Raw genomic sequence first — 121,896 nt, 5'->3', positions numbered from 1 at the left:
TCTTAATCATAACTTTTGGAATTAGCACAAGGTTTAAGGCTTCCATATCAATGTAATGAATAAATCAAATGTATTTATTGTATTGAGCCTTTTCAAGTATACAAAGCCCAAAAATCTTAACCTTTCACAAGTGGGAGGTAAGAAAAAGAGGAGGTTTTTGTGTAGAGATGTTTCGTGAAACCACAAATTTGAAGAAATATCATTGGTTTCCATGTTTCTCTTCTCGGCTCTCTAGGACATCCGAAGGCTAAACTTTTTACTCCATCTACGACTCAATTGAAATGTGCCACTCGGACCATTCAACTTGGAGTATTTCCTGTAACAGATAAGGAAAAATTTTACATTTATAGTCTCACACTTCAATTTCCCAACTTCTCTATTTTTCTGTAAAATTCATGTTTCTATAGTAAACTATATGCAACCACCTATTGTTCAAGAGAAAATATATATAATGCATAAAAAGAAGCTATTTTTTGGTCATAATTTAAAATTTTTGTAGCTTGGGCATAACTTACACAGTCCAAGGCCAACAAAAGGAATATTCAACATTTCAAGGCTCAATTTAGAGCTTCAAGGAGTCAACCACCAACCAATTCAAGAGAAACTTAATAGAGTTTGCAACGTCAACAAGGCATCCATGTCATTTTTCCTCTACATTATTTCTTTTGGACGTTTGAGGTTTACTTTTTAAACGTCTTTCAATTATATTTCAACTAATCTTTTATTAAAATTTGTAGTTCTACTTATGCTGGTCTCTAGAACCATAGTGGGTCTTTACACATAGTATAATCAATTTGGAAGGCATACATTTTTTGAATTTGTTGCGGGCAAAATGACCAAGAGGATTTCTATACCTTGTATTGTTTACTGATTTTGTAATCTCTTAATTCCCTAAAAACATCTAGTATTGGACATATATATGTATTCATTTTGAAAACATTTAATCTCGAGAAAGTCTCACTCGGACCTATATTTGCTAGGCTTTCCCATGATGAATTTTGTATTAAAAATGGCATGGCCTTAGTATGCCCATCAAATTCTGTATGATAAAAAACTGGATTTCTTAGCACTATCTTTGTTCAGAATAGTTATTATCATCGATATAGCTTTGCTATATAAGTTAACACTTTTTCCAAGCAAGAGGAAAATTGTCAATGAGATGAGTCCTTGAAGGGAAAATCGTTAGCATTGACCTTCAGTGGCATGGCTGCCACTTTTGCTATAAGAAAGAAGGAGAGATCATTAAAGATGACTAGAAACACACTAGATATTCCACGAGATGCTACACATAAATGACCTTTCTAAGCATAAACATGGACTGGCCATAGTGACCTTTACTTAGATAAAAATAAATTTTAAAATATTACTAGACCGTAAGTTCTGAATAGCCTAATCTAGAAACTTACAAAATACAAACTTAAATAGTTGTGGTGATTAATGGCTAGTACGTATTCTCTAGAGTATTCTCTAGACGTGAAAGAAAATACACATTAGATCATTTACTATAAGTGTGAATAGAAAATGATGCACACGTCTCACGGTTGGCCATTGACGAGTATCTGTTACTAAGTGTCCTTTCACATTGAAAGAAACTTTTAGAACATTGATCTTTGTTATTATCTTTTTTCTTGATGTCATACTGGTATGGATGGTATAGAAGTTATGATATTAATATCACGATGTCATATGCACCGATTAGATATTCTTTTAATAAATTTATTTGTAGACTAATTGACGATAGAACATGTGATTATATATTTTGTATATGTACCATCTTAAATAAAAAACATGCCAACATAATAGGTCCAAACGTGCTGCAAGTTAAAGACGATACAAATATCATGATAATCCAAAGTTCAAGCTAAATATCTCATGAGAACTCAAGACTACAGTGGAAAAAAAAAAACAGCCTTAAAAATAAGATAACGGGATTAGGATTAGGGTTACATGCTCAAGGATTAGGGTTAGGGCTATAGGCTGCAGGATCAGGGTTACTGTTACAAATTAGGAAGCATAGTCATTAAGAGCACTTTCACTTTGTCATGTCTGTCATAATCATCATCCCCACGGACATGAGACTGTAAGAAACCGTTACTCAGCTTAATAAGCATTTGTGCAACACCAAGCCATCAATACAGCCAGCCCCACACACACGTGCCTACTTTGATTGCACATCAGTGAATCATCACAGGTTGCATCCAGAGTATGAGTCTCTCGCAATATAGCAAAATAAACCTTCAATAGTGCATCTTGCCATATAATAGACCTAACCCCATATCCATGAATTGTGCACCTGATGTACATTCATAGACTGCTTTCTTTGACATCTCATTAGCAAGGCGTTACAACTTGTCAGCATCAAGCTCAAAAATATCACAAAACCCTTATTAAGTGGCTCCGTTCAGTTACCTTTTACGCAAATGGAGTTCATGTACTAGTGGCTGTTGGCTTCACAAGCAAGGCACATGTCCATGCATAAAACGTGAGTGAACGGTGACACAGGCACAGAAAAACCACAAAATTGTCTCCTGCTTACATGAAAAATACAATCAGAATACAGGCAGCTTGGGCATTATTCTTGATTGTAACATGCAGTTAAAAATAAAATACGAATGCCAATACATGGAAAGGCATTGAGTATGCTCTTAAAGTGAGTAACCCACTAGAAAGATACATTGAAAACATATTCAGATACCCATTTCAAAATGATGCTGGGATAAAACTGACAGCAGACCCCACCCAGAAATTTTCAATATACCAGAAGCCTATGATTTTTTATTCACTCCCCGAAAAAATGAATTAAGAAATTTTTCAAGGGTTGAAAAGACAGGTACCCTATTTTGCACGAAAGTCATGCCGAAAGATGGTCAAGTTTTGTGTGAACTTATCCCGGTTTTTGGGTTCTAGTGTTCTAGTTACATCATTCATCAATTTGTCAAAGCACCCAGCAAGGCGTTGCTGCTGGTCAGGAGGCTGCATCACCAAGATACCAGCAGGTCATTACAAGCAAGAAAAAAAAAAGTACACTTGGAGTTGCTTGGCTTACTCACTCCAGGTGGGACAGGCAAGAGCATAGGAAACAAACCTGGGATGACAAGATTTGAGCTTTCAAGTCATTGAATATCTGCAGTGGCCCAACAAACAACCAAGTCAATGAGAAAAATCCACTAGCTAGCACTCCTTTGGTCAACTTCAGCTCTCAAGTGACACTTATCTAGCACCAACTTCACATTGACACTCCTTCACTGGCCAACAGCCTTGCAAAGCTCAACAAGCATATGGACTTCATGGGTCCAAACAGCTACCAGTCACACTGCCCTCTCTTTCTCACATACCACACCTACTTGCACTCAAATTTATAGAACAAAAAGAGTACCTGCTCATTAATCAGAATGAGACTAAGCATTGGTCTACTCAAGCTCCATTGATTAGCACAGTCTTCGAAAAGCACGATTTCAAAGAGAGATTTCAGTATCTGCAAAGCATGACGACAAGCACCTTTTTAACATAAAAATAATGGATGTCATATATACAAAAGTGACGACGAATTTCTGCAATTAAGCACATTCTCTAAGACTTTTGTGGCACAAAACAAGGATATATAATCAAAAGTCAAACCTCAGGGAAAAGAGTTGGGCAATCTGCAATGTGTCTTGCCATCTTCACAGCAGCAGGAGAAGATGGATTCTCTCCTGATGTTATGTTGTTGAAATAGAAGGCTGCCAGATTATCAACAGCAGATGCACACTGAAAAAAATAACCTTTAGTAATCAGATAAAGCCAGAACCATACCAAGGGTTGAATCATGCCATAAGATCCATATCATGCTTGCTAAAGTCTACAGAGAGGCAATGCTCACCTGTGTGGAAATGCTGACATCAAGGCACTTCAATCCTGCCTCCAATGAACCAACAATGTGTGTAAACGTTGAAGTCTCCAATATTACAATTACACTAGTGTGATTATGGCATAAAACCTCCAACAGCGCAAAATAAGCCCTGGCAAGCTGGGGAAAACGGGTAAATTTGAGCCCTGGAAAAAGCAACGTTCAACCTCTACCAAACATGCACAGAAAATATCAATACAGCTTAAGAAAAAAAAATCAGCAGCCTTAGCTTGACATACCTCAATCCTCAATATACTGAAGGTTATAGAATCAAAGAGGAAACGGTACAATGAAAAAATGAATAGCTTGTAAATTAGTCATTTGAGCCACAGTCACGCCATATGAGCAGATCACTAGTGGTATATGAAGGAACACCAGCTTTCAGAGCCAGTTTGGAACACAATTGGGTAAGGCAATGCAGATTCATATGTCCATGGGTCTGCTCCAGGCATCATGAAGAAAGCTCCATGTTGAGATGCAGTATCAAGAGAGCTTCCATCTACATGTCAGAACCGAGAGCTGCAAATATCAAAGTATGCTTGACATTGAAAGCCAGGACCACACCGTTCCTCAATGCCCAGCATACTATGAGAAAAGAGGCCCCTTTCATAGCCTATTCACAGAGAGATTTGGCTGTCTTTGTGGACTCTGGAGTGACGACCTATATATATATAGGTCTTCTTCTTGACAGAACTGATACTTATGGTAAGTAATAATTTGAGTAGGGGTCAGTGGTGGGCTGTGAGAGCTTGCTAAAAGAGGTGGCAATTGTTAGCTCCTGGCACGAGCAGGAGGACATGGAAATTATGAATATCGGGAATCAAGAGGGAAGTATAATTGGCAAAAAGAATGGAGGTGAGGCCACGCTTTGCTGAATAACCTTTGCAAACAAGTTATCGAAAAAATTCCTTGGTCATGAGTCATAATGTAACAGGGGACTAAGACAAATGCAAAGGTCTTGGATCAGTTGATTTAAATAATCTGGGGATGCAACCTTAGAATCAAAGCCATCAAATGAATTCCGGCACATCAGGGATTATAGGTTCAACATAGAGCACCGTGTTGGTGTGATGATCAAACGGTTTGCCCTCACTTTAAAACAGCCATGCATGCATTCTCGAATTGTCATGTTTTGAAAAGGTGGTAAAATTGGATCTTAAATTGCAGCAGAGTTAAAAGGAATAACCTAATCTTTGTAAGTGAACCAATCACAGGGGTTACCACCAAGACCTTTATCGATCTGCTGGAAATAAAATGTTCAGTACATCAAAAAGTCAACATAAGCCTTATTTTAAAAAAGGTGTTAGTTTATGTGTATAAATTCACAAAAGCTGTGATGTAATCTAATGCCAGATTATGATCTATTGCTGTGGGCATATCTTCAGATGATGCCCTATTTTTAATGCAACTTTACAGCAAATTGCTCTCTCAGTGGGTGTTTCAAAAAGACAGCTCTAGCGTGTCGGAGAACAAAAGGCAACCCCTTTTTCATGTCGGCTTCAACATGATTTACCAATTCTTCTATGTAGTGCTCCACAGAATGCTGCTGTAGTTAGTAACCACTTGCTGTCACTTGTCAATCAGCATGCCATGAAAACGAGTTACCATCTTCTTAGTAAGCCTGGAGGTGAATGTAAAAGCTTCTTGCAATCTGCTTCCAAACCCACTGAGATCGTTGGTGATGAGCATGCACAGCTGATTTTTTTTCATCCTAGCTACCATCATACCACAAAAGGACCAAGATGTTACAAAGACTGGTGAGTATTCAGGCATGGGCAGACTTTTGGCAGCTTCAGAGTTGATTTTAATGGCCCATTCATGGAAGATATCTTCACAGTAACTGGTGAACACCTGGAGATGACAGCAGCAGGTTACAACTTCTCTGTCAGAACTTTAGAACCTTTTTATGGCTGGTGATTGCTGGGTGATAGCGTTTGGTTCATGTATCACTCAGAAATGGTTTCTTTTGACTACACAGCTTCGTCTTGTTTCAGAGCCTTAGGGGGAGTTGTAACCGAAATGTAACGCGTTATAAATAATATGATTACCTATTTGCAGGGGCAGAAGGGGGGGTGAACATGAATACTACAGGATCTCATTACTCCTCATTGGTTGCACATACGACATGGTCTCTTGGATCCGTGCAACGTTCAGGCCAAGCAATGAAGGAAAGTTCGTGAGAAGTCAAAAATGTATTCCTCAGATAAAACCTCTAGAAGAATTTTCATACTAAACAGCCATAAAGTTTCGAAGAACCTAGTTCACAAGATACAAACAAGGCACATTAAGGGCTCAAACACAATGATTATTTGACAAGGCAAACAGCTTGTATGCAGCAATTATTACAATCAATGCCCACATCGAACTTCTTCAAACCTTCAAACAAGTTGCCCAAATATTGCACCCATAAGTGCACATGCTCCTTCCCGCCCACACACCACATGCACATTTTTAGAAAAAAACTCCACAGCATAACTAACCTTGCGAAAACCCATAATGTCTTCTAGTGGAATCCACAATGAAATTTTGAGACCAATATCCAAGGCATCTGCAAGTGCTCGATCTCCATAGAGCTCAAACACACCAAAGTTCACATAGTTTCCTGCCAGTGCTGTGGTGTAGCAAAAAACATCCAGTGTCCAGGTTGAAAGTTAACAATACGAAAGTCCCATCTCCCAAAATGAAACATTGTAAGAAAGTCTTCTATGATCAAAACGACTGCAAAACAAATTCTGACCCTCTTTGCATTGCTAGTTACATTATACTAGCAAGATGGCAAAAAGCCCCCACACTCCCCCGCGGCCCTCACACGCGGGGATGCGGGTGCCTACATGAATTGAAAAGCACTTTACTTTCTTTCGTCATGAAAGCATAGAACGGATACACTTAAAAGGAGCATCCTGTGGTGCAGCATTGATTTCTTCAACTCTTATTCTTTTTCTAGTGAATGACATATATTTTAAATGTCAAGGTCTGAACTCACACTCTTCTGGCAGTGTGGTTCAATGGCCACTCAAACAAGAGCCCACTGACTTTTCAAGCTTACAACTTTTTCTAGCTTTCAAGTAGCCAAACACTTCTGTATACTCACCTCTTGTAAGGATAATCAGCATGATCCAAATTCCCTTGTACTTGTAAGAGTATGAGTCTGTTGGTGTTGGAAGCGCCATTACTCCGGTACCATAGGCTACAATTAATTTGCTCACTTCACGAAAAAGAAGGATCCCGTTTGGAGAGGAAGAATCAAAAGTCAGCCGCTGACTTTTATTGAAGACAAATTCTGCCATAAACTTCAACAACGGTGTAGTGACCTGTCCAAAAAAAAAAGCGATAATTGCAATCACCTTCAGCGTTGGATTGCTAAGGTGGCTAATGCACATGGAAGCTGCCAACATGGACTTCAATCATAACATCTAACCTACTATGACCAAACTAGCTATTTGTGTTAGGCCATTAGACTTGCCTGCTGGGACTCCACTGTAAAACCTCAAAATATATCACAGATAGTTGCATGAGCTAATATGAACTACTTTTTCATGAGCAAGGCTGACTCATCATACAAAAAGGTCCTTATTACATGCCAGTGCAAAGACTGGGTTATGTCCCAAACTTAACAAAAGCTTGAGTGCAATCTTGACTCCATGAGAGTCTACTCGGGAAGCTTCAAATCTTCTAACCACCATGCATAGCAAAGATTACGTGCATCCCCACTCATGTCATCAGCACCCAAGAGTAGGCACAGGTTCATGTATAAAGATATGTCACCATAGTAGACAAATCTTCATAGATAAACCATCGAATCGGGTTTCTATCACTTCTCTGGAGGTGAAGGGCAAGAAGTCATGTGTGCCCACTTGAGTGCCCACACCCACTTTTTGCCACTTGGGAGGTCACCTCCCACTTACTGGGTGCCCATCTCACACTATGGCCGCCAGGGTTGCACACACGGTGCCCACCAGCTCGGCCCCGGGCACTTTGATAAATTGTCCACCACTCGCTCACAATGGAGGTGACCGCTAAACATAACACACACCCACTCAAACACTCAGGTGGCTGGTTGGGTAATTCCACTGCTTTGAACCAAAACAACTAATTTTAACCACCTGGCCACAACTTAGATGAAGACTTCAAAATCAATTTGCATGTCCATCGTCCACTAATACAGCATAATGTTATTTCCCAAACAAACTAAAATGTGATTTTGACCCCATGAGAGCCTACTCACAAAGTTTCAAAGCATCAACTCCATCGTGCATAGCATAGACTAATGATATGACATCCCCACTCACATCAACACCCAAGAAAGTCTTCTATTCTTTAATTAAGATAGGAAAAAACTACTCTTTCTCACTACATATAGCCCTTAAAAACAGCACTAAAAGCACACTGTTGAAGAAAGTCCAATTAGCAGACTGGTAATTTGGCCCAATCACAGTAAATTCCATGGGCACTCCTCAGAAACCATACTGTTGGAGGAAGCCCAATTAGTAGAATGGTATCTGCCACAGCCACATGGAACAGGAAAGGTACTGGCCTGAAGAGAATTGATACAGCTAGGAATGAGGACAAAATAATATGGCTAGGGAATGGTTAACATGAAAGAGAAATTAAAATTTTCAAAAAGGAAACTAGACTTATGAGTGCGTATGCAGAAAGATGGGGCAAACAAAGAGCAGCAGAAGCAGGAGGAGTGCACAGGCAGTTGCCATTCCTACCCATTTCTAACAAAGAATGTCCATTTCCTTACCATTCCCTGTCAAATGCTTTTTGATAATATGGTCAATGCAACCCATATCTTCCACAATTCAGGAGTTCTGGTGTTAAGGAAAGGCATTTCCTTGCTCCTAGTGCTTGAAACATTTCCTCCAAGAGAATCATTTCCTGCAACATGGCCATTTCAACCTGTTTCTTTTGCGCTTTCAGAACAGTGTCTTCCTCCGCTCCTAGGGCCTGAAATGGCCCCTCCTTCTGACCTCTTCGAATATACATGCATACAAGTGAAATGCTGAACATTTTGATCTAAGAGATAAGAGTGTGCCTCTGAACTATATAAGTACATAGTTCGCTGCTCTTAAGCATACCCAACAAAATATCTACAAAGAAAGGCAACACAATGCAAAGCACTAGAATTTTCTGGGGTTGCCCACCAACAAATGCACAAAACAACAAGAGCCCAATGAGCATGGCAACTTTGGACCCTTCATAGATATAACTGCTATTATTATTGGCAGGCAGCTAGACTATACACCCGAGCTCAAATCCCTAGCTTGCAAACAATAAACCTCTGTTGTCGATAATTTATGGTTGGTTTAATGAGTCATATATCGTTAATGATGCGCTTTGTCCACAATGGAGAGGATGTTTGCATACGTAACAAAGAGTTAAACAGATAAATAAGATGCTGAATGCTGAATATATCGTTCCTCACCTCCGGAGTGTCAGTCCAGTGCCCAATAGCTCTCAGAAGCAAAGGCATGTGAGCAGGATATAGCCAGTCGAAAAGTAGACCGTGAGTTCTCCGACTACAAGCAAACTCAAGACCCATCAATGATATTAAAGGCATAAACTGTTCTCTACACGTTGTCTTTCTTTAGTTAGCCCCTGACAAATCTGAATGTAACAATTTCAAGTTACTCGACGCGTACCTATTTGTTGCCATAGCAATGCCCCTCAAATCACGCATAAGCCCAATTAAGGTGAATTTTACGGCATCTGATCTAAATGTGGTATCAGGAGTTGCTTCCAATGTCAACAGAACCTGCCAAGTTTCACAAATTACAATCTTGGATAATTATAATGCCATGATGCAAACAAACTGAACTTCTGCATGCAGAACACCACCACCATAAATGCAAAGCACTGACATGCATGCTAGCTTTTCAAACACTGATGGATGAACATATGCATATAAATCATAGAAAGAAGTGAACAAAAAAATGCAAGGACAAGCACTTGCATTCTGTCCAACAAATCAAATACACCAAGCTGCAAGGTACACATGTATGCTTTACAAGCTTGATCAAACACACCAGACTTCAAGGTTTACATGGTTAAAAGAACAAACGTATCAAAACTACAGTATCAACACGAACAATGTGAGAAAAAATCTTAGCTAAAAGAAAGCATATATAAGCACCTGTTGTATTGGCTCCATTGAGGCCTTGAACTTCACAGGACTATCTTCCATGAAAAGCAGCCGTCCCAATGTGAAGTAAAAGGTAGTTCGGTTTTGAGAACAGCTGAAATCATCCAGGAACGGAAAGTATTCCCTCTGTCCCCCCACAGCACCCCCCACCCCCCCCCCCCAAAAAAAAAAAGAATAAATAAATAAATAAATAAAAGCAACACCCAATTTTCATTTTTTCCACATAAAAGATAAACAAAAGTATAACACCTAAGAACTCAAAGTCTCAATTGACAAAGAATATTTTTTGCGTAAGAAAACCATGAGAGACAATAAGCATTATCAAGCAGCATACACATGGCCTGAGGAATTCAAAAATGTACAATGCACAGAGAAGTTTTGAGTAGAGCCTAATTTAGTCATTTGCTTCTCATATTCTCAGGTTTGGACTCGTATGTATTGTATTCTCCTGAGGCAACTTGATATCTATCATGAACCATGTAAGACATACGATGGGACCTTATAATTGGCTTTCACTTGAAAGCATTTGCAACCCACCTACAAGGCAGACAGCAGCCAAGGCACATTGTGGGCCTGCAAACAAAGCTTGTGTAAGCAGACATGGGCAGCCCGCAGACCAAGCATGTGCAGACCAACCTGGCTAAGGTGCGAAGGATTTGTCACCTTTTAGCTCAGAGGGAACACATTGTGTGACTTTTATGAAACTTTTTGTAGGGTTTGCAGTTTTGCAAAAGGCTCGCATACTGAACATGAATTTGCATGTGAATAGGCACTCCAATATTCTGCACTCAAGGCTCTTTTGTTATCCTGGAAAAGAGATCCTTCTATTAGTTACCAAAAAAACGGCCATTCAGGCTAAGTACAATCTCAGCTCCATGGAGGGAGCGATAATCAAAGTGATAAAAAGAGAGAGGAGGAGGAGGGAAAAGGGCAGGAGGGGGGGAGGGACAACCATACCGGTGGTCTATAATGCCAAATGGGCTCACCACCACTGTCAATGAGATGCCAGGTCCGTAGGAAGGCCTCATGGTGCTTCCGCATGCAATCAAAGCGATCGTGAAGCTTCCCCCCAATGGCAACACAGGGTATGAATGATATCAAGCCATATGCTCTGGATGGACTCCACTGGTGGGGAAGGGGGTGCCAGCGGGTCTGGCTACAGCGAGCTCACCAAATATGCCACACAACATACTACTACAAATCTCTCATCTCTGGCAAGAGATTCGAGTCCAGTGAACAGACGAGGGAACTGGAACTGGAACTGTCAAGATCCAGTGATGAGCAACCTGTAGTGCCAGTCCAACACCATGCTCCTCATATGGCATGGCTGCTTCAGCCTTGCTGGCCCAAGCAACTCCGTTCCAAGTAACTATTCGCGTGTGTGTGTAGGGGGGGGGGAGAGTCCATAGTGAAGATGCAGAGAATGCTCTGCCAAACCTACTGAGCCTTCTAGCAATCCCAAAGGCAATGATGTTGGGACTCCTCTAGATGGCCAAACCTCGAACAAACAATAGATCACTTGGGAATCAATCATAGTTGTTTCTCATATCGGTACAAACCCATTCGTACCGTACGATATCGTACGGTACGATTATTTTTATTTTTATTTTATTTTATCCCCCCCCCCCAAACTTTGAGAAAAAAATTCCAAATGCTTAAAAAAGAATACAGAAACCCTACTTAACGAAGATCCCAAATGCCCACAATACTTCGCAACTTTCGTGTCCACTCAGTATTCCATAAGGGGTTGTTTAGAGACCTAAAAAATCTGGCAAGGTAGATTGATAGTGTACACTTGATTGGTAGGATGAGAGAATCTTGCTACATCACTTGGAGATCCTTGGTATAGGAAGGCTAGACAATCAGATTCTCAAGTTATGTACGAGGGAGGGAGAAGATTTGGACATGGCCATTTTGATCTAGAGAGGAGTCCCTAAACCTATCACCCTAGATGCATTGCTCATATTTGAGCAAGGACGGTCCCTTAGTCATAAACACTACACTGGGAGACCTTTGGTATTGCATTACCCATCCAGGTTCTTTTTTGGACACAATCGGGAGATCCAAATGGGATCCATGTTTTTGTTCCTCAAGCACTGTAGACTCCTCCCCCCCAACCTTCCCTCACATTCAAGCTTGAAGCTCCATAGGTTGTAAGTGTAAAAAGAAAAAACCGTATTTCACTGTACAGTATCCGAAAATTTCATATCATACCAAAAATTCCCGTACGGTATCGTATTTTCGTACCGTGACAACTATGGAGTCAATCTTACATGTGTGTGGATCCACTCTTATGAGGTAGTGTTTTTGTGAGTGAACCACCTCTCAGGGATATTTGTATGTACTATGACATAAGCAGTGATGTAACTGAGGCAACCTTTGTAACCTACAAAGGTACATGCATTTCCTTGAATCAAATATGTAACGATCACATCATTGAGTCGTGCAATACACTCTCTCTCTTGAGCATTGTCTCCCCTCTCTAACTCTATCTCTCCCTATTGCTCCTCACACAGCCATAGCAATGAAGCTCTTCAAGCCTCTAGAGCTTAGGACATTCAACATTTTGTATCAAATCTCCTTGATACTGCCTCGAGTGTTAGTGCCCTGTCCATATAGTCACCAACAATCCATACTAAGCAGATCCGTACCTGTCCATACTGCTAGTATGGTCGTACTAGTGTGCAACAGCTCCCGCACATGCCACATCAGCACTGCCTTTGACTTGCTGCAACAGCAACAGCCATTAATTCTGCTATACTTGCGCCAGGCTGCTCCAACGTGGCATCTTCAGCATTGTGGGTCCCTACGCTTTTTGCCAGTCGTCATCTGTTCTTGCATATCAATGAGAGAGAGAGAGAGAGAGAGAGAGAGAGAGAGAGAGAGAGAGAGATGTTAGCAGTCATATCTTGTCCGTTCCATAGGGAGTGAGGGCCTCTGTTGTGGGTGTGCCCGCCCGGTTAGGAGCTTTCTACATTTTTCCTCACTATCCATATTTTTCCTTGTTTTTTCTGGTCGTGGGAGACTGTTCTGTGTTGGCTAACCTGATCTGTTCACTAGCCGATTTTGATCGAGGTGCAGGGTGGTATATAGTAGAGTGTATACAGCTTCTCTCTCTCCTACAGTTCTGCATTTCTATTCTCACAGGTGTTTGTCTCATTTCCATTGCCCATTCCGACATGGTATCAGAGCCCCAGGTGGCTTGAAGCTTGGAGACAATGAGAGCTTGAGGGTTTGCTGTTTTTGGTTGCTGATTGGAGAATTTTTGGGCCGTTCGGGACATGGAGAAGCACGTAGAAGGCGGCCATCATTGCTGGACAGCCACCTTGCATAGCAATTGCAACCTCTTCTTCATTTTTTTCCCACCCACCCTCCCTTCACAAGACCTTGTGAACCCCCAAGATGGCAGATTTGCTAGAGATGGCTTACAAGCATGTGAAGATCCCCACCCTCGCGACATTCCCGGTGGACCGACAGTTGGACGGGACCAACTATGGAATCTGGAAGGTAATGATGGAGTCTGTCTTTAAGTCTTATGATTTGGCTGATTTCATTGTGGTTGAAGTTCCAAGGCCAGAGTTGGAGGAGGAGGAGCTTTTACTTCCTACTAGGAAAGAGCAGGAGGCTCTGGCATACTTGTGGGATCGTGTCAATGCCCATGTGTGTTCTTTCATCTTCCTTAATTGCACACCCCCAAGTGATCAATCACATCAAACACATGATGCTGGCCCGAGGGATTTGGCAACACTTGGCTTCTTTGTACAACAGGGTATCACCCAATGAAGAGAATTTCCTTGGAAGTGCAGATGCGAGTGATGAATCCTGAAAAGTCTTCGACGATGCAAGAGCACATCAACAAACTCCGGGCTCTTCAGCAGGAGTTTCTTCAAGCTCGGAAAGAGATATGTTCAGAGGATATGGCCATCACTTTGTTGTCTCATCTTACCCCTTAGTACTCAGCTTTCTATTCTTCTTTGGTCACCAGTGGGAGGACACAGCACCATTACATGGGAGGAGCTTGTGCCAACGATTTTCAACCAGGAAGATCAGTTTACGAGCCCTCCACATGGCAGAGGATCTGAAGCTTTGACTTGCCAGCGATCGAAAGGCCGCAACAACAACAACATAGGCAAAGGGAAGTCTTCACACACGAAGTCTTCCGACTCGGATTGTGATGCCTAATGTAACACGCGGAAGCTCTGGGTAGTCTTCTTTCAGCCCTAAACACTCTTGGAAACCTTCTGATGCAAAAACGCACCATCTGATGCAAAAACGCAGGTAGAGAGAGAGTAGAGAGAGAGAGAGAGAGAGTGAAGTGCTGGAATTTCAGTATATACTATGGTACAAAAAGGTACAGATCTTTGCAGCCATGGGCTGCCTTCATAAAAAGGTTCCTAACCCTAAATTCTGTCCCCTATGGGACCTCCTATTGACTCACACCCCTAGTGGGTGGAATGCCTAAGACATTGAGCAAGGGGGCTATTTATAGCCCCTTGGAATAAATGATGAACTGGCCGACTGCTGGTCGGCCAGTTACAGCTTCATAAAAGTCCCTAAAATGCAGCCGACTGGATCTGGTTGTTGTCTTTGATGCGCCTGCTGCTGCCACACCTTCTGGTACAGCCAACCACTCAGCCGACAGCCATCTGGTACTGCTGACGTCAGCCTCCATGCAGCCAACAGCCTTCTGATCCATGCTTGGCTCCAAGTTCTGCTCCATGTCCATCTTCTACTGGTTCATAGTCTTTATCTGCTTGCCCTCTTCTGGATCTAGCCCTAGAAATGTCCATGGCATCTGTGATGCACATGACATCCCCCTCTGCTAAACTTGATGACGGGAATCCAACCTGCTCTTGGATGACTGTCATCATCCCAATCCTGTCCCGAAGTCCCTCTGTCATCATCCATCCCTGGCAAACCTTTTTCTCTGAAAATCCGTTCTGTTCTCCAAACCACTCTGTCTCTTATGAAGATCTATGCATCTGGTCTTCCTCTAGTCCACAATCCATTCCTGCCCTGACTCTGAACACCGTCTTGGTCTTCGTTCCTGGAACTGAGTCTGGCACTCTCACATCACCCTTGGAGGATCAACCTCCCTTGGGACCGTTCCCTTAGAACCTATCTGGCTCACGGAACTGCCATCCCCATCTGGCACTGTGGAACACCACCAACAAACCTCCTGGGAGTTCTTCCCGCTTCTGTGCTCCTCGCCTTGGGCTTCGAATCCGTGTACTTTCCTGTACCTTGGACCTGTACACCATCATCTGGGACTGATTCAGCGTTTAGCTTTGCTGAGCCTGATGCTCTGATACCAATGTAACACGCGGAAGCTCTAGGTAGTCTTCTTTCAGCCCTAAACACTCTTGGAAACCTTCTGATGCAAAAACGCACCATCTGATGCAAAAACGCAGGTAGAGAGAGAGTAGAGAGAGAGAGAGAGTGAAGTGCTGGAATTTCAGTATATACTATGGTACAAAAAGGTACAGATCTTTGCAGCCATGGGCTGCCTTCATAAAAAGGTTCCTAACCCTAAATTCTGTCCCCTATGGGACCTCCTATTGACTCACACCCCTAGTGGGTGGAATGCCTAAGACATTGAGCAAGGGGGCTATTTATAGCCCCTTGGAATAAATGATGAACTGGCCGATTGCTGGTCGGCCAGTTACAGCTTCATAAAAGTCCCTAAAATGCAACCGACTGGATCTGGTTGTTGTCTTTGATGCGCCTGCTGCTGCCACACCTTCTGGTACAGCCAACCACTCAGCCGACAGCCATCTGGTACTGCTGACGTCAGCCTCCATGCAGCCAACAGCCTTCTGATCCATGCTTGGCTCCAAGTTCTGCTCCATGTCCATCTTCTACTGGTTCATAGTCTTTATCTGCTTGCCCTCTTCTGGATCTAGCCCTAGAAATGTCCATGGCATCTGTGATGCACATGACATGCCTTGAAGGCTAAGTGGACTTGTAACCATAGTGGCCAGAAGAGTCATTACTGGAGGAAATGTCTTCAGCGGAGCACCGAGAAAGGTGTTGATTCCTTAGTTGGAACCGTGCAGACTCTAGCTTTTGGGTGATTTGTAGCATTTCCGTTTTAGCCACTTGAATGTGCTGTGGCGGGCTTTCCGGGACCAAATGGTGGATGGCTTGCCAGATGTTGGCAACAAGTAGGGACACTGTAGTTCTTGCATTCGTGGGAAGCAACACAGGGAGTCTTTTCCGAAGCACGCTACCAGGCGCGGGCTTCAAAACCTTTGGAGTTGGTACACACTAACTTGTCTGGACCTATGCAGACCCCATCTTTGTGAGGTTCCTTGTATTTCAAGCTACTTGTGGATGATTGTAGCAAGTTCACATGGGTGTATTTTCTTTCCCAGAAGGACCAAGCCTTTGCTTGGTTCAAGGATTTGCATGTTATGGTGGAAAAGGAGTCTGGTTTGCAAGTGAAGACTGTTCGGGCTAACAAAGGAGGGGAGTTTTCTTCTAATGCTTTTGTGCAGTTTTGTGTGGAACGTGGCATTAAGCGGGAGCTAGCCAATACAAGGTCGCCTTGTGACGAAGGCTGCCTTGTCAAAGGAGTTTGAGTGAAACCGATCCCGTCAAGTGGGAATAGACTCCGTTGGACACCCACACGCGTAATAGCACAACTTAATATCACAATTTGAAATGGACAACTTAATAACAATTGAAATTTGAAATGAAATGAAATGAGATAGATGGACACCAGCACTGGGGCCGGAACGGGCCGACCCCCCCCCCTCAATATATAATATATTATTGGGAGTATTTAACAAATACAATGCTCCGTGGGTTCCAAGAACCAGATGATGTCCATGTACAAATGAATACAGTACCAAACAAGAGGCTCGAAGTAGATGTTCGAAGGAGAGCGACCACTTGAGTGGTCCAGTCTCTACGGTCCTATGCCTTCACTGGAATCCGCGGAGAGCGCCCCATTGGTGTTCCAGGACCACGCACAAACAGGCGCTCTCGTACTAACGCCTGGCTCTCCCGATCTCGACACCTTTGGACCGTGGTTCTCCAAAAGCTTGGACTACCCGGCACCGAATGGGTGTTAACGGTAGAGAGAGTCCTTTATCAGATTTACAACAAAGTTCTTTACTTAAATCTGAATTTACTTACTTGTAGCTTGCAGATGGAAGACCAATACCCATGGTGTCTGTGTGCAGCTACTTGAGGTGCAGCAGCATGTCGAGGAGAAAGAGGAGTAGCTGCCTGGGGGAAGGTATAGCCTCCTGGAGAGAAAGGAGATGCCGCCTATGTAAAGGAGACGCAACCGCCTGCAAAGGAGAACAATCACCTGCTGTGCAGGACACAGCCACCTTCTGTGGCGGAGAAGGAAGAGGAGTAGCTGCCAATCTGAAGAGGAGCCGCCTGCTGTGGTAAACGCTGCCTGCTGAAGATGGAGCGTAGCCTGTATGCTGGAGAGAACAGCCACCCGCTAGAGGTGAGCACTCAGCCGCCTGCAAGAGGCGGTGCAGCCTGCTGGTGATGGACACACAGCTTGTATGGTCGCCTGGCTGGAGAAGTACACACAGCTGCCTGCAGAAGATGGTACACAGTCGGCTGTATGAAGAGGCAGCGCAGCAGTTCTTGAAGTGGAGGAGGAGGCACACCCAAAGCGTCTACAGTAGACAGGCGCAGCCTGATGTGCAGCCGCCTGAGAGCAGAAGCGCAGCTTGCTGGAGGCGGGGCGTGTGTAGCTGGCTGAAGAACAAGCGCACCTTTTTATATCTCTTGGGGTGGTCGTGGTGCTTCTTTTGTAGAGGTTGGAGAGAAGTTGCACGACTACAGCAGGCCGGCTCCCCACGTTTGCATGGGGGCGGCCAACTTCATGGTGGTGTATGCACCCACCCCACACACAAATGTGAATATACAACCTTATAAAATAAAAGGTTAGAATTAAAACTTATTACACCAACAAGTGCAATACACTTACCACCTGTTCACATGCAACAAAACTCGTCAGAAGACAGAGCAAGCTTCACGACTCACTGGCAGGCGTCCCCGCTCAGTAAGTGACACGTCAAGCAGGCAAACACATGCGAAAACAGTTTCAAACATGCAAAACATAAGTGCATGTGCAAATAGTATCATGGACATATCTCCCGTTCATGGAACAAGTACAAAATATCTGTCGGGCACAAAAATGGCACGACATAAAACATAAATCCTGGTCTTCCTATGGAGTGACAGTCCCATAGGTAAAACACAGTTCCAGGCACGAGCCTCCCTATGGAGTGACAGTTCCATAGGCAAGACACGGCACGAATACTGGCTCTTCCATGGCGTGACAATCCCATGGATAGAACACAGTCCAGGTCATACACGGGTGGCACCAGTCTGGCTCCCGTCCATACGACACCATCCTGCTAACACACGGGTGGCACCAGTCTGCTGGCTCCCGTCCATGTCAAGCAAAAATACTGGCCTCTTCACATGAGACACCGGTCTGGCCTCAAGTGAACGAGACACAAAACTAGAGATGGACCAAATGGTCGGCCAATTGGTGACATCCCCCAGGGCTTCTAAAGAGTTGTCCTCAACTGAAAAGCCTCAAGATATGCTTGCAACAACTGTGGGTAGTCAACAAAATAATCCTCATTTACCCACTTTGCATCAATAGGCAAATAATTTTTGAACTTCACAAGGTATCTCCTGGAAAGCTTTCCTGCAGGTAGCTCTCTCTCCTTGTGAAAAACAACCTGTTCTAGCTGGAGAATCTCCTCAAGCTCATCAATCTCGGGCGGATCTTCTGTGACAAGCTCGTCAGGATCTGGCCCCACATATTTCCGAAAAAGACTCACATGAAAAGCATTGTGAATCTTCCAATGACTAGGTAAAGCAAGCCTGTATGACACTTCATTGATTTTTTGAATCTGCTTGAAGGGTCCATAATAGCGAGGAGAAAGCTTAGGATATGATCCTTCTCGTCTTGGCCTCTTCCGAAGCCTAGCCTTTTCAAATTTCAGCAAAACCCAATCACCTTCTTTGACTTGCATGTCCCTTCTATGCTTGTCAGTAGCCATTTTATGCTTATCTTGTGACCTTGCAATGGCTGTCCGCACCTCAGCAAAAGCTACATCCAAATCACGAACATATTCATCAGTTGCAAAAATCTCATCCTTTGTATGAAGGATGGGTGGCAATACCACTCTGCTTTAATAATCTCAAACGGAGCCTTTCCCGTGGAAGCATGGATTGTATTGTTGTAGACAAACTCAACAAGTGGAAGATACTTCTCCCATGCAGTCTTTTGTTCTGCCACATAACACTTCAACAAATCCAACACGGCTGAATTTGCAGCTTCACTTTGGCCGTCCGTTTGGGGATGATAAGCTGATGAAAACTCAAGTTTAGTGTCCATATTATCAAATAAAGCCCTCCAAAAGAGACTCGTAGTCCTAGGATCTCTATCTCCAACAATGGATTTAGGCAGACCATGATGCTTGAAAATGTTAGCAAGAAAAAGCTTTATCATATGATCAATTTTAATGGCTTTCTTGACGGGCAAGAAATGAGCTTGCTTGCTAAACCTATCCACAATGGTCCAAATACCATCATTCCCATGCTGGGATCTAGGCAGGTCCATGATAAAATCCATAGTAATACTTTCCCAAGGTTGCGAGGGAATAGGCAATGGCTGAAGCAAACCTGGAGGTTTTTGCCTATCAAATTTCACCTTTTGGCAAGTAATGCATGCACGCAGATAAGCCTCAATGTCTTTACGCATGCTTGGCCAAAAGAAATCTCTCTCAATCATGCGTGTAGTGGGCATGATACCTCTATGTCCAGCATAAGGTGCGGCATGACATTCCTTCATAACCTTTGGACACAAATCCTTTACGACACATAAGCAATTATCCTTCATGAGATAGCCCTCTTTGATCACATAAAAGGCATGAGTGTGACCAGCCATCAAATCAGTCCAAATATGACAAAAATCAGCATCCAAATGATACAAATCACGCATAGTAGTCAATTCCCCATGTGGGGCTACTGAAATTGCAGCCACATATGGCCTCCTGGACAATGCATCTGCTACCAAATTCTTCTTTCCAAGCTTATGTCAATACATCCACATTCACATCATTATGTTCTATCTTTTCACGAACAAAAAAAAAAAAACCAAGTACGCAGAAAGACTCTTCTTTATTACTTTATTAATATGGATGTGTGATACAATAGAGATGGAATCTCCCTCTTTGCCAGCATGATCAACACTACCCTGCATATCGGGAACTGCATGCATATTAGGCTTAGACTGCTTGTCCTCTTGCATCTTGCTTACGTTTGGGGCATTGCCGAAACATATGCTCTTTGCTTCCACATGCAAAACATTTCCCCTCTTTCGCATATTGCTCCCTTTGCTCAGGAGTCAAGCCAAACCTGTTCTTCTTGAGCACACTATCCATGGATGAGGTATTTTCAGCTTTACCTCCCTTCTGGACCTCCCAGAAGCTCTTTTTAGGTGGTTGTCTACCTTTTTGCAGGTTTGGGACAGCCTTATCTTTGCCCTTAGAAACCCCTTGATCTTGCTTAATTTTGAGCACCAATTGCTCCGTAGCAAGAGCAGAGGCTATAAGCTGTTGCAAAGTGTGTTTCGGGTGCAATTCAATGCCCGAACGATAAGCTGATTGCAATCCGGAGCAAAACTTCCTCTTTCTTTCATCCTCAGTGATTTGCATAAAAGGAGTTACCTCCAGCAACACTTTCCAAAACTTGTTGACATACTGTTGCACACTTTCATTATCTCTTTGCTCAAGTCTATCCCACTTTTAGGTGAGAGTTTGCTCCGCATTTGGTGGCAAGAACTGAGCATAGAATCTGTCCTTAAATTCTTTCCAAGTGCAAATGGGGTCTTTGGTGGTCTTTTCAGTGATCCACCAATGTGCAGCTGTTGCTTTCAAAAACATGCTAGCATGGCGTACTTTAGACTTCTCTGTGAAGTCCTCATCACTAAAAGCAATGTCAAACTGTGCCACAAATGCCAACACTTTGGAAGCATCATGCTCTCCATGAAAAACATCAAACTTAACAGACTTGTCACCTGCTTTGAATTCCTTGAGCTTTCTGGCATGAGGCTCATGGTCCTCTCTTTTTCTTTTCCCTTTATTCAACGGGGCAACCCTATCTACATGGGCTTCATGGGCCATCGTGGAAGTTTCATGAAGCACGGTGGCATGTGCTTCACGAACTTGAGAATCAAATGCATGTGACTTTCCTACATAAGGCAATGTCTCTCCATGAGACAACTCAGAAGGCAAAGCTCTTCTAACGGTAGACCTGTCACCCTTACCATGGGATACATGTCTTGAATGCATGTGACCATCATGCCCTCCATGAGCACTAGCATACATATACCTGTCAGCTTTGTGCCTTGTGGAGAAGATGCATGACGAGAGGTGACTGTCACCTCTTCCTTTTGCATAAAAGACCTCAACCTTTGAGATGAGGGATCTCCATGCTTCAAGCGAGGTGGATTTCTGAATTTCAGCTCTCCGTCTTCCCCCTCTTTGATGTCACCTTTGCGGAGGAGGTAAGAAAGTGCCAACTCTCTTGGCTTCTTGCCCACTTCCCGTGCCATGGACTCAAAAGTCACATCTACCATTGCATTGGCTTTCCTTGCTTCAATGGCACTTTGCACATAAGGATCTTCATGCAAAAATTTCAGCTCTTGCTCTTGTGCCTGCAAAAGCTTTCTCATATGCTCCATTTCAGCCCTCATTGCACCAGGCTCTTCTTCTAGCATGACTGTCTTTCCTCGAGACAGTTGTCCCTTTGAATCACTATCATTTACCCTTTCAAGGGGCTTGTCCCTTCCTCGTAGAGCATCAAAACCACGAGAGGCACTAGATGGACCCCTCGAATTAGGCACTTCCAAAGGGTTGCCTTGGCTGTCCATTGTGTTAAGTGTGCTAGAAGCGGGGTGTCCAATACACAGATTCGTTTCCCCACTAAGAAGAGGGAAACAACTGCGCTCTGATACCAATGAAACCGATCCCGTCCAGTGGGAAGAGACTCCGTTGGACACCCACACACGTAATAGCACAACTTGATATCACAATTTGAAATGGACAACTTAATAACAATTGAAATTTGAAATGAAATGAAATGAGATAGATGGACACCAGCACTGGGGCCGGAACGGGCCGACCCCCCCCCCCCTCAATATATAATATATTATTGGGAGTATTTAACAAATACAATGCTCCATGGGTTCCAAGAACCAGATGATGTCCATGTACAAATGAATACAGTACCAAACAAGAGGCTCGAAGTAGATGTTCGAAGGAGAGCGACCACTTGAGTGGTCCAGTCTCTACGGTCCTATGCCTTCACTGGAATCCGCGGAGAGCGCCCCATTGGTGTTCCAGGACCACGCACAAACAGGCGCTCTCGTACTAACGCCTGGCTCTCCCGATCTCGACACCTTTGGACCGTGGTTCTCCAAAAGCTTGGACTACCCAGCACCGAACGGGTGTTAACGGAGACCAATACCCATGGTGTCTGTGTGCAGCTACTTGAGGTGCAGCAGCATGTCGAGGAGAAAGAGGAGTAGCTGCCTGGGGGAAGGTATAGCCTCCTGGAGAGAAAGGAGATGCCACCTATGTAAAGGAGACGCAACCGCCTGCAAAGGAGAACAATCACCTGCTGTGCAGGACACGGCCACCTTCTGTGGCGGAGAAGGAAGAGGAGTAGCTGCCAATCTGAAGAGGAGCCGCCTGCTGTGGTAAACGCTGCCTGCTGAAGATGGAGCGTAGCCTGTATGCTGGAGAGAACAGCCACCCGCTGGAGGTGAGCACTCAGCCGCCTGCAAGAGGCGGTGCAGCCTGCTGGTGATGGACACACAGCTTGTATGGTCGCCTGGCTGGAGAAGTACACACAGCCGCCTGCAGAGTAGGCAGCGCAGCCTGCAAAAGATGGTACACAATCAGCTGTATGAAGAGGCAGCGCAGCAGTTCTTGAAGTGAAGGAGGAGGCACACCCAAAGCGTCTACAGTAGACAGGCACAGCCTGATGTGCAGCCGCCTGAGAGCAGAAGCGCAGCCTGCTGGAGGAGGGGCGTGTGTAGCTCGCTGAAGAACAAGCGCACCTTTTTATCTCTCTTGGGGTGGTAGTGGTGCTTCTTTTGTAGAGGTTGGAGAGAAGTTGCACGACTACAAGTGGCCGGCTCCCCACGTTTGCATGGGGGCGGCCAGCTTCATGGTGGTGTGGGTAGGTGACCATGCACCCACCCCCACACACACACAAAGGTTAAGTGTGGCTCCCCACCTTGGCCCCTATGTGGGTGCCCATAGTGGGTGCCCACTTTTAAGTGAATGTGAATATACAACCTTATAAAATAAAAGGTTAGAATTAAAACTTATTACACCAACAAGTGCAATACACTTACCACCTGTTCACATGCAACAAAACTTGTCAGAAGACAGAGCAAGCTTCACGACTCACTGGCAGGCGTCCCCGCTCAGTAAGTGACACGTCAAGCAGGCAAACACAAAAAATACAAGTCATGCGAAAACAGTTTCAAACATGCAAAACATGAGTGCGTGTGCAAATAGTATCATGGACATATCTCCCGTTCATGGAACAAGTACAAAATATCTGTCGGGGACAAAAATGGCACGACATAAAACATAAATCCTGGTCTTCCTATGGAGTGACAGTCCCATAGGTAAAACACAGTTCCAGGCACGAGCCTCCCTATGGAGTGACAGTCCCATAGGCAAGACACGGCACGAATACTGGCTCTTCCATGGCGTGACAATCCCATGGATAGAACACAGTCCAGGTCATACACGGGTGGCACCAGTCTGGCTCCCGTCCATACGACACCATCTTGCTAACACACGGGTGGCACCTGTCTGGCTCCCGTCCATGTCAAGCAAAAATACTAGCCTCTTCACATGAGACATCGGCCTGGCCTCAAGTGAACGAGACACAAAACTGGAGATGGACCAAATGGTCGGACATTGAGATGACGGATTTAGGATTATCCCATTTCTTTTTGGGATTGGAGATTTGGCAGACCCAAAGGGGGTTCTTTGTCTCTCAGCAGCGGTATGTTCATGAGTTGCTGGAGGCCTTTGGGATGGAGAACTGCAAGCCTATTTCATCTCCGATGGACCCAAATACCAAACTTACCATACATGATCCTTGTGAGCAAGTTGATGCCTCCTTGTATTGAAAGCTTGTTGGTTCACTGATTTGGTTGCTGAACACCAAATTAGACTTGAGTTTTCCAGTGGGGTTGTTGAGTTTATTTATGCAGACACCTTTGAAGACTCATTGGGACGCAAGATTGCGGATCTTGAGAGCGATGGCTGTATTTTCAGTACATTCATAGATGTACAAAAAGGGTACAAATTGTTGGCTGCCTTGGTAGCCCCAAAAACCCTAATCTAGACCTCTAGGGTCCTACTTTAAACCTATCTCCAAGAGGGAGATGAGATAACAAACAATGAGCAAGGAGATGCCTTTTATAGGCCCAAACATGCCCAAGAAGCTGACCGACTATTGATCCACCAACAAAAAATCTTCTTGGAGTGCTCCATAAAAGCTTCTAGGGCAGCCCCAACTGGCTACCAACTCTCATGAAACTCTCCCCTTGGATTTTCCTGACAGCAACCAGCTTTTGGGGGTCTTGACACATATTGCGTTTCTCTCCTTGGAACTCTGCACTTCTTCTCGAACACCAAGGACACTTAGGATAGCTGAGCCTAATGCTTATACAATGTTGCATGGTCACCACACCACGAAAAAATCAAGACACAGTAAATGGTTTTATCCATACGTGATGCAGTAAGGGTGGGTGGGACATAGGGAGCAACAATATCTCAAAATCAGCTTGAAGCTCTGATACCACTAGTAACATAAGGAAGCTATGGGAGTCTTCTTTCAACCCTGAGCACTGCATAGGATTACTTGATGCAAGAACAATCAGCATAGATAGAGAATAAAAGAAGAGATGGCCATATTTTCAGTATATTCATAGATTTACAAAAAGGGTACAAGTTGTTGGTTGCCTTACCAGGCCCAAAAATTCTAATCTAGACCTCTAGGGTCCTACTCTAGACCTATCTCCAAGAGGGACATGTGTGACATGCGAGGAATTGATAGTCGTAAACAGCCTTAGGCTGATACTAAACTTCACTTAATGATGCTTAAGAGAGAGACAAAGTCGTCAATGCAATGCAGCTATATTAAATGCAATGGTTACAATGAAGATCTGTAAATAGATCTATGTTGTCCTACATGTATATCTATCTCGGGAAGAGAGAGATATGCTAAATGTTGCTGATGGATGACTGATTCCTTCTCCAATGCTGAGGTCCACACTTAGATGCTGGCGTTTCTCTATGTAGGAGGTAGGAAGATGACTGAATGCTGCTGAATATGCTGGATGCTGATGATGTTGAATGCTGAACTGTTTCCCCTTGTCTCCTAGGAAGGAACTCTTGAGAAGATTCAGATGATTGATGCTTGAATGATGCACTTCTTATATATGAGAGCATTACTGCTGGTCAAGTACCTATACTGGAGTCGGCAAGCCTTTTGTACCTTCATGACTTGCAATAAATGCTATGAACTGCTGTTGGCTGCCATAAATGCCCACAACCTGATGCTATTAAATGCCCTAGATGCTATGAATGCCTTATGTGCTGAAGATGGGGCTGAAACAGTCCCATACATGCTATGATAATGCTTTGAATAGATGGATAAATGCCTGGATTAACACTTGATAATAGTGAATGCTATCTACTAAATGCTTATGAATGCTCTGATATGCCACGTCACTTGTACACCTTTTGGGTGTGCACGTGAGCCCCTTTCTGACTTCTTTTGCCCGGACTGAGGTCGACTGCAGGAGTTCAATCCTTTGAGCCAAAGACTTCTTTACTGTGGGAACTACATGGCAAATGTTTATACATCTGCTCGGAAAACCTAAGTCACCACTGACCTGTCTATGGAATTCTTTCACACACCATCTCCGTCATTCCTGAACCTCTGAACCTCCTGAGGCAATGTTGGAGCAAACTTCCATCTTCTTTTGTAGAAGAGAACCCCTTGTTGCCAGTTGAAGCCCAAAACTCCAAGTACTCCTTTAATGATGTAACATGCAGCAGAATTATGCGTAATGAAGGATCATGTTGCACAAGTCTCACACCGCCTTCTTTATCCTGAGTTTTGTGAGTCTTTAGTAATCCACTTTTAGTACTTCAAACTTTAAGAGATTAGAGAGAGAGAGAGAGAGAGAGAGAGAGAGAGATCTGTACACCATATGGGGTCCCCAATTACCCACTGAAGGGCCCCCTCCTATTGCTAGGAGTATTTGCTTTATTAACTTTCAAGAGAATGATTTTGGACTAACTTTGGACTGTAGAAAAGCCAAACACAAGATCTCTGAAAGACCAAGAGTCGAGCTGAACTGTACATGACTGTAGAAGCACCAATGAAGACCAATCTCAAGCCTATGCATTCTTCCCAACGGAATGTAGGAAGGTTGCAAATTTGAGGCTGAGATATGGGCTGATTGGGACTGTTTCTAGGCTCTGAATGAATGCTGAAAATGAATGACTACATGCGTTTTACCTTCATCGAATGGCTGTAGCAAAACAATGATGATATGAATGGTGGAAACTGAGTATGTGCTGAAAACGCAAGGTTCTATGTGGGCTGGATGCTGTACGCTGCTGTGTTTTGCTGATGGAGGACTGAATGCTCAAGCGATGATGCTCCTTGTGCAGACGGATGAAGCGCTTGAAGGCTTGAAGGCTAAATGATATGATATGAATGAATGATGGGGAATTATGCTATTTATATGGAGTCTAAGGGCTGGTCGGTTGGCTGTAGAGCTGGCCAACTGGTTCCCTACAGCTACACGGCTGAATATTATGTGTAATAATGGTATTAAATGCTAGAAAAATTCTAAATAAATACTATAAATATGAGAAAAAATACCATATAATATTTTGAGGCTTCTGCAATGGTCTAGATGCCCTGAATGCATATGGAATGAATGCTATGCAAAAATGCAAACATGTCCTGATGCAAACTCTAAGGCTTCTATGACATCTATATGCCTGAATGATTCTCTCCAAGTAGGTTAAGGGTCCTTGACTGACTCACTCACTCACTAAGGCTGAGGAATGACCTACGTAGCTCGTGCTTGACATATCCTGGACTGAGGATTACAATGGGGTCACGGCGTACGATAAATATCAAATCCTATAGGTTCTACTGCTATAGAGTGTTGCATTGATGATGAGCCATCTTGTCACCATGCACTACAATGCAAAGTGCATGTGAGATTCCCTCCTCCTTAGCTTGGTGACAGGTTCATGGCTTCCTAGTAGTCCGCCAACAACTGGGGGTACTCTTGAAAGAACTCTTCGTCTAACCAAACTGCTTCATGGGTACCTCGATCTCAGAACTTCGTGTAGAACCGACGGAGTCTTCGACCGGAACCATGCTTCCAACAATGAAGAAGAATCTACTCAGGCTCAATGACTTCTGATTCGTCTACCACGTCTGGCTGCTGTTCATCTGAAACATCAAACACTTCTGGTCCAACATATGGTTTTAGCCAAGAAACATATCGATGAGATAGAAGCTATCTGAGTATAAATCAATGCTCCTTTTGCTCCCTTGCAGATAGCTTGTCAGGCCTGGAGGTGAGAAATCATAGGAATGCCAAGAATGCTCCTATCGCCACGAATCATGACAAGCTCAGTAAAACCTTTAGAGATAATAAAGGTGTCTTGCCCCCAATTGGAAATAGGTTCATACTGGCGAAACCACTGGATTCCTAAGATTATGTCACACCCCAAAAGAGGAGAGAATGAAATCTCGCTGGAATGAGGCCTTTTGAACTTGAAAAGAAAACTGTTGTGCCTGTTGAGATATGTGGGTGCGGGTGTAAACCGTCCACCTCCAAATAATAGGGCACTAAGGTACAACTCATGTTGGTAGCCAACTCGGGAGAAATGGTGTCCTCAGAACTGCCCGTGTCAAAAAGGACTATGAACTAGCGGCCCTTGGCAGAGCCATAAGCTCTCTTTGGAGGCTTGCTCCGCTTGCCATTTTCGACAATCCTTCTTACCATGCCCAATGGTATGACCAAAAAAACATATGTTGTCCGACTGGTACTTCCTTTGCTCCTCTGGAGAAAGATATCCTCCAATGATGCCTGCTTTAGCCTTTTCCTCATGGGTTTTCTTAGGCTTGGATTCCTTACCCCCCCCTGAACTAGAGCTAGGATAGTATTCTCTCTTAGTGTCTTTAGAAGACAGAGTACCCTTCACCGGTTGGGGTTTGGTACTAGACTGCGCCAATGCTGCCACCAAGTGACTATCTCACCCGTAAGATGGAGAGCCGCTACGTGGACTCTATCCTAAGGGTATGTGATCCTAGCTAAAAAAAATGAGCATTAAATTGATGAATAAATTGATTAACTACTAAATGATCACACTTATCATCATACTTACTAAAGTTCGGTTGAGTTTGGATGACGGTAGTTGATGTCGCAAGATGTTGACTGGTGACACCTATGGGTGGAGAAATCTGAAGAGAGGTGCTGATACTTCATATGTATGGCCTCCTTTTCCCTTTGGTGTTCGAGTAACATGCACTTTTGATCAAGCTCTTGTTGATGCTCCCAAGCGACGAGTTCAGCCTGACGCGGGTCTCGTCTGTCTGCTTTTTCTTCCCGCCATCTGGCTTCATCCTCTCGTCTTTGTTGTTCTATCTGAAAGAAGAGGATGATGAAGTCAGGGGTAACTAGAGGAGTGGGTTTTGCTGTTGTTGCCTCCAAGAGTTGGAGACGCTCCATAAGAAGCCGGTTCTATGCTCAGAGTAGGGCGATGGCATCTGTAGTAGGCGGAAGAGCAAGGTCTCCTTCCAGGGAGACGTCTTCCTACTGATGTGTACTCTCCTCTCTAGACATGTTACTAAAGTCGATGATCGTGCCGGAGCAAAGTTTGACCATCCAAGGATGCTCTCACACTCGGATGCGGTGTGCGTGGACAAGTTGAATCTAATACCAATGTAACATGCAGCGGAATTATGTGTAATGAAGGATCTTGTCATGCAAGTCTCACACCGCCTTTTTTATACTGAGTTTTGGGAATCTTTAGCAACTCACTTTTAGTACTTCAAACTTTAAGAGATTAGAGAGAAATGAAATGAAATGTTATATTAACGTCTTCAAAAGGCCAAAGTCACCTATGAGACCAAAGTTACAACCATGTGACATCTGATACACTGTCTGGAAAAGAAAAGAAAGAACTGAAGGTAAGTATCTAGCCCCACAATACATCAATAGGGGGCGTCAGTAGTAGAGAGAGAGAGATCTGTACACCATATGGGGTCCCAAATTACCCACTTAAGGGCCCCCTCCTATTGCTAGGAGTATTTGCTTTATTAACTTTGAAGAGAATGACTTTGGACTAACTTTGGATTGTAGATAAGCCAAACACAAGATCTCTGAAAGACCAAGAGTCGGGCTGAGCTGTACACGACTATAAACGCACCAATGATGACCGATCTCAAGCCTATGCACTCTTCCCAATGGAATGTAAGAAAGCTGCAAATCTGAGGCTTACATATGGGCTGATTGGGACTGTTTCTAGGCTGTGAATGAATGTTGAAAATGAATGAATGCGTGTGTTTTACCTTCACCGGATGGCTGTAACAAAACGATGATGATATGAATGCCAGAAACCGAGTATGTGCTGAAAACGCAAGGTTCTATGTGGGCTGAATGCTGTATGCTGCTGCGTTTCGCTGATGGAGGACTGAATACTCAAGCGATGATGCTCCTTGTGCAGAAGGATGAAGCGCTTGAAGGCTTAGCTCTGATACCAATGTGACATGCAGGGGATTGATCATTGTAAACAACCTTAGGCTAATACTAAACTTCACTTAATGATGCTTAAGAGATGGACAAAGTTGTCAATGCAATGCAATGCAGCTATATTAAATGCAATGGTTACAATGAAGATATGTAAGTAGATCTATGCTGTCCTAGATGTATATCTATCTCGAGAAGAGAGAGATATGATGAATGGTGTTGATGAATGACTGATTCCTTCTCCAATGCTGAGGTCCACCCTTAGATGCTGGCTTTCCTCTATGTAGGAGGTAGGAAGATGACCGAATGCTACTAAATATGCTGGACGTTGAATATGCTACTATTGCTTATGATGTTGACAGTTGAACTGTTTCCCTTTGTCTCCTAGGAAGGAAACGTTGAGAAGATCTGAAACCGGCCTTCAGAAATTTGACGGGCGGTGAAACAAACACTCGCACACAAAACACTTCATCACCCATGGGGACCTGGAAAAGGAAACAAACAGGGGGAGCTAGAGTGCTCCTGCAAATAGTACAAGGACACCGATTGGCCCCAAAACGCAGTGGCACCCCTTGCGGTATTTCTTTACTTGACCAAAATTTCAGTATAAAGTACAACTTGTAGAATCCTCTACCAATAGGATCCCTTATAGTTTCACCCAGGACTTCCAAATAAGAACTCTCGTTATTACAGCAAAGCATTCCATAGAGAAGGCACAATTGTACAACACCTCCCTGCTTGAAAAGGTCTTCTCCATCGCTACCATGGATCCCTCAAACCCTTTCCCAAACAACAGTAGGGCTATACCGAACCATATGTCCCTCCCTATAGCCACAGCTTGCATGTAGCCTCGAGAAAACTACAACCTGTTCACATGAATCCAAAGACATGCTTTCCGCATGAAACCAAAGACCTGTTTCCTCGATACTAAAGTCCTGTTTCCTCTCGAAAACCAATGTCCTGTTTCCATGACAGATATACCATCCAATCATGGTTGCCAAAACCCAGAGAGAGAAAGATAGAGGACGTGTCAAGCAATCCCTGAATACACATAAGTCCAAGACGAAGAGCAACAACACATCTCTTCCAAGAACATCATCCTGTGCATCTTAGCTTGATCCTCTGTATCCCAATCTCGTAAACAAGGCCTGCAATCCACGATGAGAGAGAGAAAGAGAAAAGCCTATCTCTATTCTCCTGTACCAAAAAGGGTTTGGGAAAAAAGAGCCACTGTGAAGTTCGGGTACCACAGTATCACCATGATCAGGCGGTCTCCAACTGAAAAGGAGCTCTTGCGCACTAAGCGCTCTGCATCTTCTACTGCTACTAGCTGCAACATGAAGATACCTCTACCCATAAGGACAACCTCCTCGATGCGACCGGTTGTAATTTGCATGGAGGCCTCCAACCACGTTTTGATCTCTGAATGTGAAGGTGCATGGCCTATAATCCGTCCATAGATAGCCGTCTGAGCTAGAATGTTCATAGTACCTCGTATCTCTGTGTGTAGGGCACACACACTAGAGGAGGGGCCTCGCTCTACAAAGCAAGCAATGGCAAGCACAACAAGCGCCCAGCAGCCTCAGCCAATCAGCATGCGACCACACCTGCTCGCACAAAGCTTTGCGCCCAACAGAGCAGCGCGCTCAGCAACACCATCTGAGGTCATGCTCGCCATAGCCGAAGGAAAACAAACCAAGCGACGACCCTCTCTCTCTCTCTCTCTCTCTCTCTCTCTCTCTCTCCTTGAGCCCTTGGGCACGAAAATGACCGCGTGATCAAGATGGATATCATCAGAGTGGACACAGAGAGGACATGGACTAGCCCTTGGGCACGAAAATGACTCATTACAAGAGCCATTTTCTACACCTCTCCACCGGTGATTTTATCACCCGCCCGGCGTACATGGATGTACACCTATCACATGGGATGCGTTGTGCCATTGGACAGATCCGGGCCTCATCACACCAGCTACGGATTGAGACAGGGCGATATGTGCATCAGATCGTGGATGACCGCATTTGTCAGCTATGCTACCAGGAGGTAGAGACAGAGGAACACTACATTTGCCGATGTACAGTCTAATATGAGATCCGAGGGAGATATCATTGCCTCTTCCGAGAGGGTTTTGGGCCGTTACGCAGGGTCATGGAGTTTGAGGATCAGAGATGCCTCGGATTGTTTCTACTTGAGCTCAGGAGACACAGAGAGACCCTCTTGGCAGACAGGAGGCCGAGCCATGATGTACCTAGACAGAGGACCCTGGCAGATTTCTTGGGCACCAGCACCAGCAACCCAGCCCACACACCTCCTGACACCTCCTCCATTGGGCCATTAGGGCACCGACTACGCTCCCAGGGAGTCACCACTGATAGAGCAGTTATCTTATATCATGCTCGTCGGCCACGCCCACCAGGATCCCGACCACGGCATCCTCACCATCGCCAGATCAGAGCCATTATTGCTCGGCATCGGAGGCGCCTACCTCGCTTCTACGACCTCTCCATTCTAGACAGCCCCATGGCGGAGATACTTGATCTAAGGAGAGGGCAACAATTCAACAAATCAACATACATGGATCTACCTGATATACATTTTCCAGTATTTTCTACTCAGTATCATCTCGGAGTCTTGCAGTTTTGTTCTTATAACTGTAGGACAATCAATTTATTGTACTTTTTAGTCTTGTTCTCTTTGATGAGACACCAACTTCAGATGTACTCTCAGTTTTGGTCTCATAGGCCACTATGGCCTCTTAGAGACGTTAATATATCATTTCATTTCTCGAGTGCCACCTGTGCTAAGGTTCTTCGTGTCGTTTTGCTGTCTAGCGACCAGCCATGCGCCTACATACACCACATGACTCCACACGCCTCATGACGACTTCTGTAACCAGCCCACGTGAGAGAGAGAGAGAGAGAGAGAGAGAGAGAGAGAGAGAGTCAGCCTGTGATCGCAAGGTGATGTGCCACACCCACACGGCACTCTCTAACGAATTCCGCCAACCTTTGCTTTTTATAACCAAAGATGCGATTTCAAACGCTTTTCTCCAAAAAGCCAAGAGCAAATATCAAAACGCATGCTTACAAAAATAATAATATTATTTAAGCCTTCAAAGGCTTAAAAACCTTATAAACTCAAAATCCCTTTTGTCCCCTTTCACACTCGGGCTGGCCACAAATGGGTTTCCTTTTCATATGCAAACTGATGCCGTTCACACTGTCCATCCCGTGCCCTTGCCCACTTGCTTGTTGTCCAGAGAAAAACACAGAGTCGTAACAAGATCCAGATGATTGATGCTTGAATGATGCACTTCTTATATATGAGAGCATTACTGCTGGTCGGGTACCTGTACTGCAGTCGGCCAGCCTCTTGTACCTTCACGACTTGCAATAAATGCTATGAACTGCTGTCGACTGCCAATGACTACTGTCGGCTGCCATAAATGCCCATGACCTGATACTATTAAATGCCCTAGATGCTATGAATGCCTTATGTGCTGAAGATGGGCTGAAACAGTCCCATACATGCTATGATAATGCTTTGAATAAATGGATAAATGCATGGATTAGTACTTGATGATATTGAACACTATCTGCTAAATGCTTATGAATGCTCTGATATGCCACGTCACTTGTACACCTTCTAGGTGTGCACGTGACATTGATGAGATGACAAACAATGAGCAAGGAGATGCCTTTAACATGCCCAAGAAACTGGCCGACTGCTAGTCGGCCACCAGTAGAAAATCCCAAATATTCCTATATGCTGCCGACCTGCTCCAAAAGCGCTCCAAAATTGGCCGACAGGGTCCTTGTCCTCTGGACTATTTTTTGTGCTTGTCTGGCCCCGGCATGAACCCTAATCTAACTGTTTATTTGTTGCTTATCAAGGTTAGCCTTAGACTATGAGCCATGTACATGTGTGCACATGACATCATACATGTTGCTTAAATAAATCAAGCAACCAACAGCCTGCTAATATAATGTCTGATCAAAAGGCTCTCTAGAATCCTGAATGCTAAGCTTGGCACGCATCTCAACTCGTGTAGACAAAAGCTTACAATTTTCTTTTAAGCAGTCTCTATATGTACTTTGATTGCATCATGACTATGCCATCATCACGCTGTAAAAACTGAATGCCCAAGTAAAAATGCAACTGACCCAAGAGCCTAACCTAGAGGTGCAAGGGGAAAGACCATCAACCCCTAAAGGAGTCAAGGAGTACCCAAATGCGAAAGACGAGATAAGAAGCTCAAAGACGACAAGACCTTAGTGGAAGAATGTCAACGACTTCAGGGATACAATGTATGCAAGAAACGAGCCAACAAGGGAAAGAGAATTGGACGCACCTACTCCAATTCCAGAAGAGACGGAAGAGGGATCTCATGGGAATACAATGTCAAAAATGTTTGAGGAGGATGCGCAGGATGAGTCCATCCATTCCTTCCCTGGGGATGGATATCAGTCACACCCATGGAAGGAACCCTCAATTGCCAGAGAACCCAGAGACATAGAAAGCCTCGCAACTGCAATGTCCACGTCTGTGCAAATTTCATTAGGACAATTGCTACACAGTTCACCAACACTATGGGCAGACATAAAGGAATGGGTAGAAGGTGGACTAAGGCCAGCCGACACTACAGAGGATATTCTGTCACCTCTAGCAGAGAAAGAACCTTAAAACACACAAGGGAAACAACAACCAGAGTCTTCAAGATACCAATTAATCAATTGGGACGTTATTATGAAAGTGACGACACGAATGCTACAATCCTGATTCATCATACGGGTACCAGGCACTGGCCATCCTGGATGGTGGGGCGGGGGTTAGCATCATCACAAAACGGTGTTGGAAAAATTGCAAAAAACCCGATCTAAAAAGAGCACATCTAATTGTTAACATGGCAAACGGAACATCTTCAAGACCCATTAGGCTTTTAGAGAATGTGAAACTTACACTCTTTATGTTTCGCCACCATCATACATTTGTAGTAATGGACTTCCTGCGCCAACCAGACTCATATGACATAATATCGGGAAGACCCTTCATGAGGGAATCCAAATTGGTGCACGTTTGGGCATGGGCATTAGATCATATGTAAATGCGTAGGGATTCGCAAATTTTAAAGATAGAACTAAAGCAGTACCTCGTTGGCTGTTGCAAACCTTACGGGACAGCCATGTTGATGAGGCTCCTTTGCCAAGGAGAACGTGTGCAAGTTCTCACCATGCATCAGGGCACCTTGTTGATCATGCTCTCATGATGAGCACCTTGTGCAATGAAGAGGAGCCTATTTCCTTTCAGGAAGCATATGAAGCTCATAATTGGATGCATGCTATGCAGGACGAGTATGACTCCATACTCAAAAATGACACATGGTACTTGGCAGATTTGCCTTCGCTAAGGAGGTTACCCTCATCATCAAACTCGGGCTCTCTAAGCCCAAGTGACACACCAACGGATGCATCCTCATCTACAACGATAAATGAGCGCGCCTCACATAGGTCTGCACTGAAGTTGAGCAGTCCATGCTATTCAAAGTCGAACTTGAACCACGGTAAATAGTCACTCCGCGGCCACCTACTCAAGCACCTCTACCACAAGCTCCACTCCCACACCGAGTACAAGTAGCTCGTCGATTAACTACCTCGAGCTCTCTGTAGAGCTGTGACTTGGTTGAACACAATGCTAATCAATACACTTAAATACACTAAGATTTGATGGACACTTGCTCAAATACAAGAAGTAATTTGCTGAATTGACAAGAGACACACAATGAGCCGGAACGGCCGACCCCTCCCTCAAATAAAGTATATTGATCTTGGGAGAATCAAGTACATAGTGTCATGGGCATTTCTGACCAGATTTCCATACCAATGCATATGAATACAGTATTGCAAACAAGTGGTTGTCGATGTTCCACACTACCCTCTCAAGTGCCCATGTTCCCTACCATCTGCTCTCTATTGTTCCACCAACACATGGTAGCAACAATATGCAAGAGAACACTACACAAGGTATGTGATCGTGTAATCCGGTTCCTCCCTCCTGCTACTTGCTTCCATCTTTAAGCATTAAAGCTTACCAATTGCAAGTAGAGTCGATGACAGCGGAAGTCTTCGCGATGAAAGTCCTTGGAGTGATGAGATCTTCGATTTGTCGCATTTCTTCGCCACAAAAGTCTTCAAGAGGATGAAGGGAACCTTGGGAAAGCTTCCCCTATGGTTCAACTTGAGAAAGGAGGGCTGAAATTAGGGTTTTCAGCAAAAAGATAAAAAATTACAGTAATAAAGAGAGCTGTTTTGCTGAATTTCAGTCATTGGGAGTGTGTAGGAGAGTGATTAGCATGCGGAAACACTCTTGGAAGCTTGAGAAACACCTTAGCAAGCTTGGAAATGGAGTTGGGAAGGAGAAAGTGTAGAAAATGCAGCCCAACAGTCCTCATGAAGGAGGCGCCAATCTCTAGAGAGAGGAGTGAGGTGGTGAGTTGTCCAGTGTAGGTGGCACGCAGGTGCTTTGTGGAGCAAGCTAGAGTGGACACATGGCTCGTAGAGGAGTGAGGTGGTGAGTTGTCCAGTGTAGGTGGCACGCAGGTGCTTTGTGGAGCAAGCTAGAGTGGACACATGGCTCGTTACTCCCTTTGTACAAAGGGGATAAGGTCTGGGCGGTGGACATTGGGTTATGTCCACCTCGGGACATCAGTGTGTGTGAACACCGGGCTGGTCATAATTTATAAGTGAGGTTTGGTCGACCAAAACTTAATGAAGTGTGTACACACTCGCTTATAAATCGGTGCTAACTCCTAAGGCTAGGTTTATGACCAATACTTACCACCTGTCACATGCCACATAACCATGTCAGCAAACAGTTTCACATGCACGGTTTGCGGGAGGGCATCCCCTTACCCGAAACTACACATTGGTCAAGCAAGCATGAAAACAGCATGCAATTTCAATTGCAAGCAAGCACATAAAGATGCTATGCAATGCAACATTGGTATGGACAATCCCCGTTCATGAGACTACCAAAATAGACGTGCTCCAGGCAAGTACACGAGATACCATATCCAATGGAACACCAATCCACCAAGCATTTCCGGTCATGTACACAGAGGCACAAGTCCCAACGGAAAGCCAAGTCCACAGTATCACATGAGTGGCATTAATCTTCGGCATAAACAACTGCCATGGACACCAGTCCAATGTACATACATGATAAGAAGCACGGGTGGACCAATTCGGTGGCCAAATGGTGACATCCCTCTCAGCTTCTAAATAGTTGTCCGCAACTGAAAAGCATCCAAATATGTCTGAAGCACATGCGGGCAATCTCTGAAGAACTCTTCATCTACCCATTTAGCATCAACCGGAAGATAGTTCTTAAACTTCACAAGGTAACGCCTCACAACTTTGCCTGCAGCAAGCTTGCGTTCCTTGTGATACACACTCTGCTCTTGCTGCAAGATCTCCTCAAGCTCATCCACTTCTGGTGGATCCTCAATGACCGTCTCACTCGGCTCCAGCCCTACATACTTATGAAGGAGACTCACATGAAAAGCATTGTGTATGTGCAAATGACTAGGTAATGCCAATCTGAACGCCACTTCATTGATCTTCTCGATCACTCAAAAAGGCCCATAGTACCTAGTTGCAAGCTTAGGATATGCACCCTCTTTGCTAGGCCTCTTTGCAAGTCTTGCTTTCTCAAATTCAGCAATACCGAATCATTCTCTTTAACATCCAATTGCCTTCTATGCTTGTCGGCAGCCTTTTTATGCTTGTCTTGTGACCTTGCAATGGCTGTCCATACCTGAGCAAAAGCAATATCCAAGTCTCTAGCTGCAAATATCTCATTCTTTGTGCGAAGGATACCATAAACAATCTCAAACGGGGCCTTTCTCGTAGATGCATGCACCGTGTTGTTGTATGCAAATTCCACAAGCGGTAAGTACTTCTCCCAAGAAGACTTCTGATCCACCACATAACATTTCAAGAGATCCAACACAGCTAAATTTGCAACCTCACTTTGCCCATCCGTTTGAGGATGATGAGAAGTCTAATTTGGTGTCTATATTATCAAATCAAGCCCCCCAAAAGAGACTTGTTGTCCTGGGATCTCTATCCCCCACAATGGACTTCGGCATTCCATGATGCTTGAACACTGGTGCAACATATATTTTAACCATATGCTCAACTTTGATGGTCTTTTTCACTGGTAAGAAGTGAGCTTGCTTACTAAACCTGTCCACAATTGTCCAAATTGCATCATTACCCTGTTGGGTTCGTGGCAAGTCCATAATGAAATCCATTGTAATACTTTCCCATGGCTGCATGGGAATAAACAATGGCTGAAGCAAACCTGGTGCCTTTTGCTTATCAAATTTCACCTTTTGACAAGTGATACATGCACATACATGTACCTCTATGTCCTTCCGCATACCTGGCCAAAAGAAATACCGCTCAATCATGTGCATAGTAGGCATTATGCCTCTATGACCAACATATAGAGGAGCATAGCACTCATCCAAAACCTTTTGCCTCATGTCAGACACCACACATAGGTAATTATCTTTCATGAGATAACCCTCTTTGATCACATATGAGGCATGGCATGACCAGCCATCAAATCAGCCCACATAATGGCAAAATCAGCATCCGTATGATACAAATCATGCATGGCAGACAAGTCCCCATGAGAGGCAACCGAGATAGCTGCTACATACGGCTTTCGTGACATTGCATCTGCCACTACATTCTTCTTTCCTGGGGTGTGCAAGATCTGAAAATGAAACATAGAGAGAAAATTGGCCATCCTCATATGCTTCTCTGACAATTTAGCTTGGGTAAGAAAATACCTCAAACTCCGGTGATCTGTCTTCACAGTGAAATCAACCCAAGAAGATAATGTTTCCATATAGTAAGTGCATGAATTACAGCCAAGAGCTCTTTCTCATAAATGCCAAGAGATAGCTCTACATTATGCAATCTACGGCTCTCATAAGCCACAGCATGTCCCTCTTGATTAAGGACAGCTCCTATGCAATTTCCATATGCATCACATTCCACACTAAAAGGCTTTTGCAAATCCGGAATGATCAACACTGGACCATGAGTAGTTGCATCTTTTAATTTGAGGAATGCATCCCTCTCTACATTAGTCCATTTGAATGTGGCCTTCTTTATCAAATCATGCAAAGAAGAAGCAATCCATGCAAAGTGCCAAATGAACCTACGGTAGTAAGAGCATAATCCAAGAAAACTACGGATCTCATGCACCGAACGGGCCAATTCCGAATTACATCAATCTTTGCAAGATTCATCCGCACTCCATCTTTAAACATAATATGCCCAAGATAATGTATCTCTGACAAGAAGAACTCACTCTTCTTTGCATTTATGAAGAGTTTATGCTTACGGAGTTCTTCAAAAACAATGGCCAAATGAGCTCTATGCTCTTCTTCGGTCTTCGAGAAGACTAGGATGTCATTAAAGAAGACACCTGTAAATTTCCTGTACCCACGGAATATGCGATCCATCATTCTATTGAATGTAGCCGGGGCATTTGTAAGACCAAAAGGCATAACAAGATACTCATAAAGCCCAAATGCTGTCCTGAAAGCAGTTTTGTGTACATCTTCAGGCACTACACGCACTTGATGATATCCACTCTTGAGATCAATTCGGCTAAAGCATGCCGATCCATCCAACTTGTCATCAAGGATATCGTCTATGCATGGAATCGAAAACTGATTCTTGATGGTAAGCTTATTCAAAGCTCTATAATCCACACACATACGAAAGGATCTATCCTCCTTTTGAACCAAGAGAACGGGTGAACAATATGGAAAAGAGCTTGGCTGAACCAACCCCTTCTCAAGAAGCTCATTCACCTGCTTCGTGATCTCCTCTTTTTGGGATGCACTTACATAATAGGCTGACCTATTAGGTGGTGAGCTACCCGGCACGAGATCAATGCGATGATCTTCCAGTCGTACGGGTGGAAACTCATTTGGTAACTCATCAGCAAAACAATCATTGTGCTCTTGCAAAAATTTCAACCTATCATTACTAAGAGTGTTTACATGTACATTATTTTCCTCAACATGATCTCGTACAAAAATCAAGTATGCAAAAACACTCTTTTTCATTACTTTCTTAATTTGTACATGAGATACAAGGGGATGTCAGAATATGCAGCGGAGATGATGACAAAATCTGGAAACATGAGAGCAAGCATAGTGCAGAAAATAGAAAACACAAGAGAAGGAGAGAGATAGGCGTATAACTCTGTTCAATATACACAAGAAGATCTCGAATACAACACTGAATGACAAGGGGGCTATGGGGCCATTTTATATGGCCCCAATACTGCAGTCGGCCTACTCATAGGCAACCGACAGGACCTGTAGATCTCCACGACCAACAACTACACCCAGTCGACAAGGTGTGTACTGTCGGCCAGCAACTGTAGGATCCACGACCTGTGCAAGACAGTCGGCCATCTCCAGCAAACACGCAGATGCAGTCGGCCAAGATCAAGGTCCTCCTGCCACCACAAGCCACAAAAAAAAATAGAAAAAAATGGAAGAAAAATACGGAGTGTTGGGAAAAACGAGAAAACACCTAAAAGGGCGGGCCAAGATCAAGGCTGCCACCCAAGCCACAAAAAAAAATAGAAAAAATGGAAGAAAAATATGGAGTGTTGGGAAAAATGAGAAAACACCTAAAAGGGCGGGCACACCCACAACAGAGGCCCTGGTGTATAGATATAGACACGAGATGACTTCTAACACCCCCTCTCAGTTCTGGCCGTGAAACCATCCCCAGGGAGCTGGAGTGCCGCCGGAGCAACACCTGAGATAGCGACTTCGTGCAGAGGTCCACCGCACTGTCCTCCGTCAAACAGAACTCTAGCAAGATGTCATCAGCAACGATCTTTTCACGAACAAAGTGCCTCTGGATAACCAAGGATTCCACCAGCGGAAGCCCAATCCTGCCAAGTAACCCTTGCAACCTCACCATCTCTAAAGCAGCACCATAAGCAACCCATGGCTGCCTCTTACTGCTCCATAATACTGCTCCTGAGCCGAGGGTAAAACTGTAACCTGAAGTAGATCTCCTCGTATCTGGATCTCCTCCCCAATTTGAGTCACTCCATCTGTGGAGTCGGACTCCATCCATCAATCCCCCTCCTGTGTAAGAGAGTCCAAGATCCTTCGCATGCTGCAAAAACCACAAGATACGCAATCTTGCCTCCCAAAGAGTCATCTGCAACCATGAGCTCAACAGCCTCATCAAGAAGCTCCCGTCCAATCTGGTATCCATCAACCAAATCAATGAACCATTCTTCTTCCGAGTCAAAGAGGCATTATACTGCTCACAAGAATCAACACCTGTTACGGTGGGATGCCAAGTCCTGAGGAAACCTGCTAAAGACCACTCAAAGCCTTCAAAAACCTGTAACCAACCCCCTCTGAATCCGGAACCACAAAGCCTAGAGAATGTGCAACATCCACCTCCTTTTGCAAGTAATCAACTGCCACCTACCTGGCTTTCCAAGAGGTCCCCGTGGAAAGAACTTCCTCATCTACAGGAGTTTCTTTGTCCCGAATGTTACGAGACATCAGAGCATAGGTTACCTGTAAAGTTTCCTCTACACAAGAACTACCAACATCTGTATTGGAAAGTTCATGCCAACTGCTGCCATCAACTAGCAAGCTATCTTCCAGCTGGTCCGAGAAACCCTGCACCTCCAACGTATCCACGCTTAAGTGGCCATTACCAGACTGCCACTCATCACAAAACTGAGGACCTGGGAGAGAGAGTGCTGAAAGTTTGTAAACTCCATTCTCCACTCCACCTTCTCAAACTACCTCGCCTATTGCCATCCCGGAGAGCAACAAAATGCTCATCAAACTCCACCCGTCCGCCAATCTTGCAAATCTGATGCACTGACAACAGATGAAAACCAAGTGTGGGAACATACAACACCTCCTCTGCCATCGGGAACTATCTCCAACCTGCCCTCACTGTGAACTGGGATAATGGATGTATCCCTAGTAAGAATGTGACCAAAATACCTGCAGAGATCCTGTAAATCTGAACGGGAAGGAGTCAGGTGCCTAGAAGCACCACTATCTAGAATCCCCTCCCGAGTATCCGTAGCGACGAGTCCTCCAACCTCCTCCCTGTCCGAAGAAAATGAAACATCAGTGTCCATCACCTCCAAGTGCACAAAAGTTGGAGTCTTCATGGTTGCTGCTGAGGAATGTTCACCCTTCTCAGTGTTCTGCCTGGAACACTGCCTCCAATAGTGGCCTTTCTCGCCACAATCATTACAGGTCATCTCTGCCTTTAGTTTCTCGCGGTCAACGTCGGACTTCTTCTCAGAAGACTTCTCCGGTGAAGCCTTCCCTTTGCCCTTGTTACGGCCTTTCGACCGTTGGCCAGTTAAGGCTTTCGAACCTCCACCTTGTGGAGGGTTCGAGAATCTTTCCTCCTGGTCCAAGACCATGGGCACAAGCTCCTCCCATGTAATGGTGCTCAGCCTACCACTGGTAATCAAAGACGAGTTGAATGCTGAGTACTAAGAGGGCAAATGTGACAGCAACATTATGGCCATATCCTCTGACGATATCTCCTTCCCAGCCTGGAGAACTTCCTACTGAAGAGCCTACAGCTTATTAATGTGCTCCCGCATCGTCAATGACTTTGCAAGATTCATACCCCGCATCTGTACTTCCAAGGAAATCCTCTTCATAGGCAATACCCTGTTGTAAAGAGAAGCCAAATGCTTCCATATACCTCTAGCCAGCATCATATGCTTTATATGATTGATTACCTGCGATGTGTAGTTGAGGAAGATGAATGAACGGACCCTGGCGTTGCCACAATCCCACAACTGTGCCTGTGCCTCATGGTCCTTTCTGGTTGACGGTAACTCCCCTTCCTCTACTTCCGGCCGTGGAACCCCAACAACGATGAAATCAACAAGGTCATATGACTCCATAACAGATTCCATCATAACCTTCCATATGCCGTAGTTGTTCCCGTCTAGCTGACGGTCCACCGGAAACGTGGAGAGTGTGGGAATCTTCACATGCTTCTCAACCATCTCTAATAAATCTAACATTGCGGGGATGGAACTGAAAAAGGGTGGGTGGGTGGAAACAAAGAAGAACTTACACCTGCAAGTGGCTGTCGAGCAAATCAGCCCGCCTTTCTCTTGCTTCTCCTCTTCCTGAAGAGTCCAAAACAGTCCACCAATCAGCAACACAACAGTCCCCCTCTTGCTCACACAAGTCCCAAGATTTATCAAGAGCCTAGAACTCTGATACCATGTCAGAATATGCAGCGGAGATGATGACAAAATCTGGAAACACGAGAGCAAGCACAGTGCAGAAAATAGACAGCACAAGAGAAGGAGAGATAGAGGCGTGTAACTCTGCTCAATATACACAAGAAGATCCCGAATACAACACTGAATGACAAGGGGGCTATGGAGCCATTTTATATAGCCCCAATACTGCAGTCGGCCTGCTCATAGGCAGCCGAAAAGACCTGTAGATCTCCACGACGCAGTCGGCCAAGATCAAGATCCTCCTGCCACCACAGGGCTACCACCCAAGCCACAAAAAATATAGGAAAAATGGAGGGAAAATACGGAGAGGGAGGAAAAATGAGAAAACACCTAAAAGGGAGGGCACACCCACAACAGAGGCCCTGGTGTATAGGTATTGACAGGAGATGACTTCTAACAGGGGAATGGTATCACCCTCTTCACCAACATCAATTACATGCTTTCGGCCTTTATGCATGAAGGTGATCCTGTTGGTCTTGGAAGCCTTGCACAGATCAATGCGTGTATGCCAAGGCTTTCCAAGAAATACATCACAACCATTCAAAGGCGCCACAAGAAAATCCTCATGATCCACATAGCCTTGAATGTGTATGCGTAACTTGTCAAAAATAGGCATGACCTGCACTTCTCTACCAACAAAGGCAGCCCCTGCTTCAATTTGAGGATCCATGTCGTCCACGTCAATACCCAAAGCAGTTGCCATCTGTGTAGATATGAAATTCTCAAATGCACAATCATCAAACATAAACAAAGCAGGCTGATCCTTGAGCTGTCCCCAAGCTTTACATACAACCCTGTCTTTGCTATCATGTGAAGTATTGCCCTGCACATCTGGAACCATATGCACATTAGGCTTTGATGTATTTGCATTATCACGCTTCTTCTTGTTTGGGAATGCCTTTGCAATATGCTCGGTGCTACCACAGGTAAAGCATTTCCCCTCTCTCATATATTGCTTTTTCTGCTCCGAAGTGAGACCATAGTCTCTCAGTTTGAAGGGACGCTTCTTGGTAGTGTTATTTTCAACCTTTGGACCATTTTTATCTTGGTTTTGGTCCTTTTTAAGTGGCTATCCATTATTTTGCATGTTTTGGATAGCCCTCTCTTTGCCTTGAAATGAAGGTTTAGCCTTATTGGATCGACTCAATTTGAGTTCCAATTGCTCGGTGGCGGTGGCGGTGGCGGTGACGGCTACAATTAGTTGGTGTAAGTTATGACCAGAATACATTTGTAGTCCCGCTTTGTAGAATGGTTGCAATCCCGATTGAAACCTTCTCTTCCTTTCCGCCTCGGTAACATGCATAAATGGAGACACCTCCAAAAGCACTTTCCAAAACTTTTGTACATATGCATTTACCGATTCCCCCTCATTTTGCTTCACCTAATCCCACTTCATTATTATCACAATCAATGCATTGGAAAGCAAGAATTGAGCATAGAACCTCTCCTTGAACTCTTCCCATGATCTAACAAGATTCGGCGAGAGCTTCTCCATGAGCCACCAATGCGCGGCAGTGCCTTTCATAAACATGCTTACATGCCGGATCATGGATTTCTGAGTGAAATCCTCATCCCTGAAAGCAATATCAAACTGGGCAATAAAAGCAAGCGCTGTTGATGCATCATATTCCCCATGATATGTGTCAAACTTCACAGATTTGTCTCCGGCTTTGAAGTCACGAGACTTTGATGCATGTGCCTGCATCTCAACATGTTTTCCCCCATGTTTGTCCATTGGGACAACCCTTGTGACTGGTATCATTTTAGGACCAAAAGGTGATGCATAAGACATAGATACATGTGCCCAGTAAGCATGAGGCATGGCTAGCCCCTCAACATGCATTGATACATTTTCAGCCATAGCTTCTCAGCCATAGCTTCTCCATCACGAGCACACTCGAAGGCATGAGTGGCATGAGAGATACGCGGAATACCTGCACCAACAGAAAATTGCAACCCATGTTGCATGTGTTGTGCATGCACATTTTCAAACGGCAATGGCATTTGACATACATTTTGACCACTACCATAAAGATTGTATCCTTCATGGGCTACATAAGGTATTCCTGCATGGCGTGAAGTCACTGATTGTTCCTCTCCCATTGCATGGACATTCATCCTCTTAGACATAAGTTCTTGTTCGGACACTTGTGGGAATTCCAAGACATGTGGGATGGTTGCCTTTTCTGCATAGGCATCCTCGGTACGAGCCAAGTATGCACGTGCTGCATCCCTCAGTTGCATGTGCAACTCTTGAGCAATCATTGCCATTGCATGATTCATATAAGATTCAACATGAATCCTCGCGGCAGTAGAGATTCAATTCTTCTTGTTGCGCATGGAGAAGAGCTTGCATACGAGTAAGTTCAGCCCTCAAGACTATGGGACTCTTCTTCCTACATCTTCTCTTTGCCACAGGACGGTTGTCCCACATATTCATGTTCGCACCACATGAGTTTGCTCATCCTATAAAGCATTGGAGGCATGCATTTCATTGTCCCTGCCTCTTGTGTTAGCATCTCCAACATTCATTGTATGGCTGTCCATAACGTTCTAAGTGTAGAGATAGCTGGTGTTCACAGCAATCGTCTTTCACGATAGAAGTGAAAGAGAACCGTATGCTCTAATACCAATGTGACTTGGTTGAACACAATGCTAATCCATACACTTAAATACACTAAGATTTGATGGACACTTGCTCAAATACAAGAAGTAATTTGCTGAATTGACAAGAGACACACAATGAGCCGGAACGGTCGACCCCTCCCTCCAATAAAGTATATTGATCTTGGGAGAATCAAGTATATAGTGTCATGGGCATTTCTGACCACATTTCCATACCAATGCATATGAATACAGTATTGCACACAAGTGGTTGTCGATGTTCCACACTACCCTCTCAAGTGCCCATGTTCCCTACCATCTGCTCTCTATTGTTCCACCAGCACATGGTAGCAACAATCTGGGTATGTGATCTTGTAATCCGGTTCCTCCCTCCTGCTACTTGCTTCCATATGTAAGCATTAAGCTTACCAATTGCAAGTAGAGTCGATGACAGCGAAAGTCTTCGCGATGAAAGTCCTTGGAGTGATGAGATCTTCGATTTGTCGCATTTCTTCACGACAAAAGTCTTCAAGAGGACGAAGGGAACCTTGGAAAAGCTTCCCCTATGGTTCAACTTGAAATTAGGGTTTTCAGCAAAAAGACCAGAAATTACAACAATAAAGAGAGCTGTTTTGCTGAATTTCAGTCATTGGGAGTGTGTAGAAGAGTGATTAGCATGCGGAAACACTCTTGGAAGCTTGAGAAACACCTTAGCAAGCTTGGAAATGGAGTTGGGAAGGAGAAAGTGCAGAAAATGCAACCCAACAGCCCTCATGAAGGAGGCGCCAATCTCTAGAGAGAGGAGGAGTGAGGTGGTGAGTTGTCCAGTGTAAGTGGCAGGCAGGTGCTTTGTGGAGCAAGCTAGAGTGGACACATGGCTGGTTACTCCCTTTGTACAAAGCTAATAAGGTCTGGGTGGTGGACATTGGGTTATGTCCACCTCGGGACATCAGTGTGTGTGAACACCGGATTGGTCATAATTTATAAGTGAGGTTTGGTAGCCCAAAACTTAATGAAGTGTGTACACACTCACTTATAAATCAATGCTAACTCCTAAGGCTAGGTTTATGACCAGTACTTACCACCTGTCACATGCCACATAACCATGCCAGCAGACAGTTTCACACGCACGGTTCGCGGACGGGGCGTCCCCTTACCCAGAACTACACATTGGTCAAGCAAGCATGAAAACAGCATGCAATTTCAATTGCAAGCGAGCACATAAAGATGCTATGCAATGCAACATTGGTATGGACAATCCCCGTTCATGAGACTATACCAAAATTGACGTGCTCCAGGCAAGTACACGAGGTACCGTACCCAATGGAACACCAATCCACCAAGCATTTCCGGACATGTACACAGAGGCACAAGTCCCAACGGAAAGCCAAGTCCACAGTATCACATGAGTGGCATCAATCCCCGGCATAAACAACTGCCATGGACACCAGTCCAATGTACATACATGATAAGAAAGCACGGGTGGACCAATTGGGTGGCCAAATGGTAACAAGAGCTCCACAAAAGACATCTCCTTTGAAGAGTCTCCCATGTTAGCTTCAACTCATCCACGTTCACCTACATTCATGATTCATTAAATTTTTAATGAGTTATGAAACATTTACTAGTTAGGTGATAGTATGATACATCACGAATCACCATTCACAATTCATAAAGGCTAAAGCGCTTAGCACACAAATACAAATGCATATACCTGTCTAGCACTATCCATGCTATGCATGGCCTGCACCATGTGCAAGTAAGCGTGGCAATAGACTAGCCACTCTAACTGTCGTGTGCTGAATTGATCGCGTAGCTTCGTGTGTATGAGTGAGTAGGCACTCAAGTTCCTCTCACATGCACCCGAAGAGCAATCCTACGCTAGGAGCCTCCAAGCCAGCTTTTGAAGAGTACCGAGCATATACCCATATGTCTCCAACCAGAAAAGGGGCTTCACAAGTGACTCCCTCTTCCAACAAGTGGGAGATGTAAATGCAGCCCCTCCTCTCTAATCGTTGTAGCTAATGAGCTCTTGAAGGAGAGTCGTGTCCATCTCCACGAGCAATGCTTTGGCCAAGTGGGCATCCCGATCTGAAAGCAACTCCACGTCGGCGAAGAGGGCATGCGATTTGTAAGCCAGATGCACCAATGCAGCAATACCATGGATGGGTTTGTGCATCCACCTCTGTATCCTCTCCACATTGCGCAAGGTGGCCCCCTCCATGTCTATCATGTGCAGCACCCTATAGAAGGGAGTCATCACGATGACGATGGCTCGCACTGGCTAACTTATTTCAATGCGACTACCACCGCTGAGTAGCTTGAAGACTCCTGCACGCACCCCTATGCTCGGTTCAGCTCTGTTTTGGCACAAGCTGAAAATTTGCAGAGGTGTTTTGGAGGCCAAAACGAACTCTGATTTTGGCAATTTTTGCCTGCTACAACACCCTACCAAACTTATGTTAAAGTTAAAAAGCTAAGTCACAGCCTCACGATATCCCTCGGGAGTTATATATCACAGCCTCATGACATTCAAGGCTGCAAAAGTGAGCTAGATACTAAGTAAAAGAAGCAGCAAGGTAGGGAAAACCCATGAGTGATGTTCTGCATCAGGTTGAAGTCTTTGGACCATAAAGGGTTTGCAGGGCTCAAGGGCTCCCAGTCAGTGCTGCAGTTTGAGCTCAGATTTCCTACTACTAAATCAGAAGCACCAAGTCGATAACAAATGCATCTCATTTGTTTAAATATGCATCTTGCATCAGCATTACCGTGTGATGCCCAAGAATGTAGTTCACAGCATCCAACTTTAGCAGCAACTTCCCACTCATGTACCTGCACCCATGCCACAAGTCAACAGAGCAATTACATAATGTCTGAAGCTCCATATTTTAAACACACAGTAGTTCTCAAGATGAGTGATGTGAGTAGTTACCCAGCTGCAAGCTCTTGAAACAAGTTCAAAGTCTGTTCAATTACATCACTAGTCTGCACAAAAGCCAATCTCAGGAGTAAGGTACTGATGTGAAATCTCCTCTTTTTACTCTTGTAAAAGAAGGCCTGAAAAGTATGATAACTCACCTGAGTGTAGCATTTTAGGTTGGTGGCAATTTTGCCCACAATAACGTTCAGCACTAGCAAATGATCTTGTAGCCCTAGAAGCTCAGATAGGCGTGCATACAGTTGCTGCAATGTCACAGCACACACTGAGTTCTTTCTGTCAGAACAACCCTAGATTTGAGAAACTAGGTATGCCCAAAAACCAGACTAATTGATACTAAGATTTCTTCTGATACCTTGGAAGAGTGCATAGCCTGGTCTCCAACATAGACCTTACGGAAGTTTTGAAAAAAACACAAGATTGCAAGGTCTAGCCTCTGCTTGCTCCTTTGTACATAGCGCTGTTAACAGCACCATCATATTCAGTTTTAGCCTGTTGAATGCTAGGCAGCATCAAGAGTAATCTTAAACCAATGCCATGCAGCAGGATCTCCCATCAGAAAGTATGAGGTAAAGTTGCTCTCACTTGGATATGTGAACCCGTGTCTATAACTTGAATAAGTTGGAAAACACGAGCTGCGAGCTCCCCATCAATAATTTCTTGTGATTCTGCACTGTATTAGAAAGTAACGTTGTCAAATAATGATCTGATGCAGCTTGAGCACGAATCATAGATGCATCCAGCCCTAATTGCTTCAAGGTAGGTTCATACCCACTATTGGAACTTTGCCTCCCCTTGATGATAGCCCCTATGATATGAACCAACCAGGTCAGTCGCCCTTCCATCACGCTCAGCTCATCGTTTGCCACGCTTGGAGTGAGCTTGGCAGCCTCCTACACAGGCAGAACAGATTTCATGTAGCTTTACAATCAATGCTGTTAAAAAGACAGCCATAGAGCAGCTTCGCAATTTACCGTGTATGACTGCAAGATAGGCTCCATAAGCTTGATAACATACATGCTTGTCTTCTCATACTACAAGATAGAACAAAATCGAATTTAGTTGACTCTATACATAACAACACTCACACCTCTAGCATTGACATGATTGCTTTCTAATTAGCATGTAAGTGACTCTAAAGAGAATTTTGAACCTGAAAACGACATAAATATGGAAGGCTATCCAGTTGATCTTGCAGAAGCTCCTCATTGTCCAAAGGATCCTCAGCGATATTGTTCTGCAATACAGCCTGACAAGCCTTCAAAGTACACACATGCAACCAGCTTCCTCTAATAGCCAGGCATGAGCATGGTATTGCTATCAAATCATACCTGTACCGAGTCAAACCTTGATGTAATATAAGCTTCAGTAATTTTTGGAACATAACCATCAAGTAGAGTTGGGGAATCACTCTTCAAGAAGGGCACAGAGGACACCAGCCTTGACCATAAGCCCAAAAGGTAATACACACTACTGCTAGCCCACTGCATCCATATGTTAAAGATCTCAGGACAGAGCTGTAGCACATGATTGAAATTGAACCTAAAACAGAAACAGTATTCTGTGACATTGAGGTAGTCAATGCCATTCCAACAAAAAACTAGGATGACAAAATGGCTAACTGGCCGACCATGGATACCCTCAAGTTGCAATGCACAAGAGTCATTGTAGTTGAGACTCTAGAAGTTAGATAAGCCCATACTTTCAGAAAACTAGTCTCAGGTTGTGTATCAGAGGCTCGAGTATCAGACCATTAGAAGTCTGTCTAAACTTCAGACACCGACCAACTGTCTTCTGTCATCTGATAGCTGATCTTTTGCAGAAATTAAATATAGACAGACAGGTTTGCTTGAATGGAAAAGTCATAATTTTTCTTTATAAATTTGTTATGTAGAGAGCCAACAAGTTCCACCATCCCACGCCAGCCCCGAGTTGCAGCAGAAAGTATGCCAATCATTCACCATTGCATATGAAACGATTTCAAAGCAAAGCACCTCTGGTGCAGAGCAGCAGGTTCGAATCATTGTTTGATGCACATGACTGATGCCTAAAGAAATTCATGACGGATGTCTGAGTGTGTCCTGCTGATCCTATCTCCTTGTGTGGCCTCAATAAGGCCTCTCTGTATCAGTCCTGTGAGGGGGGCAAACCCCTCCCTGAACAGACAGTGAAACCTCCCTCATATCTCATAGTATATAGGGCATCTAAATGGATAGTGCTCCTCAGTCTCTACCTCTCTAGTCATGCATAACCCACATATCCGTGCCTCATGTACATAGCTACAATGAAATGTGTTTCACACCCTGCCATAATATGAAACGGTTCATAAAAGTTAAAAACATACGAAACATTTGTTTCACCAGGCAAAACTTTTTAATGTTTATTTTTGCTGTTAATAATAGCATAAAACATGAATGGGATATATTATGTATGATGTATCATGCAAACTGCATGCAGAAGTGTGCAACCAGGCCCCAAGGGCCAACTTGCTACATGTCAGGAGTCAAGAGTCAGAACTCAAGAGTAAGGAATCCGAACTCAAGACTCCTCATCTATGCATGTTTTTAAGTGTATTTCATGAAGTTTTTGAATGCTCAACATTTTGTTTAAGATGTACTTCATTATATAATCAATATTCTCATTTTTTAGACCTTGTACCCCCTCAACCCCCCTTTTGTATGAAACGTTCACGAAACGACCAAGAAAGGTATGAAATGTTTATGAAATGTGTTTCATGACACACCTGGCAACTATGCTCTTGTAGTATGCCCTCTACTCTACCAATCTCTATTTGGAGGCCGTGGGAAGACACCCTCAGGTTACCACCCGTAATCTTCGTGGAATGAGACATGCGCCCATATAGATAGCCAGGTTTCTCCATGAATCCATCCTCAGTGACTCAAGAGGTCTAGGCAAATGATGCAAGTTAACCCCTTGCCGAGAGAGATCCAAGGAAGGTACAGTCATTCAGGGAAGGGGTGGGGTCCATCCAAAGACCATGTGAATCGTAAACTAACTAATGATGCAAGAATACCATGTATGATGTTTCTCGTGTGCCAACTGCGGGAGATGCTAGTGTGTGCAAATTCTAGAGTGTATATATGACATGTAAGTGATGATCCGGAAAAGAGCTAATCTCTCTATCCTCCTCCAATCTCCCTCATTGTACCACTATACCCATACAAGTGAATGGGTGCAAGCGGGCAGAGAGAGGAGATGGCGAAGAGAGAAAGAAAGAAAGAAAGAAAGAAAATTGTATTAATGTCTTCAAAAGGCCAAAATGACCTATGAGACCAAAAGGTTACATCATATCCATGAGGTACATCATCTTGGGTACAAAATAGTAATAAAGAAAGATAACAAAAATCTAGAACTATAAAATCTGATCTAGGTACAGGAGCTGAGAGCCCTCATATCACCCTAATACATCCATCATAGACCACTGTGACATGGTGCTCAAGGTGGTAAAACTGAGCCAGCACGAGAAGGTCCTATGATGATGGGAGATGATGGCCTGGATCCTCCTATGCTGGCGCGGCCGTGGGTGAGGGCCATGGGATCTGGCGCGTCAAGCTCTGCATAACTTAGTGGCTCAATCAAGTCTCACACCTCTCGGCCGAGCTCTTGCACTAGCCTGTGGTCCGGGTATGGTGGGTGGATCGGCCCTCGGAGTGCTGGTATGGAAGAAGTCGGTGAGAGCTCTCCATGTTGGTCCTCGAGCAAGTACAGTTGATCTAGATCTCACTAAGGACTCCCTCTGTCTGCGGAACTCTAGAAGAAAAAGTCCTAGGCATCTCTGATCCGAGAAGTCCATGATCCTGGAAAGTGGTCCGAACCCAGCTCGAAAGAGGCAATGGAACCTCCCTCGAATCTCATAGTATACAGGGCATCGGCATATGTAACGATCCTCTGTCTCAGGCTCTGTGTGACAAAGCTGGCATATCCTGTCCTCTGGTGCGACCGCCCTAGGCCCATATCTAGCAGTCTCCACTCTCAATTGGTGGGACGAGGTGTTGATATGGCCGATCGTACGCTAAAACTGGTGATGATGCTGATGATGCTACTGAAGATGATGATGCTGATGATGCTACTGAAGATGATGATGCTTCTTCTCATATTAATGCTTCTGCTACTACTGATGCTGACAATAGATGTTGTCCTTATTGCTACCCTAATCAGGGATTAAGCCAATTCATGCCAAAGATTAGCCATGGCACAGGCGTGCACATGACATTCCCTTCTGCTAAACATGATGACGGGGTGGAACTCTATCATCCTTCCTCCTTGGACTTGACTTTGAACTACTATTGCTTACTGACTTTGACTGCTACTGACTAATATTTTTGGTATGAACACCTTCATTCTTGATCTCCACTTCCAAGTCTTTGATAAGAACTGAGCATCTATTCATTGTTGTCCCCATGCCTGCTTTCCCTTAACCTTGACACAGCGGTGAGTCACCTGCCGAAACTAATCATGCCTGTTGCTAGGCCTTTGGAACTGATCTAAGAGCTTACTAAGGTATTGGGTCTATGTACCTACCCTCAGGGACTGCATCTTCTAGCTTCACCTGTTGCAAACCACTCCATCTGCTACCCTGTTATATCTTTCCTACTGGAACTGTGCACCTTCCTTGGGACATAGCTTAGTGGGCTAAGCCTAAATGCTCTGATACCAGTGTTGCATGCCGCAGAAGCCTTGCTATACTAATCCAGATCCCCAAGCATACTTGAGAACATTGATGCTAATTACTTATGATTAAGACAGAGAGGAGAGAAGAAGAGAGAGATTAGTGTTCAGGTTTTCTTGTATTACTATGCTACAAAAGGTAACTGATTTGCTTGTACATGAATTAGGGCTTTGGTCAGCCCCAAGGGGTTGCCCTTCTACATATCTTCTATTTGATGCTAGAGGACTTATGAATGATCTAATGACTTGTGTCTTTGCTGAAAATGACATGATGCTTTTATATGTACTAAGGGAGGCAGTCGGCCAGCAATAATTCCCTGTCGGCCTGCTTTGTGTGGACAAAAACATGCTGATTTCTTCACTTAATGCTGCGATTTATTGAATCTTTCCACACTTTATGTTGGCCACTGAGCGTGTCTTAGCCACCTGCTGTATGGAGCTCTTCTGCCAGCCAACAGGCCCCATACCTCCTTACCTCCTTAATGGCTGCTGATGATGCTTATGTTGCTGAAACTGGTGATGATGCTGATGATGTGCTGCTAATGTTACTGAAGATGATGATGCTTCTTCTCATATTAATGCTTCTCCTACTAATGCTGACACTAGATGCTGTCCTTATTGCTACCCTAATAAGAGATTAAGCCGGTTCATGCCGAAGATTAGCCATGACACTGGCCACGGGTGTGCACGTGACAGGTGAACTCCATGTCCTCTAAGTATCCAGTCTGACAATGTCTTTCCTGGTAACCTTGTTCCGCTCTGTGCAGCTGAAAGCAAATGACAAGGCCTCTATGCTCTACTGGAACAAGGGAAATGCCTCCATCTGCATGCCATGCATGCCAAACCAAGTGCCTACATGTGCATTGTATCTCCCTCGAGTGTCAGCTATCTCGAGGACTCAAGGGCTAGCCACGGGTATCTATCTAGTGGAAGCTCCCATTGCCTGTGCCAATATGTCACTGTTTGGAATAGAGCCTGTCACTGTCGATGCAGCCCCCATCTCTGCCCGCACAATCTCATGTGGCACTGATGGCTTACTCCTAATCATGCGCGAGATCATCGCCACTAGGGGACTCTCCATCGGCTTCCACCCATCATATACCTCCAGGCTCCTATGTATCTATCTCGGCCGGCTCTCTCCTCTGTCTCCTCCTGTGGTATAAGCTGCGGCCCCAAATTGGGGCACCATACAGTAGTGCATGTGTAACTAGAGTATCATACAGCCAAAGCTTCACCCTCAGCACATGAAACTGTATTTGTGAGAATTGCCTCTCTAGCGAGCCAAGGGCTGCATATCCCCTCATCTGGCCGCCTTCTGCATCGAGAATTGAGGTCCAACAAAAGTGATCCCAAGGTATATACATATGAGGTAGCATACTCCACAGGCTCTCCACTGTATGTAAACAGTACTGCAGATCTACCTATCCGCTGTGGGGAGGTATTAAAGATCATGACCTTGGTCTTCCCAAGGTTCACAGTGAGGTCCCGGTCCTCGCAAAAGGCCCGTAATGCATCCAAATGCCTCTACATCCCCTCTGGTGAATCAGAAATAAGAACAATATCATCTGCATAAAAGAGGATCGGTATCAGGACTCTTGCTAAATGTGCTCCTGGTCCTCCATGTCTGTCTATGTAATTCGAGATCTCGTCAATGTATAGACCAAATAGAGTAGGAGACAAGGGGCAGCCTTGCTTTACCCCGATAGTGCTGTGTATGATCCCTGAGTCACCTCCTAGAGCCCGTACTCTAACTGTGACTGACTCATAGAGTGTAATGATCCCCCAAAGCATCTCTGCTGGCACTCCCATATCCTGCAGTCTCCTCATCAAGCTAGCCCGTGGGACGGTATCAAAAGCTTTGTGGAAATCCAAAGAGAGAGAGAAATGAAATGAAATGAAATGATAAATTAACGTCTTCAAAAGGCCAAAATGACCTATGAGACCAAAAAGGTTACAACAATTGGTGGATCTGATACAATGTCTGTGTAAGAAAAGCTAAAACAACTAAACGACTAACTGAAACTAAAACAACAACTATGAGGAAAAGTAAGGTACTAGGAGCTCCTAATGGATAACATCTGGGAAGGAAAACTCCAGCAACAAAGGTAAGCATCATATACATCACTACTCAAAGGTGTCTCTCATCAGTCAATGGCGGATATCCTCAATGTCCTCCATGGTGAGTACTCTGACTGGACGTCTCCCATGCCGTGCTAGTATGGTCCTGATCCTCTGATGTTGTCTCCGCCGGTGTCGAGATGGGCCTCTCATCTTGGGGCGCCTGGGCCACCCCAGCTCTATAACCCGATCAATCAGTGAGAGCGATGGAGACCTCCATCATGATTAACAAGAGACTACATCTTGCTAATCTTGAGTTCAAATAAAAGTAAAGAGTTGAATACTTTTCCATACAAAAGTACTTCTTAAATAGGAGCTTAAACACTTTAAATAATATTGTCAACTGTATGATCCTATGCTATTTTCAGTGCTACCCTTCACTTTTGTGTAGCACACAAGATGTCCACATAATAAAGCATTCAAACCATCCAATGGACAACCACTCCAGTGAAATAGGGTGAACGAAATCAAACATCAACCATAGGCTTGAAAGCTCTCTACCTAAGTGTGAGAAATTTGAAATAAGAGACAAACTACAGTGTAGACAGCTCAGGTGTAGAAATTTTGAAACAGAGGAAATGGAACCCAATTGTACTGAGGAAATGGAACCCAATTGCACTGACCTGCCATGACTGCAAGGACCTGATTGTGAATTCGGCAACTAAACGAATCCAGTCACTGTAACTTTCCACGCTGACCAGCTCTGAAAGCTGTGGCATTGTCACATGCATCAGATACAGAAGTCAAGCAGAGCCCAGCATGTCTAGGAGAGGAGATTGCAAACTAGACATGATCTGCAGCTACCTGATAGTTTATTTTGAGTCTATCCAACAAACGGCAATACTCATGATAGTTGTCGTGATCAGCAAGGCCTGCAAATGTACATGTGAGCTTGAATTCCAAGTAGAGCTACAATGAAATATTTGAGAAACAAGAAGGTTTTTCAATAGGCATGCCTTCAATTTTCAAAGACATTAATATTAATACATTTATTGATTTGTTCATTACCTAGCATAGACTCATTAATGAAAAAAAAAACCTCACTTATTTGTATTGATAAGGAGAACAGTTATTAACATTTAGATTAATTACTATATATATATATATATATATATATATATATATATATATATATATATATATATATATATATATATATATATATATATAGAAAGAGAGAGAGAGAGAGAGAGAGAGAGAGAGAGAGAGAGAGAGAAAATTATATTAAACGTCTTCAAAAGACCCAATGGGTCTATGAGACCAAAAGTGATACAATAGTGTCCACGTAGTCTCATCGTGGTACAAAAGAAAACAAAGACAAGAGCTATAAGCTGGGAATGTCAAATACAGCCATATGATACCAAATGGGATCGTCATTATCATACAGCCTATGGAGCTAACCCCTCGGTATGAGGAGGGGGCCATCAAGGATATCAAGAATGGGGGTAGACTGTAGAGGGCTCTGCAACTCCACTAGGCATGGGAAGGTGGCTCTATGCCTCTCCAAGATCTCCTCAAGCTGGGGCTGACGTTGATACCAGAAAAGATGGTGGAATGGGGACTCAACAGGCAGGCTCACTGGATTTACAAACCCTCAATGAACATGGCTTGCTGCACTCCAGTCAAACAAACCCAGAACTATACTCAAGAAAAACAGATGCAGTCAGAACCCTCATAATCCAAACTCCTCCTAAACCTGCTATACACAGTTCCATTCCTTTTCCTAGACAAGTAACATGTTTGGCTTTGATAGAACTAGTCAACCCTCCACAGTTCCAAACAATAGGGAACTTTTAACATTTTGAGATTTTTTTTTTTTTTGAGAAACCAAAAAAATTAGGAGTTTCTGAAACGTTTCTTGCGTTTCGGGGTTTCTCACTCCAGAAACGCGTTTTCATGTGACTAATAGAGCTGCATCTTCGTGGGAAGCTGTGGAAGGTCCTGTCTCCACTTTGACGCGGAGGGATGAAACATGTATCTAGGTGGCCAATCGCAATCCACATTGCACGAGACATGTGAACACTCAAGTAGCCCGGCTACCGGGTGAATCCATTCTCAATGAATGAGCCTGAGGAAGTGATCTTTGTAGAAGTGCATCTTCGGCGGGCACTCAAAAGGTGTGATCCGTGTGCAGTGGATGTTGAGGCTGAGAAGATAAAACCGGATAACCCGGTCGGTGTCCTCATGAGAGCGCTAGAGAAAAGGGGAGTCCAAACTGTACTGAAGGGGTGGGAGGTGGTCCATGTGGAGCCCATATCCTAAAAACCAAGAGGAAACTCAAGCATACCATATTCCAGGGTGGCCCTCGAGTGCTAGCTGTCTCGAGGAATCAAAGGCAAGCCTTACGTACATGTGGGGATCCATCTCATTGATGCAATGGAGGTATGTGATTGTCTGGAGGAAGAGTGCATCCACTACCATTGGGGTTGCAGCAAACTCTGCCTAGATAATCTTGTGTGGGATTGATGGTTCGCTGCGGATCATATGGGAGAACATCATGACTTGGAGCATCTCAACTCGTTGCGAATCCTCATTAGATAAATCTAAATCTGGCCTTGGAAAGCTGCTCCATACATCAAGGCTAGTGTGACAAGGGTGTCAAAAAGCCAACCCTTCATCCTGGATTCCTAAAAATGTGCCTGGAAGCACTGCCACTCAAGTGTATATCCCTTGGGTCACTCTGGCATATGCTGTGAACCATGGTGAAGCATGCTCCACTGAGAGAGAGAGAGAGAGAGAGAGAGAATGAAGGGAAGAAAAAACAAAATTACTTTCTGAGTTTTTTTTTAGCCGACTCTGAGGCCCAAAAAAAAAAAGGTACTGCTTAGAGTAACCTTTTACAAAGGCAGGCCAAAAAACCACTCTACCATCTTTTACCTTGTGCACTCTGCAATATATCCTTTGTACCATTCATCAAGTGAGTCAGAAACTTGGAGCGTTCAGCTTCACCCGCAAACAAAGACCTCCGAACTGAAGCAAGCCTCACTAGACACTCTAATGCCTATAGAACAAGGACAGGTGACCAATCAGCTCCATCGTATGGTTCAAAGTTGCAAACCCATTCAAATACATCAGGTTGAGTACACATCAGTATGAAAAGTTTCAGATCAACTACCTCTTTTGAAAGAGGAGGCTTCGTTGCTGCATAGTACTCAAAGAACAATTGCAGTGTTGCAGTGTCCTCCAGAATTGGCCTCCATGAAGATGGGATCTGCAAAAGGGAGACAAATAACAAATCAAACCCCAATTTCTTCTTGCACTGCTAGCTCCAAGATCTGTCATCATTGACTTCTGCACTCACTCGTACCTGAATTGTTCCAAGGTCTTCGGAACTTTCATCTAAAGACGTACCAACAAAGTCATATGACAGGCATTTTAATGCCAAATTGATGGCCTGCTCTTTCAACCTCTCGTCAGCTGCAAGGCATTTCACCAAAGCTAGTTAGTTCCCCAGGATTCTTGATGACATTGAAAGCTCTACAAGTGAATCCCACCCTGACACCATGCAAAAGCTTTATAAATAACTCCACTTACTTCCATCACCCTTCAGCTGGCGTAAAGAGGTAAGAGAGATCTGAAAAATTTGAAAGAGGGCCAGGTCTCGAAATGAGCAAGCTATTTTCCGATGGTGCATCAAGGGAAGACCTCCATTTGCCTGCAATCTCAAAGCGGCAGAGCATGAGAGAGCACTCAGCAAATTAATAACAAAAAAAGGTATCAACAACGATCAGCTACCAACGATCAGAAATTCCATCAGAAGTCTATATGCTCCTCCCAAGAGGCAAAAGGGGCATTGAATCAGCCATTTGACTCAAAGAGAAACAGTGCAGATGAAAACTTTCAATTCTGAAGCCATACCTGGTTCATTTCTGCAACAAGCTGGTTAAGGATCTTCAAGCCAATGTAAAAATGTTCCGTTGTAGCCTGCAAACATGAGCTAGATAATCAGGAAGGTGACATCTCTATCATCCCCCCCCCCCCCCCCCCCAAAGGGCCCAATGGATCTAGGACCTATGTATTAAATTTGAGCCCTTTAAAGCAGGTGATGCCTTCTAATGGACTACAATTTGAAGATTAGTATGTAATAGCATTAGATAACATTTTAAATAGTGATCAACTGGACTTTCAGAGCAACTACACACCTCTTCAACTTCTTGTCTATATAAGTGATACATAATAATATCCTCATCGTTTATTTTCTTTGCCAGAAACATAGATCGTTGCAACTTTCATCTGCTTCAACACCCCTTCCTGAACTTCAATCTTCCTTTTCCCCTTACTCTTCCTCTCTTTTTTCACCCTCATATGAGTAAATTTCTCAGCTTTATTTCCTCTATTCAGCAATAGCACACCAGAAGAAACTACCTGAACGCTCCTTACTTCTATATCGGCAAGAGCAAGGAATGATAGTGGGCAACATGAACACTTAATGAGGCCCACTGATACTAGACTCGTCCTAAGACATATTAAGGATTTGCAGCATCCCACAAACTGAAGGTATGCAGAAATGAGATATCAAAGAGCCCAAAGGAACCCCAGCCCAAACAAAAGCATAAATCAAACATATGTCGCCCAAGGTTTTCCATCCAAACCCTCAAAAGTCAAAATTCTCTCCCCTCTTTGTGATCCAATTTATTTGATACAAATAGTGTGTGCAGCCTCAAACCTTCTTTTTTTATCTGTATTGCCATACATCCATTTTCCTTTAATGTCTTCTTGCACTAGCTCTTCTAGGCATCTACTACTACACAATTCCCTAACTTTGGTCTCATAAGCTGTTTTGGCACATGTAGACTTCACAAAATTTTCTTCTGTTCTTATGAATTGAGAGCCATCCTTGATTGGATACCTTGTCTAATGAGCCTTTCATAATGATTGGCTTCTACTTAGGGTCTCCAAGAAATGTGACAAATCACAGTAGAATTAGAAACCCAAAGCTCCCAAATCAAGTATCCTGTTTATGAACTTGTAAGCACGTAGCCATAGGATGAATGCGATTGCCAATCAGACCTATGGCATTTCCTACTAACAGTAATGTGCATAAGACCTTCAAAATAACAAAATCCAGCTGAAAGTGATGTTTTCGAAACTACCCCAACGGTACTAAAATAGATTTCTTCAAGAAAAAACTATTGATGCACATACCTGTGTCAAGAATGTCATCGCCTCTTTCACAATGTCTCGAAACCTGTCATCATCATACCACGCCAGTTTTGTGATGCGACACAATAACTGAATCAGAGAAGTTGTCACAAATGACTGCAACTCTCTGCCTCTTGACGCAAGGTAACTGATAACATAGTTCCCTGAAACCATGTAGATCATTAGAGCCAAGTACAAAAATATGTAGGATAATTTCACCTAACCAGGAAATGAAGGTAGCGAAAAGAAATTTGGATGAAAAATTCTTACGAATATCAAGGCGCAGTTGCAAAGATAGTGTATGCTCAGTGACCTGCTTCACCAGGCTGGAGCTGGCCAGCATCTGTGCATAAGGGGAGGAGGTGTTGTCCAGAATAAACTGGCATTGTGAGATATAATCTGTGTTGACAGAGAAGCATTGCAAAGTGCTCTCTGCATGGGCTCGCTCAGACGAATCTTGTGAATTATACAGTCTCTCGCATAAAACTTCCAGCTGTGCAAGGCTCTCCATGTCTGAAAAAACTATAGCAGACAAAATCTCTTTCCTAGACTCATGTAAATGTGCCCAAAAAGCTCTCCTACCATATGACAACACTCAGAACTTCACCTCTCATCTTTGGAGAACTGAGGATTCAGCCATTTGGCCCCAAAAGACAAACGCAACTATGAATTTTCATGCTGATCAGCTGTACTTCAAAATAAACTTACGAAGATGGTGACCAGTCCGAGTTCAGCTGTACAAGCACAGAACCTAATCACAGAGCCCCTTACAGCCTTGTCAAAGAGAACGAAACCCGTCTTTCTCCTTGCAGCCATTTCTTGTCATGCAAATCATCATCCTTGTCTAGCATCCTGTATCCACTTTGTAATTCTGTACAAGCACAACCACCTGCACCAGAAACGAAGTTGTAAACATGGGGCAGAGCAATGCACAGCATAGCACCATGCTTACATTGATTAATAATACTCTCCCAGCATAGAATGTAGACAACCATCTAGCTATGTTGTAAGTATGGCCTGACAAAAGCGATTAAGTTGTTGAAAGGTCGAGATCTCATTGAAATGTAAGGGCATCTGAAACAAAGCCTAATTAATGAATAGAGGATAGCATGAAAGCAAGTATAAACCTTGCCTGCAGGTTTGAATGCCTCCAAGCAAGAAGAACAGCTGTTACTCATGCAACCTATGCTGAGTGCAACATATGATGCACGCCACATGCTGCACGTATGAAATGTCACCTACAACCTATAGTAGGTGTGCCACCTATGATACAAATGTGAAATATGCTATAATTACTGAAGTACGCAAATTATCTATATCTTGATCCGTACAACTTTTTGGTGTCCAACCAATTGGGCTTGACATATACAAGCTGGTTCTGATTAGTGATAGGACCATTTGTTTGTTTCAACATTCACAGGTCACCTTTTCAACTGAAACCACAAGGTTTAATTAAGTGTGAAATCCTTGCCTAGATGTTTGTGTTGGAGATAATGTCAAATTAGCTCAAAAACCATGCCATGTCACGTGATCATGCTCGATCAACTTCCATGTAAGCAATGATGTCATATAGGGTCATGTCGGGGTCAAGGCTCATATCCAAAGGTCAAGGTGAGCGTGGGGGAGTTTCCCTTGGCACCCACCTTTCTCTATAAGGTCACCACCGCCTCCAGGATTCCTATAAAGGTGGTGAGCATACCTCATATAGTGCTGAGTTTGTACTCTGGAGTCACATACTCTCAATTCTAGTAATCATAGTTTGTTTCTTGTGCTCATAAATCTCTTGTTTTCATCAGTTTGTGTTTGGTAAATGATTATTTGATTTTGTTAGTGAACTAGTCTGTGCTATAAGCACTGGTCTTTCCTACGAAAGTCCATGCAACCACACCCGAAGGAAGCCATCAAGTCTTTCACCAGGGTGTGAATTTGTGGTGCTTTTTCATCCAGGCAATTTATTTGAGACAGGTCAAAAGACTTGATTTCCATAGTTTTACAGAGCTTGTCAATTGCACAAACAGCACACCCGTCAAATTTTGCATGTTTCTATCACGAGCAAGAGGCTACATGCACATCTATAGGGCATAATACTTATAAAGGTCCAACGAGTATAAGTAGAATATAACGGAGTAGGAAAAGAAGAAAGTGTGGTGTCAATTGCACAACATCCAGAAGGAAGGATCTTTCAGCACACAAAAACTCGAAGATGATTGCAAAACACAAGACAATGTATGAACCAAGCTTTAAGTGCTGCATTGCTTACAAAAGTTGGCAGAGTTTTGCGGTGCCAGGATCACTGTAAGGGCAAGGGAGGACCCACCCGTTATTTTGTTGGGGGGGGGCAATGATACCATGAAAACATAATGCACACACAATGATCCACAAGAGATCAAAATGCGTAAGGAAAAATATTAATCACCCCTGTACCTAGGAAAAAAAGAGGGCTGAAATCAATTGGCAAGTGTGTGCTGCAATGGAGGAGAGAAAGGCTGCTGAAAAAGTGGAGGGAAGTGGAAGGACAGGGCAGAGCGGAAGCGGAGGCGGGGACAGAGGTTTGCTTTTGATAGCATCCTAAAAATCAAAAGGTGTCACAGCCATGTTTAAGTGAGTTGCAGCGAGCTGACTGGCATTCATGGCTTGCTAGACAGGTCCAACCTTCCATGTGGCAGCCAAACTGCAGCCTCCCAAGCATAGTAACAGGAAACGGTCATTTCCTAGCCAGGAATATGAAAACTCCATTTCTCTGGAGTTCGTTTCCCTTTTCCTAAACCCCTGGTTTCACGCCATTTCCGTTGCAAAGACATCATCCATTTCCATTGCATGCATCCTTCCGCAGGGGCCATGCATCACCAGACAAAGGTCATCTTGGACCTGATGATAAAACAGCAGATACACATAGGTGGTAAGATCTGAGAGACAAGAAAGCCCATTTGACCAGGCAAAACCAGCAGGGAGAGTTGCTGAAGCATTGTAGGCTGCATTGGAAGGAGATGAAGCCAAAATCCCAAACATATCGCTGCTCAGACATTGCTTCTCCTTGTAATGGAAGCCTTTCAAACACATCCTAGCATGTGCCTCCAACCTGGGGTGAGTGCATATGGCGTGTATGCTTTAGAAGCCTTGATCAATTCAGATGTGCGTGCGTGCGTGCGTGTGTGTGTGTGTTACACTCCCATGGATTGAGAACACGAGAGGTGCATTCAAATAAATCTCAACACCTGTTTTCTGTTATCATATAGTTTAGTGGCACATTGGCTGCATGGAAAAAAAGATTCAGGCAATGTATAGTCAAGAGTTTGTCAAAAGTGAACCAGCATCACAAGACGGCTGTGGGGAGAGCATGTGAACTGGCTGCGGTTGCATCCAAAGAGGCAGCAGATGCATATGGCATCACAAAGAAATATAGTGACATGTATTTCTCAGTACGTAATCATAGTGGCAAAACAAAACTCAAAAACCATAAAAGTACGGCAGACGACAGCCATGTGTCCAGCAGGGACAAGTCGAACTCCGGACTGCACACTATTTCCCAAGCACAGAGTCTTGGAATGCTGGTGATACAGTAAAGCAGGCTTCATGCAGTAAAGGTATTAGGTAAACTGAAAAGTGATCCAGCATGTTTACCCTAATGTTGGCCATGATACATATTCGAAAAACTACAAGAGTGGTTTGACCTTAACCTAAGATTATTGATATGATAGTGTGCCAGTTGCATGGCATTCAAAGGGGAGAAAATACTGTGTGGCAGCATTCGCTATGTCCATGGCTTACAAAGGGCAAAAACACTGTGCAACAGCAGTTCAAACTAAGCTTTTTTCAGTATGATGGCAGGTTTTTGTTGATCTTATGAGAACATTGCAAAGCTTCGTGCCATTGCGCCTGTGCGTTGGAGCGATGGTGGCGATACTCAGCTGTTGATCTGGTGTGCAAGATGAAATACAGGGGGGAGGTGAGAGAGAAGCTCAAACCGGGAGTTTGGAGGAGACGATCGGCAGAGCTGTGAATCGGATGCGCCGAGCCTCCAGGTGGAAGAAACCCTAATCTGTTGGAGAAAGACCCTAATCTATGTTCTTTGGTGTTCTTTCTCTTCTTCTATCTGCCTGTCTTCTCCTGCACAAGCTCTCGTGTTTATATGCGCTATCAGAATCTCTTCGCTTCTATTCCTCTCTTTGTTTGTTGTTTTTATGCTTGTTGAGGAGTGGGAGGAAATAAGAGGGTTTAGGGCATGTTGATCTCCTTTTACTCGCTTTTAAGGTCACATGTAAAACAAGAAAGAGCACCACCACAAATGTATTATTTTTGTGAGAAAGGAAATAATACATTTTAAGAGATATATATAGAGTTTGCTTGGGTTTTAATTCTAGCAGATTTTTTCAGACTTCATATCTCTCTTATTGGATGCAACTTCATGGGACTTAGACACCTTCTTGTCCACCCACATTTGAGTTCAATGTGGCAAGTAGTTGAGATTAAGTCTCTCTAGAAACAATAAATATCTCAAGTCAATTTTGTGGCTCTCTCTCTCACACACACACACGCACGTACACACACAACATTGAAGAATGCTAAAAACATAAACCCTCCACCTCCCCCTTTTCCTTGCCTTCTCATCAAGCCACTTCTTTAATAAAGAGATGTGCCCTATGGGACCTAATCGATTCTATGCATATGATTTTGGAGGTTGTGATATGTAGCCATGGAACAAAGGTAAGGGCTTGCATAAGGGTAATGCAATATCCTAACACCTCACTTGAGATATTATAGAGGCCCTCTTGGGTGCCTGGTCCTCTGCTCTACTAAAATTCGTTGAACTATTTCACAAGCCCCTTTAAGTGTGGCATGGACCTCCTTTCCTTCTCTTTCTCTCCCAATAGCTTCTAGCACTCACATACACTCCCTTGAGAAATTGTGCAAGCCCATTTAGGTGTTAAATACGCCTTTGTCCCTTTTCTCCCTCATCTCTTTTGGAACTTGCTTACTCCCTTGAGTTGTTGCATAAGCCCCCTAAGGTGCTACACAAGCCTCCTTTCCTTTGCTTCCCCTCTTCGTGGCTTCTAACACCTGCCCTACAACTATGATGATCTAATGGCTTTAGATATCGACCCCTTACTATACTACTTCAATTGGTTGGCTTCTCTTGTTAACCTTTTGTTATGAGGATTAGTCAATGGGTTGCAAACGTATGAAATTTCTTGAGAGGATGAGTTCCGATGGGTTGCAAAGGTGAGAAAGTTCTTGACCAAATGGACTCTAGATGCAACTCAAGACCTAGAATCCTATAAGGCTTCTCTTCCAAACATTGTCAATGATTTGTTATCTATGGATAGCCTTGCCACCTTACCTATCCCTCTTGAACTACAGAAATCAACCCCTAATCCATTAATTGATCTTAATAGCTTATCCTTTGCTAACTGTTTCCCACATGACTGTGTCTTTCTATTTTGTGGGATTTGAAAGCTATGGTCCTCAAACTTGTTTCTTAGCTTGATTCCTTTGCTTCCCCTAGATCATTCACAAAGACTTAACCATGTGTTGTTAAGTCTAGAACATGAGCTATCAAGCTCCTTTTACCATTACTTCTCTCGTTTTACAATCAGAAGCCTATGCCCTTAAAGGCACTCATTTTGTAAGACTTAACCATATGCTTTTAAGACTTAACCATATGCTTTTAAGTCTAGAACATGAGCTATCGAGCTCCTTTTACCATTACTTCTCTCATTTTACAATCAGAAGCTTATGCCCTTAAAGGCACTCATTTTGTCAATTCTAATTTTGACTTTGAGCTCAAATTTTTATGTTGATCATCTGTACTATACGTGAATTCCAAAGTCTTTTTTGGTTCCAAAACCCCTAACTTAGAGGTTCCTGGAGATCCATATTACGTTGAAACCTCTTGGGATATTTTTAGATATTATATTAAATGTGGTTTCAAAATCAATGATAAAAATTCCCCTACTGTTATAGCTTGATCATGTACTTTATTATATCTTGAATAACCCTGATAAATTTTTCATCATCCCTTCCTACCCTACTATAATTTTAATATTGGGTCAAAAGCTTACCCTTAGACGCCCACATTGTTGTGGCTACACACATTGGAAAGGGCTTTGGATTTAGGAAATCCTTTTGGTGTTGCTATCCTCCCTTACTTAGGTAACGCACCAACTATCACTAACCTCCTTTACACTTCCTTCAGGACCCCAAAAGTCTCTATGCAATAAGGACCTTTTCTAAAATCCCCCCTCACAAGAAACATCGTGAAATCCTCTACTAAGAAGCATCAATGGAGAGGAACACAAACTAGTGATGTTGTATGTACTTCTAAAAAGATTTGACTAGAATGTTTAAATCAATATATTGGCGATGCAAATGGGATCGTATACTCTATTTCTAAATGCTGTAATGATAAAATGCTTGAGTACTTCTTGTAAAAATTATGGAAGAATTATTCATATCACTTTTGTTAATTAAATCTTTGATTTCATTAGACTTTAAAATGTGCTCTACGAAGTTCCTATGAGTTTTGAACCAAATAAAGTTCATTTCTTTAAAGTTTAAAAGTTTGGGCGGAAGTATAAAAGGGTTGAGACACTCCTTTTATAACCCTGAAGAAGTTTTTCTTAACATTTTATTATTCTTTGGGTGGAAGTATACATAAGGTTTAAAACACTTCTTTTATAAATCTAAAGAAGCTTTTACTATTCATTTCTTCAAAGTTTAAAATTTTGGGTGGAAGTATAGAAGGGTTGAGACGCTCCTTCTATAAACCAGAAGAAGTTTTCTTAAACATTTTATTATTCTTTGGGTGAAAGTATATAGAAGGGTTGAAACAGTTCTTTTATAAACCTAAAGAAGTTTTTACTATTCTTGCATTGCTCGTCTAGCAAAATGTTCAAACAATTTCTTAAGACGCTTGAATGGTTTGGTTTATATGTGCTCTCTTTTAATGATACCTCTATTCTTCATCACCCCTTTCTGGTGGAATCTCTCCTTTTTTGATACCTCTATTTGCCATTACCCCTTTCTAGTAGAATCTATCCCTTTTTTATACCTTTTATTTGCCATCTCCCCTTTATAGAGTAGAGTGTCTCTTTAAGGTCTATGACTTAATTATATATCACCATTGCCTATTGACCCATATTTTGCTTTTAATGCTCTTTGGTAAGGTTGTGGCTCTTAGCATCTATGTAGAACTTTTCTATTGTATTAAACGCAAAAGCCTTTTAACAAATTTCCTTAGAAGTTTGATTGTTATTTTTATAATAATTGAGCTTGGTTCCTAGATGCACTCATCATGGATAAGATCAATTGACTAACTTCACATTTGTTCATTGATGGTCTTGATAAACTCCAATCTTTATGCGTAAAAGTGTAATTAGATATGATAAAATTAATTAGTTACATTTTAAAAAAATTATTCAATGGAAAAGTTTTAAGATCTCTCTCTCTCTATGTTAACATGTAATTCTAGCTTTTTCCACACTTACATTTACCCTCTCAAACTTTAGCATGGGATTTTGAGATTTTGATAATTTGGTTCAATTTCATTGGTCCCCTTGAGTTGATTTTTTGAACTATTGGTTTGGTTCTCACGTTGGATCCCTTATATGGAATTTAATGTTATACATGTGGTGTTGATACATTGTGTTTCTCAATGACACTAGAATTGAATTAGTGCTGCCCAAAAACTATTTATATACATATACATAAAGGACACTCGTGGTGGTGGGTCAGCCCAAATTGTAAACTATAAACTTAGTACGTTATCTTTATATTTGTTAAGGCTCCTCCATGTGCTCGGGGCTTACTTTATTTGTCGTTTGAGGACTTGCCCACCAGCCGGAATCGTAGGTCGCTACTTCCGTTGAGGGGAAGCCTGGCTCCTTCTCCTCTCCTCTCGTAGTCATCAACAAGGGTAGTGTTGAGGTAATCACTCTCCCTCACCTCTCACGCTCACCAACTAGATAATCACAAGCTTACTAATTAGCTAATCACAACAGGGTCTTCAACACAAGTAATAGAGTAAAATGGGAAGAGCCCTTAATTATTATATAAATTTGATATATATACAAGGCAATAATGTTCACACTCACTCAAAGTGTGTCCACTCAAGATGCCCAATGCAATATGCAATGCTTGGCTCATAATTTGGCCTTATACAATATGCAAATACACTTCTCATAATACATTCTTCATTCTTTATCCTCAAGAAGCTCTTGCCTCTTGTTGTTGTGCGAACATGTCACTTATGACAATAGACATGCGTGGGGCGACGCCATCGGATTGGGCGATTAAACTTTGTGTAGATGAGCATAATTCATGTTTGTCATTGCTGACTGGTGTCCAAAACCATGCTACCCAAGGTGGTTAACATACCCCCGTTCTTGTTGTGTAGATTTCGTCCTTGAAATCTATTATTGTTGGTGAAGATAAGTTGATGCCATATGGAGGAAGTTATGTGTTGACGAGCATTCATTAGATATGCAAGACAAGAAGACCAACAGTGAAATGTTATTGAAGTAGACACATAAACATGAACATTAACATAGCAATTATAATTGCACATACACATATCGCAAATACAACTGGTCTTCATCTCTTAAGTTTGATACTAAAATGAATCATTGTTGCTCGGGCTAGGTTACGGAATAGGACTAATCTATCAAAACTTAAATAGGATTTAAGAGCACGCCTATGGTTATGACCTTAGTCTCTATCATATTTTTTAGTTAAACCAACCCAATCATATCTAGCATATATGTGAAGCTATTATGTGGTAGGGAAATGTTTTACTATTAATGCTCTTTTTCTTCTTTTTTCTTGTTTCTTTTTCTTTGGCTTTTCTAGCCCTTTTAACATTGTTTAGACACAAGGTCCCACCCCATGAAGACCTAGGCTTTGGTCCCAAGGCATCATCATAAGTGTCCAAAAGGCCTACCAAGCATCTTCATGTGGCGATGGTCCCAAGGCTCGTCTCATCGAACAGCCATAGCTAGTAAGCATGTGGTGATTTTGTGTCACTAAAGCCATCTTCCCCGTGATTTTGTGGCCCTAGGAAGATTTGGTCACGCGGTGGCACATGGCAATGATGTAAGTGCCTCTTGACTATGAAAAGGCATGGGTATGATTGGTAAATGACTAAGGCAGCTTTGTCCATGGAAGCTATCTTTGAAATCAGTCACTGTCTCCCAAAAGGCACAAACAGATGGTAACATTATATCATAGAACGATGGTGTGAATGCATGACGCCTTTCCCTTCGCCATTACTCTATAAGTTCTTCTTGTTGAGTTTTTACTTGATAGGGCCCACTAACAAGGTAGAACACACTAATGTCATCATGTCTTTGTGGGGTTTCTCCTACCATCGATTGCAGTAGTCTTGTCCCATAGCATTGCAAATATGTGCAACAAGATGCTGTGCAGATAGCATGCGAAGTTCACAAGCAAAGCATGGTGCAATGGGATGGAATCACAAACAAAACAAGTTAACAAATACACTCTCACAGATAGCATGCAAAGTTCACAAGCAAAGCATGGTGCAATGGGATGGAATCACAAACAAAACAAGTTAACAAGTACACTCTCACAACATCTCTCTTCTAATGTCGCATAGAAATAACACGAGTGGGTCTGGAAAGGTAACTCCCCATTCCATGCAATCTACATCTAGCAAGGGTACGCTCGTGTCAATCCAAGTAAAGTCCATGACCTACATTCAAGTTAGGCTTATTGACCATTCTTTTAGTTGTTATGTTGATACAGGCATTGCATATTTATCTTTTTTTAAATGGTTTTTTTAACTATTATATTTTTCCCCTTTTTCTTTATTTTTTTTCTCTCCCCTCTAATGTATCTGTACAATTTAAGTTGATGGTATGTACAAGGGAAAAAGTTTGAAAACAAAATTTTACTACCAGACTGGTGTGTGGTAGCGTCGAGCTAACCATTGAGAAAATTGTGAGGAGGGGGTTGTTGATGCACGTGTGTTAGATGAACATGATTTTATCCACCTCCAATCATGCGCAACTTTTGTAGGCTGCTTCCCGGGCATGATGATTGGCTTCATGTTTTGTAACATAATGTCGGTATTCTTTTTGAGAATTTCCCTCTCTTGATATAACAAAGTTGGTACATTATCTAGTTTGGGAGGAAAAGAAAGCGGAATCTCCTCATAAATTTCATTTTAATTTTGAGCTAGTTCGACATGTTAGGTTTCCATCTCACTTGTAAGATTGACCATGTGAACAGAAATTTTTGTTCTTTTTGGGGGTTTTGATTTTTGATGTTTCTTTTATCATGCTAAGGCCTCTAGCTTGGTTTTTTGTTTCTCGAGTTCAGCTTCTTTTTTTTGCTTTTTATTGTTTGTGCAATTGCATTAATGCATTGTGCGTTAGGGGTCCATAGTAGTGTTTGACTTTGTTACCATTCACATGCTCTTGCATTTCAACTCCATCAAGGGTGGCAAGCCTTACCGATCCCTGTGCTGTGATATCAACAACTCTAAATGGTCCCAATCCTCTATATTTCAATTTTATTTTACTACTTTTTACACTATAGAAGAGGACCAAACATCCTATGGATATGTCTTTATCCCGAAGATTGTTGTCAAACCACTGCTTAAGCTCTTTCAATTTAGCACGTATTTTGGCATCAACTTCCGCTTTTGCTAGCTTTGTTTTGGTAGAGTTATTTGATACATCATCTTCTTGTGGTGCCACTAAATTGGTTGGAACGGATACATGGCTTAGGTCAATTTCCCACTTTTTAGCAAATGAGGTATGGGTTTCAATTGCGTGAAGGTAAATCAACCAATGAGAATTTGTTTACATTGGAACTACTTGGGAAACTTTATTTCTTTTTTGGTTTATCTAATGTTGGTGTCTTTGGTATGTATTTGATGATCTTGTGGAATAATCACTATCTATCAACAATTCCGAGGATACATATTCACTTAATGAAACTATTCTTAAGCCATATACTAAGGTGATTTCCGTCCCATCAAGTTGATTAAATTATGTGCCTTGTTTTTGAGGTAAGGTATCCATCATAGCAAGAATATGCATCCAATTTTCTATGTCATTGGAACTTAAGAAAATTTTGACTTCTATGGTTTGTTGTCCTTGATCAGTTGATTACAAGCTTGGCACACATTGATTGTTATAGTCCTAGCCATAGTATGAGATTTATCGAAAATAATATTTTTGGCCATTGGGTGGGTTTTCCAAGTTCAAAGATCAACTTTGATTGTTCGATTTTCCTTTTGCAAAAATAGATTTGATTAGTGTCCCAACTAAATAGATTTGATTAGTGTCCTAATCATGCACTAAATGCGCTTGACGCATGTAGGGTCGATCGAGGATCATTTCATAGAAACTTGGCCTCTCAAAATTCATAACCATAAAGGTGTTCATAAAGCTCATGCCTAAGGTTTTGATTTTTACATCTTGGAGAGTGCCAACTATTTTAGCTGTGTTTCCATCTGCTACCTTCACAATCACTTTTGTAGTATCAAGAGGTGGTTTTCCCCAGGATTCCCAGCGTTGCTTAGTAATGATGCCGACATCAGCTCCACCATCCAAGATTACAGTGACTGGATTGTCCTTAAAGATCACAGGTAGAACGGCATTAGATTCATCTCCCTCGAATAAATGCCCAACGTACCCTAGCAATCTCAAGCTTCACTTCAGGTGATGTAGATGCTTGTGAACTTAAGTCATCATCGAGCTCCTTCTGCTCGGTTACACGAGCTCGCAATCTTCCTTCCATCCAGTCTCTAAGATCCACCCACAAGTGGGTGTTTCCTTGCAATAAGGTTCTGATCGGGACCTAGATATGGTTGGATAGAAAAGCTGTTAAGCATGTTATGTCCCTAGTTCTATTATTGTGTTCACTCGATGGGGGACTAGGGCCAGCAATGGTGTACCGAATCTGAATAGGCTCTTTCCTTGGGGGAAATTTTCCAATTTCTTGCGTTTCTATATCGTCTAGAAACTCATCCTCGGTTACTTGTGAAAATAGGGTGTGTTGGTCCATCGATAACTCATCTCTTGTGGTGGTGGTTCTAATGATTCTTGAAGTAAATATGGGAGAAGAGCTTACTCACTTTGAAGACTCTAGAGAAGTGGTAATGCTTGGCTCGTGAATCGGGGTTTGATTAGGCGAGGTTGGTGAGGGTATGAAAGTAGGGGAACCTTGAACTTGCTCAAGCACTGGTTCCATCTCTTGTTGGAGTTGATGGACAAGTTCTTGGGCTTGTTCAATACGCTCTTTTTCCACAATGGGATTAGGATAATCAGGTTTTCCTTTGAGCTTGTTTGGGGCTGTTCTCTGATTAGGCAAGGCTTTAGCTTTTTCTTCAAAAGCTAGAGATGCAGCATCAGAGTCTTCTGAGCTGCTTTGAATTGAGACCTCTTCCTAGCCTTCACCTAAGGTTCTAGCTGCACGCTTTCAAGCATTCCTTGTGGTTTTGAGTTTGGTTATGGGGGTAGACGTTTCTTTGTTTTTGTTATTGGATTGAGCACCAACTTTCATTAATTTTCCTTCATTTCCCTTATTCTTTGCTTGCAGTCTTGTTTCATTACATTAAGTGGAACCATGCAAATCATGCCATTTCTCACACTTAGCAAGTTAAGGCTAGTGGAGGGGATTAGCTCACTTGTAAGTGCAATAGGTGCCTTGAGTGGGCATTCTTTGAACAAATGAGATACTCCACACTCATTACAAGTAGTTATAGGTGCTAATGGATTTGATTGTTGAAGTCGGGCTTGTGGTGTAGCTGGATTAGCTATTAGCGTTCCCTTATTTGGACATTCAACAATTCTATGTGGGCCTTGACAATGGTAACATTGAATGGGTTGTCATCGCACAGGTGCCGTGGGCATTGTTCCTCTTACTGGTGGGCCAATTTGATAGTAGACTGGAATAGGTTCAGAAGATTCATCTTGTACCCAGTAGTAGCTCAATTTGGGTAGCTCTAGGTATTTAACTTCTTCTCCTTCATACTGCTCAAAGTCATGTGCCACTTCCACTCCAACTTGGTGCATAGGGGTCACTTGTGGAATTGGTGGTTAGGGTGGTAAGACAGGGGGTGGAATGGGTGCTTTTTTTCGAAAGATGAATCAATCCTCTTTGTTGTGGTATTGGTGCTTGTTAGACTATAGGACCAGTGGTTTGCTACATTAATTAAGGTGTAGGTAGTGCCAATGGTTGTCTCAAGGGAGGCAATTGCATTTGTCTAGGTTGTTGTGATTGTTGGTAGTAGTAACGAGAAGTGTTGTGGTTACCATACCGTTGACAATGAGCGCAATACAACCGTGTTCTAGCTCTCAAATGTGGACACTTTGTGCTCGAATGATTGTTTCTACAAACTAGGCACCAAACTAATTCTCTTCTAGGATACAATTGCTGATTTACCATGGGTTCATGTACATTATTTTCTTGTAGTCCTTTTAGCAATGAATTACTAACCTCATTAACCGTCATTTTACTCACTAGCCTATTGGCAGATATCCTAAGGCTAGTGTCTTCCAATTTTCTGGCTTTGGTTAAAATAGAATGAGTAGTAGAATCGATTCCTTGTTCCTCAGTATCTTTCATATTATCATCCATTTTATTGCCAATTTACATAAGTGGCAGAATTTTTAAAATTTTAATGTTTTTTTAAAATTGTGTGTGTGTGTGTGTGTGTGTATGTGTGTGTTGTGTGTATATGTGTGTGTGTGTGTGTGTGTGTGTGTGTGTGTGTGTGTGTGTGTGTGTGTGTGTATATATATATAATTATATTGAATTCAATTTTGTAACTTTTTTATCAGATTTTTTTATTGATTAAATAATTTTTAAAGTTTTGAAATGAATAAGACTTAGTAATGTAATTATGATAGTATAACTATCTTTTAGCCTTAAATCTAATTTATGGATTTAACTCATAAAATTACCATAATTTACTAGCATATAAGTGTAAAAAAACCATTTTCTTACCCTCTAGCTTCACAAACCTAGAGTTTGATTTGTGAATTGAGAATTTCTCCATGAGAAGCATCAATTGAATAGAGAATTGGTTATAAGAATGACCATTCTTTGGGGGAGAGAGAGATAAACATAAAAGCATCCTAATTTAAGCATAAATGTAAACTTTTCTTAATTATTCATTACAACTCTTCAGAAAAGCATGGTTTGCATTATAAACACTTAATTAAGAGACTTCTCAATCTTGAGAGGGGTTGAGAAGTGAAAACATTGAGAATAGTAGAGAAAAACCATAAAATTACACTTTACCTCTTGTTTTTTTGCTTGCTTCTCTATCATAGAAGAAGCCCCCAACCAATCAATTGGTTTGTGTGTTGAAAGGAAAGCTCCAAGGATGGTTGAAGATAGAGAGAGGCTCCACTCTCTCCAAAAGTAGAGGATTTTTAAGGGATAATAAAAAATATCATTATTTTAGTATAATACTAGGATGGTATAGTTCACAGATTTTTTTACAAAAGACTAAGGATCTATTTATAGGTGAGGGAGGCCTCTAGCCAAGTCCAACTAGGTTTTAAAATTTTCCAGGTTCAATTTGGTTGAATTTGGACCTAGTTTGGCTCCCTTTTGATTTGGTTTGATCCAGGAGAGAGGAGAGATAAAAATACCACAATTTTTTTGAGTTAAAAACTCCACCACATGTGTGAAATAGGCGCCTCCTTGAAGTCCCCCCTTCTCCTTACCAAGGTGTCAAAAATGTATCATTATACCAAAATATCTCATTTTTTTAGTAATATCTCATAGTTTTTAACTAGTAAACCTTGTACTCAGTCAACTCTTCATCTTATGTAGGCATTTACTCATTTTTTAGTATTTTTTTAAATTCATTGGATTTATCTCCTCCCCACACTTGGATTGATCCTATTGGCCCATAAGAACCTTAATTGGACCATAATCCAAAAATTTCTGAAAATCTAGACCCTTAGGCTAAGGTCCTTTATACACATTTTTAATTAATTCCAATTGCACATTGGAAAGTTCTTTTTGAATTTCTGTTTCAGGGGAAACCATTTTAGACACTAGGAGGATTTTTATATCCAAAAATATCTCAATTCTGAACTACCTCCCTCTAGATATTTTCTCTCTCCAGGCCAAAACAGGGTAAAACAGGATCTTTCTTCTAATTTAGAGAGGAATAATTTCAAGAATAGAAGGGGAGGTTCTTACTCCTTTACATCTCAAAAGCTAGAGGGAGGAATCTTACAAGGAGTATGATGCAGAACAGAGACTCTTGTGGATTTCGCCACCACAGGCCAAGCTTATGGTGTTAGTTGGGAAAGGATTGTCCAATCAATATTTGGGGCCACAACAGAGAAGGAATGATTGATCTACGATTGAATGTATAGGATCATTGAACATGAAAGGATGCAAAGACCTGTTGCAGAAGTCAGGACATCCGAATCAAGAATGCTCACAAATGAGAGAAATGATAATACCTCAGTGGATCATACTTTTTTAGTATCATCTGGCTACACGATGGACCAAGCCCCAATTTCTGCTAGTGTTCCTCTAGGTTACATAGGACTCCAAGAACCTACAAGCACAGACTTCACATTCCAAAACTGCCAAAACTGTAATAGAAAGGTACCAACCCAAGATGTTAGCAGCACAATTCTATATTCTGTGGTGATGGGTTCTACACCACTCAGAACAAAACCACCTCTATTAGTTTCTTGCCCTCGGTTATAACTATGGTAACCACAGTTGCAGCAACCCCTATAATAATGGCTCCAAGCCTAGTTAACACATCCACCTCATCGGCTAGGGCCACTGAAGGAGGAACCTTCACCCAAGATTCTCGATTCCTTGGATCTTCCTCTACTTTGCAATGCACCCTAGAGCAAGGGGCACATCCTCACAAATGACTAGATGAGTGGTGCCCTTGGCTCATATGCCATCGGTACCTGTGGGAATTCCTATACGACCCCCCACCTATCAGACTCATATTATTCCTCTGGGATTCATGCCATTATGCACGCAAGCAGCACCCTTCATACCACATGTTGTCCCTGCTATACCAATACCTCCAGCAGTAACCCTTCTAAAAAAATTGATCCAATAGCCTTTACGCAAGCATTGGGGAGAGCTATGGCTGAAAGTATAGGACCAGTCTCATGAGAGATAATGGACGAAGAAGCAGCTCTGGAAAGGCTGCACGAATTGCTAGCATTGTTGACACCTCAACAAATGCTAGCCCTTATTCCTATAACAAGCTAGGAAATGGTCCTATCAAAAGGCATGCACCATGCACCCAATGTGCCATTACCTCCAAAAGTCTTGGGACTCAACCACCTCCACCAAGGGTGACAAGTCTTAATCAAGTAAGCTTCAAGGAACCTATTGATTACCAAGAATATGAGGTGGATGTCGAAAGGATCCCACAGAGCTTCATCCCGACTATTTTGTAGTGGATGAGAGAGGGGGAGTCGAGCTAGTTTACTAACTTGCTGCGATCAAAAGGGGACAGGACATTAACGCCATAGCTAGAAGAATGCCTCTTCAATGTTACCACTATTAAGGTCCCCATCGAGTTTTAGAATGCCCTCTAAAGTTTCCTCAACTCAACCAAGTAGTGCCCTCAAACATGTCCCTGGCTACTAATAACCATTGTGGGATAGATCATTGGATTGAGGACTGCCCCAACAAGATTGTGGTGACAAGTCCACATACGGGACCCATCATCACACCGCTAACACGATTGGGGTAAGTAATCAAACTCAAAGATAGATCCCAAAAAATCTAGATCACATATCCTTGAATGATATCGCCCAGCTACAAGCCCAAAACCAACATGTTCTTGAGCAATGATCTGTGGCCCTGGTAGTAGCAGAATCAAAAAGAAGAAGGGAAACATGAGAAAAAAGTCAGTTTAAGAATGGGAAAATAAAGGAAACCAAAAAGACAAATCTTGGGACACCTCAAGAGCCAGTCCTCATTAGGGACTCGGACTCCTTAGACATAAAGGCCAATTATGAACACGGTAGAGAAATACCTTCCAAGACCAAGAGCACAAGGAAGGAGACCCCATAGGAACCTGTAATTCCTGAAACTAGATCACACATGATAAAACTTGGCTCTTATCCTGACCCTTAGAAGAAGGAGATTGAGCAACTCCAAGAATTTAGTGATTTAGTTATGAAAAAACAAGAGGAGCTCAAACCAAAACCCAAGCAAGTGAGAGTCTCAGATATTATACACCCTAGTACCTTAACATGTAGTGCTGAGATTTGCAAACCTCTAGATGTGCCGAGTGTCATCATGGAAGAGACTGAGGCCTCCACCTCTCATGTTTGATCCCTGATTGGTTCAAGGGACAACTACTATATGGAAACCCTAAGCCCATCTCGAAGATGGATTTTCCAATCTCACCGACACCTATTTATGGGGAACGGAGGTCATGAATGCACCACCACTAAATATCCCCAAATTGTTAGAATTTATGGCCTCACAAACCATTACAACTATAACCACCCGATTAAGTGGAGATCCTGAGTTGTTTGAAGTGATGAGAGCTCTTCTTAATGGAGAACTCAATGTTGGATTATCACCATTTGCTGACATGCATAAGGCACGTCCCCAATATACAATGGAGACACCTTGAGTTGTACCTAAATTAATAGTCCCAATAATGGAAGAATAAAATACTAAATCTATGGTTAAAATTCCACTTAACAAATTGGGACAATACTTTGAAGGTGATGAGTCTAACACATTACTACCACCGCCAAGGGCATCACAGTAATGGCAGTCCTAGATGGTGGTGTAGGGAGCATAATCACCAAGAAATGCTAGGAGAAGAGGGCCAAGGTATGTCTAGAAGTCTCATACATCATTGTCAAGATGGCTGATAGAACTGTCGTCAAGAAATGCTAGGACAAGATGGCCAAGCCACGTCTAGAAGTCTTAGACATCATTGTCAATATGGCTGACGGAAATGTCACCAAACCTATTGGGATGCTACGAGATTTAAAGATTTAGGTTCTCAAACATCATACCTTCATTGTTATGGGCTTTTCCAAACAAACAAAATCATATGAAAGGATCTTAGGATGCCCATTCATGAGAAAGGTAAACATGGTACATGACTGGTCTAAGAACCATGTCTACCTCCAATTCAATGATTCCATCATCAGAGTTGATCTTGTGACTGGTTGCATACATCCTATGGGTAGTGGAGGACTTTTTAAAAACCATTGAGACACCACCATTTATTCAGTCCCATTGCAATACACTATACTTATAGAGAAAAGACATCTTAGTGGTTGTGTATATCCTATGGGCAGTGGAGGACTTTTTAAAAACCATTTAGACACCACCACTTATTCAGTCCCATTGCAATACGTTATACTTGTAGAGAAGAGATTTATGCAGCGGGAAGAATCTAGCCCACAAGGATGCTGACAAACAAGCTATTGAGCCTGAAGATGATCTAAATTGGATGCATATGATGGCCACAATCGATAGCTGGGAAACAAGCTATTGAGTCTGAAGATGATCTAAACTGGATACATATGATGGCCATAATCGATAGTTGGGAAACCAGAGGATCTACATAGGTTACACTTGATGGTGAGGAGCTCTCTACGGTTGTGCCACTACAAATGATTTGTGCTCTATCCTCTAATGTTATGGGGATTGGATATGAACTTGAGTCCACATGGGATAACTCAAGCACAAGCACCAATTGTGGTGATGAGGAGTCTAAAATAGAGACTAAAAGTAACACCAACTCCTTGGTTACCACAACCAAAACAAAATTGATAACATCATAAGAAACTATAGGAGTAGCTCCAAATCTAATATGGATTCCCAATCTAAAGAAAGGGATGAAGTTCTTCAAAGAACCAATGAGCATCTCCGAAGATGGTAGAGACGTAAACGCTATGCAACTAAGCATCATAAAAGGCTACAAGAGAGGACAACTACAACCCAATGGTTGCAGTATGTTCGTGCATTCGATGCACATCGCAAGTTTATTGACAACTATAGGAAGAGGAATTACAAAAAGTTATGTATTGCAAACCTCCTTCCACTGAGTTGATAGTCAAAATTGATGTTGCACGGATGAACCAAAACTTATCGTTTTGCAAGATGGAAGAAAAACAAAGAGTTCGCCTAGAGAGAGAGGGAAGCGAATGCTGTAGCAAGGCAACTGAAGAAGATCAAGAGCCAACACCTAACTTTCTCCCTACCCCGAGAGAGAGAGAGGGAAGCGAAAGCTGCAATTAAGGCAGCTGAAGAAGATCAAGATCCAACACCTAACTTTCTCCTTACCCTCAAGTATTATAGATCTTTTACGATTGGGGACCTGTTTGATAATGCCACATGCAAACCCATAAGTGAGGCAGAAGGAGTTTATGATGGTCTTGCTAACGTAAAATAAGGAGACTTGTATAACCTGGGGAAGACCCTAAGCCAGTCTTTATAGAAAAATACCTCACTCCAAATCAGGAAGCTAAACTCATTGAACTCCTCAAGGAATATAAGGATTGCCTCACATGGACTTACCATGATATGAAGGGAGTACCTGCTGAGGTTGTGTAGTAGCACACAATCCCCATAGTACCAAATGCTAAACCTATCCATCAACGATGAATCCAAAGTATGCTAACATTGTTAAAGAAGAGATAGGCAAGCTCATAAATTGTGGATTCATCTATGAAATTGAACATTTGGACTAGGTGTCACCCATTATGGTTGTGCCTAAAAAGAATGAGAAATTACAAGTATGTGTCGATCTCAAAAAGGTCAACGCAGTAACAAAATGAGATTGTTACCCCTTGCGGTATTCAAAACACGTACTCAAATGAGTAGCTAGCAAGGAAGCATAAAGCTTCTTGGATGGGTATTTAGGATATAATCAAATTTCCATTGCTCCGGAGGATCAAGTGAAAACTGCTTTTATAGAACATGGAGTTTATGCTTATAGAGTTATGCCATTTGGCTTAACAAATGCACTCGCCACATTTCTAATGGCTTTTGAATACTATCTTTAAATATTTTCTAAAGATGTTTTTGGAAGCTTTCTTAGATGATTTATGCATTCATTCGTCATGGAAGGAGCATTTATCCTATTTACGAAAGGTATTTAAATGATGGAGACTTTATCATCGCTGCCTATCTCTAAACCCATTCAAATGCCAATTTTGGGTTATACATGGAGTCATATTAGGACATATAGTGTGCAAAAATGGGATTTCTAGAGATGAGAGTAAAATCAAAATTATCTTGAAACTATCCCCACCAATAAACTATAAGGGAGTCTAAAGGTCTATTCGACATGTAAGTGCGATTTATCCTCTTGTATGTTGAGATTGCGTGTCCCTTGTACATGCTTCTGATTATATTTGAGTGGACAGAAGAATGGCAACAAGCCTATGATACGCTCTGGGATTGCTAGGTGATGGTCTCTATAACATCACCAGCAGGCACACAAGAAGAAAATGTAAAGGGATCAGAATTGTAGGACACCAAAATCCCAGCTCCTAGGGCACTAATCAACTCTGAACTTATCCTCAGTCCTTTAGCCGGCTGACACCCTTGGACACCTCAACACTCCTCAAAATGATTTGGCTGATTCCTTTAACTATCCTCCTTGGTCGAATTTGACCTTTAATACCTTTGATCTTAGGCCTCAACTTACCCCCTTTGATGTGCCTAGCTGACCTGTATCCTTCCCCGCTGACATCTAGCTGACTGTAAACTAATCCGGAAGGCTGATGATGCTGACTCCGGTCCAAAATGTGTCATCCAGGCTCTTTAATTGTCCTCTAGCTTCAGCTTAGCTCAAATCCTCAACCCCAAAGCCCCGTTGAACACTCTCTTGATGCTCTATGGACATTCTACTGACATCTATATGTCTGAACTTGTCGGATACAAATTCAGCTAACTGAGACAGACTCAGCCAACTCAGCTTGCCAGAATTACTCCAATTGCCATCACCACCGGTGCCTTTCGACATCTCCGACCGCCGTCACCATCAATGCCCTCCGATCGCTTCTGCCCCCCCTCTCGCCGACCACACCCCCAGCCCCCCTCACTCCTCACCCCACCAACCCCCCTCACCTCTCTTTTATGCGCGCCCCCCACTCCTCCGTCACCCTCCGCACCCTCACTCCCTCACCTCCCCCTCACTCCCTCTCGTCTGAGAATGATAGCATAAACACCGAGTCCTCACAATCCGAAGCATCATCATCGATGTGTAGTGGGAGATTAACTTCACTGGCTCAAGGCATGCATGAAAGGAGAGCCTCTTGATCCTCTTGTTGGAAACTTTATCCTAGAGATTGTATCTCTCTAGCTTAAAGATGAGGTTCTCATTTGGTTCTAGATGGTAAATTGTGATGGCTATTCCCCTAGAAAGAGTTTTTGGAGCATTGAGTTCTTGGTAAAATGGAAATCTTTATAGAAAGCCTTCAAATTAACATTCAGCTGACTCACAACCAACTCACAACTCACTCTGAAAGATCAATTAGACCACAAACCCGACTGTCTGACTCTTGGGGTTGACTTCTGTATAGCTATTCTATCTCAACAAAATCAATCAAAATAACTCAAACCGAGCTTCATATTACAAATTCTCATCAATCACAACACATATTCAGTTGACTCACAACCAACTCGCAACTCACTCTGAAAGATCAATTAGACCACAAACCCAACTGTCTGACTCTTGGGGCTGACTTTCTGTATGGCTATTCTATCTCAACAAAATCAATCAAAATAACTCAAACCAAGCTTCATATTACAAATTCTCATCAATCACAACACATATTTAAGCTTTGAACTCAACTCTCTTCACGAAAACAAGGATAGACTTTGTCTCAACACCCCTAAGACATGGGTTCAAACATGACAAAAGAAAACACATTAAAAAACCTAAGGATCCTTCACATGCAGAGCGAACAACTACTCTCCCAAAGCATCAACTTCACCCACAAATTCACATTGCAATGAATTAGCAGCCACAAACTGTAGGTCTTCCCAAACAGATGCAGATCAGCATTTAGCTGACTGAATAGCAACTCTACAATTAAACAAAACTGGACTAAGTCATGTCTCCAACAGAGTCACCACACAAAAATCATAGGGAAAGCACCTTCTATCTGATTCTCTCGTCCACGGTGCATCCTCTGCTCTAGCTTATCCAATTTCACTTATGCTACACTAAATTTCACTTCTTCAACCTTCAAAAAATTGTAAGACCTTTGTATGTAGGTAGTCTCTTCACTGTAGTAACTTCACACTCTCTCTTCACTCACTCTTCCCTCTCTTGCTTCTCTCTTCTGTGCTCTCTTGCTATCCCCCAAAAATCTTCACAATTTCCCTTCTTAGGCCCACCCCACCTTGCCACCTTCTGGAATGTTATGTTGCATGGTTCCCTTGTTCTCCCATACACCTTCTATTTTTGTTTTTTTGCACATGTGCTTATCCACTTTGGTCACCACACTATCTCTGCCAGCTAGGATTCGCACCACTCTACATACATTACATGCTTCCATACACCATATTTGGTTTCATTTCTAGACTCCTCTCACATATTTCCCCAACCTCTTAGTGAAACACTTTCAAGTGTTGCACTGTGTATTTCCTGCTTCACATGATTTTGATATGATATGGAGGCCTCCATCTCAGGCCATTACTTCCACCGACATGCATTTGACCTCTTAGGTCTTGCAACAACTAATAAGTTCCATTAGGAAAAACTTCATGTACAATAAAATGCCCTTCCCATCTAACTCTAAATTTGGTATGAAATGTAGTATCAAGAGCATTATTGTACCTCAAAACCAACATTCCCTTCTTCAGATCCTTGCTTCTCAACTTATCATTAAATGTTTCAATCCTACTTTCCAATGTGCAATTGGAATTAATTGGAAATGGGTATAAAGGACCTTAGCCTAAGGGTCTAGATTTTCAGAAATTTTTGGATTATGGTCCAATTAAGGTTCCTATGGGCCAATAGCATCAATCCATGTGTAGGGAGGAGATAAATCCAATTTGTAAAAGAAGATACCCAAAAATGAGTAAATGCTCACATAAGATGAAGAGGTGAAAATGTACAAGGTTTATTAGTAAAAAACTATGAGCAATATTAAAAATACGACATATTTTGGGTATCCAAAAATGAGTAAATGCTCACATAAGATGAAGAGTTGAAAATGTACAAGGTTTATTAGTAAAAAACTATGAGCAATATTAAAAATATGAGATATTTTGGGTATCCAAAAATGCGTAAATGCTCACATAAGATGAAGAGTTGAAAATGTACAAGGCTTATTAGAAAAAAACTATGATGTAAGGAAGGGGAGTTCTTTAAAGGAGGTGCATATTTCACATAAGATGAAGAGTTGAAAATGTACAAGGTTTATTAGTAAGAAACTATGAGCAATATTAAAAATACGAGATATTTTGAGTATAATGATTCCATTTTTGACACATATGTAAGGAAGGGGAGTTCTTTAAAGGAGGTGCATATTTCACAGGCTTGAATGAGTTTTAAACTCATAAAAATTGAGATATTTCATCTCTCCTCTCTCCTCATTCAAGTCTAGTTCCAAAAAGTTAGCTTAACTGACCTAAAAATGGTCAAATATTGACTAAACTGATTTAGAAAATTCTAGAATCAGTTTGTTTGGTTAGGAGCTCAATTTTTCCTATAAATAGAAGCCTCCCCCTTGTTGAAAAATGGATAGTGTTTATGCATCGTTACTCTACTCCACCTAAGCCAAGAACTGTGAATTCATTAATAATTCACTAGTTTTTGGAGCTTCCCTCTTTCTTCAATCCCCATTGGTGGCTCCATCAACATACTTAACCAATTGATTGGTTGGGGGCCTCTACCGTGAACAAAGAATCAAGCAATTTGTAAGGTAATTAGTGAATTTTGATCATTTTCTATAATTTCTCAATGTCTCTCTCTTCTCAACCCCTCTCAAGCTTGAGAAGCTTAATTAGAATGGTTTTTGAATGCTATTGAAGTTAATTGATGAATGTTAGTGAAGAGTTACATAATTTGATGAATGCTATTGAAGTTAATTGATTAATGATAGTTAAGAATTACATAAATTTCTATTTATGCTTAATTCTAATGGTTTTTATGTAATTTCTCTCTCTCACTCAAGAAATGGTCATACTCATGACCCATTCTCAATCCAAATGAAGCTTTTCATAAAGCTTTTCCTTAATCCAAGATTAAGCTATGCTTGAGGCCAAATTAATGGCTTTTTTCTATGCTTTTAGTTTATGTATTTCATGAATATTGATGATTCAATCTATTATGGATTATTGATCCAATTAGAGATCATTCTAATTATTTCTTAATGATAAGCTTTATCCCTTAGAAAAATTGAGATTTATCAGTCATAGCAGCGGAGCTATGGCAAACTTTTTATAGAAATTACGCATAAAATAATTTCATTCAAAGCATGAAAAGAGGACTTCCTACCATATTCTAGGAATTATCATCCTAGATTAATTGAAGATATTCATTGTAATCATAGAGAAATTGATTTTTATATTATGCATAATTGATTTTCATGCATAGAGGTATGCATAAAAGATTATTATTTTAACATAAAAGTGTTACTTTTATCATAATTAGATTTCATGCATAGAGGTATGCATAAAAGATTATTATTTTAATGTAAAAGTGTTACTTTTAGCATAATTGAATTTCATGTATAGATGTATGCATAAAAGATGATTATTTTATTATAAAAGTGTTATTTTTATCATATTTGGATTTCATGCATAGAGGTATGCATAAGAGTTGATTATTTTATTATAAAAGTGTTACTTTTATCACGATTGAATTTCATGCATAGAAGTATGCATAAGAGTTGATTATTTTATTATAAAAGTGTTACTTTTATCATATTTGGATTTCATGCATAGAGGTATGCATAAAAGTTGATTATTTTATTATAAAAGTGTTACTTTTATCATATTTGGATTTCATGCATAGAGGTATGTATAAGAGTTGATTATTTTATTATAAAAGTGTTACTTTTATCACAATTGAATTTCATGCATAGAAGTATGCATAAGAGTTGATTATTTTATTATAAAAGTGTTACTTTTATCATATTTGGATTTCATGCATAGAGGTATGCATAAAAGTTGATTATTTTATTATAAAAGTGTTACTTTTATCATATTTGGATTTCATGCATAGAGGTATGCATAAGAGTTGATTATTTTATTATAAAAGTGTTACTTTTATCACAATTAAATTTCATGCATAGAAGTATGTATAAGAGTTGATTATTTTATTATAAAAGTGTTACTTTTATCATAATTGGATTTCATGCATAGAAGTATGACAAAAAAAAAGATATTCTTTTTTTATTAAAAGTGTGATTTTCATCATAAATGGATTTTATGCATAACTTAGATGCATAAGAGAAATTCTTTTATTCTAAAAGTGTAATTCCTACCAAATTGAATTTATGCATAGGAAGATGCATAAAAGATTGATTCAAAAGTGTCATTCTCATCTAAACTGAATTTATGCATAGGAAGATGCATAAAAGATTGAATTTTAATTCAAAAGTGTCATTTTCATTTAAAATGAATTTATGCATAGGAAGATGCATAAAAGATTGATTTTACTTCGAAAGTATTAATCTCCTTAAATAGAATTTATGCATAAATAAATGTGTAAAGAAATCTTATATCAAATATAAGGATTCTCTTGTATTCTATAAATAGATATGAGATGTAATGGGATGTGATAAGAGGTGTATAAGATGTGATAAGAGGTGATAAGATGCTTATGAAATAAGTTAGGAGGTGATAAGATGAATTAAGATGTGATAAGATGTGTATGGGATGAGGTAAGAAGTGTATGTGATAGGATAAGATGTATATGGGTTGTGATAGGGCGAGAATGGATGTGATGTAAAAGATTAGATGTGAAGGCATATGGGGTTATATGAATGGGAATGTGAAAATGGATGTATGTATGTGGATGTGTGGATGTGGAGATGGGAGTGTGGATGTATGAATGTGAAAATGGATGTATGCATGAAGATGTATATGTATAGATGTGAATGTGGATGTAGATGTGGATGTATAGATGTGAATGGGAATGTGGATGTGGATGTAGATGTGAATGTATAGATGTGAATGTGGAATGTGGATGTAGATGTGGATGTATAGATGTGAATGGGAATGTGGATGTGAATGTATGTGAATATGGATGTAGATGTGGATGTATAGATGTGAATGTAGAATGTGGATGTGGATGTATGTATGTATATGGATGTAGATGTGGATGTATAGACGTGAATGGGAATGTGGATATGGATGTATGTATGTATGTGGATGTGGATGTATGAATGAGGACGTGATAGTGGATGTATGCATGTGGATGTGGATGTATGGATGTGGATATGGATGTGTATGTATGAATGTGGATATGGGATGTGGATGTATAAATGAGGATGTGAAAATGGAGGTAAGCATGTAAATGTGGATGTATGGATGTGAATGTGGATGTATGGATGTGAATATGGATGTGTATGTATGAATGTGAATATGGGATGTGGATGTATAAATGAGGATGTGAAAATGGATGTATGCATGTAGATGTGGATATATGGATGTGAATGTGAATGTGAATGTGTATGTGAATTAATGTGTCGTCGATATGAGGAAATGGATGAGAATGAGTACACACTGAATGGAATGTGGAATAAGTAATGTGGATTAAGGAGGGATAATGTGGAAAGACGAGAGTTCGATTTAGAAACTGTATTTTGTGACTGTTTGTAAATGACTGTTTTATGTCAAGAATGCTGGGAAAGCATTTTGACCGTCTGGTGGATGAAGGTCATGAAGACCTAACTGTTAAAGTTGCAACTGCTGATGGAGAGTCAATGGAGGACGTCTCGCATAGCAAGGTCGACCGAGGTCTTGACCATTTAAATGGTGAGCTTCCGATACGGTGGATGAGGGACCAAGGAAGCGGCCTATGAGTGAAGCGCTAGGTCACCTGCGAAGGATCCTAGAGGGTGCTGACCATACGGTGCTCGGGCTCTGGGTCGCGGAAGATACCCACACGTGCGTCGTGGAAGATATTGGAACAAGGAATAAGAGTTGTTTTCTGAAACTGGGCATGGATCTGGTTGATTGACCTTGCTGGTCCTCAACGGATGAGTCCATGGCTCTTTTATATGGATCTGTGGGTTGATCTTGCTGATCTTCCACACGGAGATTCCATTCTATTATATGAATATATTACCGGTTACTATGAGCTAGGAACTATGGAAAAGGCCCCTGAGAGAACAGGTGGTGAGCGTTCTGGTTGCCAATGATGCCATAAGTATACCGATGAATGAATGACTGGAAATAAGGATTCAACCAGAGACTTTGAGGATTGTCATCAGTGACATAATGGTTTCATTAAAGGATTGTTTTAAAGTTAGCTGATGCTAAGAAAAAGGCAATTTCATATTGGGTGTGTAAGTGGTGTGGCTAATTTTATGTTTGCATGAATTTCCAGCTAGGGGGCCTTGGAACTCTTTTTCTTGGTACCCAGGACAAAACCTAACCAAATTCCAAATTGGATCCCATCACTACAGTGGTTGGGCGATTGGCTAACCCATGGGATCGGATGGGGTTAGGCTGGAGTGATGGATCCGTAAATCGAGACTCAAAAATTCTGTTATTATGATAGATGAAGTAAATCCTGGATAGTAATTGTTCTATGGATAGGAATCAACGGCTGTGCCTCTTGATGGGAAAAAAGCGTTGATCCCAATGATCCAAGTGCAAGTTTCTTCCTTGATCTGACCGAGTATCTTTATAGGTGCAGTCGGATCAGATTGATCACTAATGGTCTTGACTACGTTAGAGTAAAAAGTTATCCTGGAGGAATCACCCGTGCTTTCCGGATAAGGGAAGCTTTTCCGGGTTCGGTTTTGGAAAAACCGACGGATTAATCTTTTGTCCGGATATCCGTGGACGAGGCCCCGAATGTGGGACCCCTGTCCCGCGCGAGAAGTGCTACTTCCGTTGCTAGTACCCCGAAACTGTTGCTCGGTGGGAACAGGGATCTTACAGTTGGTATCAGAGCCTTTAAAGATCAATTGAGAAGACAAATATGTCAAAAATTTATCAAGAAACACAAAAAGGTTGTAATTGTGTGATATAATTCATACAAATTGATATTCAATCTGAAAATTCATAAATTAGTAATTGGGTCTGCAAATGGAAGTACCGCAATTGTATGGAACCCTGACTTGCTTGAGGCCTAGACATGATGGTATTTACCTTATAGTTCCAAGTATTATGACGACCCGTATATACCGAGGGTATAACTGCAGCTCTTTACCGGCAGTATATACGAGTAAATCCAAGACTTGAAATTATAAGCGTTAATGCTATCCAGATGATGATTTTGAATGTGGTTGATATGATTTTAATTTTGTTTGAGAACTGATGAATTGATTTGGATTCTGATTGAAAAATGATGATTTCTGAAATTTAGTTGAAATATAATAACCTGAGCAAAACTACAATGAGGATGAATGGGACGAGTCCCTGTGATGATAAATGATGATAATGATTTCAGTAAATCACTATGAGATTAGTGGATTGTGATGTCAAATTGCTACTGTTAACACTTGACCGTTAGATCAAGTTAAGGGATGACAAATTGAGAACTTACTTGACTGAAATTCCCGTGGAGGAATGTTCAGAAGGAAATTTTTCGGTCTAATGGACCATTATCATGTTAAAGATATGAATGATATGATTTGAATGAATTGTTATTTAATGATGAGTTCTAAGGGATATTTATCCCAGTATTCTGTTGGGTTGACCAGAATATAAGGAACCCCAGAATAAAATTAGATCTTAAGAAAAAGAGTTGTCCTCTACCTTGCGAGATGAGGACATCTCGCACTTTTTTAAGTGGGGTAGAATGTAAGATTCCTCCCCAGCCTTCGAGGTATACAGGAGTAAGAATCTCCCTTTTTGATCTTATAATTATTCCCTCTCTAAAATAAAAGAAAGATTCTGTTTAAAAAAGGAAGACCCTCTCCCTAGAATACTTCTCAAGAGTCACGCCTGTTTTAAGGATTCAGAACAATGAGTTCAGAAGTGAAAATCGGTGTTTTGGATACCAAAGTTTTGGTTTTCATTCGAGTACGGCCCAAAAGAAGTTCTTTATCTCTTGGGGAGTATAAGAAGTTATCCCCCAGATATTGTGAGTCTTATATCTGAATTCAATGAAAGTAGGTGACTTAGCCTACAAGCTTCTTTTACCTCCACATCTCAAAGTTCTTAATGTATTTCATAAAATTATGTGCCAAACCCAAATCATGGAAAGACGGTAAAACTTCAGTGGCAAGATACCGTTGGCTTCTAAGTTACGTTAGTTCCTTCCTTTATATAAGTCATAACTTTTACCTGTCGCTCACAGTAATCTTACTTCCATCGATCTCCCTTCTTCTTAATCTCCTTCATGGCTTGGCAACAGGAATTAGTTTTATCCATGATGATTTCTCACCTTCAAAACGCAAGCGAGTCTGTGAAGAAGGATTTTATAGAACAGTATGAGCGCTCACTTTTTCCTCACCTAGGAACTTCTGTAGCTCAGACCAAATGGCGGACCTATCAAGACATAACTAGGGTAACACCTTGGGGTCAGCAGCACTTTCGTAACAATGTCCGCTTGGCCATGGTTATTGAAGCTTTGGGTTTGGGTCCCCGATACTACTGCATCATGAGATCAAGACATCTTGGGTTTTCTGAGCGAGTCTTCTTACTGGCGTGTTTTCTTCCTCATCAGAAGATATACCTTTATCCCGTTTTTGGCTTGCCTCTCAGAGGTCCTTTTGCTAGATCACCTCATACCACTGAGATAGGTGCGGCAATAACCAACAGAATTATTCCTATAAATGAGTTACCTTATACGTGCGCAGCTTGTGAGTGCTGCTTTTGTGATCATATGATGGACGGACTTATGGAAGTGTAAAGAGTTCTTCTATCTTTACTATATATGTTCCAAGAATGAATAAAGTTTAAATCTTGTTCTTGTCTTGATCCTTACTCTCTTTGAGACTTTTTTAATTAGTGGTTAATCTTAATTAAATTTTTCTCTAAGTCTCATGTTCGTATATTTTGTGAAATTATCCCAAGTTTGCGAGATGAGGACATCTCGCGTTTTTCAAGTGGGAGAGAATGTAAGATTCCTCCCCAGCCTCTCAAAATGTCCAGCATCTTCCCCTGTAATCAATCCCTCTTCAGAAATATAAAAGACTTGTTTCTCACTGTTTTAACTTAGAGAGAGAAAATATTATAGAGAGAGAATATTCAGATTTTTAATATTTTTGGATAGAAAATTATCTCATCTTATTAAAATAAGTTCCCCTGAAACAGAAATTCAAAAAGAACTTTCCAATGTGCAATTGGAATTAATTGGAAATGGGTATAAAGGACATTAGCCTAAGGGTCTAGATTTTCAGAAATTTTTGGATTATGGTCCAATTAAGGTTCCTATGGGCCAATAGCATCAATCCATGTGTAGGAAGGAGATAAATCCAATTTGTAAAAGAAGATACCCAAAAATGAGTAAATGCTCACATAAGATGAAGAGTTGAAAATGTATAAGGTTTATTTGTAAAAAACTATGAGCAATATTAAAAATACGAGATATTTTGAGTATAATGATTCCATTTTTGACACATATGTAAGGAAGGGGAGTTCTTTAAAGGAGGTGCATATTTCACAGGCTTGAATGAGTTTTAAACTCATAAAAATTGAGATATTTCATCTCTCCTCTCTCCTTATTCAAGTCTAGTTCCAAAAAGTTAGCTTAATTGACCTAAAAATGGTCAAATATTGACTAAACTGATTTAGAAAATTCTAGAATCAGTTTGTTTGGTTAGGAGCTCAATTTTTCCTATAAATAGAAGCCTCCCCCTTGTTGAAAAATGGATAGTGTTTATGCATCGTTACTCTACTCCACCTAAGCCAAGAACTGTGAATTCATTAATAATTCACTAGTTTTTGGAGCTTCCCTCTTTCTTCAATCCCCATTGGTGGCTCCATCAACATACTTAACCAATTGATTGGTTGGGGGCCTCTACCGTGAACAAAGAATCAAGCAATTTATAAGGTAATTAGTGAATTTTGATCATTTTCTATAATTTCTCAATGTTTCTCTCTTCTCAACCCCTCTCAAGCTTGAGAAGCTTAATTAGAATGGTTTTTGAATGCTATTGAAGTTAATTGATGAATGTTAGTGAAGAGTTACATAATTTGATGAATGCTATTGAAGTTAATTGATTAATGATAGTTAAGAATTACATAAATTTCCATTTATGCTTAATTCTAATGGTTTTTATGTAATTTCTCTCTCTCACTCAAGAAATGGTCATACTCATGACCCATTCTCAATCCAAATGAAGCTTTTCATAAAGCTTTTCCTTAATTCAAGATTAAGCTATGCTTGAGGTCAAATTAATGGCTTTTTTCTATGCTTTTAGTTTATGTATTTCATGAATATTGATGATTCAATCCATTATGGATTATTGATCCAATTAGGGATCATTCTAATTATTTCTTAATGATAAGCTTTATCCCTTAGAGAAATTGAGATTTATCAGTCATAGCAGCGGAGCTATGGCAAAATTTTTATAAAAATTACACATAAAATAATTTTATTCAAAGCATGAAAAGAGGACTTCCTACCATATTCTAGGAATTATCATCCTAGATTAATTGAAGATATTCATTGTAATCATAGAGAAATTGATTTTTATATTATGCATAATTGATTTTTATGCATAGAGGTATGCATAAAAGATTATTATTTTAACATAAAAGTGTTACTTTTATCATAATTAGATTTCATGCATAGAGGTATGCATAAAAGATTATTATTTTAATGTAAAAGTGTTACTTTTAGCATAATTGAATTTCATGCATAGATGTATGCATAAAAGATGATTATTTTATTATAAAAGTGTTATTTTTATCATATTTGGATTTCATGCATAGAGGTATGCATAAAAGTTGATTATTTTATTATAAAAGTGTTACTTTTATCACGATTGAATTTCATGCATAGAAGTATGCATAAGAGTTGATTATTTTATTATAAAAGTGTTACTTTTATCATATTTGGATTTCATGCATAGAGGTATGCATAAAAGTTGATTATTTTATTATAAAAGTGTTACTTTTATCACAATTGAATTTCATGCATAGAGGTATGCATAAGAGTTGATTATTTTATTATAAAAGTGTTACTTTTATCATATTTGGATTTCATGCATAGAGGTATGCATAAAAGTTGATTATTTTATTATAAAAGTGTTACTTTTATCATATTTGGATTTCATGCATAGAGGTATGCATAAGAGTTGATTATTTTATTATAAAAGTGTTACTTTTATCACAATTGAATTTCATGCATAGAAGTATGTATAAGAGTTGATTATTTTATTATAAAAGTGTTACTTTTATCATAATTGGATTTCATGCATAGAAGTATGCCAAAAAAAAGATATTCTTTTTTTATTAAAAGTGTGATTTTCATCATAAATGGATTTTATGCATAACTTAGATGCATAAGAGAAATTCTTTTATTCTAAAAGTGTAATTCCTACCAAATTGAATTTATGCATAGGAAGATGCATAAAAGATTGATTCAAAAGTGTCATTCTTATCTAAACTGAATTTATGCATAGGAAGATGCATAAAAGATTGAATTTTAATTCAAAAGTGTCATTTTTATTTAAAATGAATTTATGCATAGGAAGATGCATAAAAGATTGATTTTACTTCGAAAGTATTAATCTCCTTAAATAGAATTTATGCATAAATAAATGTGTAAAGAAATCTTATATCAAATATAAGAATTCTCTTATATTCTATAAATAGATATGAGATGTAATGGGATGTGATAAGAGGTGTATAAGATGTGATAAGAGGTGATAAGATGCTTATGAAATAAGTTAGGAGGTGATAAGATGAATTAAGATGTGATAAGATGTGTATGGGATGAGGTAAGAAGTGTATGTGATAGGATAAGATGTATATGGGTTGTGATAGGGCGAGAATGGATGTGATGTAAAAGATTAGATATGAAGGCATATGGGGTTATATGAATGGGAATGTGAAAATGGATGTATGTATGTGGATGTGTGGATGTGGAGATGGGAGTGTGGATGTATGAATGTGAAAATGGATGTATGCATGAAGATGTATATGCATAGATGTGAATGTGGATGTACATGTGGATGTATAGATGTGAATGGGAATGTGGATGTGGATGTAGATGTGAATGTATAGATGTGAATGTGAAATGTGGATGTAGATGTGGATGTATAGATGTGAATGGGAATGTGGATGTGAATGTATGTGAATATGGATGTAGATGTGGATGTATAGATGTGAATGTAGAATGTGGATGTGGATGTATGTATGTATATGGATGTAGATGTGGATGTATAGACGTGAATGGGAATGTGGATATGGATGTATGTATGTATGTGGATGTGGATGTATGAATGAGGACGTGATAGTGGATGTATGCATGTGGATGTGGATGTATGGATGTGGATATGGATGTGTATGTATGAATGTGGATATGGGATGTGGATGTATAAATGAGGATGTGAAAATGGAGGTAAGCATGTAAATGTGGATGTATGGATGTGAATGTGGATGTATGGATGTGAATATGGATGTGTATGTATGAATGTGAATATGGGATGTGGATGTATAAATGAGGATGTGAAAATGGATGTATGCATGTAGATGTGGATATATGGATGTGAATGTGAATGTGAATGTGTATGTGAATTAATGTGTCGTCGATATGAGAAAATGGATGAGAATGAGTACACACTGAATGGAATGTGGAATAAGTAATGTGGATTAAGGAGGGATAATGTGGAAAGACGAGAGTTCGATTTAGAAACTGTATTTTGTGACTGTTTGTAAATGACTGTTTTATGTCAAGAATGCTGGGAAAGCATTTTGACCGTCTGGTGGATGAAGGTCATGAAGACCTAACTGTTAAAGTTGCAACTGCTGATGGAGAGTCAATGGAGGACGTCTCGCATAGCAAGGTCGACCGAGGTCTTGACCATTTAAATGGTGAGCTTCCGATACGGTGGATGAGGGACCAAGGAAGCGGCCTATGAGTGAAGCGCTAGGTCACCTGCGAAGGATCCTAGAGGGTGCTGACCATACGGTGCTCGGGCTCTGGGTCGCCGAAGATACCCACACGTGCGTCGTGGAAGATATTGGAACAAGGAATAAGAGTTGTTTTCTGAAACCGGGCATGGATCTGGTTGATTGACCTTGCTGGTCCTCAACGGATGAGTCCATGGCTCTTTTATATGGATCTGTGGGTTGATCTTGCTGATCTTCCACACGGAGATTCCATTCTATTATATGAATATATTACCGGTTACTATGAGCTAGGAACTATGGAAAAGGCCCCTGAGAGAACAGGTGGTGAGCGTTCTGGTTGCCAATGATGCCATAAGTATACCGATGAATGAATGACTGGAAATAAGGATTCAACCAGAGACTTTGAGGATTGTCATCAGTGACATAATGGTTTCATTAAAGGATTGTTTTAAAGTTAGCTGATGCTAAGAAAAAGGCAATTTCATATTGGGTGTGTAAGTGGTGTGGCTAATTTTATGTTTGCATGAATTTCCAGCTAGGGGGCCTTGGAACTCTTTTTCTTGGTACCCAGGACAAAACCTAACCAAATTCCAAATTGGATCCCATCACTACAGTGGTTGGGCGATTGGCTAACCCATGGGATCGGATGGGGTTAGGCTGGAGTGATGGATCCGTAAATCGAGACTCAAAAATTCTGTTATTATGATAGATGAAGTAAATCCTGGATAGTAATTGTTCTATGGATAGGAATCAACGGCTGTGCCTCTTGATGGGAAAAAAGCGTTGATCCCAATGATCCAAGTGCAAGTTTCTTCCTTGATCTGACCGAGTATCTTTATAGGTGCAGTCGGATCAGATTGATCACTAATGGTCTTGACTACGTTAGAGTAAAAAGTTATCCTGGAGGAATCACCCGTGCTTTCCGGATAAGGGAAGCTTTTCCGGGTTCGGTTTTGGAAAAACCGACGGATTAATCTTTTGTCCGGATATCCGTGGACGAGGCCCCGAATGTGGGACCCCTGTCCCGCGCGAGAAGTGCTACTTCCGTTGCTAGTACCCCGAAACTGTTGCTCGGTGGGAACAGGGATCTTACAGTTGGTATCAGAGCCTTTAAAGATCAATTGAGAAGACAAATATGTCAAAAATTTATCAAGAAACACAAAAAGGTTGTAATTGGATGAATTGATTTGGATTCTGATTGAAAAATGATGATTTCTGAAATTTAGTTGAAATATAATAACCTGAGCAAAACTACAATGAGGATGAATGGGACGAGTCCCTGTGATGATAAATAATGATAATGATTTCAGTAAATCACTATGAGATTAGTGGATTGTGATGTCAAATTGCTACTGTTAACACTTGACCGTTAGATCAAGTTAAGGGATGACAAATTGAGAACTTACTTGACTGAAATTCCCGTGGAGGAATGTTTAGAAGGAAATTTTTCGGTCTAATGGACCATTATCATGTTAAAGATATGAATGATATGATCTGAATGAATTGTTATTTAATGATGAGCTCTAAGGGATATTTATCCCAGTATTCTGTTGGGTTGACCAGAATATAAGGAACCCCAGAATAAAATTAGATCTTAAGAAAAAGAGTTGTCCTCTACCTTGCGAGATGAGGACATCTCGCACTTTTTTAAGTGGGGTAGAATGTAAGATTCCTCCCCAGCCTTCGAGGTATACAGGAGTAAGAATCTCCCTTCTTGATCTTATAATTATTCCCTCTCTAAAATAAAAGAAAGATTCTGTTTAAAAAAGGAAGACCCTCTCCCTAGAATACTTCTCAAGAGTCACGCTGTTTTTAAGGATTCAGAACAATGAGTTCAGAAGTGAAAATCGGTGTTTTGGATACCAAGGTTTTGGTTTTCATTCGAGTATGGCCCAAACGAAGTTCTTTATCTCTTGGGGAGTATAAGAAGTTATCCCCCAGATATTGTGAGTCTTATATCTGAATTCAATGAAAGTAGGTGACTTAGTCTATAAGCTTCTTTTACCTTCTCATCTCAAAGTTCTTAATGTATTTCATAAAATTATGTGCCAAACCCAAATCATGGAAAGACGGTAAAACTTCAGTGGCAAGATACCGTTGGCTTCTAAGTTACGCTAGTTCCTTCCTTTATATAAGTCATAACTTTTACCTGTCGCTCACAGTAATCTTACTTCCATCGATCTCCCTTCTTCTTAATCTCCTTCATGGCTTGGCAACAGGAATTAGTTTTATCCATGATGATTTCTCACCTTCAAGACGCAAGCGAGTCTGTGAAGAAGGATTTTATAGAACAGTATGAGCGCTCACTTTTTCCTCACCTAGGAACTTCTGTAGCTCAGACCAAATAGCGGACCTATCAAGACATAACTAGGGTAACACCCTGGGGTCAGCAGCACTTTCGTAACAATGTCCGCTTGGCCATGGTTATTGAAGCTTTGGGTTTGGGTCCCCGATACTACTGCATCATGAGATCAAGACATCTTGGGTTTTCTGAGCGGGTCTTCTTACTGGCGTGTTTTCTTCCTCATCAGAAGATATGCCTTTACCCCGTTTTTGGTTTGCCTCTCAGAGGTCCTTTTGCTAGATCACCTCATACCATTGAGATAGGTGCGGCAATAACCAACAAAATTTTTCCTATAAATGAGTTACCTTATACGTGCGCAGCTTGTGAGTGCTGCTTTTGTGATCATATGATGGACGGACTTATGGAAGTGTAAAGAGTTCTTCTATCTTTACTATATATGTTCCAAGAATGAATAAAGTTTAAATCTTGTTCTTGTCTTGATCCTTACTCTCTTTGAGACTTTTTTAATTAGTGGTTAATCTTAATTAAATTTTTCTCTAAGTCTCATGTTCGTATATTTTGTGAAATTATCCCAAGTTTGCGAGACATCTCGCGTTTTTCAAGTGGGAGAGAATGTAAGATTCCTCCCCAGCCTCTCAAAATGTCCAACATCTTCCCCTGTAATCAATCCCTCTTCAGAAATATAAAAGACTTGTTTCTCACTGTTTTAACTTAGAGAGAGAAAATATTCTAGAGAGAGAATATTCAGATTTTTAATATTTTTGGATAGAAAATTATCTCATCTTATTAAAATAAGTTCCCCTAAAACAGAAATTCAAAAAGAACTTTCCAATGTGCAATTGGAATTAATTGGAAATAAGTATAAAGGACCTTAGCCTAAGGGTCTAGATTTTCATAAATTTTTGGATTATGGTCCAATTAAGGTTCCTATGGGCCAATAGCATCAATCCATGTGTAGGAAGGAGATAAATCCAATTTGTAAAAGAAGATACCCAAAAATGAGTAAATGCTCACATAAGATGAAGAGTTGAAAATGTACAAGGTTTATTAGTAAAAAACTATGAGCAATATAAAAAATACGAGATATTTTGAGTATAATGATTCCATTTTTGACACATATGTAAGGAAGGGGAGTTCTTTAAAGGAGGTGCATATTTCACAGGCTTGAATGAGTTTTAAACTCATAAAAATTGAGATATTTTATCTCTCCTCTCTCCTCATTCAAGTCTAGTTCCAAAAAGTTAGCTTAACTGACCTAAAAATGGTCAAATATTGACCAAACTGATTTAGAAAATTCTAGAATCAGTTTGTTTGGTTAGGAGCTCAATTTTTCCTATAAATAGAAGCCTCCTCCTTGTTGAAAAATGGATAGTGTTTATGCATCGTTACTCTACTCCACCTAAGCCAAGAACTGTGAATTCATTAATAATTCACTAGTTTTTGGAGCTTCCCTCTTTCTTCAATCCCCATTGGTGGCTCCATCAACATACTTAACCAATTGATTGGTTGGGGGCCTCTACCGTGAACAAAGAATCAAGCAATTTGTAAGGTAATTAGTGAATTTTGATCATTTTCTATAATTTCTCAATGTTTCTCTCTTCTCAACCCCTCTCAAGCTTGAGAAGCTTAATTAGAATGGTTTTTGAATGCTATTGAAGTTAATTGATGAATGTTAGTGAAGAGTTACATAATTTGATGAATGTTATTGAAGTTAATTGATTAATGATAGTTAAGAATTACATAAATTTCCATTTATGCTTAATTCTAATGGTTTTTATGTAATTTCTCTCTCTCACTCAAGAAATGGTCATACTCATGACCCATTCTCAATCCAAATGAAGCTTTTCATAAAGCTTTTTCTTAATCCAAGATTAAGCTATGCTTGAGGCCAAATTAATGGCTTTTTTCTATGCTTTTAGTTTATGTATTTCATGAATATTGATAATTCAATCTATTATGAATTATTGATCCAATTAGGGATCATTCTAATTATTTCTTAATGATAAGCTTTATCCCTTAGAAAAATTGAGATTTATCAGTCATAGTTGCGGAGCTATGGCAAACTTTTTATAGAAATTACGCATAAAATAATTTCATTCAAAGCATGAAAAGAGGACTTCCTACCATATTCTAGGAATTATCATCCTAGATTAATTGAAGATATTCATTGTAATCGTAGAGAAATTGATTTTTATATTATGCATAATTGATTTTCATGCATAGAGGTATGCATAAAAGATTATTATTTTAACATAAAAGTGTTACTTTTATCATAATTAGATTTCATGCATAGAGGTATGCATAAAAGATTATTATTTTAATGTAAAAGTGTTACTTTTAGCATAATTGAATTTCATGCATAGATGTATGCATAAAAGATGATTATTTTATTATAAAAGTGTTATTTTTATCATATTTGGATTTCATGCATAGAGGTATGCATAAAAGTTGATTATTTTATTATAAAAGTGTTACTTTTATCACGATTGAATTTCATGCATAGAAGTATGCATAAGAGTTGATTATTTTATTATAAAAGTGTTACTTTTATCATATTTGGATTTCATGCATAGAGGTATGCATAAAAGTTGATTATTTTATTATAAAAGTGTTACTTTTATCATATTTGGATTTCATGCATAGAGGTATGCATAAAAGTTGATTATTTTATTATAAAAGTGTTACTTTTATCACAATTGAATTTCATGCATAGAAGTATGCATAAGAGTTGATTATTTTATTATAAAAGTGTTACTTTTATCATATTTGGATTTCATGCATAGAGGTATGCATAAGAGTTGATTATTTTATTATAAAAGTGTTACTTTTATCATATTTGGATTTCATGCATAGAGGTATGCATAAGAGTTGATTATTTTATTATAAAAGTGTTACTTTTATCACAATAGAATTTCATGCATAGAAGTATGTATAAGAGTTGATTATTTTATTATAAAAGTGTTACTTTTATCATAATTGGATTTCATGCATAGAAGTATGCCAAAAAAAAAGATATTCTTTTTTTATTAAAAGTGTGATTTTCATTATAAATGAATTTTATGCATAACTTAGATGCATAAGAGAAATTCTTTTATTCTAAAAGTGTAATTCCTACCAAATTGAATTTATGCATAGGAAGATGCATAAAAGATTGATTCAAAAGTGTCATTCTCATCTAAACTGAATTTATGCATAGGAAGATGCATAAAAGATTGAATTTTAATTCAAAAGTGTCATTTTCATTTAAAATGAATTTATGCATAGGAAGATGCATAAAAGATTGATTTTACTTCGAAAGTATTAATCTCCTTAAATAGAATTTATGCATAAATAAATGTGTAAAGAAATCTTATATCAAATATAAGAATTCTCTTGTATTCTATAAATAGATATGAGATGTAATGGGATGTGATAAGAGGTGTATAAGATGTGATAAGAGGTGATAAGATGCTTATGAAATAAGTTAGGAGGTGACAAGATGAATTAAGATGTGATAAGATGTGTATGGGATGAGGTAAGAAGTGTATGTGATAGGATAAGATGTATATGGGTTGTGATAGGGCGAGAATGGATGTGATGTAAAAGATTAGATGTGAAGGCATATGGGGTTACATGAATGGAAATGTGAAAATGGATGTATGTATGTGGATGTGTGGATGTGGAGATGGGAGTGTGGATGTATGAATGTGAAAATGGATGTATGCATGAAGATGTATATGCATAGATGTGAATGTGGATGTAGATGTGGATGTATAGATGTGAATGGGAATGTGGATGTGGATGTAGATGTGAATGTATAGATGTGAATGTGGAATGTGGATGTAGATGTGGATGTATAGATGTGAATGGGAATGTGGATGTGAATGTATGTGAATATGGATGTAGATGTGGATGTATAGATGTGAATGTAGAATGTGGATGTGGATGTATGTATGTATATGGATGTAGATGTGGATGTATAGACGTGAATGGGAATGTGGATATGGATGTATGTATGTATGTGGATGTGGATGTATGAATGAGGATGTGATAGTGGATGTATGCATGTGGATGTGGATGTATGGATGTGGATATGGATGTGTATGTATGAATGTGGATATGGGATGTGGATGTATAAATGAGGATGTGAAAATGGAGGTAAGCATGTAAATGTGGATGTATGGATGTGAATGTGGATGTGAATGTGGATGTATGGATGTGGATATGGATGTGTATGTATGAATGTGGATATATAAATGAGGATGTGAAAATGGATGTATGCATGTAGATGTGGATATATGGATGTGAATGTGAATGTGTATGTGAATTAATGTGTCGTCGATATGAGGAAATGGATGAGAATGTGAGTACACACTGAATGGAATGTGGAATAAGTAATGTGGATTAAGGAGGGATAATGTGGAAAGACGAGAGTTCGATTTAGAAACTGTATTTTGTGACTGTTTGTAAATGATTGTTTTATGTCAAGAATGCTGGGAAAGCATTTTGACCGTCTGGTGGATGAAGGTCATGAAGACCTAACTGTTAAAGTTGCAACTGCTGACGGAGAGTCAATGGAGGACGTCTCGCATAGCAAGGTCGACCGAGGTCTTGACCATTTAAATGGTGAGCTTCTGATACGGTGGATGAGGGACCAAGGAAGCGGCCTATGAGTGAAGCGCTAGGTCACCTGCGAAGGATCCTAGAGGGTGCTGACCATACGGTGCTCGGGCTCTGGGTCGTAGAAGATACCCACACGTGCGTCGTGGAAGATATTGGAACAAGGAATAAGAGTTGTTTTCTGAAACCGGGCATGGATCTGGTTGATTGACCTTGCTGGTCCTCAACGGATGAGTCCATGGCTCTTTTATATGGATCTGTGGGTTGATCTTGCTGATCTTCCACGGAGATTCCATTCTATTATATGAATATATTACCGGTTACTATGAGCTAGGAACTATGGAAAAGGCCCCTGAGAGAACAGGTGGTGAGCGTTTTGGTTGCCAATGATGCCATAAGTATACCGATGAATGAATGACTGGAAATAAGGATTCAACCAGAGACTTTGAGGATTGTCATCAGTGACATAATGGTTTCATTAAAGGATTGTTTTAAAGTTAGCTGATGCTAAGAAAAAGGAAATTTCATATTGGGTGTGTAAGTGGTGTGGCTAATTTTATGTTTGCATGAATTTCCAGCTAGGGGGCCTTGGAACTCTTTTCCTTGGTACCCGGGACAAAACCTAACCAAATTCCAAATTGGATCCCATCACTACAGTGGTTGGGCGGTTGGCTAACCCATGGGATCGGATGGGGTTAGGCTGGACTGATGGATCTGTAAATCGAGACTCAAAAATTCTGTTATTATGATAGATGAAGTAAATCCCGGATAGTAATTGTTCTATGGATAGGAATCAACGGCTGTGCCTCTTGATGGGAAAAAAGCGTTGATCCCAATGATCCAAGTGCAAGTTTCTTCCTTGATCTGACCGAGTATCTTTATAGGTGCAGTCGGATCAGATTGATCACTAATGGTCTTGACTACATTAGAGTAAAAAGTTATCCTGGAGGAATCACCCGTGCTTTCCGGATAAGGGAAGTTTTTTCGGGTTCGATTTTGGAAAAACCGACGGATTAGTCTTTTGTCCGGATATCCGTGGTGGACGAGGCCCCGAATGTGGGACCCCTGTCCCGCGCGAGAAGTGCTACTTCCGTTGCTAGTACCCCGAAACTATTGCTCGGTGGGAACAGGGATCTTGCAGTTGGTATCAGAGCCTTTAAAGATCAATTGAGAAGACAAATATGTCAAAAATTTATCAAGAAACACAAAAAGGTTGTAATTGTGTGATATAATTCATACAAATTGATATTCAATCTGAAAATTCATAAATTAGTAATTGGGTCTGCAAATGGAAGTACCGCAATTGTATGGAACCCTGACTTGCTTGAGGCCTAGACATGATGGTATTTACCTTATAGTTCCAAGTATTATGACGACCCGTATATACCGAGGGTATAACTGCAGCTCTTTACCGGTAGTATATACGAGTAAATCCAAGACTTGAAATTATAAGCGTTAATGCTATCCAGATGATGATTTTGAATGTGGTTGATATGATTTTAATTTTGTTTGAGAACTGATGAATTGATTTGGATTCTGATTGAAAAATGATGATTTCTGAAATTTAGTTGAAATATAATAACCTGAGCAAAACTACAATGAGGATGAATGGGACGAGTCCTTGTGATGATAAATGATGATAATGATTTCAGTAAATCACTATGAGATTAGTGGATTGTGATGTCAAATTGCTACTGTTAACACTTGACCGTTAGATCAAGTTAAGGGATGACAAATTGAGAACTTACTTGACTGAAATTCCCGTGGAGGAATGTTCAGAAGGAAATTTTTCGGTCTAATGGACCATTATCATGTTAAAGATATGAATGATATGATCTGAATGAATTGTTATTTAATGATGAGTTCTAAGGGATATTTATCCCAGTATTCTGTTGGGTTGACCAGAATATAAGGAACCCCAGAATAAAATTAGATCTTAAGAAAAAGAGTTGTCCTCTACCTTGCGAGATGAGGACATCTCGCACTTTTTTAAGTGGGGTAGAATGTAAGATTCCTCCCCAGCCTTCGAGGTATACAGGAGTAAGAATCTCCCTTTTTGATCTTATAATTATTCCCTCTCTAAAATAAAAGAAAGATTCTGTTTAAAAAAGGAAGACCCTCTCCCTAGAATACTTAAGAGTCACGCCTGTTTTAAGGATTCAGAACAATGAGTTCAGAAGTGAAAATCGATGTTTTGGATACCAAGGTTTTGGTTTTCATTCGAGTACGGCCCAAAAGAAGTTCTTTATCTCTTGGGGAGTATAAGAAGTTATCCCCCAGATATTGTGAGTCTTATATCTGAATTCAATGAAAGTAGGTGACTTAGCCTACAAGCTTCTTTTACCTCCTCATCTCAAAGTTCTTAATGTATTTCATAAAATTATGTGCCAAACCCAAATCATGGAAAGACGGTAAAACTTCAGTGGCAAGATACCGTTGGCTTCTAAGTTACGCTAGTTCCTTCCTTTATATAAGTCATAACTTTTACCTGTCGCTCACAGTAATCTTACTTCCATCGATCTCCCTTCTTCTTAATCTCCTTCATGGCTTGGCAACAGGAATTAGTTTTATCCATAATGATTTCTCACCTTCAAGACGCAAGCGAGTCTGTGAAGAAGGATTTTATGGAACAGTATGAGCGCTCACTTTTTCCTCACCTAGGAACTTATGTAGCTCAGACCAAATGACGGACCTATCAAGACATAACTAGGGTAACACCCTGGGGTCAGCAGCACTTTCGTAACAATGTCCGCTTGGCCATGGTTATTGAAGCTTTGGGTTTGGGTCCCCGATACTACTGCATCATGAGATCAAGACATCTTGGGTTTTCTGAGCGGGTCTTCTTACTGGCGTGTTTTCTTCCTCATCAGAAGATATGCCTTTACCCCGTTTTTGGCTTGCCTCTCAGAGGTCCTTTTGCTAGATCACCTCATACCACTGAGATAGGTGCGGCAATAACCAACAAAATTATTCCTATAAATGAGTTACCTTATACGTGCGCAACTTGTGAGTGCTGCTTTTGTGATCATATGATGGACGGACTTATGGAAGTGTAAAGAGTTCTTCTATCTTTACTATATATGTTCCAAGAATGAATAAAGTTTAAATCTTGTTCTTGTCTTGATCCTTACTCTCTTTGAGACTTTTTTAATTAGTGGTTAATCTTAATTAAATTTTTCTCTAAGTCTCATGTTCGTATATTTTGTGAAATTATCCCAAGTTTGCGAGATGAGGACATCTCGCGTTTTTCAAGTGGGAGAGAATGTAAGATTCCTCCCCAGCCTCTCAAAATGTCCAGCATCTTCCCCTGTAATCAATCCCTCTTCAGAAATATAAAAGACTTGTTTCTCACTGTTTTAACTTAGAGAGAGAAAATATTCTAGAGAGAGAATATTCAGATTTTTAATATTTTTGGATAGAAAATTATCTCATCTTATTAAAATAAGTTCCCCTGAAACAGAAATTCAAAAAGAACTTTTCAATGTGCAATTGGAATTAATTGGAAATGGGTATAAAGGACCTTAGCCTAAGGGTCTAGATTTTCAGAAATTTTTGGATTATGGTCCAATTAAGGTTCCTATGGGCCAATAGCATCAATCCATGTGTAGGAAGGAGATAAATCCAATTTGTAAAAGAAGATACCCAAAAATGAGTAAATGCTCACATAAGATGAAGAGTTGAAAATGTACAAGGTTTATTAGTAAAAAACTATGAGCAATATAAAAAATACGAGATATTTTGAGTATAATGATTCCATTTTTGACACATATGTAAGGAAGGGGAGTTCTTTAAAGGAGGTGCATATTTCACAGGCTTGAATGAGTTTTAAACTCATAAAAATTGAGATATTTCATCTCTCCTCTCTCCTTATTCAAGTCTAGTTCCAAAAAGTTAGCTTAACTGACCTAAAAATGGTCAAATATTGACCAAACTGATTTAGAAAATTCTAGAATCAGTTTATTTGGTTAGGAGCTCAATTTTTCCTATAAATAGAAGCCTCCCCCTTGTTGAAAAATGGATAGTGTTTATGCATCGTTACTCTACTCCACCTAAGCCAAGAACTGTGAATTCATTAATAATTCACTAGTTTTTGGAGCTTCCCTCTTTCTTCAATCCCCATTGGTGGCTCCATCAACATACTTAACCAATTGATTGGTTGGGGGCCTCTACCGTGAACAAAGAATCAAGCAATTTGTAAGGTAATTAGTGAATTTTGATCATTTTCTATAATTTCTCAATGTTTCTCTCTTCTCAACCCCTCTCAAGCTTGAGAAGCTTAATTAGAATGGTTTTTGAATGCTATTGAAGTTAATTGATGAATGTTAGTGAAGAGTTACATAATTTGATGAATGCTATTGAAGTTAATTGATTAATGATAGTTAAGAATTACATAAATTTCCATTTATGCTTAATTCTAATGGTTTTTATGTAATTTCTCTCTCTCACTCAAGAAATGGTCATACTCATGACCCATTCTCAATCCAAATGAAGCTTTTCATAAAGCTTTTCCTTAATCCAAGATTAAGCTATGCTTGAGGCCAAATTAATGGCTTTTTTTTATGCTTTTAGTTTATGTATTTCATGAATATTGATGATTCAATCTATTATGGATTATTGATCCAATTAGGGATCATTCTAATTATTTCTTAATGATAAGCTTTATCCCTTAGAAAAATTGAGATTTATCAGTCATAGTAGCGGAGCTATGGCAAACTTTTTATAGAAATTACGCATAAAATAATTTCATTCAAAGCATGAAAAGAGGACTTCCTACCATATTCTAGGAATTATCATCCTAGATTAATTGAAGATATTCATTGTAATCATAGAGAAATTGATTTTTATATTATGCATAATTGATTTTCATGCATAGAGGTATGCATAAAAGATTATTATTTTAACATAAAAGTGTTACTTTTATCATAATTAGATTTCATGCATAGAGGTATGCATAAAAGATTATTATTTTAATGTAAAAGTGTTACTTTTAGCATAATTGAATTTCATGCATAGATGTATGCATAAAAGATGATTATTTTATTATAAAAGTGTTATTTTTATCATATTTGGATTTCATGCATAGAGGTATGCATAAAAGTTGATTATTTTATTATAAAAGTGTTACTTTTATCACGATTGAATTTCATGCATAGAAGTATGCATAAGAGTTGATTATTTTATTATAAAAGTGTTACTTTTATCATATTTGGATTTCATGCATAGAGGTATGCATAAAAGTTGATTATTTTATTATAAAAGTGTTACTTTTATCATATTTGGATTTCATGCATAGAGGTATGCATAAGAGTTGATTATTTTATTATAAAAGTGTTACTTTTATCACAATTGGATTTCATGCATAGAAGTATGCATAAGAGTTGATTATTTTATTATAAAAGTGTTACTTTTATCATATTTGGATTTCATGCATAGAGGTATGCATAAAAGTTGATTATTTTATTATAAAAGTGTTACTTTTATCATATTTGGATTTCATGCATAGAGGTATGCATAAGAGTTGATTATTTTATTATAAAAGTGTTACTTTTATCACAATTGAATTTCATGCATAGAAGTATGTATAAGAGTTGATTATTTTATTATAAAAGTGTTACTTTTATCATAATTGGATTTCATGCATAGAAGTATGCCAAAAAAAAAGATATTCTTTTTTTATTAAAAGTGTGATTTTCATCATAAATGAATTTTATGCATAACTTAGATGCATAAGAGAAATTCTTTTATTCTAAAAGTGTAATTCCTACCAAATTGAATTTATGCATAGGAAGATGCATAAAAGATTGATTCAAAAGTGTCATTCTCATCTAAACTGAATTTATGCATAGGAAGATGCATAAAAGATTGAATTTTAATTCAAAAGTGTCATTTTCATTTAAAATGAATTTATGCATAGGAAGATGCATAAAAGATTGATTTTACTTCGAAAGTATTAATCTCCTTAAATAGAATTTATGCATAAATAAATGTGTAAAGAAATCTTATATCAAATATAAGAATTCTCTTGTATTCTATAAATAGATATGAGATGTAATGGGATGTGATAAGAGGTGTATAAGATGTGATAAGAGGTGATAAGATGCTTATGAAATAAGTTAGGAGGTGATAAGATGAATTAAGATGTGATAAGATGTTTATGGGATGAGGTAAGAAGTGTATGTGGTAGGATAAGATGTATATGGGTTGTGATAGGGCGAGAATGGATGTGATGTAAAAGATTAGATGTGAAGGCATATGGGGTTATATGAATGGGAATGTAAAAATGGATGTATGTATGTGGATGTGTGGATGTGGAGATGGGAGTGTGGATGTATGAATGTGAAAATGGATGTATGCATGAAGATGTATATGCATAAATGTGAATGTGGATGTAGATGTGGATGTATAGATGTGAATGGGAATGTGGATGTGGATGTAGATGTGAATGTGGAATGTGGATGTAGATGTGGATGTATAGATGTGAATGGGAATGTGGATGTGAATGTATGTGAATATGGATGTAGATGTGGATGTATAGATGTGAATGTAGAATGTGGATGTGGATGTATGTATGTATATGGATGTAGATGTGGATGTATAGACGTGAATGGGAATGTGGATATGGATGTATGTATGTATGTGGATGTGGATGTATGAATGAGGACGTGATAGTGGATGTATGCATGTGGATGTGGATGTATGGATGTGGATATGGATGTGTATGTATGAATGTGGATATGGGATGTGGATGTATAAATGAGGATGTGAAAATGGAGGTAAGCATGTAAATGTGGATGTATGGATGTGAATGTGGATGTGAATGTGGATGTATGGATGTGTATGTATGAATGTGGATATGGGATGTGGATGTATAAATGAGGATGTGAAAATGGATGTATGCATGTAGATGTGGATATATGGATGTGAATGTGAATGTGTATGTGAATTAATGTGTCGTCGATATGAGAAAATGGATGAGAAAGAGTACACACTGAATGGAATGTGGAATAAGTAATGTGGATTAAGGAGGGATATGTCTGACTTGTCAGAAAGTCAAGGCTGAGAGAGTAAAAATGCCTGGGAAGCTACATCCTTTAGACATCCCCCAGATGAAGTGGGAATGTATCAGTATGGATTTTATTACTGGATTACCTTAAGTGCAATCAGGTTACAACTCCATCTTCGTGGTAGTTGATAGATTAACCAAAGTTGCCCATCTGATTCCAGTAAAAGAAACCTACACAAGAAACCTACACTGCAGTGGATGTGGCCAGAGTGTTTCTCAAAGAAATCTTCGGATTGCATGGCCTACCCAAGAGAATAGTAAGTGATCGAGACCCCAAATTCACGTCAAGATTATGGACTACATTTTTTGAAGCAGTAGAAACTTTCTTGGATCTCAGCACAGCTTACCACCCTGAGACTGATGGTCAAACAGAAAGGGTAAACCAAGTAATCGAAGATATACTTCGGTCATGCTATGGCAAGGAACCCAAGAAGTGGCTAAGCTATCTGCACCTAGTCGAGTTCGCCTACAATGCTTCTTATCACAAAAGTATTGGGATGAGCCCTTTCAAAGCTTTGTATGGACAAGATTGCTTAACTCCATTAACTTGGTCCGACCCATTGATTAGGGTCGAGATGTCCAGACAAATGCTTGATGACATGGAGCAACAGATGCAGGCAATTCGTAAAGATATAAAGTTGCCCAGGATAGACAGAAGTAGTATGCAGATAAGAAGAGGACAGACAAATAATTCGAAGAAGCAGATATGGTCTTCATTCGAGTACGCCCCAAAAGAAGTTCTCTATCTCTTGGGAAGTACAAGAAGTTATCCCCCAGATATTGTGGGCCATATCTGATTACAAAGAAAGTAGGTGACTTAGCCTACGAGCTTCTTCTGCCTCCTCATCTCAAAGTACATAATGTATTTCATGTCAGCCTTCTTAAAAAGTATATACCAAGCCCGAATCATGTGCTTGATGATGAAATCTTAACTTCTTTAACCCAAGGGCAGATGGAACTCCAACCTGAAGAAATCCTTGATGTTCGAGAAAAGATTCTCAGGAACAGAATTCTGAGAGAATTATTGGTCAAATGGAAGTTCTATCCTTTTGAAGATGCCACCTGGGAGAAAGAAACCGATCTGTTGCGAGATTACCCCCAGTTTGCAAGATGAGGACATCTCGTGTTTTTCAAGTGGGAAAGAATGTAAGATTCCTCCCCAGCCTCTCAAGATGTCCAGCATCTTCCAATTCCCTCTTCAGAAATATAAAAGATCTTGTTTCTACTTGTTTTGGCATAGAGAGAGAAAATATTCTAGAGAGAGAATATTTAGATTTTGAATATTTTGGATGGAAAAATATCTCTTCTTATTAAAATAAGTTTCCCCAAAACAGAAGTTCAAAAAGATTTTCAAAAGGTGCATTAGAAATTAAGTATAATTTATTTAAGAGGCCTTATCCTAGGGGTCCAAATTTTTGAAAAATTTCAAATTAAGGTTTTGAAGGGCCAATCAAATTCATCCAAATGTATAAAGAAGAAATAAAGAAAATCACCCCCAAAAATGAGTAAATACTCACATAAGATGAAGAATGGACTAAGGACCAAAGGAAAAGCTTAAAAAATAGATTTTTGACACCTCACAATGGGGATTCCCCCCTCATGAATGAGGCGCCTACTTCACATGTGCAATTGAGTTTTAAATCTTCAAAAATTGAGATATTTCATCTCTCCTCTCTCCTAATTCAAGTCTAGTTTCAAAAAGTTAGCTCAACTGACCTAAAAATGGTCAAAAATTGACCAAACTGATTTGGAAAATTCTAGAATCAGTTTGTTTGGTTAGGAGCTCAATTTTTCCTATAAATAGAAGCCTCCCCCTTTGTTGAAAAATAATAGTGTTTATGCACTGTTACTCTACTCCTCCCAAGCCAAGAACTGTGAATTTATTAATAATTCACTAGTTTTTGACATTTCCCTCTTCCAAAGATTGGTGGCCACTCTTGTTACAAACAAGAGTAGAACCCTCAAACCATCAAGCCAAAGGAAAGCTCCCAGAAATTATGTAAGTAGAGATCTTGTAATTTTCTTTATTAATTTTTATGCTTTTTTAATTTTTATGATTGTTTGAAGTGATAAATGGACGCTATGCCTTGATCGAAAGGCTTTTCCCCTCTCTCTTCTTAGAATCAACCCTTCTTTATCCTAGTTAAGTGATAATTGTTGGAATTAAACTTTTTATAATGTTTTCTCTTTTATAAGTGAATTTTGTTTAGTCTAGATTACTTTAAATCAATTAGAGTTAATTTTTAAGACAAATTAAGTAGAAAATTTTAAAAAATGGTCAACCCCATACAAAGGAGGTTATGGTAAAATTTTTGAAAATAAGTATTATCTTTTATTATGCTAAAAGAGTAATCCCTATCATTTCTATACTCTAAAAGTGTCATTTTAATGCATAGAAGATGCATATTGATTATTTTTTTTAATGCATAAAAGAATAATTTTTTATTATTATGAAAGTGTTACTTTCATCAAAATGGATTTTTATGCATAAAAGAATAATTTTTATTAATATGAAAGTGTTACTTTCATCAAAATGGATTTTTTTAATTATCAAAGTGTTACTTTCATCAAAATGGATTTTTATGCATAAAAGAATATTTTTTTAATTATAAAAGTGTTACTTTTATCATTATTGATTTTTATGCATAAAAGTATGCATGAAAGAATATTTTTTTATTATGAAAGTGTTACTTTCATCAAAATGGATTTTTACGCATGAAAGAATATTTCTTTAATTATGAAAGTGTTACTTTCATCAAAATGATTTTTATGCATAAAAGAATAATTTTTTAATTATGAAAGTGTTACTTTCATCAAAATGGATTTTTTTAATTATCAAAATGTTACTTTCATCAAAATGGATTTTTATGCATAAAAGAATATTTTTTTATTATAAAAGTGTTAGTTTTATCATTATTGGTTTTTATGCATAAAAGTATGCATGAAAGAATATTTTTTTTATTATGAAAGTGTTACTTTTATCAAAATGGATTTTTATGCATGAAAGAATATTTTCTTTTATTATGAAAGTGTTACTTTCATCAAAATAGATTTTTATGCATAAAAGAATATATTTTTTATTATAAAAGTGTTACTTTTATCATTATTGATTTTTATGTATAAAAGTATGCATGAAAGAATTTTTTTTTATTATGAAAGTGTTACTTTCATCAAAATGGATTTTTATGCATGAAAGAATATTTTTTTATTATGAAAGTGTTACTTTCATCAAAATGGATTTTTATGCATAAAAGAATATTTTTTTATTATAAAAGTGTTACTTTTATCATTATTGATTTTTATGCATAAAAGTATGTATGACAGAATATTTTTTTATTATGAAAGGGTTACTTTCATCAAAATGGATTTTTATGCATAAAAGAATATTTTTTTATTATAAAAGTGTACTTTTATCGTTATTGATTTTTATGCATAAAAGGATGCATAAAAGAAAATTTTTTATTATAAAAGAGTTACTTTCATTATTATTGTATTTTATGCATAAAAGAAATTTTTATATCAAGATGAGAGCTCTTAATCCTATGACTAATTCCCATGAATATTGGTAAATGATTAGTTTTAAATTTAGTAAAGTAGTAATTGAAATATTACCATTTGATAAAGATAGTTCAAGAAGAACCGTTCCAGACTCAAAACCTGAATCAGACTTTGACCAAGACGTAATTCCTTCGTCAGTTTCAAGAAATGCCGATGTGACCAGTTCCTGAATCTATACTCAAATCACCCACCGAATCTGAAACTAAGTTGAGACCTTTGATTTTGATCTAAGGTTAAGAATTTAGAATTCCAGGAATTCTGCTTGAGAATCCAGTCCTGTGATCCAGAAGTCTTGGATACGGAATTAAGATATACTCATTGTATTCAAAAAGAAAATCAAAACTGAAAACTTGCATAGAAACCCTGTTTTCTTAAAAGACTGTCTTACGCCAGAATGCTGGAGGGAGCATTTGGTATATGTGTTTTCTAAGGGAAGTTCGATTGCAACAGCTGGCGAGGAGTGTTCAAGGGACAGCTCACGCGGCAAAGCCTCGGTATGGTTAAAATGGTGCGCTTCCGGTACGATGGACGAGGGCCGACAAAGCGGTCCCTGAGTGAAGTGCCAGGACACCTAAGGAGGATCCTGGAGGGTTCTGACCAGGAGATGCACGGGCTCGCGGTGCCGAGGACACCCATGCGTATGTCGAGGAAGATATTATATGATGGACCAATGTTTATTGTAATCTGTTACTGAATCTCGTTGTTGACCCGCTGGTCTCAACGGAGAGTCTAGAGTGATACTGTTTTGTGAGAAACAAAGACTCAATGGAAATTTTGAGTTATGACATGTGTAACAACCTGTAATTATTTGTCAATGGATTGTTTTATAAGTTAAAGTTTAAAGAGGAGTGTGTGCGTATCTGTTTTCTAAAGCAAAAGTTAAGAAAGGCATTCAATTATGGGTGAGTGAGTACTTGATTGGTTCTACTATTCCAGTGGTTGGGTGGTGGCTAACCCATGGGCCGGATGGGGTTAGGCTAGAATCAATAGAGTTATAATAATAAAATTAATTAATAGGAATACGCTTAGAACTCAAGTAGTTAATTAGAATCTTGAAGACTTCTCTAAAGAATAAATCAACAGCTATGCCTGATTCAATCAGGAAAAAAGCATTGATTCCTTCAAGTTAAGTCTATAATAGTTTCCCTTCTATCTGGTTTATTCAAATGAAGGTTAATTCAATACCTTGACCTCATTAGAAAAATTCGCTAATAAAATAAAAATGGTGGAATCGTCCCCGCTTTCCGGGCATTGGAAATTTTCTCGGTTTCGGTCTTTGGAAGGACCACCAACTTAGTCTCATGCCCGGACATTCGAGGGCGAGACCCTGAGTGAGAAACCCTGCCCCGCGCAAGAGAGATCTACTTCCGCTGTTACCATCCGGGAATCCGATGCGCAGAGGGCATAGCGGGATCTCACAACACGCTTGCTTAGCTTTTTGGAATCCCTCGGTCCATACATCAACATTATTTTCTATCATATGTTGTTTCATCTTTTTGTTTTAGTACAATTCAATTCTTAATTATACAAGTAAATATTATGTTTCTTCTGCTACACCTTCCTTATTGATTTTAGATTTCCAACTAATCTATTAATATCTACATTGTAGTGTTTAGTATTTTTGTTTGAAATTATCTGCATTCTAGTGTTTAGTATTTTTGTAGATTTCAAACTGCTCTAATTCAATCTACCAAACTTTTCTTTTCCTTTCAATTTTTGTTTATGAACTACACATATGCTGGATGATTGTGAGTGAATCCAATCGGTCCTTTGTGAATGGATGGTTGTCAATGAGTCTAACCTTACCTAATTGAACAATGATTGGAATCAATTTTGGCTATTGAATGACAAAGGATTGTGAGTGAGTCCAATCCACTTTGGTGTGTGAATTGGTTGTGAGTGAGTCCAACCCAGTTCTGTATGCACGCTACAAATTGGTGTACGAAATGGTTGCAAGTGAGTCCAATGCAACTCCACATGCACATGATTTGTGAGGGATTCTAAAGATTTAGACTTCTGGAATGACTCCATGATTACAATGTTGCTATTCTATGCAACTGAGGACAACTGCTCTAACAAAAGGGAGGATTGTTATATAAAATTATATAATCAAATTTTTTGTAAAGATTGCTAGTAGAGAAAGCTTGGGAAAAATTAGCCTTGTATCTATTTTTGGTGGAATAAATCTATAAAAATACCCAAGTGGGGATGATTTTGGCACACACTTGGGGGGTGTTGGTACCCAATCTGGTCTTCTCTTTCGCATGCGTTTCGATGTTATGATTTTTTGTAACAGCAATGGGCATATTGCTAGTTTAATAATGAGATGAGTCTTATAAGAAATGTACATGGCCATTACTGAATGGATTCATGCTATTTGTGAATTGAGTTCTATTTGTCTGATGTTCGGAATATAATTGTGTATATCATGTGTGATGCACTTTAATGCTATGAGATTTTATATATGTACTAGCATGGACATACATATGAGTATTGTAGTTCATGTAGCTAAGTCTTTCTTGCACTACGAAAAGTAGTAGGCTCTCTTACCTATACAAAAGCCTTCCAGATAGTTTTCTCGCTCATCTAAGCTAACCTTCAAAATGTCCCCAATTCATGCAAACTGGTGCTGGAGGGTATGTTTTGCCCACTTATGGAATTAGGCACAGATGGATAACTTGGATAGATGATGCTAGCTAGGGGTCTAGAACCACTGAAGTATTGGGTCTTGATCAGACAATGACACTTTTAGCGATCTTACTAAAGATTTCCAACTCATGGGATGCTAACTAGGGGTCTAGAACCACTGAAGTATTGGGTCTTGATCAGAAAATTACACTTTTAGCAATCCTACTGAAGATTTCTAACTCATGGGATTAGGGAGATATAACTTGTAGGGAAGATATAACTTGTAGGGAAGATTTCTAACTCATGGGATTAGGGAGATATAACTTGTAGGGAAGATGATTTCTCTAGGAAGCGCATGAGAGGTTACAAGAAACCTACATTTAGGAAAGATAGAGCAGAGTGGAGTAGTCTAACCATGTTGTAGAAAGAGTGTGATTATTGTGCCATGATAGGAGGTACGATCATCACAATTGATTTGGGTGAAAGCATGATAAGGTGGAACACTTTCTACCAGTTGCATTGGTTGCTACCACACTTGAAGACAACCAATATTAGTATATTTAATATCATCATAAGATGTATTTAACAATTTATCTAATGCCTTTTAGATATAATAAATGTGAAACAACATTAAATAACCATGTTTTAATTCTCTAACTCTGCATAAAAGTGTTTCACAACCAATTGTAAGCCACTGTCCAGGACACAGGTTTTCAGTCCACCTTATCATGCTTTCACCCATTTTTAAAAGTTATACACATGGGAGTTGCATGAAAAATGATGAACACTCATCCAGATCAATGCGTTATCGATGTAGACAACCAAGTTAGAAGTCTGATTTTTACTGGGAATCTAGAAACTATATTTAGAAGTATCGAGAGGTTAGAAGAAACCTGCATTTAAGAAAGATAGAGCTGAGTGGAGTAGTCTAGCCATATCGTGGAAAGAGTGTGGTTATTATGCCATAATAGGAGATGTGATCATGACAAGTGATTTCTAAAAGCTGTACATATGGAGTTTGCATAAAAAATGGTGGAAACTCATCCAAATCAATGTATTACTAACATGGAAAACTAAGACCAAATAGAAATGGTGGTGAGCCGCAACACAACTAGGGAGAGAACACTTACCAAGAGCAAGAGTAGGAATAACAAGAAGTTACGAGGGAAGTCAAACTCCAAGATCAAAAGGACCAAGGCTAAGTAATTCAAGAAATTTAAGAAGATCAAGAATTTTTAAGAAGGGCATGACAACAACATAGAATAGCTAGAGCTACAAGATAGAGGGCGAGAAGAACAAGGGAAGCCAATCAATAACATTGAAACACCCAAAGTTCAAAGGGAATAGTGATGAATATTGGGATGCCCATGTCTTTTCATTTAAAACCAAAACTTAGAAAATGGTCTTCTTTGTTGAAATATGCAAGTGAATAGGGTGTGTGCGGGAACAAGCCCTTGGCTAGAGGCTGTAAAAGAGAATCTGTAAATGTGAGAGAACCTGTGAAAAGGTGAGAAGAATCTACTGGGAGAGAATAAAGGGTAGCATGAGGAGATTTAGGAGGTGTGGAGATATTTTGGGAGAGGTGCAGAGAATCAAGCAAAAGAGGTGGAGTGAATCAAGGAAAAGAGGTGTGGAGATATTTTGGGAGAGGTGCAGAGAATCAAGCAAAAGAGGTGGAGTGAATCAAGGAAAAATCAATGGGATTGGATGCTTGGATGTAAACCCTATAAATTGAGGCATTGGCTTAATGAGAATTTGCTGGTTTTTGATTATCCATGCCTACATTAAGCTATCAGTTAATTGCTCACTAATCACGTCTTAATTATCATATAATCTCTTTGTTAATGATGTTGATTCTAGCATTTGATCCACCATAGCTCATCACATTGCTATAATTTTAACATGGTATCAGAGCCTAGCATAGAATCCATCAATTTGTGGGCCCATTATCTTGCTAATCACCTAGCTAATTAGGATTAGTAAGCTAATTAATATTTTTACCTCTTCTTTCAACTAACCTCTGCACCCCCAGTCAGTGGAGGGGCTTGATCTCCCTCTAGGAGCAACATTAGCTCAAGCCACTTAAGGCATACATAGCTAACTCACTTGTGCTCCAGCCCATCAAATCAACGCAGCAAACCGCCTACCAGAGCTCCAGATTTTTGCTAATTTACAGGCGTCGTTTTTCTGAGGAGAAATTGAAATATCTTCTTCATCACATGCAATGGGTCTAATTCCTCTTGGCCCTAGGGGTTTTCAAGGGTGTTCTACAAGCTAATGAAGTTGGAATTCGATTTGATCAAGTCTACAGTGAGATCCAAGCTGCTCTTCATCAAATCTGCAGGTGACTTTAGTAAAACAGAGATTAAGCATTCAATGTTTGGTCAAATCTTGTGTTTCTTGGCTTAATCCTCTACTAGACTAATTGCTATTGATGGCCTTGAAAGCATTTGAGCTCATTTGAACTCTAAGGCCTCAGATCTGGGCTCCCCGCATACTCTATTTTTTACACACAAAATAGAGGATTAATTTGCTAATCAATGATTAATTAGTACTAATCACTATATTTTGGTACAATTGAGGGTTCAAATTAACCATCTGATACAGATCCCTATAACTTTAGATTGCAATTCGGAGATGGTTTGATACTCCAACCATTCCGTACAAATTGGTTACCTTTGATTTAATGTAATTTCTGGTGATTTTATGCTGATAAATCTGTTGTAATCATCTCCTAAACACCAGATTGAGTTGTAGAAGGGTAGACACTGTCCTTGAATCTTGAAATTGGATCAAGAGGTAAGACCCCCTTCACATTATTATGAGTACAGCACAAGAAATAGCCAAATTTAATGGGGAGGAGCAGTTTTACCCATGGCATACAAAAACCATGTATCTGCTCATGAGGAAAACTCTGTGGGGGCTAGTTGAGGGAAGAGATGAATGCCCAGAGGTGAGAGGGGAAAATGAGTGGAAGAGCATGAATGAAAAAGCATTGGGACTTATTGCACTCAGTTTAAATGATGAAATCATTCATCACATCACAGGGATACAATGCGCAAAAGATGCATGGGATGAACTCAATAAATTATTTGGCACACAAGCTAAAAATTCAAAGATAAATCTGTTAATGCAATTTTACAAATTGGATATGAAGGAAAGTGAACCTTTAATCACACACTTGAACAGATATAAAAGCATTAAGCAGCAACTGGCCAGCTAATTGGCAAAAAGGTAGATGATGAGGCACTAGCAGTGCTTCTGAAGAGTGTGGACAAAGGTGAATATGAAAACATTGTAGCAACACTAAAGAATGTACCTGAATTGAAGCTACACAAGATAGAAGGAGCTCTAGTAGAGCAAGAGAGGAGAGGCAAAGAGAAGAAATGGCTCGACTCAACAGCATGAGAAGAAAAAGCATTTTTCACCTGAGGAGGATTCTCTCGAGGATGAGGACGAGGACGAGGAAGAGACAGAGTAGGAGGAAGGACCTTCACTTGCCACAACTGTGGAGACCCAAGACACATGGCAAGAGACTGCTACAGCAAACCCACAGGAGAAGGAACGACATCGGCAAACTTCATGGAGGCTCCTAAAGGAAGTGGAGTCGGATCATCTTTTCTGAGAGAGAGAGAGAGAGAGAGAGAGAGAGAGAGAGAGAGAGAGAGAGAGAGAGAGAGAGAGAAACCCCACAACCCAATGTAACTTGCCCCAACAGAGTAAAACCACCTCTGAGAGCCACCGATGATGTAGGCCATGTGGTAGATGTATGTGTGAGCACTTTAGTCACGGTCACGGGCACTTGTAGTAGCCTTGGACACATAGAGAGCGAGAGTGTCAAGGACTATGAGTTTAGGGACCTGAGGCACTGGTCGTGGACTATCAAGTAAGAGGGAAACTTGGTATAGGGTCCAGGTGTGCTAGGAGTATTCACTTGAGGGGAGGTGTTGAAATATACAAGTGAATATGGTGTGTGCGGGAACAAGCCCTTGGCTAGAGGCTATAAAAGAGAATTTGTAAATGTGAGAGAACCTGTGAAAAGATGAGAAGAATCTATTGGGAGAGAATAAAGGGTAGCATGAGGAGATTTAGGAGGTATGGAGATATTTTGGGAGAGGTGGAGAGAATCAAGCAAAAGAGGTGGAGTGAATCAAGGAGAAATCAATGGGATTGGATGCTTGGATATAAACCCTATAAATTGAGGCATTAGCCTAATGAGAATTTGCTGGTTTTTGATCATCCATGCCTACGTTAAGCTATCAGTTAATTGCTCACTAATCACATCTTAACTATCATCTAATGAGAATTTGCTGGTTTTTGATTATCCATGCCTACATTAAGCTATCAATTAATTGCTCACTAATCACTTCTTAATTATCATCTAATCTCTTTGTTAATGATGTTAATTCTAGCATTTGATCCACCATAGCTCATCACATTGCTGGCTGTAATTTTAACATTCTTTGTAATAACATTTGTGGATGGTAAAGTAGCTAGCTGATATGTTCAGTATGGTGTGGACCACTTATTTGATGAGCTTAAGAGTGCTTTCTTGAAGAGGTTTTGGAAGGACAAAACAACTATAGAAGTATTGGTAAAGTTGCAAAGACTAACATAAAAGAAAAGGCCCACAGAAGACTATGTTGTTGAGTTTAGAGCACTCTTGATGATGCGATTGGATCAAGCTAACAAACTAGTAGCAGGGTAGAAGCATATTAATGTGATACAAAAAAGCATGTCCATGGACATTGCTATTAACAACAAGCAGCCTTGGGTGCAACTTTTGAATTATATTCAATACTAATATTTTAATATACACCTCCCTTTAAAAAAATGAGTTACTTGTGGAGTCGTTTTCTCAAAGATTTTTTTAATTCGTGAATATTCTCCCTCCCTCCCCATTCCCTGCCTACCCACTCCCTTTCACAGTTTGGATGACTATTTGGCTCTCTCTCTCTCTCTCTCTCTCTCTCTCTCTTTCTCTCTCTCTCTCTCTCTATGGACATATAGAGAGCTTCCTTGTAGTGCTGCTCTCCCCCCCCCCTCTCTCTGGACACACATATTTCTCTTTCTCTCCATGCTCTAATAGTAATGGAGGTTGTAAGCTTCCTTGCAGTGCTGCTCCCCCCCTCTCTCTCTCTCTGTCTCTCTCTCTCTCTCTCTCCATTTGCTGGAGTGCAAAAGAGGTATATTTGTAAATAACAGAACATTTTTCGAGGAAGATATCATGGACTTGTTTTTCTTCATCTTTGAACAAATTTGTCTAGATTGTTTGTTGTAATGCATGTTATCTTTTTATTGGAAGGTATTTAAATGGGAATGCACACATTACATGTCTACTTTTAATTGGAAGGTATGCAAATGGGAATGCATATCATAAGAGTTCCATTGGGGGCGAGGCATCAAAACTCTCTTGCTCTCTCCCTGACCCTTAGGTTGCTCTAACCTCAAAGAGGTATAGCATCAAAAACTCTTTGCTGATTGCAATTGACACCTATCTGACTGTATGTTATTGAAACGAACTCAGTTGGCTGAATGAGACCTAGCTGGATTAGAATTTCTTTACTCTGTGTCCTTTGACACCTCAAAATCCTCACAAGGTTCCAACCCTGTAGACATTCAGCTAAGATTGCAACCACCTCGCAGCAGTAGTTGACTCTGTATGACCAATCAGCCCACAAACCCGATATGCTGACTTCTGTCAGTCTCCTTACTGTGAGACTTGACTAAAATCTTATTCCCTTCAACCCAACAAGATCATATCTACCCTTCCACCTCTCTACCTGATCACTCTTGATGCACAACTAACTATAGCTAACACCCTTCTGACCCTATGTGGTTGTATGCTCTCCAACTCAAAATGACTGATTCAGCTATGAGTTAGCTCTGACTCCCAGGACATCAGACATACACCCATAGTTGTTCTATCAACAATATCAATCAAAATAACACAAACCAAGCTATATATCATATAATCTCATCAATCCCAACATAGATTCAAGCTTTAAACTCTTAGCCTTCTCCACAAAAACAAAGCTAGACCTTGTCTCAACACCCCTAAGACATGGGTTTAAACATAACAAAAGAAAACACTAAAAACTTGGGGATCCTTCATAGGTAGACCCTAGAAAGCGACTATGCTACCAAGCACCAACTTCACCCATGAATTCAAACTGCATTGAATCTGCAACCACAAACTACAGGTCTTTCCCAAACACACACAAATGTAATCAACACTCAGCTAACTGGCAGCTACAGTTGTATCAAAATTAGACTAAGCCAAGTCTCTAAAATAAACACCACACAGAAATCATAGGGAAACCACCTCCTTTTGCTGATTCTCTGATCCTTGGCACATTCTTTGCTCTGTCATATTTCACCTCCGCTGCGCTGAACTTCACTCTGCAACCTTTGAAATATGTACCTTGAAATATGTAAGACCTCCCGTATGTAGGTAGCTTCTTCTCTATAGTCACTTCACTCACTCTCTTCACTCTCTCCTCTCTCTTGCTTCTCCTCTCTGGTTCTTTTTTTTCTCAATTCCCCCCATAAGCCCATCCTCCTTGCATCATCTAGAACGTTGTGCCGCCCATCTCCTTCGATCACCCATACACTTTCCATTTTGGTTTTTTTGCACCTGTGCTTATCCACTTTGGTCGCCACGTTGTCTGTGCCACCTAGGATCCATCTCACCCATTGATGCCCTATACATTATATATTCCTATACACCGTGCTGGGATTGGGCTCGAGATTCCCCTCACAACGTTAAAGCGTGCTTAGGCTAGTGCTCCCATACTACGAGTGCCAAACTGG

The 121,896-nt window shown here is 40.5% G+C and overlaps 1 protein-coding gene across 13 annotated transcripts; it reads right to left on the bottom strand.

The window, feature by feature from the left end:
• Nucleotides 1-1,728: 1,728 nt before the first annotated feature.
• Nucleotides 1,729-65,040, bottom strand: LOC147608011 (ARM repeat superfamily protein). Of its 13 annotated transcripts, XR_015264587.1 has the most exons (32): nucleotides 64,720-64,976; nucleotides 61,463-61,643; nucleotides 61,025-61,276; nucleotides 60,758-60,918; nucleotides 59,471-59,536; nucleotides 59,147-59,267; nucleotides 58,920-59,029; nucleotides 58,728-58,823; nucleotides 58,490-58,613; nucleotides 56,417-56,484; nucleotides 56,236-56,322; nucleotides 50,137-50,289; nucleotides 49,959-50,054; nucleotides 49,780-49,839; nucleotides 49,577-49,698; nucleotides 49,391-49,478; nucleotides 49,161-49,265; nucleotides 48,946-49,050; nucleotides 48,800-48,852; nucleotides 48,636-48,699; nucleotides 10,023-10,157; nucleotides 9,532-9,644; nucleotides 9,315-9,408; nucleotides 6,978-7,197; nucleotides 6,367-6,497; nucleotides 3,860-4,006; nucleotides 3,619-3,747; nucleotides 3,377-3,475; nucleotides 3,086-3,124; nucleotides 2,835-2,973; nucleotides 2,410-2,528; nucleotides 1,729-2,078 (listed from the first exon to the last, which is right to left on the bottom strand). XR_015264587.1 is itself a non-coding variant. In XM_086789834.1 (31 exons), the coding sequence occupies exons 3-30, from the start codon at nucleotides 61,263-61,265 to the stop codon at nucleotides 2,836-2,838; spliced, it is 3,165 nt and encodes a 1,054-aa protein (XP_086645960.1). In that variant the 5' UTR covers nucleotides 61,266-61,276; nucleotides 61,463-61,643; nucleotides 64,720-64,976; the 3' UTR covers nucleotides 1,729-2,528; nucleotide 2,835. The 13 variants fall into 13 exon arrangements, 10 of the variants coding, with proteins under 10 accessions (XP_086645960.1, XP_086645962.1, XP_086645963.1 ...); XR_015264585.1 differs by having other exon boundaries at nucleotides 61,025-61,643; nucleotides 64,720-65,014; XM_086789834.1 differs by having other exon boundaries at nucleotides 1,729-2,528.
• Between the last annotated feature and the right edge of the window lie 56,856 nt (nucleotides 65,041-121,896).

Source organism: Cibotium barometz, chromosome 54 (genome assembly GCF_041138505.1).
Source record: "Cibotium barometz isolate CiBa-2024 chromosome 54, ASM4113850v1, whole genome shotgun sequence".
Classification (NCBI taxonomy): Eukaryota; Viridiplantae; Streptophyta; class Polypodiopsida; order Cyatheales; family Cibotiaceae; genus Cibotium; species Cibotium barometz.
This window is presented reverse-complemented; position numbering and strand designations above follow the sequence as displayed.

Bases quoted from the DNA above. Each gene is read 5' to 3' on its own strand.
- LOC147608011 (XM_086789830.1), bottom strand. From the start codon at position 61,265: ATGGAGAGCCTTGCACAGCTGGAAGTTTTATGCGAGAGACTGTATAAT. The intron at 58,824-58,919 runs GTACGAGTGAGT...TCCCTTTTGCAG, and splicing joins AAGACCTTGGAACAATTCAG to ATCCCATCTTCATGGAGGCC. The intron at 56,485-58,489 runs GTAAAAGATGGT...GTACATTTGCAG, and splicing joins TATATTGCAGAGTGCACAAG to GCCTTGCTGATCACGACAAC.